Source organism: Pteropus medius, unplaced genomic scaffold, assembly GCF_902729225.1.
Source record: "Pteropus medius unplaced genomic scaffold, Ma_sr-lr_union100, whole genome shotgun sequence".
In the NCBI taxonomy this organism is placed as follows: domain Eukaryota; kingdom Metazoa; phylum Chordata; class Mammalia; order Chiroptera; family Pteropodidae; genus Pteropus; species Pteropus medius.
Genome location: NW_024354550.1, coordinates 317,163 through 461,341, shown reverse-complemented (window position 1 = coordinate 461,341; position 144,179 = coordinate 317,163). Strand labels below are relative to the sequence as shown.

The window sequence follows — 144,179 nt, the reverse complement described above, 5'->3', positions numbered from 1 at the left end:
GTCTCTTTTTGATAAGGTGTTGTAGGCCCTTGTCATTAATTGCCTTGATGTTCTTCCCTCCTGTAGTAATGAATCACCAACACCAGCAGCAAATGGCACCCAGCACCCTGAGCCAACAGAACCACCCTCCTCAGAACCCACCGGCAGGGCTGATGAGTCTGCCTAATGCGCTGACTACTCAACAGCAGCAGCAGCAGAAACTTCGGCTTCAGCGGATCCAGATGGAGAGAGAGAGGATTCGAATGCGCCAAGAGGAGCTCATGAGGCAGGTATGGCCTCTCGTGATGCCCAGTGGGGGTTCATGGCTGTGGTGCCAAAGCTAGTAGGTAGGTAGCCACTAGCCATCAGGGTAACTCTTTCTCTAGAAACATCAGAGGTCTAAAACTCCGCTCCAGACGTCTCCCAATGTTTGGCTGCACTGTCTTCAGAGCCGCCCTTATGAATACAAGGACTAGCTATATTAGCATGGCTGCCTTTGGCTTCCATTGCCAGTCTATTGAAGGAGAGAAAGAGTATGTTCCAATTTTCTATTGCTGTGTAACGGATTATCGCAAAATTTAGTGGCTTAAAACAGTAACCATTTTATTATACCACGCAGTTTTGTGGGTCAGGAATTTAGGCAGGGCTCAGCTGGATTGTTCTTCTGCTCTGCATGGCGTTGGCTTAGGTCACTTAGTGGTGTTCAGCTGGTGGGTAGGCTGGACTAGAGGGTCCAAAGTGACTTTACTCAAGTGTGTGGCACCATGGTGAAGGTTCCTGGAAGAGTGGACTTAGCTAGAACTAAACCTGGAGCACCTGCATATGGCACCTCTAGCATGGCACTCTCAGAGTAGTAGAACATATTACATAGCAGCGTGGGTCTCCCTAGAGGATGTTTCAAGAGACAGGGAATGGAAGCTGCCAGTGTCTCAGGGAAATGTCACAGAGTAACTTCTGCCATATTCTCTTGGTCAAAACATCAGAGAGCTTGTGCAGTCCCCCCGCCCCACCACCCCCATCACCAATTAGAGCAGCTAGCAGAGAAGATGTTCTATGGAAAAAATGACAGGGAACCATCTTTGATCGCTATGGAGCATAAAAAGAGGGAAAATTGAGGGAGGATGAGAAATGCAGATAGTTTGCATATAGATTCTGATAGAATGGTTTGTGAAACTGCCTGGGCATTGATCAGGCACTTTTGTGCCATACTGCATTCATTCATTTATTCGTTCAAACAGTCAGTCAACAGAATGTTGTGTATCCTTTGTGAGAAAGGCTCAGTGCTATACCTCAAAAATGGAATAAAGAGAATCCTTGAAGCAACCCACAGTTTTCTCCCTGCTTCAGTGACTTGTTCCATGCAAGAGGGAATTCTTTCTTCCAAGTTGCTAAACTAATGGTAGCACACGTTTTCAAGTCTCATAAATTTTGCTGGCTACATTTTGGGGAGGAAAACTTCAATTTATTGTTCTAGTTCTTCAGACTTTGCTTTATGATTCAAATGAAGCAAGATGCTTGGGTAGCTTCCTTTCACTAGTTTTTAAGGAAATAAGTAGTTTTAACTGTTCCAGAGAGCTTTCTTACAGGGGCTTAGGGGATATTTGGGTGAACACTATTTTTTTCTTTAAATTACATCTGATACTTGAAAAAATATATGCATTGGCTTCTATAAAGGAATAAAGTATTTTTCATCAAATAAATTCTAAGATACAGGCTTAAAAAACATGGTGAATTAAAATAATTCTTTAGACATAGCCTTTGAAAATGAGGGAAGTGAACATAAATTGTGCTTTGTTCAGTTGAACTATCTTCTAAATCTGGGGAATACAACTTTACAATAGAACTACAGTTGTGCCTTTTATTCTGAGGATTTATGTCTGAACTTTCATGGTTATTTCAGGGTAACAGTTATTTATACTGTTTTTAGATAAGCAGTATCATGTTTCTCAGTAGGAAATAATTAAATTATTATTTTCTGTCTTTGAATAATAATTTCATCTGGAATAACTTTCTATTTGATAATATAGAATAAATTAAACAGTATTATAGTAGCATTTTAAGTTTTCTCTTAGTTTTATATTTAAATGAACTTTAAAGAGTTTTTTTCTTTACACAGAGCCATGACCGTTCTGTAGAGAATGGCTTGTTTCTCAGTTTCCACCTCTTTCTGTGTTTCTCTTTCTCTTGCCCCACCTCTTTCTTTCCCACAGAAAGTATTTCTGAAAAGGGGTGGGTAAAACTGCCCCAAATTGTTTCCTCTATTCTAATCATAGGTGCCTTTGAACTAGAATATAGTATTGATGGTTTATATTACAGAAATGCCAACCAAGTTCCTTAAGTGCTGATCCCTAGAGGCTGTGGAATTTGGTGCATTTTGCTGCCTCATGGTGTGTAATTCCACTGTGTAGGACAGTGGGGGAGAAAAGCTGTCCAAATTCATTCACAGAGGCTCACATAGTTCAGCTTTGACATGCATGTGTGTGTGTGGGTGTGTGTGTGTGCACGCACGCATGTGTGTAGTTAGGAGGAGGATAAGGAGATGGAATGGTTGGATTGATGTTTTGTTATTTTTATTATGGGATATAGGATAAAAGGTCTAAGGGGACTTTTTAAGTGTGAAAGATTTTGTTCATCGTACAGAAACAGCCTGTTCCTCAGTGTCAAAGATTTATTTAAGGCCATACAGTAAATGGTGTTGGAGTGTTCTATGATAATTTTCGGGGCATTTGCCAAGATGCCTAATTGTTCAGGTGTGGATTATCTCTATCATATTGGTGGTTTTTCTACCTCTTTTGTGTGTGTGTGTGTGTGTGTGTGTGTGTGATTTTTTGCCTCACTATTTGCACTTAAGTCAGGGCAGAGGCAGGGAAATGATTGGCAGTAAAAGTGTTATTTGGCTGACCTGTTAGCAACCTTCTAGCATCTGGTAGAAATGCTGGGATGGAGGAAATTGGTGGCCCTAATGAGGTCTGAAGGTTACCTGTGCACTTTAGGGTACTCATTCTGTCCACCCCCATGTCCTTGGTAGTCAACAGCTGCCTAAATGCCCTTAGCTCCCTGGGCAGTGATCCCCTCTTGCTTGCAGGAGGGCCTTAGTTGTATAGCCTGGCTTCACAGGGTCTTTGCCCTACAGGCAGGCCTCAACCTACCTGCAACTCTGTCAAGGGAAAATTTCTGGAATAAAGATCCTTCCCTATCTCTAGCTCTGTAGTAGGAAGGGAGGTTGATAAATTCAATAAATAGATGAATTTATTCCTAATTCTTGGGAAATCATCACTACTCTATATTTTTATCATTATTAAATATATGATAAATGTGAAAGCTACATAAATATTGTTTCATTTTTCCTCCTCCTCCTTCCTTTTAACTTCTTCCTTCTTCCATCCCACTAATCCTCTAGGTGTATAGTCTGATGATGTTGCACCATGGAGAAAACTGCTCCTTAGTCCTTGTTGCACAGTCTGAAGTATACCTCATAATGCCACAGGCTCAAATGTTAACTCATTGTCACTGAAATCATGTCAGGTTATTAGCAAAATGGATTTGAGGATTACCAATCTAAAGTCAACCTCCGTTATTTCATGATGAAAAAAATCTTAGTTTCTTTCTTTATCTCTTCATTCATTTGTACAGCTAACATATATATGAAGTGGAAAACAATAAAAACATAAATGGGACATGGCTGCCCTTAGATAACTTATATTTTAGCAGACGAGACAAAATGATTAAATCTAATCCAAATTGTTGACTAGGCAAGTGAATTCAAAGCATTCCCTACTTCAAGGAGTCCAGGTGGCTGTCATCTTTGACTTTCATTACTGGAGCAGAGACCAGACACACCAGAGCACAGAGTTCTATGAAATTGAGCATAAGATGCTTTCTTATTTATTTATTTTTTTCAGTGGCTCTTCAGTCCAAGTTTTTGAACAGCTACAGAATTAGGATCCAAGGGCCAGTGAGGTTTGGTATTTCCACAGATTAGGAATCTTCTGAAGCAGGAAAGTTTCATTAAAAATAGTCTTTACAGTTTAGCATTGGCTGCTGTAGCAACAGAGTTGAATTACTTGTATCTAATAATTGATGAATTATCTTGGAATGTGGCAGGTGCTCTACGGGGAAGGGTGCCATGAGTGCAAGGGGGATCCCAGCCAGGTCTGCAGTACCTTGCCTTATTAGGAAAGTAGAATTTACCCGACTTTCAGCAGGCATCTGTCACAGACATTGTGGAAAGAGTGAACTTTTGTGAGAGACCTTCTCTATTGTCAGTGATAATGAGAGTTTTATTTTTGCTAAATTTCCCAAAAGGCTGCCATGTAGCTTCAGGTTCATCAGAGAAATGGCAACCCTAGAAAAGAAAGCAATCACGGTTGAAGTTGTACTTCCTGGTATCTTCGTATTTTAAAAAAAGAAATTATAGAATTTGGTTTGTGGTGTTTTTTTTTAAGTAGAAAAATAACAGTTTTTAACTTTTTAAAATATAATTTAGTTTTTTTTTTTCTGACTGAGGTAAAAGAAAGCATTTTGCTAAGTGAAGGTAGCTAGACCCCAAAAAGCTGTATGAGTCCATTTATATGACATTCTAGAAAAGGTGAAACTATAAGGACAGAGAAGAGATGAGTGGTTGCCAGGGTTGGAGGTGAGGGAGGAGAGTCTGACTACCAAGGGGACAGTGGTAGGGAATTTTGGGAGGTAATGGCAGAGTTCTGTAGCTTGTTTTTGGTGGCTGTTTCACAACTGTATATATTTGTCAAAACTCAGAACTGTATGTAAATAAAAATAATAAAGACAAAACACGTTCATTCTAGAAACTATTTAAAGTACTCAAAAAGCACGGAGGAACATAATAATCACTTATACTCTTAGCTAGGTAGAGCATCTATGAAGATGGTGATTTCTTCCCAGTGTTTGTATGTATTTGTGTGTGTACTTTGTTTTTTAAAGCAAAATTAGTAGCATATCATACTACTGATATTATCTCTTCTTAATATATTGGGGAGTCATTTATTTGTTCTATATTATGGAAGTTGTCCTGTGACTTTGGTTGTATCTATCCTAAGCTGCCAGGAATCCTTTCTACAATAGGGCTAGACATAAATTTTGAAATACCAAGAGCTGCACATGCCTACAGTGACTATAGAATATTCTGCTGTTACAGCTTAAAATTCAACAGAGCATTTGCTCAGTATTATAAAGGGCGTATTTGTGACTTTACCCAATGAAATGGAAAATTTCATAACTGCTAAGAAATTAAGAAACAGGCTTCTCAGTCCCTGTTTACCCATCTGAAAGAACGATTCCTTGATATGAAAACAAGTTTTATCTGAGAGTATTTATTTTCATGTGTGTTATTTGTTTGAAGCTGGGGGCCCTCTGCCTCCAAGATTTTAACCTTGGAGACTTCCTCTGAGCGCCCCCTCCCTGGCCTGGAGGTCTCTTAAATGAAGAAGCCTTCACTCCCCCATGTTCCTTTTCAGGGCCTGCGTTGTTGAGAACCCATTGTTCCCAAGGAAATTCAGCACTGTTTTTAACCCCAGCCTCTCCTTAATAGAGGCTCAGTGGACAGGAGAATGCAGCTTGTCAAAGAAAAATGCTGACTAAGCCTGGCCTCTGGTTGCCAGGCAACAGGGACGAGGACAGAGGGTTTGGCTAGGAGGGTGTGGAATTTTTTTGGCAGGTCTCACAGATTTCTGTTGGACTCGAAAGCCACTGCCGGGTCCTGCTGGCCAGCTGGCCGGCCTCTCATAGCCATTCCTGACCAAGGGCCCTGGATAGGACACACTCGGCTGTGAACAGCTCTGGGCTGGAGGAAGGTTCTGAGATCTGTTTTTTGTCATGTGAAGAATAGCTACTTAGATTAAAAGTGTCATGTCAAGCAGATTATGAAGCATAAATGGTGGCTATTTTGTAAATTTTTTTCTCCAGAACAGGGCCTATAGTTCAACTTTTAGAAAAGTATTTCATAGAATTAGGTTTCAGGGTTGACTGCGACATGTCGCCCAACTAATATAAGTCCCTCTGGAGCTGCTTGGCTATTTAAGTTCATTCATTCGTTGTTCAACAGATGCTCTAGATACTAAATGAGAGCAGTGAACAGACAGACTTTGTCCTTTCCCTCATACAACATTCATTCTAGCTTCTATTAAGTATTCTATTTGCCTACAAGTCCCAGAAATAATCTATGTTCTAAGATGTCCTGATGTTCTCATGCTGTTGAGGAATAATATCAGTTCAAATCTTTTATAAGGACCCTTTTGAAAATATTCTAAATTGAACACATTTTATTTAAATGGAGGTTCACCAAGTTTGCAGAAAGGAAAAGGAGCTTCTTATTTCTGATCTTGATAAGATCAGTAAGGTATGAAGAAATATTCTATTTAAAAATCCATTCGGCTATTTTTTTTTTTTAAGTGAAGAGAGTGCTATGACTATAATATAATATCTAAATTGTAAATGTTTTCCTTAATGTGATTCTAAGGGATAACAGACATTATAGAATAACAGATTGTTGTATACATCCTGAACTAAAAGATCGACAAATATGCCATGGATAATAATTACAGACTCAACAGAAGTCTTCCCCAAAATGTTAGCGTTCTGACTATTCTTTCATAAGGACAGTCTGGCAACTGAGCATGTGTGATGAAGCATTTCAAAAAGGCAGACTCCAGGAAATGTGACAGTGAATTTCTAGAATCCTTTGGCACAGAGTTAAAAAGAGATTTACATTGGGATTTTTTTTTTTTCCTATAAAGAAGGTAAATAATTTAGCATTCTGCCTCCGAAGTCTCTCAGGGTTTTGGCAGTGAGAGCAGCTTCTCTGCACCAGAATAACTATTTTAATGTTAAGATTTCAAAATATTGTCTTTATTTTACTTATTTTTTAATTTTTTTCCTACTCACCCCACCCTTTATAATTAAAACAATTCAGTCTTCCATTTTTGTAGAATCCCAGGCAACACACACTTATGTCAAGCAGGGCACCCTCAGAAGAGGTTATTGTCATTCGTTTCTCTTTGAAGTACATTCCAGTGAGGGCAGGAGCTGGCTGGCAGAGGCGCTCCCTCAGCCAAGGACTGACAGGGTTACAGGATGCTTTCAACTGCTGTTTACTTTCTCACCTCTTCTGTTGATTTATTCCACAGGCAAGCTGCAGGCCAATTGGGAGCTGGAAGGAAAGGGGCTTTGAGGTTTGCTTCCAGGGACACCTTCAACTTATAAATCAGCGTTTTCACATCCCTCACCCCTCTAGCTATTTTACATGCCACCCTCTCCCCCAGCTGCTGGGAGAGGGTGTTTTTTAGCTCACATGTAATTACTCATTTCAAGGAGCTAGATGGATGACCACAAGCTCTACCACAAACTACGAAAGAGATTCTCGAGCCCTTGTTTTGTAGCACTCTGCACCTTCAGCTTGGATCTAGAGAAAAAATAAAGTTGTGGAGGAGGGGAGGGATAGAGTTACCAAGGGCCGCTTCCACATCCTTCTGAACTTATAACTTTGCTTGATGTGTGTGAATTCCAAGGACACTAGCTCCACCCATATACATGGAAAAGGATCGTAGAATACATGCACTTCAATCTCTTTCCCAATTCAGGACAGTTTACTGTGTTCAGGAGAGTTAAACCAATTGTTCCATTAAGTCTTCTAAACTATCTGAAGGAGGATTTGGTATTTCCATTTCAGAGCTGGGAAAACAGGCCCAGAGAAATGAAATAACTTGGCAAAGTACCATAGCCAGTAGGTGAAAGGGCCAAAAATTTGTGTTCTGCCAACCTCAGTCCTTGGCTTTTCTTTCTCTGCCACACTGTCTGTGTGGTGGCTACGAGAACAGACTCTGGAGCCAGATCTTGGGAAAGTTGCTTAACTTTTCAATGCCTCAGTTTCCTCATCTGTAAAATGGAAACAATTGGGCTGTTGTGAGGATGAAATGAAATAGCATGTTAAAATGCTTAGAGCCATGCTTTACACGTATTAAGTGATGTGCAAGTATTAGCTAATATCCCTGCCTCCTAAAACATTTACCATCATCAGTAGTTCATTTTATTGACTGCCTCACTGTGCCAGGTTCTTCAAAGATAGGCTTTTAAATCTTTATAACAGCCCAGTGAAATGAGTCACATGAACAAACTATCAAGAACGGTGAAGAATTTAGTCAAAGGTGTTAGTGCTAGAGAGAGGCTGAGCTGGGGTTTGAACTCCAATCTTTCTGATTCCAAGGACACTTTGTTTTTCTTGTGCCAAGCACTGGACATGTCTATTAGCGTTTAATCTTTAACAACTGCTTGAGAGTTCCAGTGGCCCATACCCCAGAGAACTGAGAAGAGACAGTTCCACCCCTGAACAGATTATTAACTAGAAAGCCTTTCATCATATTGGACTCAAATCTGGGGCAGAAGGGAATTTTCTTCTTCTGTGTGATAGTCTGTTAATAGCTTGAGAGCCAAGGCGTGCCCCTCAAGTCTCTCTTCTGGTTAAATAGTCCCCTGCTTCTTCACAGGACATTTCACTCAGATTTCTCCCATTCCTGATTTTCCTCCTCTGGTCACTCTTTGTAAAGACCTCTGCAGAGACTTGGATGCAGCCTTGCGCCTGGTGGTTGGACTGGAGGTAGGCAGATCAGTCGAACTGTCTAGAGAAGCAATGCTCACCTGCTACTTGAGATGGAAAGATTTGAAGCATGAAGATATCAGGGAGATGAAACCCACAAGGCTTGGCCCTTGTCCATCATTATTTGTTATAGTCTGTCTCTCCCTCTAGAATCTTCCCTGAGGCAGGGCACTGTCTGTCTGTGTTGTTCATTGTCGTATCCCTGCTGCTGAGAACAGTATCTGGCACTTGGTAGTCTCCACAGTATTTTTAAAAAAATAAATGAAGGAATAAATGAGGGAAGGAATTGCTGTAGGATTTGAGGGAGTTGATTGACTATGATTTTGAACTGGGATAGGTGGTGATGGCATTAAGAGAAAGCTTGAAGTTAGTAGGAAGACTGCTTTGGGGCCAGAAGAGGAGTGCTCTAGGAAGTGTAGGGTTTCAGACCCCACCTGGATGTGTTTATTTAGGAGTTCGGGGCTGAGAGGGGAAGAAGGTAGTGGCTTGCTGTGGTTATGACGGTCAGGGAAGGCATCCTGGCAAAGGTGGGATAATGGAACCTCTGAGGTGGGTGAGATCTGACTAGATGAAGAGGGAGCCAAAGAGAGACTCCTAGATGAGGAGTTTAAGAAACTGAAGACTTGTTTGGAAGCACAGGATGGATGGGAATGGAGATGACACTGGGAAGAGATCTGTGAATAGATCCGTTGACCTAGAGTAGAAGTAGGAGATGAGAGACAGACCAGGCGGATTGGATGTGCCTCCAGCTTACCATTTGTTGTCCTGCTTTGACTAAAGGGAGCTGGAGATGGAGCACAGGATTAGGGCAGTTGCACTGTCAACTCTCTTAGTCATGTTCTAGACCAGCTTTGGCCAGCTGTCTCCGTCTTCCTGTCAATTCACTTAGTCCAGTGCCCCAATCTTTTATCTTTGCTTTAGCTGTTTTAGTTCCAGCAGGCTTGACTGCTGCTGCTTGGTCAAACTAAAGTCAAGTTTTTGCCTTTCATTTCTGTTCAGTGCAAAAGCCATGGGTGTCATGTGGCAGAATGTTTTCATTCAAAAAAGGCTAGACTTTAAAAAAATTTTAAATATAGAACTATTGTATTATAAAATATAATTAAGTGAAATGAAATTCCTCACCATTCTCCTTTTATGTTAAAAACTAATTTTATGTTATATGAAAAGGTTTACAAATCTCTCCTTATTAAAAAAAAAGAAAAAAAGAAAAAACACATTGTTTTCTTAGCCTTGCTGACTCATCATGATAAATTTCACACTTTGATTTAATCCTTGCAAGGTGAAAGTTGGCCAGGAAGAAGTGTCAAACCACTCAAAGTAGATCAGTTCCATGAAATAGTGTGACATAAGATCGTTAATTTTTGTTTTTGCTTTTGTTTTCTGGGGTTGGAACATAGAACAGTGGGAAGGGAGTGAGTGAAGGGAGCATGTCAGACAAAGGAGGGGATGTGCACAGGGCTGGCATGGAGGGCTTTGAGGGCCACCATGTAGGTGGGTTTACATCCGGGGGGCCGATGTGATCTTCCCATTCACTGCTATATTGCATGACTTGTGCCAAGAATAATCTTGGAGAAAGTGTTGCCCGCTGCAATAGCGTTCTAACTGAGACTAGCCTAAAGTTGTTTTTCAGGTGCATTGAACACCCTTTCTGTATTCTCTTTCATTTGTTATAGTCATTTGAAGGTAGAAAATGATACTGTAAGCCCACTACTGGCAGAACATAACACTGTGCTTTGATGACAGGGTCATGTCTTCAAAGTAGAGAAACAACATAGATGCTAAAGAATGGAACTTTAGTTGTCTCTAATTTATGAAATAGAGGAAACAGACGTGAGATGGCACAGTGAAACGTTTTCCTCAATATAGTATAGGTTCCTTCACTTTGATTGTTATACATAGTCTTGTTGAATTTTTTTATATATTTAGCCACAAGCAACCATTCTTTTAAAAATCTGTATTATATTTATTTGAAATATGCCAGGGGTAATTTAAATGAAGAGGAAAGTTTAGAACTATATATTTTATATTTAGTTTCTGATATTTCTTCTTATATGTTAAACATTTTATTTTCATATTGCATTATTACAGATGACAAATAATTCATATATATATTTTATATATATATAATATGTATTTTTTATTCCATGAAATTCCAGAAATGATTCTTATGTTTAAAATTAGACCGCCTGGAAATTTCAAATTCAACCAATATTCTTAAGATATATGGTGATAAGATTTTGTCAAATATGAAGAAATGCAGCCATCTCTTCAACATGTATGTTTAAAAGGGCATCAGTTTAGGGGTAAACCCCACATTTATTTATAATGTTATTATAACTATAATAGTATTTTATAATGTAACATTATTTATAATGTTATTATAACTATAATAGTATATTATAGTTAAAGTTGATTTTTTTGAATAATGAAGGCTATTACCCAAAGGATCTTTGCATTTATAGTTTGTAAAGAACTAGAAATTATATCATTAACTTGGTATCATTATATAATTCAAACTGTGGTTCTAGTGTATGAGTGTGCTTGAGGGCTTGTTGGGCTCTAGGCTCCTCACACCAAGTTCAGTCCTGTTCTTCTATAGAGGCCTTCAGCTAAGCTCTGGTTGGAGAATAAGGTTTCTGATGCATACCGTCTGTCATGTAAAAACAACTATTAGAAATAATTCAGTTTTACTAGATTTATTTAGAAGATACTTCTAAGATTTGGATTATGGACTAAAATTAACTTTTAAAAAAAACTCCAGTTTTTTGTTTGCTTTTCATGGATTAACTGAATAAAATTTGTGTTAGTTAAGGATTCTGATTATTTGCAGTGTGGATGATCATAAGTGAACCATGAGCCCTTTCTAGCCAGGGTAAGTTAACAATGCAGTTTCTTATCTATCAGGTCTCTCACAGTTTATAAGATTCATGCTATCGTAATTCCTGGTGACAGTACAATGAACCCTAGTAACCGAAAGTTTTTATAGCTGATGACTTCACTAGACTTGTCTAGACAGCAGTTACTCTATCGAATCATAGCATGTTAGGGCTGGAACAGATCTAACAAAGATACTGTAGCTTAGGTGGCCTAAATATTCTATTTGCTATTGTAGCCATGGTTTGGGGGTTTAAGGGATGGTGAGACCAATGACTTCAGCCAGGAAAGTGGGAAACTGATAGGCATAAATAGGATGAAAATGTAAACATACCTAAGTATTCTTCTCTGGAAACAGCAGCAAATTTGAAAGAAATTTGATGTCTGGTCACATTTGTCAAAATGGGAGAAACTCTCTGGAGTTTTTACCTAGAGAAAGTAATTGCAGTCCAATCCATAACCTTTGGATTGACTCTCCTTGGCAAAATAATGCTAGCTTTAAAAAGTAATGCTAGCGTTCTGATTTTCGCTAATGAAATCCAGATGCTCTCAAACAGTTAATAATCAGTAGGGTTTGGATTGGATCTTCATGGTTCCCCAGTCTTCAGCCATTTTATTCAGCCATTTTATTCAAAATAATTGGTTAAATAGAAAAACAGATTGACTAACAAACTTTTTAACTGGTTGTTTTGCTCTTCTGGCTATTGACATAAAACTGCCAGATGCGATTTAATGGTGAGCCTGAACTCTATCTAATCCCTTAGCTTTACTGGCCAGTAAGTACAAAGGCCAGATATACCTGCTAGTCCAAAGGAATCCAGTTGCTTTCATTGATTTAGAATTAGTCTGAGCATCTGGGATAACAATAGCCTTGTCTCTGAGAGAGTGTCTTGGGTATTTAAACAATTGGATGGGTGAGACAGTTGCCATGTAAGTGCCCTGAGGGAAAATATTAGCTGAGCTTCTCATTAACTTTGTGAGTGTGAGAAAGTGACTTATGCCAGTAAGACTTTTTTCAGAGAAAGGACTTTAATGATTTCCTGAGGATTTTGACTTATTAGGAATTAACATTAAGTGCTTTCTTTGTATTTGGTGAAAAGTTTTCATGTGAAGTAAGTATACTTTGCTCTGATCCTTCTGACTGAGGGAATAACTCTTGCCTCTCTCTCTCTGACTGTCATATTTCTGCAGGAAGCTGCCCTCTGTAGACAGCTCCCCATGGAAGCTGAGACTCTGGCCACGGTTCAGGCTGCTGTCAACCCACCTGCCATGACCCCAGACATGAGATCCATCACTAATAATAGCTCAGACCCTTTCCTCAATGGGTAAGTTAACATTTTGGGGCCACTTATTTTTGCTTTCTTTATTTTGTGGTCTAGAGTATAATGGATCTTTGTTTATGTTGGAAAAAGTTGGGGAGCTTGGAAGTTAGAATGAGGACAGAGGGAGCAAGTAGAAGGAGGTGACAGAAAAAATAAAGGCAGAGGAAGTCATCTACCTTTCTTTTTAATCTGAAATTAAAAAATTGATGATATGACAAGAACTGAACTCCTAGTCAATAATTTGAAAATGGGAGTGATCTTTAGTAATTTCAATGGGACAGTGTTACATAGTAATTATTTGGAAGAATCTTGTGGTTTTATGTAGCCAGTGGCGGGTAAAAGCATGTCATGCGGCTAACAGAGAACATAACAATTAAGAGAGGATGTTTACAGTGAAATGTGAATAAGGTCTATAGTTAAGTTAATAGTATTATACAAGATCAGTTTCCTGGTTTTGATAATTGTGCTATGGTTATGTAAGAGGTCACTGGGGAAGCAAGGGAAGGGTGCACAGGAGCTCTGGACTCCTTTTGCATCTTCTGTGTGATTCTAAAATTATTTCACAATAAAATTAACTAAAACAAAGAGATGATATTTTGAAAAGGAAGCATATGAGCAGAAGGAAAAGATAATTTAATCAGGAATATCTTTGTGAGTAGAAGTAGTCTTTTAAACCAAAATAAGGGGCAATATTTTATTTCCTATGCTTTTTCTGCCCTCGCAGAGGTTTCTGGCAAACAAATAAATACAATTATAAAGGTTATTAAAAAGAAAGAGAGAGATGAAAGCAAACAATAGCTGAAACAATGAAAGAATGGAGGTTTTAAGTTGTTGGTTTAAAAGCATTTCAAATGTACAGAAAATGAGAAAGATAGTGTAAAATTTACCTATGTACCCAAAACCCAGATTTGCCATAGTTTTACAGCTCTTATTTTTTTAAAATAAGTATTGCAATTATATTTAAATTCATTTCCACCACCACTAAAATCTGTTTCTTGCTTTTCTTCCCTCCCTAATGGTAGCCACTATTTACAGATTGGTGTATGGTTATCACACATGTTTTTATGCTTCTTATTGCCTGTTAACGTTTGCATCCAAGGAATAGTCAACATTATTTTTTGTTTTTTAAAATTTACAAAAATGATTTCATACTCAATATGTAGAATAATGCTCAAATTGTTATTTTGAGATGAAAAGAAAGTCAGTGTCAATTTACTATTAACGGTTAATTTTATTTGCTTACAACTTATTAATTTCATTGACATTGGGATGTGTGTTTTAAAATTAAGAGTAGGTACAAAGTCTATCTCTATTACCTGGAAAATTGGGCAGAATGACAAAACTACACTAGTTTAGGGTTTTTGTGACTGTATATTAGTTTGAAATTTATCTATAAACTGAAGTTTCTCCATCTTTTGCTCTCTAGAGGGCCATATCATTCGAGGGAGCAGAGCACTGACAGTGGCCTGGGGTTAGGGTGCTACAGTGTCCCGACGACTCCAGAGGACTTCCTCAGCAACGTGGATGAGATGGACACAGGTAGGAGCAAAGCCTGCGAGGACTTGCAATGAGTTTGCATTTTTAAATCATCTTTTTAGTCATCTCAATTCTGAAATCCGACCAGAAACGCTTAATCTCAACAACATCAATATAAAATGACAACTGAAAAGGCACCCAATCTTCCAGGCACCATTAATAAACTCTTGCTCCTTCCCTGTAGTTTATACAAATATAGTTTTATATATGGATACAAGATTTTAAATTCTGCTTTTTTTCTCTTCTTTTGTTTGTTTTTGTTTTTGTTTTTTGTTTTGCTTGCCCTTGCTTCATATAGCCCTTGTCTCACAGTTACACTAGCATACCTCTGTCTGCTTTGCCATTCTTCCACAGTGCAATGTTTGTGCTGTTCTGGTTTTCCAGTCTAATGCATATAATGAAGTGGTACTGGTTTATAGTTCTACCAGCATAAAAATTTCTTCATGTTGTTCACTGCATTTAGGAGGCAATTGGCAGTGGGCATTTGGAAAGTCAAGCAATTCGGAGGATTCTAAATTGTCAGTTCCGAATCCCACGATGGCAACAATGTCCTTCCTGATCAATTAAAAAGAGTAGGGTGACTTTAACTTAGTCCCCTAGCTGCACTGCCTTCAGGTCAGGCATCAGTTGGCTTCCCAGTTACCTCTCTTTTCCTCCTCTTCTCAAGGAATAGGGCCTACAGCTGCAAAAACTGAATTTGGTCTTCTTAGCTAAATCTAGACTTAATTATCAAAGTCCTAAACTTCCGGACAAAATTCTAGATCCAAAAATAGACAGCTGAAGTATCTACTATTTGGAGTTTTTCATGCAAGTTTCTTCTCCACCTTCACTAACAACAGACAATTAATTGTTCTGTTATGAAAATAATTGCTTTCACCAGTGCTGTTGTTCATGGTGCCTGTGTTGTCACACGCTACTCCTGGATGACTGCTCTTCCTGCTCTGAATATAAATTATTGGTCAGACCAGAGTCAGACTCATTCAGGCAGGATGAGACGTAGAGCAGCTGCCCAGGGTGCCCTTACAGGCCATTATCTACATGGTTAGAGGATCGCACAGGAGTCACACAGGAATAGTTTCAACTGTTTATGTTACCCTTTAATTTATTACTTCAGTTTTCTCTCTCCCTTCCTGCCACCCACCCTCTCTTTCTTCATCTCTCTTTATTTTTTTGGCATCAGATTTATTTTGCCCTCTTTGGAGTGGCTCCTTCCTATGTTTAAAAATTGTTTGCTTTATCTTTTAAACACTGGGAAGCCAGTAAAGATAAAAAGTAACGTTAAATAAGAAAAGGCTTAAGGAGATCTAAATCTAAGCTTGACATTTAAAACAAAAAGATGAAGTCTGTTCTGTGGCTTTTAAAAATGGCCTCGAGTGGGTAAATAGGGAATGTTTTAAAGCCAGAATATGGAGTTAAGTGGTGTCCTGAAAAGAACATGGTCTTTGCAGACAGGCAACCTAAGTTGAATACTTGCTTCTCCACTTACTGGTAGTGACTTTGGGTAAGTGACGTAACCTCCTGGGGCCTCAGATTTCTCACCTATAATGTGAGAATAATGTGCTCACTTCATACACTTCTGAGGAGTCATAAGATCACAGAGCTTGGCCCAAAGTTCTCTTCTTCTTCTACAAAGGCTGAACCTGATAAATGTTAGAGTTCCAAGTTAGCCTGGTTATGTGAGTATCAGCCCACTGAGTTTAGGGTCACCTCTGTGAAGTCTTTGTAGGAAGTGGGCATAAACCCCCTCAAGGAAAAGCTAAGGTGGGCAGAGCTCAAGTATGGCTGGGAAAGGTCTCTTAGATCCACTGACCACATGCTGAATGGGTGCGAGCCAGCTGAGCTCTCCCCTTGCAAAATGCACATGGAAGCAACAGCTGGTCTTGGTGTGAGGACAGAGTAAAGGAACTGGCAAGAGCAAAATCTGGGAAGTCATCTATCCTTTCAGAATATTCTGAATTAATCACACTCTTTTAAGAATTGCCAGGTTTTTGTCTCTTTTACTTTTTAAGTGGATAAAACTGCAAAAACCAAAAAAGATTACTATGAGAATGCAAAGTTTCTCCAAAGAGAGATATTTTAAAAATTGTTAATCTAAATAAAGCATCTTAGCTAGTCTCCTTATGCTTTCCATGTCTGAAGAGAAAAGATAAGAGGAATTCTTTAACACAGATTTTGTTTAGCTAAAAAGTGTATACTTGAGTTATTAGAAAGTTAAAATGAGAAATCAATAAAGGTGAATGATTCTGACTGGAGACAAAGAAAAAAAAGACATCCAGCACTTTAGATCAGATAATTTTCAGGGCTGATAATTTTTTTAAACCTCACTTCCATCTGTTACACTCTAGTGGGTAGAAAAAAAGTTATTTTGAATTTTTTTTTATTTTGATGTCTTCAATTTCATAACACTATATTTAGGTCATGTGGTTGAACTTGATTTAAGTTTCAAATTTCCTTTTACAATGAAAATCCTATAAAATATTGCCAAGAATCACTGATATTTTATGAGTTATAGAAAAGTCATTAAGCTTTGCTATCACCAAAATGAAGTTTGTTTTTGTTTCTCTCATTAGGAAAAATGTAATTTTTCTCCTTGGAAAATATTTAATATATGTGGTTAAAATGAATTATCTGGAGTTTTGCTCAGAATAGTGAAATTTCTATGTGCTTTTAAGACACAAAAGCTAATTTAATGAGTTTTTTTAAATGACGCTATGTTGGAAGCTGTCCTTAGTTATCAGTGCTTCTCAACCTTTAAGGTATACTTTATCCCTTCAGAAGATTGTTTGGGGCTGTTTGAATTAACTAGTTATTCTAATAATATGTAATCAACAGTGATTGAGTTCCAAGATTTTTTCTTTTTTCTTTCAACACAATCAACAAACATTTAATGTATTTTTGTAGGTATATGAGTTTGTATGTATGAAAGGTACCCAGAGCTGTGGACGTGTTGCAGACATTATATGATGCTTTACTTCAGTTTATGAAGAAGGTATTATACTCTCAATTTCAGATAGGTAAAGTGATGGTCAGACAAGTTACATGTGTCTAAAGTCACACAGCTAAAAAGGTCAGTCTACTGGCACGAAGGTCAGTACATTTTTTCCCGTACTGTTCTTCAAAAAGAACTTAAATTCTTCATGTTATATCCCAGAGAGTTAACTTTCCTCTAAATAGTATTTTTTCAGCTCTGATCTATAGACTCTAGTTATGTTAGAATATAAAGTCTGCCGAAATAGGATTAGGTGATTAAATGGGTTTAAGAAATGGATTTCTAAACAAACAAAATAAAAGAAAGCAGATTTTTTTTTACTGCAAGACTTCTAAGAACCTTCATATGCTCACATTGCATTGTGACTCGTGCCTTGTGGAAAAGTAGATGTGGGGAGTATGTGTGTGTGGAGGGAGGGGGATGATCTGCAGAACCCACTTTATAAAATGCTTTGAAATTTATCCCTAGAGCCTCAGTGAAGACAGCCTTTTAATAATATGGTTAAAAGAAACTCCTCATGAAGAGGGAGGATGTGGGTAAATACAAGCTCACAATAAATCCCGAGATGATAGCCTTGTGATAAGGTATTTATTACAGGCAGGGCCTCTCTACTCTTTTGCAAAAACAGCTCTTCATGCTTTCACAAGAAGGCACAGATCATGAGCCAGATCTGCAATGCCTTCACATGCTCCTTTCCTATGTCCCTGGACTTACCATTCCAGACCATATCTACCTAGAACAGTTACCTAGAACATGTCTACCTAGAACCTGGCATCTCTGCGTCTCTTATGAGCGAGCATCACCAACTCAGTGTCAGTTGTGGAAGCTGAAATTTTGTCCAGAGATGAAATATTTTAGACCTCTAGCAATAGAATTTTCTGTTTAAATGCAGGCACAGTGTGAAAGAAGATGAGAGCTGTGTTAACACTTGAACTGTTCTTCTTTCAAGAGCTTAATCAAAGGAGTTAAAATGATTTCCTTTCATTGTGTTTTAGGAGAGAACGCAGGACAGACACCCATGAACATCAATCCTCAGCAGACTCGTTTTCCTGATTTTCTTGACTGTCTTCCAGGAACAAATGTTGACCTAGGAACTTTGGAATCTGAAGATCTGATTCCCCTTTTCAATGATGTAGAGTCTGCTCTGAACAAAAGCGAGCCCTTTCTAACCTGGCTGTAATCAGTACCATTGTAACGGGTGCAGCCATGACCTGACATTTCCTGGGCCCCTTGGAAAAAGCGATGGAGCAGAGCAAGTCTGCAGGTGTACCACTTTCTGCCTTCATGACTCATGCTCCCTCTTTTCCATGTGGCAGATTTAATCATTGCCTGGATTTGATTGACAGTAACTTAAGTTAAACATAAATAAATATTCTATTTTCATGTTATGCAAGCCTGCATTCCTGTGGTGGGTTATGCAGAATTGCTTCTCTGTTTTTCTCTCTGTGGCCCCATGACTAAGCTTTATGGGTTTTAGTTGAAATTTATACATGAATTGATTATAAACTATAAAAAGCTGACCACAGGCAGTGACCTCTGACAGGTGTCTCGGTCCAGGAAATGTACACAAAATTAGACCTGATTTGCAGTTTCAAAAACTGTATTGATGACAGTAGTACCAAATGCTTTATGTATTTAACCCGAGCTTTAAAAATCATTGTATGGATAGTAAAATTCTGCTGTATGGAATACAATGTAGTTTTGAATCCATGCTGGTTCTGATGATTCTTGTTACTCTGTATTTACAAAGGCACACACAATCCTGTTGTAGTTTGTTCTCCATCATCTTACCGCAGAACATCTAGACAACTAGTCCTTCCAGCGGGAGAACATTAGTCACAGTTCCTACACTACAGGTCTTCTGAAACAGACCAGTTTGGTACTAATTATAAGCATCTATCAAACAAAACTTTTTAAAATTGCAAGTTGGATTAAAAAAAAAATGCAGCTTAGAATTTGATGTTTATTTTATAAAGCACTATAATTTTGTAGCTGACAACAAAGGGCAGCCAAACTTTTTTAATAAATCAGTGGCGACTATATTTTTGTCTTTTGAAACTTCTGAAAATATCAGGACAACATACCTTTCGACCTGGTGGCACACACAGTAAGCTGTTGCTTTTTAAATCTGAAGCCTTGTTAGTTTTGCTTTCAAGATTTCAAGTGTTTAAAATAGTCTTATCTATGAAACTGTTTGAAAGATGAAGCAGAACCCTGACTGATATGTAAAAAAAATGCCCTCTGAGGGTGTATGGTGGAGACATATGTTTCTGAATTCAGTAAAATTGATTCTTAAGTATATTATTCTAACCCTGTTTGCACAGTTGGTATAAAAAGGCATGAAATATGTACTCAATACCTCTTATGTAACCAAAAATTGTTTTTTTTTATTAACTTTTAAGGACTGAGAGAGAGCATCAGGTTCACCTGGCGTGCACTCTGCCTGCATTGCCAATGAAGTCCTCAACTGTTTAATGTTTTCAACTGACATTATTTATAACTTATGAATTTAATATCTTTTAAAAAAGACATTAATAATTCAGGTCTCTGGGAGGAGCCTTTCAATTCCCAAGGGAGGCTTATTTGTTCGGGATCTGAAGATCTTTTTGATCTATCAAATGCAGATGAGCAGAATACATTTTATCTTGTTGGAAGGAAGGCAAGTGAAAAGGTCAGAGATGAAGTAGTAAAGTTATGGAATATAGTGGAAAGGACGCTAGTTGTGAAGTGGAAATAGACATTATAGTACCCCCAAAGCAAGACAAGCAGGAACAAAATACCAATTTTCTGCTACAACATTTATAGCAAAAGAGTGTTGTAGAAGAAAAGAAGGCTCTGGTGCACTTTAGGTGGGTGAAGGAGGGGCAGGCGGTGTTGGCCTGTCCGCGCTGACACCGAGCATTGGGCAGACGAGAGCATACGCCTGCTGTTGCTTCCAACACAATGCAGTGACTTCTTTTTCCTGAAAGAAATGTTCCTCTGATTCCTTTTCTCTCTCTGGGTGCTCTAGAGGGACCGGGGTGATGTTTATGTTGCTACTAAATTGAAGGGCGCACTATTTCTTTTTCTCTTTTGTTAGCAATAATTGCAGAAAGAGTTGTACATTCTTTCTAAGGAAAAAAAAACAAGGGACCTAACAAAACTGAGCAGTGTTACTGTATTTTTAAAAAATATTTTTATAGACTCATTTTCCGGTTATTAAACGTAAAAGAAACAGATACCCCTCTTTTTTTTTTTAAAGTAGTTAAAACATCAGTGGTTTGTAGTATCAATTTTTAGAAGTAATTTCCTAGGAAGCTTGTGGCATTAGAAAATATTAGAATCTTTTTAGTAAAATTAGTTGAAACATTTATTAATGAACATAACAAATATTTTTCCAGAATTAAATATGGACCCTGATTATGTGTTTACTAATACATAAAGCTAGATATAATTTTTTTGTGTTTGTTTTTAAGGCCACAAAATATGGCCTTTATTAAAGAACACTAAATCTAGATATCTAAGTAAGAACAACTTTTTAAAGACTATTTCCTATTATTGTAAGTGTTAAAATCCCTGCAGAATCATGATAAGGTGCTATTTATACTGTTTTTCTTATTATAGAACAACTGCCAGGATATCTAGTCTTTTTAGTCCAAATCAATCAATAGATTTCAACATTTCATCCAATAGTTTTACCATAGAAAAGGCATATTAAAAATTGAAATTGAAAAAATAATTTCAGAGATCTTTCTTTCAAGGTATGTTTTTTTCCTGATAAAACACATTTTCTTGAAGTAAATACATTGTCAGAACCTATTTGCAACTCTATTAAATCTAAGTAATTCTTAATGTTTCACCATAATACTTAGGATGTGAAATGCCATCTCTTTCACTGATCATACAATATAGGAGAAGCACATAAAAACGGTGTGCTGGGGTGCTGTTCCCCAGTGCGAGAGAAAAGCTCTCTGTGGAAGGTGAACTGGAGTGAGAGAAGTGTTGCTAATTACCAGTTGTGTTCTCATGACATAATTAGAAAGTAACTTTTGAAAGTACAAGTATGAAAAAAATGAGTTGTTAAAAAAATAGAAAATTGTAAATTAATTTAATTGAGAAAATGGACAATTGACGGAGACTGTTTCCCTAACACACTACATCATTTATGTGCTAGTACTTTAACTTAAAAAAAAATTTACTCCTACATTTTTTAAATATGACATATGTGTGTTTATTTTTAATTTAGAATGCTATGCGTGCAGAAAGTATGCTGCCAGATCAGTCATATCAAACTATTTTACCTGGAGTTTGGTACTGGTTTTTACATCTCTGATTCTGTATAAGAAAAATAAATACAGTTGAATTTTCACTTGGAACCTTTGTCTTTTTATTATTTGCTTGTGTTCCTTTTACTAAGGGCTTTGGGTGGTACCGAAGAGAGGCTTATGTAACCCTCCTGGCAGAGAATGAAAGAAAGAAAATTTCATAGGCAAACTTTTTTTTTTTTGGCTCAGATTTGGCCTGGTTCTTCAATATTCTAAATAACAACAGAATTTTGGTTTCTACTTTATTTGAAGTGACCCACTGAGATTTTAAAAAGTGAATGTATGTTTTTAAAAGTGAATATACATATATATACACACACATATATAGATACACACACACACACTTTAAAAATCACACTGTCCTTCCAACACCCACAGATTTAACTGAGACATCAGAACTATAAGATTCTCAGTCTTTCCTGTATTATTAACAATATGGTGTAGCTTCTTGTCAAAACTAAAAAGAGCTCATCATTCATTCTGAGTGTGCTTATGATAGTGTATTTTCTCTGTTGAGTCCCTTGATTCTCACTGTTGTGATACCTTTGTCACTACACAGAAACATTAGGTAAGAGCACTCTTAGTAGAAGAGTGTTTTTCAACAGAAGCATTCAGCTAAAAAGCTGAAAGAAGAGATGCTGATGGAGACAGGACCAACATTCCAGGGTCTAAGTCTCTTGTGAATCATTTTAAAAACCATATTTCATCATCGTTTTTAAGATAACGTGCTCATTGTTGAAAGTATTATAAATCGCAGCATGTATAAAGTAAAAAGTAAAAGTTGTCTATCCCCTAAATCTCACATTAAAAAAAAAAGTATATTAGATGTTTTTCATATAGTATAAGTTAAATTTCTTAACAAAAGGAAAGCAAGTATACATGCTATTTAGAAGCTTTCATTTTTTCTCTTAATAATAACAATGATATTGCCAATATTTATTGAGTATTTACTATGTGCCAGGCACTATGCAAAAACATTTGAGAGCTCTATTATCTAATTTAATCTGCACAGTGAAATTATTATTATTACTTCAATGATATTGTCCTTACTTTACAGATGTAGAAATTGAGGTTTGGAGAGGATAAGTAACTTATATAAGGTCACATAGGAAGCAACAGATGTATCTAATATTTGATGGTCATCTTTCCATGCCAGTACATGTAGTCGTATACTTCATTTGTTTTTAACAACAAATAGTATTTTTTGTATGGGTGTCCCTTACCAGTAACCAGTGGGTAGTTTTTAATTTTTGTCTTTACAAATAGTACTGTAGGAAACAGCTTTTTATTGTATGAATATGACTAGAGGATAAATTCCTAGGAAAAAAAAATCACTACTTCTAAAGGTGTGTGATCTTACATTTTGATAGATTCTGCCAAATTTTTTTCAAAAAAGAACCTATCAGTTTATATTGCCAAACTTCAAACAGCAATGTATGCAAAGGCCTACTTCATTATTGTCAACCTAAAGCTAGATATTACCTAATTCTTTTTTTAAATGAATTTTACAACAAACATGCAGTTTCAAAAAATTGTCAAATTTGATTTGTGTAAACATTAACCTTTTTTTTTCATTATTTCCCCAGCTTTTACAGTCCACAAAATATTCGGGAAGATATGTGGAATATGTAAAAATAAAGTTCAAAATTGAATGAAAAATAATTTTCTATTCTAGCAATAATATACAATACAAATGAGTTTTGTTTTTTTCCAGCTTTATTGATATTGACATATAACATTGTATTTAAGTTGTACAACACTGAGTTTATATATGTATGTATTACAAAATGATTACCACAATAGTTGTCACATGCATCACTCACATAGTTGCAATTTTCTTTTTTTGTGGTGAGAATGTTTGTCTAACTCTTAAATCTTTGTAAATACAGGAAAAAATCTTACTGTTATAGTTTCCATTTCTTGAATGAATAATGAAATTGAATGATCTTTTCATAACACTATTGTCTATAGTACATGATGTCAGTTCTCCATCCAGATCACCTTCAATTCCTTTTTATTGTTTTTGTTCCCCACACCACCTACCCTGGTATATTTTTGCTTTTAACAGCTAACACCTGTGGCTCTTTTCAAAAGGAGTGCTAGAGTCACTTTGCCACCCACACACCCAGAGAGCTAGAAACGGAATTTACATCCTACAACATGACCTTTAGACAGTGATAGATGGGAGTGTAAGAATCCAGAGTCCCTGTGGGATCAGGCAGAGACCACCTTCTGTGGGATTTTGCCTAAGGCCATATCCTTGCTTTGTTTCCAATCCTTTCCTGTCTAGCTTCACCCACGCTTTTACTAGTTTCCCCTAAAAATATCTACTTCCTTGATAAATAATTCTTAAATAATGCTTCTTTAAAAATCACTTGTAATTGAGAGGCTTGTCTGCTTTTGCTGCGGGGAATCCTGCAGCAAGTCAGGAGACTTGGCTAGTCTCCTGGGGGATGGGAGACTGTGTGGAGCTGGGACAAGCTGTTTTAGCTGAGCGCTCTTGCACTCACCAGTCTGCCAACCTGCTTAACGTGAATGAGAGCTCTAGCCGACCCACCTGCTGGCCACAGGAGGAACCAGCTGGCTCAGGTCAAAGAATTGCACAGCTGAACCACAGAATCGTAAATGAAATAAAATGCCCTTTGGTACCTTGTTGACCAGTCCGGTCCTGATTTCCTCCATCACATGTAACAAAAATGGTTAGATATGAACATGAAGTGATGATGGTGACAGCTTGACTAGTTTATGCGCAAAACACATTGCCTGGGTGCCATGCCTGCACCAGACAGCCACACCAGGACCAGCTCTGCTCCCCAGGGTCAAAGTCCACCTGCTCCTGGATCCTGGTTTCACCTCCATGGATACTAGCTTGAAATGTGACTGACTTGGTGACAAGAGCTGTCATCTTCATTCATTTACCAAACATGTTCTAAGCAACTTCTTTTGTTCAGGGCACTGTTTGTCACCTTTATTTGAAGAATATCCTGGAAGATAAATTACTTTAGCAATTTCTTAACTGCCAGAACTCCATCTTGGCTAAGAACTTAACACTGCATCTCACCTAAAAATCAAAAACAACTCTAACGTCATCACTCCCACTTGGTGCTACTCTAAAACCATTGGGCTGCTAAGGTGAGCCATCTTCAATCCTCACTGAGCATTCAGGGCTAGTATTCTGAATCCTTCTGACAGTTTATGGTTGGAACTGAGGGAGTGGGTCACCCTGGCTCAAACCCAGTACTCTGGACATCAGGTGGAGCCATGCCTCTTCCTTCTGATTCTGTAAAGCATGAGAAATACTCTTCTTCCATAAGTGCTGACCCTGTCAGAAAGAACAGCTGCAAGGAGGAGCACCATAATACCAACGACAGTCCACGGTTCAGAGAAATGAGTTTGGATCCTAGTGCCACCACTTACCTATGCTATGACCTTGCACAAACGACTGTGTCCTCCTGCGGAAATAGTGAGAAACCCCAGCCCAAGATAGTGGTGAAGTGTCACTGTACCTGCAAATAGTAAGTACCCAATAAATACCCATTGTACAACTTAGAAAATGAAGAACAACATTCATTTTTGGAAAATATTTACTAAAAAAACTAAGCGAATGTGGCAAAAAACAAGACAAAACAAAAACCCAGACATACCTTTAAACAGCAAGCATATGACACTGGATATAAAGCTTTCCCAGCTCTACTGATCTGATCTAGTTTGTCCCACCATCTACAGTCAAGAAGAGAAGCCACATGTAAACAGGTCATCTGTACCAGTGATGAGCAAAAACTAATTACATGAGAACTATCAATGGCCATAAAACTCTCTTTCCTAGGCAAACCACCCCAAACACAAGAGAGGGACCAAGCTTTAGGAGTGTGCTCTGGGGATCTGTAGTTCTGATTTAAATTTGTGGGCAGAGGGCTGTTGGGGGATGAAATAGTAGAAAGACAAATAGTATCAGTATTGGGCAATCTTAAAGTATCTTTAAAATCTGGACTTTACCCACAATTTAACCTAGTAATTCTCAAATTTTACTGTTGAAAAGAATCGCCTGATGAGATTGTTAAATTCACAGACTCCAAATCTGTATGTCTAAGATGATTACTCCAGGTGACTCTATGCATATTGGTTAGCCTTACAGTTTGAAAAACAGTTTAAAATGAATTAAAACAATTCCTACTCCCTAAACACAAAAGTAAAGTTAATCTGCTGACAGTCATTGTGCTTTTGTTAACTTAGAGAGACCAACACAGGGAGGCGGGCAGGAAAGACCCTCCAGTTTCTAACAAACTGGTCTACAGGAGCCCTGAGCAACCTGTCAAGTGCTGTTCAGGGAGTAAAATTTAACAATTGAGTTGATTTTAGCTCACAGAACAGCCTCCGAATGACCAATAGGCTAACCCCATTCATTCCAGTTTAGTGAACTCTGTTGGGCCAATGCCAGATGGGAAGCTGCTGTTCAAACAGATCACAGAGTGGCTGAGGACTTTGACTTGTAAAGACATAGTGAATAAAACATCAATAAAAACTTTATTAACCACAGAGCACTATGCCCAAATAATTTCAGTGCATCAGGGACAGCATTTTGAAATAGTCATATTGATCCCAAGGTTCTTGATATCTGCAAAAAGATGTGCTATGGCTGTGTCAAAAACCAGGCAGTCACTGTTCATGATGGCTGCAGCCATGAGGTTGTGGATGGACCGGGGCGTGGCCTCCCAGGTCAGTCTCCGCCGGTTCCCGTTCAATTCCAGCCTGTAGGCGAAGTTCTCAGCCTGCTTGCTGCAGGTGCCAATGAGCAGAACGATGGCAAAAAGCTGCTGGTGGCCTTCATACTTCTCTTGTTTCTCTAGCACCAGCATGAAGTGATGGCCAAAGCATGACTGCATCATCACCCAGTTGACAGCCCCTGGCAGGTTAATGTCTGTAGCTAGAAACACGATGTCTTCTTTCTGAAGGTTGGTGATGCTCTTGTGGGCGTGCATGAGATGGGACATCACGGCTTCCAGGGATCCCTGCCACTCGCAGGAAGTACCAGGACAAGGGCAGGAGTAAGGGCAGTACTCACAGATGTCTTCATGTTCTGGCTTCTCCGTGTGGTACAGGGTCAGGGGACAGCCCATGGTGGCATACTGCAAGGAGGAAAGAAACACGTTGAGCCATCAGGTATTCTGAAAACTTCTGCTGGTGCAAACCTCTCAGAGTATTCACCCACTCAGGTTTTGAGGGGCTTAAACTATATTCTTATTCCAACTGTTTTTACTTGAGATAAATTAAATATTTAAGACTTAAAAAAAAATCATTTGTCTTTGTGTCAGGATCTGTTTCTGGGAACCAGACCAAAGATTGTATCCAGAATATACAACAAATTAAGGTAAAGCAATAAAAATAGTTCAATAGAAATATGAGCCAAGGTGGCAAATAATTTGCCAACTTCATTACTAATTAGGAAAATGGAAATTAGATAATAATGACATACCATTTCACCTCTCAAACTGCAATCAAAAAGACTAACGCCAAGTGTTGGATAGGATGCGGGGAAATTGTAACAATGCACTGTTGGTGAGTGTAAATTGATACTGCTTTGTTGACCACTAGATCCCAAGTCCTGAGGGCAATACCCATTATGCAGTGGATACCCAGTAAATATTTGTTGAGTGAATTAATTTTTGGCACATTGTGTTCCCCAAGGAAGTAAGTAGTTTGAGAGAGAACACTCAGAGAAGAGGGGTTGCAAAATAGGGGAGAAGGAACTTCTTAGACAATTTAATTGATTAAACAAATCTGCCACCAATCAATGGGATGACAGATATTGCAGCCAACCATGTTCATCTAGTTGATTAATCTAGTTGGTAAGTATATCTGTCACAGGCATTGCTGCTAAACCAGTTCTGAGCTAGGACTTGTACATTTATAGTGTCTTCAAGTTTCTTTTCTTTTTCCTTCCTTCCTTCCTTCCTTCCTTCCTTCCTTCCTTCCTTCTTCCTTCCTTCCTTCCTTCCTTCCTTCCTTCCTTCCTTCCTTCCTTCCTTCCTTCCTTCTTTCTTTCTTTCTTTCTTTCTTTCTTTCTTTCTTTCTTTTTCTCCTTCTTTCTTTCTCTTTCGTCTTTTTCTTCTCTCTCTCTCGCTCTCCCCCTCTCTCTTTTGGATTGCAATCTATTGAAATTCATGTATTGGCATTTTCCATGAAAAATTGTAACCACTACACTTTTGGTTTTCCCCAGAGGCACTGGTTTTTTGAAGATATGATTAAATATTGTGTGAACATCATAGCCCCTGGATGTATAATTTACTTGGTGCCCACTGAGAGCACGTATGATGGCATTGTAGGTATTAGTTTAAAATCTGGAGAAGTTGTGACATCTGCCTAGCTGCCCAGAATAGACAAATATATGTAATGTATTAAAATGAATATAGATTCAAGATCAGACACATTACATCATATTTGGAAGACTTTTTGGAAGAGTTTCAGGTCACTAGATTGAGATGGATCTATGAATTCTGGCCCTAAATAAGAATGAATTTGTTTCAGGGATACCCCAGAAGATCTGGTATATTCAAGTCCTCAAAGCAGAGCTCCTTAGAACTTTTACTGGAATGCCCCCAAATTTCAATATTCATCAACAGTTAACAAGTGTGTTATATTTTTTTCATGGTCTCTGAAGGACTTGAGAAACCGATCAAAGCTTTGTGTGTTGTTTGTAGTTAATGCTCATACATACATTTACATGAATTCCAGATGGCTCATAAACTCGCCGAAGCCCTTCTAGTGACCATAGACTCTGCAGCTTTTTCCCACAGATGTCCTTTGAAATAGGTCCCTTGTGAATTAAAAGTGTGAGTTGATAAAGCCTTAAACTATAGTTAGCAGAGATGTATAAGTTGTGCTTAGAAATGTTCATTTGTAGGGGTCACAGAGTTTACCATAGAATTTTATATGTCTTAAATGGACTCTTCTGCTTGTAAGTCCTTAGGTCATACCATTAATTGAACAAAGCGATGCATGCCTCATATGTTTGCAGTTTGAGGACCATAAATAGAGGGGGCCAATTGTTCTGGCTGGCCTTGGAAAGAAGAGTTTCCCAATTTGGGGGAATTTCAGTGTTAAAATTGGCAAGTTCCAGCAAACTGGGAGAAGTTGGGAATAATGCACCATGTACTTACTGGCAGGACTGGCTACATAATGTGTGGGACCCAGCATAAAATGAAAATATGGGGTGCCTTCCAATTTATTAAGAATTTCATGATGGGGGCATTAGAGCATTAAACCAAGTGTGGGGCTATTTTGAATGGGGGAAAGGGGACTGTGTGACTACATGAGAAACGCGTCCATGAAGCCATCCTGAAAATCAAAGGATTTTATGTGCTGATATATCTCTTTGTAAGAACAAGAAAGAAGGAGCTTCATAGAAAAAAATAATAATTACAAGAATTAAGCCAAGAAATTATTAGCATTTTCTCCTAAAATGTTTCCCACCAGATATTCCAGGTAGCAGATTGTGTTTTCAGGAATAGGAGAGAGTTTGGTGCATATGAGGCCTTTGACCCTAAGCCAGATTTGGTTTTCCCCAAGGATGCCAAAGAATGTAAGACTCTTAGGACCTTCCTTGATAACTCTCAACATTCTCAGGGTCACTAATATCAACAACCAGCAAATATATATTAAACTTGTTCATTCATTCATTTATTCATTCATCCATCCATCACCCTGTACTTGCTGAGCCCCCGCCATGTTGAAAGCACTAAATGGGCTTTGGAAATACAAAGATGAAGAAAACTCAATCCTTTTTGAGCTTACTGTTTAATCAGGACCATGTATTATGGGACAAGGAGTAATGGTGAAGAGGAATTTTTCACTCAAATGGCTGACCTTATAATCAGTTCTTTGTTCTGCTTCTGTAGACATGCTAGCCGCATAGGCCGAAGGGCAGGGTGACCTTGAAATTAACTAAAGACTCATCCTCCCTTTTGCTTGTTCTGTCTAGATAGATAACATATATATATATATATATATGTATATATGTATATATATATATATATATATATATATTGATTGAATTCTTGTCTGAAAATCTCCTGCTTTGTTACTCTTTGTAACTGCCTATAACCCATAGCAACTCCCACACTTTGAAACTCTTTGTAACTGCCTGAGGACAAATTAACCAATCAACCCATGCCAACTGGCCAAACGTAACTGCACGGATAAGCCCTATAAAAGCAAAATTGCATCTGATCTTCAGAGATGCTATCAGATCTTCAAAGCGCTACCTCTTCTGGGACCACTGGCATAATAAACCCAAGTTCTCCAACTCTCCGAATAGTGCTTGGTTTCTTGCGGGTATGATTTTACAACAATCCCGCAATAATGGGAGCTCAAGATAAGGAAGAATGAAGAAAAGAAAACAACTTCAAGTAGGCCATGGTGTCTGAGCTCTAGCTTCAAGGAGTTTCCCAGGCATTTCAGGTAAAGGAAATAGCATATATGAAAGCACAAGATTTTGTAAGAGGAGTGATGAGAAGATCCATGGTCCCCTCAGGAGAGTGTGTATGTGTGTGTCAGGGGAGGGGACAATGAGGCAGGAGGTGAAGCCCCATAAAATAGAGAATACTTTATTGAGAATAATCCTTGAAGGAGCTCATATCCTACATAACGGAAGCCCTGAGAAGATTTCCAATAAGTAGAGTGGCCTAAGGAAAACAAGCAGAGAAGTGAAGAGGTACCAAATTGGAGAGAAGTTGGTGGCCTTCCCTGAGTACAAAGGCCTATTTGGTGCTATGAGGGCCGGAAGAAGTTGAAATCATGGCCTCTGCCTCCAAAAAGATAATGTAGTATTATGTACTGAGCACCAAGTGGATGCTAGTATAATTCTGGAGAGAGGGTGGGTCATTTGGGGCTTGGTGATGAGGTAGGATCAGGGGAACAGGAAAAGCATTCTGGGAACTGGGAACTGTTAAACAAAGACATAGAAGTGAAAATGGAAGGCAAACAATATGTAATGACAACCTACTGTGTTCCAGGAACTAGTCATTGTATAGTAAGTACGTGCACGAGTGTGTGCGCACGTGCGTTTATTGGAATAACATTACTCTTTTAGAGTCATTTAGACAGAATTGACATCTTTATAATATTGAGTCTTTTTATTCAGTTCAATCTGTTTTCTCAGCATACTTTCCTCAAAGTATGAGAGTTGAAGATGGTCAGACAACAAGGAAACAAATAAATAATTAACCCCCACCCCTAAACCTCAGTGTTGTAATTTAGGCACTAACTCCAGCTCTATCAGAAATGACAGATATAATTGTCATCTCTGAAATTCACTTAATCTTTCTTGGTCTCATTTCCTATTCTTCTTATCTATAAAACACTCACTTTTTCATGGTACTAAAATTCTCCTATTCCATAGATTTTCTCAGTGTCTGGACAAATCTACATTTAGGAATAGATGAATTTGTGCCTTGCACACAAACACTCTTTTTCTTATAACATTTTTGAGAGTACAATCATTATGAGACTGGAAGATGAGAAACTGATATTTTAACTATGACTCTAATCTCTGTAAATGAGATAATTTCAGCAAGCATATTCTTCACTGCCCAACTAGAAGGCCTGACATTTCCATGGCTAGGATTAGGGACTGTTTCTAGAAAAAATTGCCACTCAAAGATGTTATCTGGATAACAATAACTTGACTAATTAGGCTATAAATGGAATAAATTAATTTGTAAGATTAGCAGAGATTAACAGCCACTAGTCCCTAGCATTCTAGAAAGAGAATCCATTTATGGAATTAGCGTGGGGTAACATAAGATTTTCAGAGAATGAGAAGAAGGTGAAACATTAATTGGGAAAGCTGAGGACTGGCATATTCCACGAAGCTTTGCAAGTTCTGGCGAAGGTGGGTGTGTGAACATTAAGAAAAGGCAGGCGTGGGCCTTCTCCTTTTCAAATTTGTCCCAGGATTTGTTCCTACAACCACCTAAGAAGTTCTGTGCAGTGCAGCTATTAATTAGCACCTTGGCCAAGTTACTTAAAGTTTTGGAACTTCAGTTTCTTTACATGTAAAACTGTCAATAATGATGATGGTGATGATGATAAATACAATGAAAGAGTGGTAAAGATTAGGAGAAGTGACTTATGCAGAACACCAGCAACTCATAGGTGGTCAATAAAGGTTCATGTTCTGCCTTTTTGTGAGCTTTTTCCTCTCTTCTTCCCAGGCTACATCCACCGCTCCCCCCACCCCCACAGCACTTAACACCATCTGCAAATAAGATATAATTCTTCATTGTCTCTTCTCATTAGCCTGTGAGTATTGTGAGAGCAGGAATTTTTGTTTGTTTTTTATTAACACCTTGAATGATGCCTAGTACACTGTTCCAAATTTTTTCAAAATATTTATTGAATGAATGAATGTGTTTGTGGGAATATCATCTTTTGAAATGTTGCAGAAAAGATCCAAAATCAAACCAGTGAGAAACCAAGCAGCATTCAGAGAGTTGGAGAACTCAGGTTTATTATGCCAGAGGACCCAGAAGAGCTAGTGCTCTGAAGATCTGGGCCTGGAGCTCAGTTGCAACATCCCTTATATAGACCTGTTTTGGCACAGGCTGATTGGTTGATTTGTCCTCAGACCGTTACAATGTGGTGAGAATTGCTATGGTTGTAGGTAGTTACCTCGTGTTACACAGGGCGGAGTTGCTATTGGTTACCGGCAGTTTATAAAGTGTTACAAAAGCACAGGGGGTACAAACAGTTATATTTGTTGCTCAAACAAAAGGGAATGTAAGCCTTTAGCCAATTTCAAGTACAGCCCATGCAGCAAGCATATTTACAGAAGGGGAACAGAGAGCTGATTAGCCTTTTGAATGAAAATTCCTCTTCATTCTCCCGTTTTGATGCCCATTTAAATTCTTATAGGACATCAGCCTCTTGATCTCCCGCCTGATCTCCCTGAGCCAGGGACTGGTAATTCCACAGCATAAGGAGGTTTGCTGCGGTCTTTCTCTCCACTATAGCCTCTATGAGGAAGGTGATCGACCAGACAACAAAAGGCAACAGACAAGGGAGAAGGAGGCAGGCCCCGAGGAGGTGGGGTACTATCTCAATTAAGGTTTTAAAGCCTCCGAAGGTAGAGAACCATCCCCCCAAAAGCTGTTGGGGTTCCATCCGTGCTGTACTTGCATGGGCACATGTGCCAGCTTTGTCATTTTTTTTGACAAAATTCTCAATTGCCTGGCCCTGGTCATCTATCTGTAGGCAACAGTTGGTGAGATTGAATTTTTCACAGACGTCTCCTTCTGCTGCTAATAGATAGTTTACTGCTAACCTGTTTTGGTAGATGGCATTTCTCATCTGAGTCTGTTGATGTGCAAGGAGGGTCAGGGCTCTCCCAGTCTCGTTAGTAATGATTTCTAAGACTGCCTGCAGTTGGATAATCTGGTTTAACATGTAAATGGGAGGTATGGTATCCCTAAGATCCATCTTCTGCTCAAGTGGCAGGCCCATAGTATTGAATTATTCACTCTAGGGGCCATTCATCGTCTTTCCAGTTCCTTATTTGGAGTTGTCTTTTTACTCATTGTAAGAGTTGTGGGACTGGGTAACAAAGCAGTTCCCCTGTTTTCAGAGGTAAGAGGAAAAAGGAAGCCTTTATCATGCCAATTATACAGCTCCCTTCCTAATTTTGGGGGAGGCAGATGTAGGCCTTGTTTCCACAAATCCAGTAAAGCCCATGTGGGGCTATCCAGTCTCGGACCCTTCCTGGGTCTTGTTAGGCTCTAGTTAGCTCTGGGAATCTGGCCAATGGATTTCTCTCTGTCCTGTTTCCCCACTACATGCTTTGTTTGGAGGTGGAATTATATTATCATTGGCCTAGGCAAATTAAGTTTCTGACTGACTCTGTGAGATTTCATCCACCTCTAGCCAGGCGGTATTGTCCTATAATAGTATTGTTTAAAATCCTTTGACCATCATCAGAGGTGCATGGGGCTGTTATATTTGGCATTGCTTTCGTGGGAACTAAAGCTTCCCACGGCCTCCTATCCCCCATTAGAGTTCCCCCACATACATAGCAGGAGGTGACATTCAGGGAGTGAGCTATTCCTTCAGCCATTTTGAGAAATAAGTTTTCAGTCGATTGTGGTGGTGGTGGGGGTAGGGGTTCAGTTACTTCCTTGTAGAAAGATTTGTAAACCTGAAAGTCTTGAGTTGGATGATCTAGTACTTGACCTTTGATACGAATTTGAACATAGGGATTTAACCCCGTCCCATCAATGCCAAATGTTAATACTTCTCTGGACTTACGTGTGGTGCAATTTGATAGAACTACCCCCTTTTTCAAATACACCTCTTTCTTGGTGGTGGTGTCTTTTTCCCAAGTAGCGCATAGGACACATGACCTATAGACACAGCTTCTTTCACATGTGAAGCTGTGAGGACATATATACCTTTCTTCTGTCCTGTAGCTTTTTTCCCAGCTGAGAGATCTGCAGGATCTTCCTTCCTCCCATTGGCCCTGACTCACAGCAGCACAAGCATCAAACTTTAGGGTAATCTGACTGGGATTCCCTTTTACTCTAGTCTGAGCCAACACACATCCATCTGTCCATCCTCCCCAGTCCCCTAAAGCTACCCTTATTTCAAAAACTGTTTCAGTGAGAGGGTCATTGGGTTATAACATACATAAGGTTGGTTATTTCCTGGGTCACATTTCTGAGTTCCCCGGCATTCACAGTAGCTATAGAAAAGTAAGGTAGTGGAAATTCTTTGACCTTCCTTGGTGACATGAATACATAGTTCACAGTTCTCTGCCTTAATTTCCCTCCCTCCCCAGGGTCCAATTATAAAGAGCTCCATGATGAGATTCCTCAGGCTTTGGCCATGCATGGACCAGCCAGCTTCTAGTTGGTGGCTGGAGCAGGGCATGTTGTCTTTCTCAGGGTCAACTTACAAGAGTTGGTGGGATCTGTCTGTGCCATCCATGAAGGAGTTTTTGTAGGAGCTGCCAGTTTCAGCCGACTGAGGCGAACATCTGGACAGTCTGGACAGTCGATCCTCAAGCTTCTGCCATGCATAGACTGGCCAGTTTCTAGGGATGGTCAGAGCAGGGCCAAAAATCTCAGGTGGATTTCTGCTGCCTCCGGAACGTGACTCAGGATGGCTAATCAGGAAGAAGCTCTGCAGTCCAAGTCTCCCGCTTTTCTGGAGGTGCTGCTCTCTTTACCCGGGTGTGGTGGATCCAAGGGATGATACCTGCAACTTTAATAGCAATGGGAGTTGTAATATAACAGTGTGAAGGCCTGTCCAGCTCAGCTAGAGCAGCTCCTTCTTCTATTCTTTAACCTATACTTCATTTCCTTGCTGAAAGGAGATGGACCCAATTCCCTAAAGGGATAGGAGCTCTTTCTAAAGTTTCCTGAGCAATGTGGCGGAGGATCCTCCCTAAGATCTGAAGGTGTTGGGACACGTATAGGGCAGTCATTAATCGAGGGTCTCTTTTTAACTTCCCTATCACTGGGAGAGGTCTCCTGTAAAGAATTTTGAAAGAGGAGTAGCCTGAAGGCCTTGGGGTGCATTGTATTCGGAGTAGAGCCAAAGGCAGCAAATCAATCTAATATAACTGGGTTTTCTGACAAAGCTTAACTAGAGTGGTTTTGAGGATCCAGGTCATGCGTTCAATTTTTCCTGAACTCTGTGGCCTGTTGGCCATGTGGAGCTTCCATTTGATTCCTAGAGCTTTGGACAAGGTCTGGCCTATCACAGACAAAAAGGCAGGTCAATTGTCTGATCCTATAGAGAAGGATAGCCTGTATCTTGAAACAATTTCCTTCGATAAGGCCCTGGCTACTTCTTGTGCCCGTTTAGTGTGCATAGGAAAGGCTTCAACTCATCTGGAGTAGGTGCAAACCAACACAAGCAAGTATCTATGGCCCTAGCAGGGCTTGAACTCGGCAAAGTCCACTTTTAGGTCTTCGAATGGCATAGTTCCAATTGTTTGCACCCTGGATTAGATCTTAATCTTTGGCCAGTGTTGTTTCATGCACAAGTCACACACCTAGCATGATCTGGGCACACAGGGTTGGGAGTTTGGGTATGAAATAGTAGCGGCTCACCAGGCTTTCTAAAGAAGGCTTCCCTAGGTGAGTTAATTCATGGTGTTGAATTGCTGAACTGCCAGTGCAGTGAGAATAAAGAGTCTCTGATCTGGAAGCTCTCATTAGCCCTCCTTTCTCCTGGTTCCTCCTTTACTCAAAGCCCATTGTTCTTCTTCCTTAGTGTATTTTGGGGATAGAGGCAATTCTGGTGCCAGGAGAACGTTGGAGCTTGGCTTAGGACCTGTTGTGGCACTTGGTTGGCGGGCAGCCTCCTTAGCTGCTTGGTCTGCTAGTCGATTTCCCCTACTGACAGAGTCTGTTCTTCTCTGGTGGCCTTTGCTGTGAATGACTGACATTTTTGAAGGCTTCCAGATTTCCTCTAGCAGTTGGAGGATTTCTTCTTTGTTCTTGATTTCTTTTCCTCCCGATGTCAGTAATCCCCTCTCTTTATAAATGGCCCCTTGTATGTGCAAGGTAGCAAAGGCATATCTTGAGTTGGTGTAGATATTGGCCTGTTTCCTTTCAACCTGTCACAGTGCCTGGATGAGTGCCCATAGTTTGGCCTGCTGTGCTGACCAGCCCTGTGGCAGAGCTTCAGCTCTGATTACCTTATCGGTAGCTGTGATTGCATAGCCAGCTTTGCGCTGTCCTTCATGGATGAAGCTGTTCCCATCTGTGAACAATACCAGTTCTGGGTCCCGAAGAAAAACTTCTGTCAGGTTCGGCCTGCTTGGGTAAACTTTGTTTGTGCCTTCCTCACAATTGTGGTCAGGAGGCCCCTCCTTAGTGGACAGAAATGTAGCAGGGTTCAATGTACGTACAGTTTCTAGGTGGACTTGCGAATTTTTGCAAAGCAGTCCCTGATAATAAGTTATTCTGGCATTGGTTAGCCATTTATATCTTTGATTATTCATTAATGCAGTTATAGCATGGGGACCTTTACATTTATATTTTTTCCCAGCTAGTCTGCTTCTCTGACTAGGATTACTGTGGCAGCTAAGGTAATCCCGCAGCCACCGGATCTAGCCATTTGGACAAATATGCAATCGGGTGCTGCCATGGCCCAACTATTTGTGTGAGGACTCCCAGTGCAGTGTGACTCTTCTCATGTACGAAGAGTTAAAGTCCCGTATCAAATCCGGTAGTCCTTATGCTGGGGCGCTGGTTAAGAGTCTCTTTATTTCTCTGAAAGCTTTTTCTTATTTGGAGCCCCATTCTAGGTGGTCTTTACCAGACTCCGCTGTGGCCTCATACAGTGGCTTGGCAATCTTGGAGAAACCTGGCATCCAGATCCAATAGAATCCAGCAGCCCCTAGGAATTCACGAATCCCTTTCTTGGTGTTTGGCTGGGGTATTGAGCAGATGGGGCCAGTTTTCTTTTGTGTCCAAGTGCCCGATGTCCTTCCGAGATGATGAACCCAAGGTATCTGACCTTCTGTTTGCAGATTTGAGCCTTCTTCCATGACACCTTGTATCCCATGGTAGAAACAGGGCCAGTAAGGCTCTAGTTCCTTTCCAAAAGTCTCCTTGGGTGGGGCTAGCCAGCAGTAGGTCATCTACATACTGGAGTAATGTGCAGTTCAAAGTCTCCCCAGGGAAGGCAGCAAGATCCGCGTCCAGTGCCTCACCAAACAGAGTGGGTGAGTTCTTAAAGCCCTGTGGCCGTCTAGTCCAGGTCAGTTGCATTTTTCTACTGGTGTGTGGGTCTTCCCACTCGAAGGTGAACAAAGGCTGACTGGCCAGTAATAACCGGAGACTGAAGAAGGCGTCCTTAAGATCGAGGCATGTGAACCAGCTTGCTTGAGCAGGTAAGAGACTCAGGAGAGTGTACAAGTTCAAGGCTACTGGATGGATGGTGACCACTGCATTGTCAATGGCATGAAGGTCCTGAACGGGGCAGTAATCTTTCCCTCCAGGCTTCTTGACCGGCAAGAGCAGAGTGTTCCAAGGTGACTGACAACTGGAATTCCAGCATCGCACAGACACTGGATGTGGTCCCAAATTCCTAGGCGTGCTTCCAGTGACACTGGATATTGCCTTTATGTGATAGGGATGGCCCCTGGTCTCAGGTCTACCATGATGAGTGCGTGATTTTTGGTTAGACTTGGCCTCCCCTTTTCTGCCCAGACAGTAAAGAACTCTTCTAGCAGACTGGTTGGATTTGTTTGTCTTTCTCCCAGAGAATAAAGACGCCATTTGTCTTCCCGGGGCACAGTCACAGCCATCATTAAAGCAGGCTGGCTCCTCAGTGTGAGGCTGGTGGGCTTCTCTAAGGTTGTTTGTGCTCCAAGCTTTGTTAATAAGTCTTTACCCAAAAGGGAAATAGGGTACTCTGGTAGGTACAAGAACTCATGAGTCACTATAGGTGGCCCCCTAACTGACATAAGCAGGCTTTACAGAACGAGCGGGTGACTTGGTCCCTCATGGCCCCAACGATAGTTGCTGTTCTATCCATAAGGGGAGCCACAGGCTTAGTTACCACAGAGTATTCAGCTCTAGTGTCCACCATAAAAGTCATTGATTGGCCCCATACTTCTATTGTGATCGTAGGCTCCTGAGGGCCTAGGATCAGGGAGCCCGGTTGTTGCTAGTCTGATTGTTCTTCAGTCTAGCCGATAAGCTCTTGGACGACTGGCTCAGGCTGGTATTTTCCTTTACAAGGTTGATTGAACTTCTTTGGCCTTTCAGGTGTTTTTCTATGATGAGTGCACTAGTTTCTACAATGGCCAGTCTCTTTGCAGTAGGTGCATTGGTCACAGCGAAGTGGGAGTCTCCTTTTGGTTTCTCTCTTCCGTGTGGGAGCAGCAGTCTGTTGTACTGGACCCGGGTTCCCTAATGCAGCTGCCAGCAGGGACGCCTTCTGTTTCATCCATTTGTCAGCTACCTTTTGGGCCTCCTAGTCATGGTTTACAAACACCTTGTTTGTGACCTCCAGCAGCTGGGTGGTGTTAATCTCAGCAAAGCCCTCTAATTTTTGAAGCTTGCAGTGGATGTCAGTGAAGGATTGGGCCACAAATGCCACATTGACCATGCACTGGTTCTCTTGTACTTCAGTGTCAAAAGGGGTATATACCTGGAACGCCTCGCATAGTCTCTCATAGAACTCTGTGGGCGACTCCTCTGGCCTCTGGAGTATCTCTGCCATTTTTGACATATTTGTTGGCTTCCTAGCCCCAACTTTCACCCCTTGCAGTATGGCCAGTACCTGTTGAGAGACTCTCTTCCATGTGGTACATTGAAGTCCCAACTGGACCTGGTGTCAGGCACAGTCCTTGAGGCCCATGCTGCAGAGTCTAGTACACCGTCCGGTGTTTGTCTTTGAAGCCATCCCTGTGCTTCTGACAGAATCTGGTGCCATTCTTCGGTGTTGAAGAGAGTCAGGAGGAGTTGACAGCAGTCATCCCAGGTAGGCTGATGAGTTTGGAAGATGGACTTGAACAGATCAAACATCGCCTGAGATTTCCCCGAATAGGACGGGGTGTACTGCTTCCAGTTGAGGAGGTCGGTTGTGCTGAATGGCTGATAGTAGAGGACAGGGTGGCCTGGCTGGAGTGTGCCATCTTCTCCAATCTTAAAGGGACCTTACACCTCTTGGAGGGGCATCTGAAGGGCCGCAGTTTGCTGAACTGGTTGCGTGGGCGAGGGAAGGTGCTGTGGACTTGTGCTTGGTGGTTGCTCGGGTTGTTGGGGAGGTGAAGGCATGGATAGTGGAGAGCTATCTGGCAATTCTGGGTAGAGTGGCTGTGTGGGGACTGGTGGAGTTACTGCGATGTACGGTGGTGGGAAGATAGGTTTTTTCTCGGGGTCCCCTTGATGGGTGATTTTTGCTGGTTCTCCCTTGTCCTTTCGTCTAGCCTGTTGGGCCACAAGTACCTTGCTCTCTCCTATTTGTGCAGAACTGGACCCAAGAGGGCACTATAGTAGCGATTTGCAACCATGAGTTAATGTATGGAAACTGGGCTGAATGTCCAGGGGTCCCTGTCACTACCCAGTGTATGGCTCTCACAGTGGGGAGGTCTAGGGTCCCTTCAGAGGAACATCCTACCCCAAAGGAGGGCCATTCAAGTTCACAAAGAGTGCAAAGCTTTCCTGAGGTCAGCTTCCCATAATCCTCTGAGAAGCCTTTCTTAAAATTTTTCAACATACAATTTAAGACACTTGGCTTAGAGGAACCTCCCTCCATATCTGCCTTAAAGAATTTCCTAATGGAGGAAGAAAATAGACCTTAAAATTTTAAGAAAATAATTTGACAGAGGGCCCCTATGTCAAAAGGGCCATTTTATCTCTTATCTTGAAGTTCTTGACCATCGTGGCTTTCCCTATGTACCCTCCATGTCTCCCATGACAGACAACAATCACACCACATGGAGGGTTGGGGGATAGGGTTAGGGAAACTTTGGACTGGACATCACTCGCTTTCCCCGTCTCTGGCCGCACTCCTCATGGGAATATTTCAGGTGCCTCTTAACATTGGTGCATTGGTATAAACCCCCGACCCATATCACTGGAGTAGACTCCTCACAGAGATCCAGTGACACCACCTTAAGCCATATGATGTTCACCACGAAACCACGGATTCGGGCTCAACTCTCACTTCATGACCTTGTGGCTCAACTCTTGCTTCGTGGCAAGGTCACGTCTCAGTCTTTCAGCACTCTCTCTCTTTCATACAACCTCCCACCATTCCTTAACCCTGTTCCGTGAAGAGTAAGCAGTCGCTCCCTTTAACCTGTGGAGGATGCTTGGTTACTCCTTTTGCCCAATGTTAACCAAACACATTCCACCCTGTGACAGTGACGCAATTTGGAGGGTGGGTGCTCCCTCCAAAGAGGAGACCATTCAGATGCTCATCTGGCCATGTCCCAAAGGAGCTTAGATGACGCTTAGCCGTAGTGGACTAGGCTTTGTGACTTATGATCAGACACTAATCCAATGCTGCCCTGGACCATATATCATTCACCATGGACACTCAGAATGAGCCCACACAAACTCTGTATCATTTAGGGGACCTTAGGGTGCCCAGCCATGGAACCACAAATTCGTACCTGACTGGTCAAACCGGCCAAGTCGCTCATTCACTCACTCATTCATACATCAGATTAAAACGTTGCCTCCCCCTTTTTGGGAGGCTTTAATCTGATGTCTCCCCAATTGGCCATTCCTGGTGAGTTGGTCCGTTCCTCCTATGAATCCGGTTGGGGGCTCGGTCATCCCGGGAGTCAGGGTGCTAGTTGGAAAGAGAATCTGGAATACTCATCAGGTGGCGCGCCTCCTCGTTTGTCTCAGAGCTCCTCTGCCTCGGCTTGGTGGAGCCACCAGTCCAATAGCTCAAAAGGTTGGCGTGGTTGGAATCTCGCTGGAGCCTCCAGAAATGTTGCAGAAAAGATCCAAAATCAGACCGGCAAGAAAACAAGCAACACTCAGAGAGTTGGAGAACTCAGGTTTATTATGCCAGAGGACCCAGAAGAGCTAGTGCTCTGAAGATCTGGGCCTGGAGCTCAGTTGCAACATTCCTTATATAGACCTGTTTTGGCACAGGCTGATTGGTTGATTTGTCCTCAGACCGTTACAATGTGGTGAGAATTGCTATGGTTGTAGGTAGTTACGTCGTGTTACACAGGGCGGAGTTGCTATTGGTTACCGGCAGTTATAAAGTGTTACAAAAGCGCAGGGAGTACAAACAGTTATATTTGTTGCTCAAACAAAAGGGAAAGTAAGTCTTTAGTCAATTTCGAGTACAGCCCCATGCAGCAAGCATATTTACAGAAGTGGAACAGAGAGCTGATTAGCCTTTTGAATGAAAATTCCTCTTCAATACTGCAACCCTTCCTTTGGATGGCACCATCTTGGATTGACTTGTTTGCTTGCACGTCAATGTCCTGAATGAATGAGGCTTTGGGGAAAAGTTCCCTGATTGGAAGGCATTAGAAAAAATTTGGATTCTTTAGAAAGATAGTAAAACCTGCCCTTGAAAATGATGTGCTGAGTGACCTGCTGGGCCGAGTGGCCATTAGAGGGCAGCAGATGGCTTTGCCATGCAGTGGAGACCAGCGCTCCACTTAGGGGAGCAACAAGGATGGGGTAGGGGTGGGTGGTGGGGATTAGGGAACAGGTGGGGTCTCATGGGAAAGGGAAATAGAAAGCTTTGCAGAGAACTTATATTTTGTTTCCTTCTTTGCACTCACCTATGTTTCCTTTGCCAGGGAGATCTGTGACTTTTGAGTGAAAAGTTATTTTTGATTACAGAGAAAAAAAATAAGACATTTTCCAAGCAAGTTTCAGAACATTCTAAGATGTTACTACTGTAAAATGTGAATTTCTCTGACTCCTGAATCTGAATGAGGCTGAGGGCTGGGAATCCGCATTTATTTAGCAAGCTTCCAGGTGGTTCTGGTCACTCTCAAGTTTGAGGCCCACCACACCTAACGAGTAGGCTCCAAACTGTTTATCATGGAACCTCAATGTATATACATTTTTTATTTCTTTATTTATAAATTATATACATGACTGTTCTAAAGTATTGTGTACTTTTTAAAACATTCACAAAAATAAAAATTTTCTTAAAAAGATGGAAAAACATATGAGGTTTATATATGAACTTCCCACACCACATTTTAGGTGAGAGGTTGAGGGTAATTCATGCTGATAAAATGTTATTTAAATAATCTTCAGGGTGATTGTGATGGCAGAACATTCATCTCCTCAAGTTTATGGCCCCAATATCAATGGGGATGAAGCAGTGCAATTATCTGTAGAGATTTTATTTTTGCTTCGATAGTGTCATTGAGAATTCTCTCCTTCTTTCTCTCTCTCCCTCCCCCTGCCCCACTTCCCTTCTTTGTACATTTACCTCTACCTCTCCACAAAATTCACATTTGGAGCTTGGGAGAGGTGTCATTTTACTACCTTTTTCCCCAATGTGATGCTCTAAGAGTACTGGTCAGTGTGTTGGTAACATGGAGCCCAACAATGCCCAGATACTTACACACACACACACACACACACACACACACACACACACACACACACACACACATCTGGGACTGCTTCAAGACCGAACAAGTTGCAAAATCATTTGGTATAGTACCTTGCCTACTAAAAAGCTTTAAATTCATGATTAAACTCTAAATCTGGCTCTTATTCTCTGAGGTTATGGGTCTTTTGGAAAAGCTTGTGATTCTCATGGCCTCACTTTCCTTCCCTGTAAATGAATGTGATCAGTCAGGCTGTTGCCAAGTTCCTCTCTATTGCTAACATGCTCCTGGTTTGAGGATTGTCAGAAGTAGCCTGAGCTATTAAAATTTAGGTCCACAGAGCTTAGCTCCTTCGGAGAACTTTTAAACTTCTCAGTGTTCAGGCCCCACCTCCAGAGAGAGTGAATCTAATGAAAGAGAGAAAATCTAATGAAATCTATAAACTTTCTTTCCAGGGCAGGGAAAACAATCCTCATCTGACCATATATACCATTTCAGAGGGCGTGAAAACTTCTGGAGTTCTCAAAGTGTGGACTCTGAGCTAGCGGCATCAGCATTTCCTGGGAACTTACTGGAAATACCTCACCCTCAAGACTCCTGAGTCAGAAAATTTGGGTGTATTTTTGACATATTCTCAAGTGAGAACACTCCAGACATTGGTTCTCAAACCTGCCTCCTCATTCCTTATTAGAATCACATAGTGAGTAACAAGAGAAAAAACAGCACTGATGCCTGGGCTTAATGAAATCACTCTCTCTGGAGGTGAGGCCTGAACACTGAGAATTTTAAAAGTTCTCCAAAGGAGCTAAGCTCTGTGGACCTAAATTTTAATAGCTCAGGCTACTTCTGACAATCCTCAAACCAGGAGCATGTTAGCAATAGGGAGGAACTTGGCAACAGCCTGACTGATCACATTCATTTACAGGGAAGGAAAGTGAGGCCATCAGAATCACAAGCTTTTCCAATGCTGCTCAGTTACTGATAATGTAAGCCAGCACAAAGTTCTCCTTTTTTCCCCGGTCTAGCAGTGCCACACACGGAAATAGTGAACCCAAAGCTTTCCCAAGAAGCTAGGAAGGTGAAGACACATGTATAAAAGTAGCCTAAATTATGGCATTTTCAGTTGCAGACATCAGTCTCCAGTGATTTTTTCCTCTTTAGTGCAATGTCTGCAGCGCCTACTGTTATTTAGTTGAACTCAATTATTGAGCTTTCTTGAGAAGGGGCTTAACATTTGCTGGCCAGTGGAAAGTAGCCGAGCTGTAGTGCAATTAACCGTGGGACAGTCTTTGGGGGACAGTGCGGGAAAGCCTGGTGGAGTTTGGGGAAGCTCAGACTCTGGAACAAGTATGCTGTGTTTAATGCCAGCTCTGTCACCGACTTGCTCTGTGACCTTGGCTCAACCTCTTCATGTCTCAGTCTCCTGTCTTCTCGTGTAAGGTAATATAACAGCACAATTACCCATGAGGATTGTGGTATTGAGTGGGTTTGACATGTGAAGAAATGTGTCCACATCAGAGTATACATACTCTGCAAGTGTCAGCCCTCGATGGGGTGGTAGGCTCAAGGGACAGGGTAAGCCTCCTAGCTGCTGCTTGGGACACAGAGAGTGTAGGAACCCGCCTTTTCTTTCTTTTCTTCTATTTTAACCCTGAGGATTCTAGAAATCTGTCTCTGCATTCTGACTTCTACCACACAGAGAGAATAAAATTATTAAATAGAAATAATTGGGAAATAAAAAGCATGAGAGTGACCACCAGGGGGACTATCTGTCGTATTTATATAGATGCTTTGTAAGATTATATAAAAATACTAAATCCAATTATGATATTTAAATTAATAGTTTTCACAAATTTAGGCTAGCATGAATTAATAGGCAATAAAAATTATAACATTTAAAAAAACGCAAAATTTTAGTATTTTCAGCTCTATATTGGAACTTTAAATGAACATAATGCTTTTAGAAAACTCAGTGAGGCTCCTTAGCATAGTGGCTGAGAGTGTGGACTCTCACCCACAGAAAGTCAGACCACCTGGGTTTGGTTCCTGGACTTCTCATTTGTTGTGTATGGGGCCCTGGGAAAGTTATTTATTTATCTAAGTCTCACTTTACTCTTATACAAAATAGGCTAATCATAGTTTCTATATCACAAGGTTGTGTCAAATGAAAAACAAATCTAGACTTAGATAAGGAGAAACTTTATTCAAAAGGACAATTGCAACAGGAAAATCTCCAATTTCAGGAACCTTCAGGTGTCTCAAAAACAAACAGAAAAGACTTTTCTTTTATAGGGAAGGGTAGCAGACCTTAGCAGCAACAGGAAGCTGGGCAAGCAAGGAGGCATCATGGCTGGGATCTGATAGGAAATGTCTTTCACTGTGGCCAGCAGATCCTGAGGAGAAGCTGCTAAAGGGTCACTTTAGTGCTGTCTCAGCTGGGGGCAAGCAGAGGGGCCTATGGTGAGGGCAGAGGCCTCACAAAAGTCAAGACAGGGCAGAAGGTGAGAAATGGGCAACTGTGAACACTCGATCAGTTCTGGGAATTAAGTGAAATTATCTGTGTCATAGCTTACCAAAGTTTCTGGGTATTAACAATAAATGTTTTTTTTTTTTTAAAGTTATTGTTATTAAAATGCTTGATTGTACAGTGCTTGAGATTAGCTTTTTCTTCCTCTGGAGCAGAGTAATTCAGTCACAATGCCACAATGATAACATCCCACTCAGTTGAACATCTACTATGTGCAGACCCAGTACAGAGGCCAGTAGTGCTTGGGTGCTAGAAGCCACAGGAAAGCAGGGGCATGGTAAGTTTTGTATTTAGGTCTGTCATCTAAGATCGTTCCTGCCATTCTGGGTCTACTTAATGCAGGCGATGCCATTCCCTGATGCAAGGATTTCAGGAGAACCATGTGTGGAGGGACTGGAAAGTTTAGCTTAGAAATGCTGTATTGCGGGGCCAAGGAGACATTTAAAAACAAATACTTAACAGGCAGGGCAGTAGTCTGGGCTGGAGACAAAGATATGGGAGTCAGGAACGTAGTCACGAAAACCACAGCAGTGAAGATCATCTGGGAGAGTAGTTAGACCAAAAAGCAGTGCTCTGAAGTCAGAACATCAACAAACACTTCAGGAGCAGAGTACTTTCTTTAAAATGCATACCTGTCACTTTGGTGAAAGGTAAATATTTGTTTATGCACATGTGTGTGCATTCTACCACTAATCGCTGAGCACTTATTACATGCAAAACACTATGTTGGTTTCCAGGATAAAGAACTAATGGCTCTTCTCCTCAAGCAGCACACTGCTCTAGACCAGTGATTCTCAACTATAGAAGAGTTGGCTCCCTGGGGACATTCGGCAACATCTGGAGATATTTTTGTTGTCACATCGAGGAGCATCTAGTTAGTAGAGGCCAAGATGCTGCTAAACATCCTACAGTGCACAGGACAGCTCTCCCCACCCTTGACAAGGAATGACTTGGTCTCAAATGTCAGTGTGTGGAGGCGGAGAAGCCCTATCTACACTAAGAAATGGTATATGCATACACACAAGAAAACTGAAAAACCATTCTCTTCTCCAAACTGAGAGTGGTTGCTTGTAATTGTCAAGTTGGCTAAGCCAAACTATATTTCCCAAAGTCTCCTTTCCTATGTTTCCTGTGAGGGTGCAGCATGAGAGTGATTCTGTGAGCTTTAAGGGACAGAGGGGAAGCGGTAGCATCTTGCAGCTCATGCACACTGTTGCCCGTCTGCTGCCTCCCCTCACTGACACCAGGCAGCAGCTGGGCCTACAGCTGCTCGCCTTCCCCAGGATCTCCTTCATCTTCTCTGACCCTGGGCCAGGGAGTGTGTGTTCAGCTCCACAACAAAGGGTTCCAGCTTCTGTAGGACACCCCCACTGTGGAAGACATGGGCAATAAGACCTGATGTGGGTTTCAGTGCATCCTCATGGGCTTCAGCTCCTGCCTGTGAGTTACAGCTTATTCTTGTGTCTCACACTTTATATCCACCTTTCCTTACTAATGGCCTTCCCTGTAGGCCAGGACAATAGTCTTTCAGGGATGGCTTAACCAGTTCTCATAATTATTAAGGGAAAACCTTTATATATGCATTTGTCCTTAGTAATTGTCACATTAGTTATATATTTACATTCGACCTCTGATTGAACCTGGCTGATATGTTAAGGTTGTGATCAACTCGTTATTTTTTCTAACACAGAATAAAGTAATTTTGTAGAAAGGCAGATTTTTTACCTCACTGGGGCCAATCATAATGATTTTCCTCCATGAATTCTTCTAAGCTCTTGACCAGTTCCTTTCTTTTTTCTTTTTCTTTCTCCTTCTTCTCCTCCTTCCCCTCTTCTTCCACTTTCACCTTCTTTACCTTTTCCCCCTTCCCTCTTTTCTCACTTTTTTTCCTATCTCACCTTTTAGATGAATATATTCCATTGAGAGTACCTATAGATTAATATATGTCCTAGAATTCTCTCTCCTACATTTCACAGGTGTGTGCCAAGACAGTATCCATGATTTGTTGACTCAAACCACAAGATCAACAAAAAGTCTTCAGTCATGTCCTGCTGCCACCTAGGTCTTTAACATTAAAGAATTGTGATGTCATAATTGGAATGTTCCCATTATGTTGAGATGTTCCTTCCAGCCTTTTTTTTCTCTCCCTCTGGAGATCCTCTAGGTTCCTTGTGTCTTGCTTAAGCTACTCAGAGTAGAACTCTCCACTATTTCTGGGCAGACACCTGTCAAAGTTTGAAGAGGGTGGAGAAGCTGGGTGCTCTTTATATTTAGTTTGTTCAGCCCTTTGTTACAACATCTTATTTCCTATGCCTGTATGTGTGACTAGTGTGTTTGGATGAAACCTGGGAATTCTTTTCCTCCATCATCACTAACATCCTAGGTCCATCTGCATATTGTGCGTATGTGTAGGGTAACATTTGGAGAAAATAATTTAGGTTTCATTTTGTTCTTCCCTGTGTTTCCCTTTTCCTTTCCCCCATTCAAGAGGGCCTTTGGTCTTGTGCTCATGGGCCCAGTAGAATGCTGAGGTAGAGAGAAACCTCAAAAATGAGCCCCACGAAAGCCCAGTGCCATGGCACCAAATGCAGTTACAGGGAATAGTTGACACTTTAATATTCATGCATCTGGCATAGATCTATGAGGTCATTTGTAGCTCAGATGCCCACTTCCTACTTTCTTTGGCTCCTCAGTTTAGAAATCTTCCTACAGTTATTTCAGGGCAAAGAATGCTACTCTCTGAGTCTGAAGGTACAGGCAAAAGGGAAGTGGCCTCTGGGCACCTCCATTGACACAATAAATCCATTGATCGCCTATTATGTGCTAGGCCTCTTGTTAGGCACTGGGCAGCGGGGAGGGTAGCCTCAAATCAGAAACATGAGCTGACCAATCTGTAGTCCAGAGTGTACAGAAATAAGTCAGATGTTGAAGAAAGCCATACAAAGTTGGCAACTCATATAAGAGAAGTTTCTGGACAATTTTACTACCAACTTTAGGGAGTGTGTGTGTGGGGGCGTGTATGTGTGTGTTTGTATAGGTATATTTGTGTGTGTGTGTGTACATATGAGGATCTACAAAAGGAGGGACCCATTCAACTTTGCCTTTGTTTTCCGTTCCTTCCTTTTAAGTTCTCTTATCCATGGTAAACTGTTTTCCCTAATTCTACGGCGATTGGATTTGCAAATGGCCTTCTGTGTGAAAACTTATCAAAGATTTGTTTTAGTTTTCATCTTTAAAATATTGACAGTATATTTGATAATGACTATAATACTTTCATTTCTAAAATCTAAATCAAGAAATACTATATTCTTATTCTTATCTTACCTATATTCTTATTTCCTCATCAATGAATCAGTCCTGATGGTTTGATGTCTTTGAACCTCTGAACATTATTACCTGTGTCACTCTTTGGGATTCGGCATGTACTACACTGTGTTGATATTAAACAGTAGAGTGGGCATTTCCAGTGGACTGTCATGGGGTCTGATTTACTTTCACCCTTGGTGCCTGCCAGTCTGCAGTCTACATTCATGGTTGCTCAAAGTGGTTGTTTTTTAGCAACACCAGCTGAGCTTTGAAAACTATATAACAGACAAAAATAGACTTTCATCTCTCATTCATAGACTTTCAGAGGCAGTAGGTCCATGCTGGGGCTCAGGAATTGTAAATTTAGCACATTTGCTAGGTGATTCTGATGATCAGTCACGTTTGAGATCCAATGATCTAGATAGATATGAAGCACTGTCTTTGTGTATATTTATAGTTTTTCAAGGAGATCTTAAGTGCGTATCTGCCTACCTTTCTTCCTCTTCCTGTTAAGTGGCAGATTTAATCTCTGATATCAGAGTTCTCATTGTAATGAGAGCATATTCACAGCATGTAACTCTTCATATCTTCAGTGGCTATCTGCCAGTGATCAGCACTCACTGGTGATTGGTAATTACTTCATTGTTGAGTATGAGAAACCTAGTTGTCAGTGTGCCAAATCTACATAGTGTAGCCTATCAGCTTGGCAGGTGCAGAAGTGAGACTCACTGGCTCATAAGCTCCTCTGAGGTGTTCCTATTATACACCAGTCATATTGACAGTCCCACAGGCCTCCTTGTTTTATCTTTGGGGCCTTCAAAATTTCTTGGATGATTGATTGTCTTTCAACAGTCCTTTTACAGATGGGGAAACTAGGACTTGGTAAGTTCACCAGGATCCTCAAGAATTGGTGGTGAAACTAAAATCAACACAATTTAACTCTATATTAGTGCCTGATTCATAAAACCAAAGTTAATGCCATATTATAACATGTAGAATTAATAATCCCTATTAACTTATTCCTGGGCCTTAGGCTGACAAGTTATTATCCAAGTCAACTTTTTACAAATTTTTGTTTCAACAAAGAAAGCATTTTTAGAAACTATGAAAAGAGGGAGTTATTCATTCAACCTTTGTCCCTCCCTCCTATGCCATTTTGATTTCATCACCTTTGAATTATAATTTTAATTTAACATACATAAGGAAATCCTTGCTAATGATGGCAGGCTCAAAAAACTAGTCACAAATAATTCAATCATGTTAGTTAACTCAATCACTGGAGTTCTGGTCAAGATAGTGGAGTAGGTAAACACTGTGCTTGCCTCCTGTCAACCATCATTGAGAATTGTCTGAAGTCTAGTAGAACAGAAGTCCTGTAACTATGGACATAGAGAAGAAGCCACCTCGAGATGAGTAGAAGGGATGGAGCCCCGTAACAGGCTGGTCTCATACCTATGTGTGGCAGTTAAAAACTGAGAGGACTATCTCAGTGGCAGAGGTCTTCCCTGAGGAGTGAGGGTTTTCCAGTCCCATGCCAGGGTCCCAAGCCCACGGTTCCAATGCCAGGAAGAGATGCCCCTATAATTTCTAGCTATGAAAACCAGTTGAGATTGTGGCTGAGTGAGATGGAGAGTGGCTGGAGTTCCAGGCATTCCTCTTAAAGGGCTTGTGCTTGGGCTTAGTGACAGACTGACTTGCTCCGAGCTACAGCTCTGGAGCAGCAGCGTGAAAGGTGCCACGTGGGGAGGAACTGAATTGTCTGGCTTCAGGGAGAGGGTCGGAGGGCAGCTTTCTCTCAGATGAAGGTGCTGGCAGAAGCCATTGTTCCTTTGTTGAGCCCTTCTTACTCCCAGGGTGTAGATGCAGGTGGCCACCAGATCTGAGTCTCCATCAACCTTGCTAACACTCATCACTCTGCCTTGGTAATCCCCTTAGACCCTGTTCCACCCAACGGATAGGCCCACCCAAGCTGATTCCAGTGACTTTTCCATACAACTGGCCTGTCTTTGTTCATGCTGCAGACTTTTCTAAAATTTTGCAAAGGGTCATGAATTCTAAACAAGCAGCAACTGGCCTTGGTATGCCTCATACCTCCTGCTAAGCAGCCTCAAGCCTCGCAGTAGCAGCAGCTGGCCTCAATTCACATCTTAGCCTTTCTCAGGCAACTCTGAGCCCAGCACAAGTGGCAACCCACCTACAGATAATTTTGTAGCTCATATCAGGTGACCCCAGGCAGGGCATAGGCAGCAGCTGAACTTGACCTTCAATATAAACTCTCCCAAAAGGACTCAGATCAGACACTCCTGATGGCCATCTTCAGATCACACCAGATCACCGCCCAACCATCTCTACAAACACACACCCAAAGAGCAGACTTGGTAGGCATCAGAGCCCTGCTAAAGTGAATCTTGCTTCATAGTGTCAGCCCCTGCACAACAGCTCCTCTGCTATAGTCATGAACAGTCCTCACAACCAACCATCCTGAGGTCCAATCCCTCCCACTGACATGCAAACAGCAATTAAGGCTCAATTAGAACAAGAGAGTACATACAATCCGCATGAGGACACACTTGGATTACTGGCTCAGGTGACCAGGGAGAGCGTGCCACTGGGCCCCACTAGATACCTATGACATAAAGCCACTCTACTAAGACCAGGAGACACAGCAGCTCTATTAAACAAGCAAACACAGAGAAGCAGCGAAAATAGGGAGACAAAAATGCATGTCCCAAATGGAAGAAGAGAACAAAGCTCTAGGGAAAGAACTAAACAAAATATAGACAAGCTATCTACCAGATACAAAGTTCAAAACACTGGTTATTAAGATGTTCAGTGACCTCAGTGAGAATTTCAACAAAGAGATGGGAAACATAAAAATACAGATAGAAAACATAAAAAAGAAGAATGAGGCAGAAATGAAGAACACAATAACTGAAATAATACATTAGAGGGACTCCACAGTAGATTAGATGAAGCAGAGGATAGAATCAGTGATTTGGAAGATAAGATAGCAGAAAACACCCAATCAAAATAGCAAAAGAGAAAAAAAAATAAACAACAACAACAAAAGCAAGGATAGCTTAAGAGGCTTCTGGGACAACATCTACCATACCAACATTTGCGTCACAGGGGTAACAGAAGGAGAAGAAAGACAGCAAGGGATGGAAGATCTATTTGAAGAAATAATGACTGACTACTTCTCTAGCCTGGTGAAGAAAATAGACATTCAAGCCCAGGAAATGCAGAGAGTCCCAAACGAGATGAACCCAAAGAGGCCCACACCAAGACACATCTTAATTAAAATGCCAAAGTTAAAAACAAAGACAGAATCTCAAAAGCAGCAAGAGAAAAGCATTTAATTACCCTACAAGGGAGCTCCCCCATAAGACTGTCAGATGATTTCTCAACAGAAACTTACGGGCATAAGGGATTTGCGCAAAATATTCAAAGTGAAGAAAACCAAGAACTTAAAACCAAGATTATGCTACCCAGCAAAGCTATCATTTAGAATTGAGGGACAGATAAAGAGCTTCTCAGACAAGAAAAAGCTGAGAAGGTTCATCCCCACCAAACCAGTATTACATAAAATATTAGAGGGACTTCTTTAAGAAGAAGAAAAAAAAGGTAAAAAATACGAATAGTAAATGGCAATAATTTCATATCTATAAAAAATTACTTTAAATGTAAATGGATTAAATGCTCTCAGCAAATGAATAAAGCGTTTGAATGGATAAGAAAACAAGACCCTTACATATGCTGCCCACAAGGGACAGATCAAAAGATACACACAGATTGAAAGTAAAAGGATGGAAAAGATATTTCATTAAAGTGGAAACAAACAAACAAAAAATCTTATAAAAGACAAAATAGACTTTACAACAAAGGCTATTACAAGAGATAAAAAGGATTCAGTAATACCACTTCTGGGTATTTACCCAAACAAACTCAAAACAGTATTTCAAAGACGTGTGCATCCATAGTTTTATTGCAGGATTATTTACAATAGCCAAGATATGGAGGCAACCTGGGTGTCCATCAATGGATGAATGGATAAAAAGGAGGTGATACATATATACAAAGGGATATTACTCAGCCATAAAAAACAATATCTTGCCCTTTGCAACAACGTGGATGGACCTACAGGGTATTGTGTTGAGCGGGGTAAGTCAGACAGAGAAAAGCAAATCGCATGATTTCATTTATATGTGGAATCTAAAGAGCAATACTTTTCAGATTAAAAGCTCTAAATATGTGGAAAGTAGTCACATTTTTACAGTTCTTCGTTTTGGGCAATGTGCAGGATAGCACCAAAATTCGATTCAATTCAAAATTTAGCCAAGTATTTCATTGAATTTTCAGGATTGTTTCTGTCAAGTTGTATAAACTCTTTTGTGGAATATGATAAAATCAATTTCAAATAATTTATAAAATGTTATAAAATATTGATACATCTTGTTTTTTAATTCATATAAATAAATAATTTGTTTCATAATATGCTTCTTAAGAATATATTGAAACTGCATAAGTAACCCATCAATTCAACATTGGTTTACAAAATAAGTATTAATTTTGTTGAATAACTGGTCATTTAAAGAACACTTGCTTTTACTGAATGACTAAAATGTGGCTGCACTAACAGAATTCATCAAAGTGATAAAATTAATTGAGAATTATAGGACAAGCTCTAAAGTCGTAGATAACTTGTGGTAACATAGTCACATTTTAAGAATCATTCATTCATATAACATGATTGCTAGGTTTTTTTTATTGATATTGTAATACAATTATTTTCTTATGCAATGAATTTTCTATAACATTATAATTTTTAAGTTAGTCAACTGGCTGCATCATTTTTCAGTCATTTATATCTCATAGCTCTAAAATCATGGTGTACTCTTCTTTTTAAAAAATCTATGTGGAAACTTTGGTCTATGATCTCTATAAAAAATTTGGTTTTGTTTTCTATTTACATTGCGTTTGGTTTTTAAGATTATGCAGGTTTTATAAAGCAAATTGAGAAAAAAATTATTTTTTCTATGATGTATAACAATTTAAAATTCTGGTTTATGTTTCTAACAATATAGAACTGTACTACAAAAAAAGAGCAAAATAAAGAAACAAACAAAACAGAAACAAACTCATAGATAGAGAGAATGTTTTGATGTTTGTCAGATGGGAGGGTGTTTGTCGAAATGGGTGAAGGGGAGAGGGATTATGAGGTAAAAATTACTAGTTACAAAATAGTCATGGGGATGTAAAGTATAGCTTAGGGAATATAGTCAATACTATTATAATAACTATGTATGGTGTCAGATGGGTACTAGATTTAACTTTGTAAGTTATTAGAAATGTTTAATCTCTATGTTGTACACCTGACTAATATAATATCATATGCTAATTGCAATTGAAAATAAAAAATATTTTAAAAAGACATAAAATATAAATTATTTTTGATAAATCAGTCATTCTTTTTTTCCATAAATCTAGGAAACAAAAATTTCTCTTAGTTTCTCATTTAATGTGCTTTCTTCCTCTTAGTTATGTAAAACTTCCAAAGATATAAACATCTCTATATGCAAAGAAGCAGGGTGGCAGTATATGGGATGTCTTACATCTTTCAGTTCTAAAGAAAAAATTTTGTAAATTTATTTTGAATCTGCTGAATTCTAAAAGAAAGCCAATTTGAAAGATTAAAAAATATAACGTAAGTGACCATACTATCTTATTTGAAACTAATAAGGGAATATAGTCAATACTATAGAATTCTAAGTGGAACTAAGATGATTGGAAAGGAGAAGGAATAACTCTGCCTTCCCTAAGCTTTGACGGTTTGAAAGTAGATAAAATTTGACAACCCCAAAGAGAGAAGAAGTTTAATGTGTCTTCCCACATGTCATCATGTTAAAGATCATCATAGAGATTTAAACTCGTCCATATCCCTAGAAGGTAGAAAAACTTAATTATGATATCATTCTTTTTATTTTCGCTTGCCTCCCCTTTCTCTCCCGCCCCGCCACATCTTCCCAATTCTACTGATTACTCCTGCCCCTTATTGGTTACTTATACCAGATCCTCAGTGATTTCCTCCCCACAACCATATATCTAGTTCTCTTTTCTATATTAGAAATCTCATAAAATATAGGTTTTGTATTGATATGTTGCTCTTTTTTTTCCCCCAGGGCAAAGAAAATACCCAGAAATGTGTTCCTGATATTCCTTGCTAACTTTAACCCACTGTGTAGATCAAGTTAGGAAATGGTGAGAACATTTTGGGCCAGACCATGATGTGTTAATGCTGACGAAATGCCCACTTCCTGAGGATTTTCACGTAACATTATTGTAAATTTCTATATGTCTACGGAGTCCTTTTCTCTAGGACTATGGTCAAATGGGTGTGAGACTGGAAATTTTGGTTACCTTCAGCCTGGGTAAATTGACATGCACAGAAAGCAGTTTCTGGGTTCTATCAACACAATGTCACTGTTTCCCTGAATTGATAGATGGGGCTGCTTGGACTTTGCAACCTGGCTCTGGTTTTTTTGTAGCTGCCACTCTCTCGACCCTCCCATTCCATTAGTGCTGGAGGCTAGCTTTGGCCTCCTGCACTCTGAGAAGAGAGGGTAAAGATTTTAACTTACCCTACAGCAGCCACAACACTGACAGTCTACACACACCGTCCCCAGGAGACCATTGACCACCTGGATGGCACAGAGCAGCATCTGCATCACTGCTACAATGAGCAAGATGGAGAAAAGTGTCAGATTCCAGGAAATCACGTGTTCAGGCTCTCGGCATTTGCTCCATAAGTCTTTGTCACTGAGATAATCCCTGCAGGAACATGAGAGAGGAAAAGTGACATCTATAAAAAGAAGATAATACCCTAGAATCGGAAGACATCATCATAATTTTTCTTTTGCAATACTCTATATCCAAAATATAAGCTCAATAAGAAAAAATATCATAATTTCAACACTTTAAAAAACAATATGTAAAATTTTTATTGACTATATATTATGTGTTAGACTCTGTTCTACACACTTTACACAAATTCATTCATTTATTTCTCAAAGAAAACGGATGGTTCTTTTCTTTCATTTCACAAATAAAGATATTGAAGCACGGAGAAGTTAAGTGACTTGCCCCCCTAGGTCACACAGCTACTAAGGGACAGAATGATTTTTATGAGCTGACCAAGAGAATGAGTAAATTCAATCAATATTTATTATAAGGCCTGGAAAATGAAGACACTTCAGGAGTAGAATCTCACACATGTTCATGACTTTTATCCCACCTACTGTCAGTAGAGATCATTTGAACTTTTGACAAATTATCTATCAAGTCTACTGGCCATCTGAAGCCATGTAAAGTACAACAGTGTCATATAGTTATAGAGAAGAGCTCGATCTTTTTAAAGGCCTAATTCTAGCCTTAAAAATTGAAAATTAAAAAAAAATTGTGAATTTAACTGTATTTTTGTTAACATATTCCACATGCAAAAAGATTTAATTAATTAAAAGCAATAATAATCTGTTGCCTTAATATATATTTTACAAAGACTTTAAAATGGAGAAACTGCTTAATATGTTTATAAAATAAGTATATTAGGAGTCCACTGCAATATACAGGGCAGTTTATATTGAAGAAATGTGAAGTTACGCTATCTGTGATGGAGAAATGTGTAGTTATGCTATCTTCAAGACCAAAATAACAGTAAAGTGGGTCAATCTTATGGATTATTATCATTCCTTCTCACATTCTTAGAGTTATAAATTGGTATTCCCCTCTTCCTTTGTGCACCCTCTATTCTCCCAAGGCCTCAGTGGGAAATTCTTCATCTGGCTATTAAATTAAGTTGCCTTACGGTTTTTAGATCTTTTTGATAACTCTTGTTTCTGATGAATTCTCCAGTGGATCAGTACACACTTATATAAGGACATTCTGTATTAAAATCCAAAAAGTCTTTGCAATGATGGAAGATACCTTGGCATTTAATAAAGCAGAAGGAATGAAACTACAAGCATTTCGTTCTCGATTTAAATATAAAACGTTTATAGCATCGATCCACCTTTCCATAAGGCACAGGTTCTAGCTGCTCACTAGCTGTGTGACTTATCTGTAAAATGGGACTAACATTGTCTGTCAAACCACAGTTATTGTGAAGATTAAATGAGTTAATACTAGTAAAGTGCTTAGGACAGTGCCTAGTGTGTAGTAAGTGCTCAATAAGCGCTAGTACTGTTATTGTTACTTTACTTAATCTGAACTGTCTGATTAAAGGAAAGGGCCTGGTATTTTGGATTCCAATGAACTTGGGTTTGAACGCAAGCATTCCTCTTTCTAGCTGTGTATTCTTCATACAAGTTACTTATCCTCACCCCACATCTCCACCGGAGCATCAGTTTCTTCATCTATTAGACAGGCTGAGAGCAACCTCACAATTGCGACAGTTCACTGAGAGAATATACCTTTTGTATTGTTCTATGAGAGTTCTTTTTGGTATTTATTATTTTTAAAGTCTTGTTCTGTTCTGCATTTTGCCATGTAGTTTTATCTATCTTCACAATTTTTAAACGTGATGATGACAAGAGGTTATGGAGAGACAGTAGTTTTCAGTCACCTTTTGTAAAGAAAAGACCCCAAGATGAAGTGACTGGCAATCCTGAGTTCTTTCCCTCTCCTGAAGAGTTTGTACAGTGGCAAGATGACAGCCCCTCCTGGTGGTGAGATTAGTAAAATGCTCATGGGGGAACTTGGAAGCAAGGGTTGAGTTTGGGTGCCTAGAGCAATCCTCTCAGCCCCACTCCTGCTGCTGCCTCACCCTTCACAAACCACCAGGATATCCCATTCCCGGCCCTTCTTCTCTCCCCGCCAAACTCTCAGGTTTTGAGACTCAGAGATTGCGGCATTGATCGCTGCGTCCAACTCTCCAACTTCCGGGGAGAGGGGGCCCTGAGTTATCATGGGCCTGGTAGCTAAGCATGTTTCCACATTCTGTGAAGCAAGAGGAGCTGAGGCAGTGTACATAACTGCAGTTTACTCCACCGCAGTTTTAAAGCACGCCATTCTCGCGAAGGACACTTCCACGTGAGCTGCAGTAATCCCAGCATCATCGGAACAGAATGCCATGGATTCCATGCAACTCACTTCTTGCCAGCATCTAAGGCAGCTGAAGGAAGGAATAGGGGGGCCCGAATGCTTGCCTGGCCCACTCTGCCTGGTAATTCAGGTGCCACCTCTTCCTCCGAGACAAGAGTCCTGATGCTCCTCCTGCCCTTGGCTGGCTTTGGTATCCCTTCTGTGCTTCCCAGCACTCTGTGTCGTTCATTGATTGTCCATCTATCTTCAGTGTGGGACTGCACACTCACCAGAGCAGAGACCATGTCCCCTACCTCTGCCCCCATTTCCAGCACAGGGAGTGTGTTCAGTAAATAACAGCAGCTTTTGTGTATTGTGATCTGCTCATGTGCCAGGCACTGGGCTAGCTGCTTTATGTCACCTTCCCCAGTCCTCCCAGGAGGTGGTGCTTTCCTTGGCCAATGCCTGGCATGGAGTAGCCTTCAGGAAACTGTCTTTGAATAAATGAACATACGGCCGTATGCAGATTAGAAATTGAATCTAGAAATGGAAGTGCCTGGATATGATCCTAGGTCTGACTGACTCCAAAGCCATCCTCTTAACAATTACACAAATCCCTCTATAGTATATTCGAAATATGATTTATTGATGAAACATATAAATGCCTCTATAATAGTGTGTCAATCAAGGTTTACTTATAAATGTGATAAAGAGATTATTCTCTGAATCTGAATTAAATTACAAAATCATTATAAAAGCATAAGTTACCTGCAGCAATACTTAAAAATAAAAAAAAAGGAGTCTCCTATTCCCTAAAGTGAGATAATGAGAGCTGGGCATCCATCTCATAGCATCACAAGCAGCATGTGAGTGTTCCTGGGGGAATGTTAGGCCCTTAACGCCAGACATATACAACAATTGTACTGCCTTGAAATGTTACTTAACATCTGTTGTGTTTACTTTCTCCCTTTTTTGTTTGGCCATAGATTTACTCTAATTGATTTTAAGTTCATCAAGGATAGTATATCATTCATGTAACAGAATAAATAGAAAAACATATTTAGTAATGCCTTCATGGTGTTAGAAATAATAGAAGCAGGGTCCTTGAAAGAAGATGTAAACTGTAGCTTCACAGCCACACCCTTAGGTAGGAGAGTGTGAGGCATGAGGGGAAGAACCTCAGGAGATGGTTCAGCCTTCTGGTGTCTAAATACTATGCTCAGGCAAGCCAACCCCATGGCAGAGGGGACTCGACAGTCCTGTGTTAGAAAAGAAGACTTTCACAGTAAAGCAAATACAGTTGTGAATCACTACATGTGATATGAGGATATTGGAGGCCTTATACTCCTGTTTCACTATAGAGTAGGGTAGAAATGGTATTATATATGAAACACTTGTGAACAAACCGAGACCTCAGATCATAACAGAACGAGTACTGACATCTCTCCCATCTGAAGCCCATTCTGAGGTTCTTCAGACTCTCATTGTAAACTAGTAATAGAAATGAGTTCAGAAATTGGTGTCCTATAGGTTTTCTAGGCATAGACCCATCATTCATGTGCAGCAGGACCCAAAAACCATATACCCTGATCCTCTAGTTGTCAGTCACTGTGCTCGGTGGATGGGCTGCCATGGTGAACAAAATGGAACAGTCCCAGGCCTTGTAGAGGTTAGAGTCTACATAGCACTATCTAATAGACTGTCTGTGACGAGGGGAATGTCCTAAGTCTGTAACATTCAATACAGTCACTACTAGCCATCTGTGGCCATCGAGTGCTTGAAATAAGGCTAATGTGACTGAGGAATTTTTAACTTTATTTCATTTAAATGAATTTAAATTTAAATATCTACATAAAGCTACTGGCCACTGTATTGGACAGTGCAGTCCAGAGGGAGAGGATGTGTAATGCAAAAAGGCTGAGACTGGAAGTCAAGATGTATGAATTTGAGACCTGCCTCTGCCCTCAACCAGCAGTGTGACTTTTAGCAAGTCAAACTGGATAAGCCTGCTTTGTCATGGAGCAGCTTCTTCTTGGGGTTGCTATGGAGATTAAATGATAAATTTGTGAAAAAAAAGTCTTTATAGACTACAAAATATCATGGAAATTTGAAGTGTTATTTTAATGAGATCTGTTCACATTAACTCTCATGAAGAATCTAGTGTTTCCAATGTCATTTGCACCTTAAAAAAGTCCTTTAGTTATAGACCATTCAGGGTATTAGTGAGAGGCTTTAAGGTTTGTTAGTGAGTAATTATTCTCGTTTTCAGTCATAAGATTTGCAATGGAAGCCACTACTCTCTGTTTGTTAATATCATTAGTTGCCTCCTGTTGCAGCTAAAATTTTGGATGCAAATGGTAATACCACATATCACCACAAATCTCCTTTGTTCAGGCTAGCTGAAGAACCCTCTTTCATTATTTCTCCTGATCTCTGTCAAAATAGCTGTTAGAGGTGAGGTCTTGTGCAACTTCACTTCACTCAATAACTCTAACTCTGTTCAAAGGAGCAACATGCCTGAAACTTGTAGAATCAGATGACAGTGTTGTACAGTGCCTCCCCTTTGGTCCATTTACCTGCCTGTGCCCCTTGTGGTGACAAATGGGCATTGTAGGAAGTATCTTACCCATTGTGGAAGGGATAGCCCCATTCATTATTGTCCATGAGACATTTAGGACCCTTCTTGATTGAGAAAGCAGAGGTGATAAATGAATATCCAGCACCCAAGAATCCAATCACAGCAAATAGTATGGAGGCAAACATCTGAAAAAGGAGAAAGACAGCCAGGTTCTCGAGGTGGTCCACAGGTTGTACTCAGCACACCTACCCAACCTGTTGTTGAGCATGGTCACTACAAGAACATTACGAGGTAGGAAGTAGTGTTTACAGGACATAGGGCCTGTGGGGTCTCCTAGAATGATTTTAGGATCACATGGCAGGCAGGTTCTGCTTATGAGAAAGAGTAGATGTCTAGAAATTCTCCTCATTGGTCATAGTTACATTCCTTGAGGTCAAGACGATTGAGTTCAACCTCTCTTCCATGTGGTGGTAGACTTTAAAATATCTGAAGACATTAAATATCTTAAATAAGCATATTTTATATTTAACATCTCTTCATCCTTTCTACCCTCTAAAACTTTTCTCTTCTCTGGATTAAATAAGCCCAACATTCCACTTCTTTTAAATGTTTTTATATGACAGAGAGATTACTTAGTGAAAAATAGATTGTACTAGTATTTTTCTTTTTCATTTATAAAATTAAAAAAATTAGGCAATGTGAAAGGCCGACACAACCCTAGAGCCCATCCAGATGAACTCTCTCTTACAGATGAAAAAATTAGGTCCAGAGATGCAATGTCCATTCTAAACGGTAATAAGAAACGAACGTGAAAACAATATTTTGGAAATAGAGGTGGAAAATTATCACCTCTATTACTATTACTTTGGGGACATGAAAGTGTAGTGCAAAGCACATGATTTTAAAGGTCAGCAGACCCAGGCTCAAATCTCAGCTTTGCCACGTTTCTCTGTGCGATGACTCTAAATAATGGATGCTTCCCCAGAATCTTAGTTGTCTCGTCTATAAAATAGGCATGAGGAAGCCTACCTAAAGCTCTCCTGTGAAAATTAGATGCGCTAACCTAAGTTTAATGTCAGATACATCCCTTCTCCCTCCGTGTAGTACTAACAGTCTCATCACAGTATACATTTGGGGGTGGGGTTTGGGAGTGGAGAGAACCTGATTGTGCCTGGGCAATCAAAACCTATGTAATCCTGGAATTCCACTTTAGGTCGTATTTGTTTTCAAATCACATATAAATGTATCTTTGGAGCAACTTTCCAGACTGAGCTTAGGTCCTAGGTGCTTTATGAAACCTTGTCTGAATTTCCATGTAGAACCTGCCTTTCCCTCCTTCATATCTCCCACCCCAGGTACTCTGACTGTGTATAATTCTATCACAGCACAGTGCCTACAACACATTAATGTGTAGCTTTCTAAGTCTGTCATCCCCAACCAGAACATAAACTTCTTGAAGCCATGGATACAATGAATTACGTGAAACTAGTTAGGACATTGTTCTGTTTTTCTTCTTCCTGACTTATCAAAGGCACTGGGTAACTACCTTTTGGATGTTTTCAATGACTAAGGTATTTTGTTATTCATTACTTCGATTTTTTCCTTTAATTTTTATGTTTAAGGTACCCTAAATTCACTCTCACCATCAAGAACATTTGTGAATAGGCCTAAGAAATACTACAAACATTTTTCAGAAGGATGTAGTTTAATATTCATTTATATAAAAGGTTTGATCCAGTGTAACAGATACAGTTTTTACAATTGTGTTTTTTGGGGGGAAAAAAATAAGAACATTTGTGAGTATAATTTAGGTCAGAAGTAAATGAAAAATTTTGGTCAATTTATCATGTTAGAGCAGGCTGTCTCTTTTCCAAAGGATGTCTTGTTGAATAATTTTGGAAACTGATGAATTACATAAGGTTAAATAGGTTTCATTCCAGTTGTACTTCTTTGTGATATGCTAATGTACGTGAACTTTCAAGAAGGGGACGTACTATGTAAGCAGGAATGTAAGAACATTATTAGCTCTCAAATGATCCCTCAGAAGTAAGGGAACTACCTTAGAACTGACTCTTTATTTTATGTCAGGTAATAGGGCATTTCCTCAAATATTTTATTTGAACAACTACGTACTGTGTAGGGAAGACAACCCAATTAATTTTAGATGACAGAATTGAATACAATTTTTTTTTTTAAACAGATTTCTTAGTTATTCTAGGAATGAGGACTTCACAATTTCTAGTCTTGGCTATTCTGGCTAATAAGCCTTTTAAAGGCCATTCTGGATGAGCACTCTTAGTGTTTACAGTGTGGCGGATCACTAATATATGCCTGTGAGAGGAATGTTTGAATATGGCTTTGTCTCCTGTAAATCGATATTTGTGACAAGGAGTGAAATTTCCATTGACAGCACCATACATGGACACAAAAGTGTTGTGTCCCAACTGATATGGAAGAGAAGAGATGTGCTGTGGGAAACCTTTGACACTCAACAGGTGTCTTTAGTCATAGCAAAGACATCGATGTAAAGAAGCATGAATATATTAAAAAAATATGTAAGTGGGGGAGTCGCATTTCAAAATCAACGTATTAAAATTATTTTATATTTTAGACAACATGTGATTTAAAATATGCACATATCGCTGAAAGTTTACATATTAATGTTAGTCAGGAGCTTTTTTGAAACTTTATGGGAAACTAAGAGTTGGTTTTATATTAATCATTGCCTTGTATTTGGGTAGATGTGGTAATTTGCAGAGTTTTCAATCTTGTCAGAGCCTATAATTTTTTTCAGTGAGTTCACGTAACAGCACACTTTGGGAAATGCCGCTCCAATTCTGTGAAAGCTCACCTCGCCAGTTCTCTGTCTCTGAGCCACCTCCACGCTCCAATCAAATTGCCATTCAGTTAGACATATCTGGTATAACTCTAGGAATGGCCAGATTGTTCCAGCACAGCGATTGAGAACTTACACTCAGGTCAGTTTCTTCTAATGTTGCTTCTTGCCCTTTCAGAGCAAGGCTGAGTGGTCTGGAAACATTTGTTGGCATGTGGCCCTTCCTGGTGGAATGGGTTGTCTCAGTGAAAAATGAAGTCTAGGCGGAAGAGTCTCTCACATCTTAAAAGGAGTTAAAAATCTTCGAAAGTCATAATTTTTACTAAATAAGTGGTTAAACATTTTTACAATTATATTTTTACAAAAAAGAACATCTCAAAAACCACCTAGTGCAATCTTTTCACTTTCTAACTAAAAACACAAACAAACAAAACACAGCAATAAAACCTCTACTCCTTGAGAGCCTTAGATGCATTATCTCACTTAATCCTCTCAGCAAAGCTCTGAGGAGGCTATTGTAATCTTCATTTTTCAGCAGGAGACTGAGCCTATCAGACATTAAGGAAATTGCTCTAAGTCAGAGAAATAGGAAAGCGGTAGGACGGGCCACCTGTTTCCAAAGCCCATGCTTGGAAACTTTCTCAGATCATACACCTAGAAGGTGGCTGCACCAGACCAACAAGCAGGGTCTCTTCCCTTCAGCCCAGTGTCCTGGACCTCCACCCCTTCAAATACACACATCCACCCATGCCGTACTGCCACTGACACCAGATACTCTGTTATTGGCAAGTATCACTGTGAAAGACATTGATTCTCTCACGGAAATAAAAAGAGCATATAAGAAAAAACATCTTTTTGCTTACTTGACTCGAGTTCTGATTATTAGTCAGAAATCATGAGACTATCGGTTATTAATAAATAATAGTATATACATTTGGGATTATGAAAAAGAAAGATCATATTTACAGGAAGGCAGTTTGAAAGCCTGAGACCTGGGTTCCAGCCCTCTCAGCATCACCCAGGTTCCCACCTTTCTGGACTCAGCTTCCTACGGTAAACAGAAAAAAAGTTTGGAGGGAAAAGGTTGCAGGGTTCTAGAAGGTCCCTCCAGCTTTTCAACATCTGCTGGTTAGTAGTGAGAGCACCTGTGTGAGCTGAATCAAGGCTTTCGCTATCACTCCTGGGGCATTTCAGCAGGCAAATGTTTAAAGACACAGAAAATGAGTATAAATGCAAAACATTCCTTATTTTAGGCAAGTCGAGTAAATGAAAAACTAAATTAGTATGAAATACTAATGAGATGATTTTTCCCTTTACCAGAGTGTCCCCGCTGTAAACACTGTCCAATGAAATTATATGAGTCATATACGTATATATTTTCTATTAACCACCATTAGAAAAGTAAAAAAAAAATATACATATAGTTATATTTTCTTTAACTCAACATATCTAAACTATTATCATTTCAACATGTAACCAATACAAACACTAACAGTGAGATATCTTATACTCTTTTTGTACTAATTGCTTGAAATCTAGTGTGTATTTTATACTTATGGTGTATCTCTTTTAGATTAGCCACATTCTACGTGTTCAATAGCCACATGTAGATCATGGCTATTGTATTAGACAGTATATTCTAGAACATTTGAAAATGAATTTTTGGTAGTAAAAGTTTTAAAAATGTATGGATGTGGTCTGCTCCAAATTTATGATTATGATTACTCTCAGCAGGGAGGGCAATGTGATGGAAGAGAGAAACGTGGTGATTCTCAATTGAATCAATAATGCGTTGTTTCTTTATAAAATGATCTGAAGAAAATATGGCATTGGGTTATAACTTCATAAAGCTATACTTGGTATATTCTGTTTTAATATTCAAATTTGAAATAGTTCACCTTAAGATGATTTAAAAAAAACACCCCAAACTGATTTTTCATAACTTTTCCAGATGAGCCACATGAAGGAAGGTACCTTCATGTTGCTTCGCTACTGAGTGTTTTAGGTTCAGAAACCTTAAAAAATTGCCAAATTATTACTCATAAATATCATTGGTCTTAAAACCAGTATCGAATAACTTAATTTATCATGGGGTTCAATACAAAATTTTTCATGTAAAAGGAAAATTATTGAGATCAAGTTGAATATGTTGGAGAGTAGACACTCTACACTGGTGTTTTTGGAAAGTAAACAGGCAAGAGGCTTGGAGTATTTTTGGGAAGAATTACTGAGAACAGAGGTAACCTCTGTAGTTGGGTGTGGGGGTGTGGTGAGAAGGGGAGCCAGAGTTTGGAGTCGGGAATGGGAGACTTCCTGTAGTCTTTGTACTGTGGAAATGCTTTTCCTCATTTAAATGAATAAACAATAAAGAGGGACAGACACTACAGTGTAGTGGTCAAGGGCATGGGTTACAGGCAGACCCATCTGGGTCTGAGTCCTGGTTCCTTTTTTATGGCCTTGGGAGGTCAATCTCCCTGAGACCTCCATTTACTTTCTGTAAAACAAGGCTCAGTAATAAGTACCTGCCTGAAGAAGATCATAATATGTAAGATAGCCTAACCAACAGTAAACAGGGCATTGAAGGTACACTAGAAAGCCAGATAACTCCAGGTGGGTGGGCTACTAGATAATGCCCAGTACTTCACTGAGAGGATACCCAGAACTCTCTTGCCTATTTCCAAGTTGTGGATAATTTCCCATATCATTAGCAAGTACTTGATAAATGTCATTATTATACTGTAATATTTCTACTATCATATCCTTGCACACTCTTATTTTCCACAAATACAGAGAGTGTAACTCTGGGCAGGAAAATAAATTAAACAGGCTACTCTTTTATGGTTTGTTCTGCACACCTACCTGTTCTGTTCACATTGCTAAAGAAATGTGTCCATGTATATGCTATAAACGTCCCTTGAAATGGAAGATAAAAACGCGCTCTAATCAGATGCCCTCTAATCTACCACTCGTCAGCTATAAGACCTCCCTCTCTGTCGGGCTCTGGAGGCGGATGACTCGGGAATCGGACTCCAGCTCTGCCACTGTCCGTGGCGGGTCCTTGGGCAGGTGTGTGCTATGTCTGCTGGACCAGACGGAGAGGGGCTGGGAAGGAAGGAAAAAGGGGTGGTTTGGGGACATGACATGGTTTTTAGACTTGGATAGTGGCAACATGTTGGAGAAGCATCTCTGTTGGGCGTGGAGGTTCTTCGTTAGCCATAATTGGACGAGATATATAGAGATTCCTTGAAGTGTTTTTTTTCCTTAAATCATTAAAGTCCTGTGTTTTCTGTCTCAGCCAGGCTTGGGAAGTGGGTAAGACATTGGGTTGGGAAGTTGTGGTCAGAAAGTTAATGTACATGTGCCTCAGTTTTCTTGTTTTAAAAACGGGATGTTTAATGCCTAGCTCAAAGGGTTATGGTGGGAACTGAGCCTGGTTAAGTAAGGAAATCACCTGAAATCCCTACTCAGTATTCATTTACTTCACTCACCCAACAAGCATTTATTGAGGATGTGTCTGCAATACCCCAGGCATATGGTACAACTCTCTCCTTTCCTGAACATTGTGGACAAAAAAAAAAAAAAAAAAAAAGGGGGGGGGGCGTTCTATGGAAAGTAACCTCACATACTGATCTGATTGTCAGTTCCCAACCGGGCATGGTGGATAGTGATGCCCCAAGTCTATAACATCTTTAGTGAAAGGTTTTAAGCCAGCCCTGTCTGTTGTACTTGTGCATATAAGTCAACACACCTTTGAAATACCTGAAATAATACTCCTGGAAGGGGGTATTAACTCTCGAGACAGCACAGATCTTGTTAACTATCCCGTTATTCAATGCCGCCTTGGTTTCTCCAATCTTCTTTACGTCCCCTTCTTAATTTCAAATGCATAAAAGAAGCTTTCGAGAACTTGTTCTCCAGCATATGTCATCAGTTTGGCTCAAATAAACTTTTATGAAAATTCTCTATAAGTTAGGATATTTCTGGTATTGACAACACTAACGTTTGCAACATCTTGCCCCAAACCTTGCAATGTCCTTATGAAAGATAGCAAGCGCCATGATCCATTTTACGGCAGAGGATTTCGAAGCATAAGGAAGTTTTAGTAAAGAAATAGTGTTCCATACGTTATTTTTTCTTTCAAGATTATCTATTAATTCCAAAAGAACTATCTTCTTGAAGTCCCTTACAACTGGCTGAAATGCTCACTCCAGGAGTGCTCACACAGGAGGTATCCCAAGGGGGCACTGATGAGCCAGGCAAGGGAAGAATTGCCGACTTTACGATGAAAACGCTCCTTTATGATCTGTCCAAAATCTTTCTTCCCAACAGGTCTGTCAACCATCTGGTCCTGTCTATGGGTAGGGTGGGCCTTTAACAACTGAAAATGATTTAAGGATGCTGAAATGCCCGCATTCCCTTTAACATCACCTTTATCAATCTACCTTCGGTCCCATTATTAAAGATACTCTTCAAGTGAAAGCCAAGGTCCTCAAAAGTCTCTTATTAAAGCACATACTTTACATGAATGAGTTGGTGAAAATCATTAGCTGTCCCATTGGACCCTGAGGCATCCATTTTTTTAAACGATTAGAGGGCAGGAGACCCTGACCGGCCACATATAAGCTGCCAGGAGGCCGCTGAGAACCTCCAGTATGGGAGGAAGAGGTTGAGACCTAAAAACAAGCCCAGTGAAGGTTTTCAAAGCCCACCATGGAAGCCACCCTCCTCTCACAGTTTTTGCCCCTGGACACACTCTTCTCGGCTTTCATTTAGTCTAGTTTTTTAAAGAGTGCAGACCCCTGGGGCTGGCCTTCGGTCTTGCTCTGCCTCAGAGGAGAGCTTATCTCCATTTTCCAGTTTCACAATGAAACTTTCAGTTAGGTGATCTCAAGATTTTTTCCAGCTCTACAGCCACCACAGCCTGCTTCTGCTATTGATTTTTATAGCCTGGTTTTACTACCCAAGGAGAGGAAAGAGAATGATGCAGCTGACTTCTGGGAACTACTCTGGAAAGACAGCAAAGAAGAGAGGCAAGAGAGAGGGGCCAGGAAAGGATAGAGAGCAGGGCCATAGAGACAGCAGCAGGATTTAGCCCTGCAGCTCACGGGCCTTTCTACCCAGCAGGGTTTCTTACACAATGCTTCACAGAAGCCCAGTGTTCCTCAAAGGCCAAGAGGGGAATGCTGTGAATCTTTGGAAAAAATTCAAGTCTTGTAGCATTATAGCACTGATCGAATTATCTGCAGCTTTTTTCCTATTGTCTGACAAATGTTTGTAAATACCTTTCTTAATGTAAAATGATTATCTTTGTTCCAGAGCCTCAGAACAATAAGGAAACAGGGTTCCAAAGCAGGAGCATGGACATAAGAAGAGATGAAATACAGCCATTTGCAACAACATGGGTGGACCTCGAGATAATCATGCTAAGCGAAATAAGCCAGACAGAAAAAGTTGAAAATCATGCGGCACCACTTATATGTGGGATATAAACCTAAAAGCACCAAATGAACAGGACAAACAAACAGAGGCTCATGGACATGGACAATAGACTAGTAGTTACCAGAGGGTGGGGGGGAGGGAGGAGGTAGATTGGGGGGGAGAATTTAAATCATTTCTTCAATTAAAAAAATAATAACTGAATTAATTAATTTTAAAAAAGAGAAACTATAGGAAGTCTCTTAAAAATTCCTCAAAAAATAAAAAAATAAATAAAATACAGCAGGGACATGGACTCAATGGCTGTTAGAGGCTTTGTTTAGGGTAGGAGCCCTAAACAAAGGGCTCAACCTGGCCCTGTGTAGGCCTTTGTTGTGCTTAAACGCAGACCCAGGAGTTCTTAATTTTTAAGTTTTGAAAAAGAAGTAAGGTTCTAAGAGACTTTTAGTGAATTCTATTTTTAAAAGTTGGCGGCTGATTAACAGGCAAACTAAAAACAAGACATATTCCTGCTGGCCACCTAGAGTGTGGTCGTCCTTGGTCCAGGGCTCACCGTCCTGCCGGCACTTCCCGTTTTACCTTCATGTTTGCCGTATCAATATAATTGAACTCTTAATGTTTTTTCTTCAAGTCAACTCTCTATTTTATTCATTTATCATCATGAATGAAAAACTAGAATCTTTAGCAAACATAAACCCAACATTATTGAATTCTTAGTTAAAGTTGCTTGCATCCCTGGAGCTGGAGACTTGTTCCCTTTCTTTGAAAGAAAGATTTGTGAGGGGTTGGAAATAGGAAAGATGTCTTTCCATCAAAATAAGATTTTTTTTTTGATAGAATCAAAGTGTTGATTTGAAAATTGATTGAGAATTGAAAAGGGAATAACTTTCCATGTTATTGAAAAATATAGCACATCTGTGTACCTGAGAGCATGTCCCAAAGTTGGAAAATTCTGGTGTGGTCCAACTTCCTCATATTACAGATGAGCAAAGGAAGGCAGAGAGCAGAGACTTGTCCAGTTACAGAGATGGGTCCCAACCCAATGTCCCAGCATTCTCCCCACTCCCTGGAATGGTGATGCCTAATCTCTCTGTCCACCTACGAAAAGATGAATGGCTGCATGAAGCAAGAAAGGAAACAGAGGTCCTGAAGCAAAATCCAGGGAGACGCGGGGAAGTGCTGGGGGCACTGGGGTAGTGAACCTGGCAGTGGCGTGGATGGGGACTTTAGGGGCTCCTGGAGAGAGGAGGTTACCACCTGTTATCTTGTCCCAATCCTCCTTTACAAATGAGGCAGTTCAGGGCCAGAGAAGGAAATGACTTGTCCAAGGCCTCAGGGCCTCTTGCCACCGAGGGGAAGGTCCAGTTCCCATCGCTGCCTTCCCAGCCTGCATTCTTACATGGCGCCCCTGTAGTTTTCCAGCTCTGATACCCCTGCTTGTTTGTAAAATCTAGAATGGTACTCGTATCCTACAAGTATGAGGGTGCTGCTATTTAAAATGTACTACTATTGTTACTTTTCACCCACAGGAAGATTTCCATTTTCATCCCTGCACCAGCTGTCTGCAGAGTCTTGTCTGGGGCTGGTTACTGGTCTCCACTCCCAAGATACCCAGCACAAGGAGACAGTGCACTCTACAATTCTGGTATCTGCCCGCCCCTCACCGCCCCCGGTAACTCACCGCAAATCGGTTTCCACATCTCTCGCTGACACAGCATCTGCAGCAGTCACTTTCCCTCAGGCCCAAAAACAGGTTGGCAGGGAGAAGCACCTACCAGCAAGAGAAATACCTCAGAGTGAGCCTGAGATGTGAAGCGAGGCTGAGATGTGACTGCCTGGCTGAGTGAGAGGCTGTGACTGTGATGTAGGATTGGTGACCAAAGGGAATGGGAAGAATTAAGAGAGCATGGCTGATGCGTAGATGAGTGTTACTGAGTTTTAGATGCCTTTTGTTAAATGCAGTTTAAGTGGAGCATGATTTCAAGATTTGACCCCCTGTGTTTCCACTTAGATGTTGGGTAAAGAAAAGAAAAAAACACCTGTCATTAATTGTCACAAAAAGTCAGTCTCTATTGAAAACAGGACAAGAAATTATTAGTGCAAAAATGGAAGAAGAATCCCCTGACAACTGCTTCTCTTTGTTGTTTTCAATTAATCAGTTTACTAGAAAGTGTATTCGATCCCACACCCCACACCCCAACGTCATGCCCCAGCACTTTCTTGTTAGAATAAAGAAATTCGTTGTCTTCATTTTGGGTCATGGAACTTAACTGACCCATGAAAAATGCCAGCCCAATTTTAAATTACCCAGTAAAGTTAGTGGACACGTCTTTGTTGGATCCTAATAGAGAGGGAAAAATTAAGGCAGTGATTTTTCATTATACAAGACCTCAGCTTTTGTTGGCAACTAAAATCTTCCTTGTCAATAAGTACCCAGTTTTAGAAGGATTGGATCAAAATTTCTTTTAGAGGGATTTTAAGGCTTTCCTACTCACCAAGACCCCGCTTCCCAATATTCCTCCAAAAAACCAGACCTCTTCTGAAAGGTGTTCATTGTTGTCTATCACTTTTCCTCCAGGGAAAAATAAGAGGATGTTAGCCAGGAAGCCAAACACAGTGAGGGGAATGAGGGCACCCCCCAGGCACTTGGCACAGTTTCCAGTGCACATGCTGGGGCAGTACAGGACAGGTCTGCGATAAAAGGCCCTTCACTGCCTCCTTCACGGGGTATTATCAAAGTTATCAGCCAGAGGGTCCTAGTAGATGTTCCCAATTCATCCGTATTATGGAGCTGAGAAGCAAATCAGCCTGTGAACTGTCCGTGGAGCTACTTCAACTTCTCAGATATAGCAAAACCTCAATTGTGATGGACATTTATACATTCTCCCTGATCTGAAGCCCTTTTTACTTTTTATGAGATTACGTTCAGTGCAATCATTTTGCCATGGAGACTAATAACCTCTGTTAATAATCCACCAGTGTAGACAAGACACTTACATCGTTGGAATTGTACACAGGGCTAGAACAAACAGCATTTGGAACTACTGCACCTTTAACCTGACAGTGTTCCTGCCCAAATAAAGAAATATTTCCCCTGGGCTCTTTACAAATCACTGTTTAATTGAGTTACATCCTAGCTAAAATCATGTCTCTGAAGTACTTAGTGGTCTACAGTGCATCTTTGTCTTTTTTTTTTGCTCAAAACCTGGAAAGCAAGAGTTACCCAAAAGAGCTTCTGTTAATAAGAATTAATGGTCTGGTTGGGTATTGCTGAGCTCAGACCTATAGGAATTCTTTAAATGATAAAATCAGAATAACTATTTTAGTGCCTGATTGCTATATTTCTATACTTGTTACTCCATTAAGTTCTATTGCCTTCCCTACCTGATGTGGTAGAATTAGCAAAAACAGTTTTCCCAGTCATCTTATTCAGCTACATCTTCCATGCAGAACTAAAAACCTCTACCTTCTAAGGGTAAAGTAGAGTTAGTGTTGGGTAGAGGAGAGGAGAGATACTGGTGAATAGACTGGAGGCAGAGCAAAGTTGCAAGAGCAGCTAGAGAGTGTAGGAGGCAGTAAGATGGATGGTTATTGGAAATTTTGCCAACTGCCAGGGCATGACTCAGTTACTAATTTGTAATACTTAGTGTCACTGAAGAAGGTCTCTGTCAGGCCTAGACCAAACTCCACATTAAGCAGTGACTCTGCTTTGTGCTCACCTTATGAGGGACTATGGGTGAAACAGGGATCCTGCTGGTTCTTTGCTAAGAGGCTAGAGGTTGGAATTAAGAACAATAAGATTTTATAGGCAGTATGGTTTTAGCTAAGTGAAAAGCAAGAAACACCATTACTTGTGGTGAGTCCTGTCCTACAATGGCATTGGCTACCCCTCCCAAGGAAGCAGTGGACAGGATTCCAGAGAAGTCAGATTGTATGGATGCTGAGGTTCTTACTAAAGACTCTGTGAAATGTGCACTGGTTGCTCTATAGAGATACTTTTGGAGATCTCAGGGTTGGAGTGTGAAGAAAAACAGCAAATGCTTTTGAACATGCATAATATACTGAACACAAAACTTCACACCCTCCCGTGAAGAAGAAATCACATTCTCTCTACAGCTGATAACCCTCCAGCTCAGAGAAGTATATCATGCAAGGTCATTCCAGCGTAATAAGGGGAAGCTCAGGTTGAAATCGAGACTGTGTCAGCAAAACCCAAGCTATGGTCTTCCTAGCAGATTTTCCCTTTTGGAAATTAAAAACATCATTTTTTCCCCCAATATAAACAATAGAATACACTATGCATGCAGTATTCGGATACAGTGAAACAAACTTCTGAACAACAACAAACAATTGTATTTTTTTTTCTCATTACAAGGCACTTTTTTTTTTTTTCCTTTTGTAGAAAAGTTAGCTATACAGACAAGTAGAAGGAAGAAAAGAAAACCCAGCTCTGTTCTCATTCCCAGCAGATAAGGACCGTTATCACTTTACTGGCAATTGTTTCCCAACACTCCAAGCAGATGCTAATGAGCTGTATTTATAACCCACCAATTTTGCTGGGACGTTTGGAGACTAATCCCTTGCAGGAAGACAAAGGTTCTACAATGTAAGGGCTGAGTTAACCACAGGAGATGCCGCCTTTGGGGATAGGCAGCTCCCCGCCTTTTTTCCTGTTTCCAGGTCCTTTTGCCTCTAGAAGTTACCAGATGGCATTTGAATAACACTGAGCAACACAGTCGTGATATCCTAGACTTTTCAGACTATCAACTAGAGTTGACAGTCTATATTATCTGAGTAAATGGATAAAAATAAAGAATATAGTGGAGGACAATTCAGTTCTCTCCCAGGATTTTTAAGAAGATGTGGGACATGAATAGTGGTGAGAGAGAAGCCTGAGGCTGTTTATTTCTTGTGTGGAGAAGGAGAAATAATGAAAGACAGTGAACCTTTTGGAATGCCCTGACCACCTGAGACTTCAAACACTTGGAGAGTGACTAACTCGTTTATTGTTCAACTGTTCCTTTAAGAAGGAAGTGAAACATCTAATCTGGAGAAAGGAGATGGTGGAGGAAGGGAAGGTTGGTGACATTCACTCTTAGGAAAGAGTAGGGGTCATGGACAGACTAGACAATAGAGAACATTTTGTGAGATTCTGGGACTCTTCTTTCTCTTTTTTTAAAAAGAGATTTATTAAAGCATCTGATTACAAAGATGGAAAACCATACAAATTAGAAACATGCAACTGTTATCTTCCACAGTCAAGTTAAAGTGTTATATATTTTTCTGTTCTCATAGCTGAAAACTTCAGATGGTATACCCAACTCACTCACCCTGAATATTCAATTCATCCTTGCTGAAATTATCCAGGACAGCAGATAATCAAAATACAAACTATTGTATAACAGGCAAACAATATCAAGACTGTGTCACCAAAACCCAAGCTATGGTCTCCCTAGCAGATTTTCCCTTTTGGAAATTAAAAACATCATTTTTCCCCCAATATAAACAATAGAATACACTATGCATGCAGTATTCGGATACAGTGAAACATACTTCTGAACAACAACAAACAATTGTATTTTTTTCTCATTACAAGGCAATATAGGCTTTTTTTTTTCTTTTGTAGAAAAGTTAGCTATACAGACAAAAGTTAGGTGGTATAGAGTTTATCGACAAAGGCAGAATTTCTTCAGGCAGGTATGTAAGGAGGCGGTGGTCTTTTTCAGGCATCTTCACTGCCATTTCATAAATTGGCCAAAACATACTGTGGAGGTGCTTCAAAGGCAGGGTATAGAGCAATCTCTGCTGTGTTTCTGTTGTTGATGTATTTATTACATTTTCAAACAAAGTTGATTAGGTAAGCCTTCAAAAATGATAAATAAGGCAAAGAACACAAGAACAAAGAACAGGAGGTTAAGGTCCAATGCCAAGAGGTCATCATTACAGGAAAAAATCAAGTAATTGATCCAGATATTCTTTGATTCTTGGCAAATTAATGAGAGAACTGATAGCTACTAGGCAACTGAGAACTAAGTTAAAAAGTTCTTAACAGAAAAATGGAATAAGCCAACCTACTTGATAAAAATTGCTCCATATACCAGCATTGAACTGATTATAGATATAAGAAAAGAGAAAGCAAAAAGAACACAGGCATTATCAGCCATCTTCTCAGACGAATAGTAATGGTCAATGACCATACTGAATGTTGACAGCTGGCATTGAGTTTGGATGAGTTACCTCCACAGTCAGAAAAATTGCCATTAATAGGTTTACCACCATGTTCCCGGTCCCCAGGATGATCATCCCAGTGCAGACATGGCAACAGCTGCAGCCCTGGGAGATGTAGAACCAGTCACTGTGGCTCCTCTTGAAAGTCAGGGGCACTATTGGGAATCTCTCGGGCCTTGTTCTTGGTTGGGCCTCTGACAAAGGCTTTCTTCCCAGGAGATGAACCCAGATAACCCTGTCACTGTGTCCAAAACCAAACCACACATCTTTAAGCCCACTCCTGGAGCCCCAGCTGGCTCCTTTGCACCTGTGTACTGAGTGCCACTGGGACTCGTGATGCCAATACTTGATGGTTTGCTGTTTGCTCTCTGTTTAGCAGCGAAGCCCTTCAATCAAAAAGGCTAGAACCCTCCTTTTCAGAGACAGCAATGAGGAGATGATGTGACTGAGCCCCACTTTGGGTCCAGTCCTGTAAGAAGACGATCTCAGAAGTGAGATCAGAGGGCAGCTCAGGAAGGGACAGAAAGACAGTAGGGAGCCATTTGGGAAGAAGGAAAGAAGAATGCAAACATGGTGGCTGACATTCTGTACTTCACCCTCTGGGAAGTTTAACCACAGGAAATTAAGCAGCAGGAAGTCCAGAGGTTCCTCCCTGTGATGTAGGTACTTCATTCCTGAGACAACAGAGCATGGGAGTAGATGTTTTTCAAGTGACTCTGATCACATGCAAAAAGCATGCCCAGTACTTAGGTGAAGCTTACTCCTATTTGCTAGACTTTTTCACCCTGCAATTGATGAAGAATCATTAATTCGGTCTAATGCAATGCAATCAATGAATGTGTTCGAAAACACCCATGATGTGTTCAACAATGTGCCGAGCGCTATCCTAATGAACAGAATATATCTGAGTGACTTTGCCCTCCACAGTGTTATAACCTCTTACTTGTGACAAGAGACAAGAGAAATCATGATAGAGGTTAAATGAGTTCAATGTTCCTTGGCAAAAACACTAGGAATAGGTTCTTCTGCTTGTCTTAGAGTAAATCACTGTCATGTATTCAGTCAGCACCAGGTGTTACAAAGTTCAGGTCCCCATCTTTGCTTGCCTAGATTATGGAACAGTTTCTGACAAATGATTTCCAGAAGGAGGAAAAAATAATAGAAAACATCAATGGACATTGCATGTAACATGAAAAAGAGCCATTTTATAAAATTTTTATAATGTGTATATAGATATCGGGTAATAATGCAACATATTTTGTTTACTGTAGGTCTCTAATCAAAACATAAAAATCAAAAGCATTTAATGAAAGTTGATAATTTATAAAATGAAAGTTATTGATCTTTATAAAATACAAATCTGATCTTATATGCTCTTGCTTAAAGCCCTCAGGAGGCTCCATGGCCATCATTTTAATACGAGTCTTCCATAAGAGGCAGAGTCCTGGGAGAGGCTGGATGACAACAGGACCAAATGGCCTATAGAGTTAGAGGACATGGAGCCCACTCTTAGACTTTTCTATCTCAGAATCCCACCAGAGTTGTCATCCATGCCTAATAGGAGACAACATTTATAGAGCACTTGTTATATGCCAGGTACTGATCTAAGGGCTCTGTATTACTAACTCATTTAATCCTCAGAGCACTCCAATGAGGCAGCAATCCAACAAGTATTGTCCCTATTTTACAAATGAGGAAACCAAAATGACTAGCAAATGTTCTGGTTGTCTATCAATGTGTCATAAACCACCTTAAAACTTTGTATTTAACCCAGCAACCATTTGATTATAAAGCATGGCTTTGTGAGTCAAGACTTTGGGTAGATATGTCCTGGGAGATTCTTTGGGCCCAGGAAGATCGGGATGATTTGCTTTTGTTCAGCTAGTGGTCATATTGGGCTGGTTTGTAGAGCCCAAGATGGCTTCACCCACATGCCTTGATGGGAATGGCTGTAAGTATGGGCTCAGCTAGGCCCCTCTCTCCCCTCTGTAGTCTTAGGGCTCTCCATGTGTTCTCTACACCCATATAGTTGATTCAAGGCTACAAGCAATGAGAAGTGGAAGCCACCAGTTTATTAAAGGCTTGGGCTAGAAACTGGGTCAGGGCCAATTTTATCATATTCCTTGGGTCACAGTTGTCACAGAGTCATCTTAGAGTCAAAGGGAGGGGCATAGACCTCATCTCTTGATGAGAAGAATGTCAAAACTTTGTGGTCATCTTTAACCTGCCACAGTGATAAAGGTAGGATTTGAACCCAGAAATCTGACTCCAGCAACTGCACCCATAAATACCACAGTGCACTGCCTCGATAGCCTGAACCTGATATTTACTCTTTGATCAACACAGAGAGGGCTGCCTGCATGCAGTTAGCTTCAAATCAAGGGCCTTTCTCTGGCACAAGCTGAATAATTTGGATAATTCTCTCTATTTTATATAGTTGGACACAGCTTAAATTGAGATTTGGACCTGGAGATTTTGCATCATTAACACCTAAAAGTCAGTATCTCTGATTATTTTAAAAATCAGAATGAGCAAATACAAGCATGCCCTGCCTCATGACTCAGATGCTGTGTGGCTTTCTCTAACACAGGTCTCAGTACAAAAGGGCACGACTTGACCTCTCAGAGAGGCATGAACCCCAGCTGATGAATCTGTCCCAAGAAATCTGCCCAAATATTGATTAGTTTTAGCATTCTTTCATGTCGCTGTGGTTATAGGTGAAAAATTAACTTTCGATGAGAACTCCGTTCCCACCCACACCCACTCTCCACAGAGTAGAACATCACTGAGGTTACTCATCCTCTTTTTAAAATTATATACACTCAAGGATTCTAAAGTAGACAAGTTTAGAAATTCATGTCTTGGTTTTAAAAAGCAACACAATTTAACACCACATTTGTTTTTCATATTCATAAATCTGACTTTATGAAATTATATATTATTCTTTTGTTCTATGACTTTGCACAGCTATTTTCCCAATTACTTTAAAAATTATTTTCCCCAGTTATTTTTGCTTTAAAAAATTTATAAACATGTTAGAAAATGAAAAAAACAAAAAGAAAACAAGAAAAATTTGAAAAATAACAAACATCAAAAGCAACCGGCTTAAAACATTTATCATGTCAATTAACTTTTGTAGGGGTCAATTTTCGCTTTCATACATTTATTCTTTTAGCATATTTATTGAGCCTTTATGTATCAGGCACTGGGGTAGGCACTGGAGACATCTTAAATGGACAGAGCTAAGGAAAATAGATAATAATACTAATAATAGGAAACACATCTAGTATTTGTTAAATGCCAAGCAACATACTTTAATTCTCATAGCAACCATATCAAGTATGTTCTATTCTTAATGTGCATTTTACTGATGAGGAAACTGAGGCACAGAGAGGTTAAGTAACTTGCCTGAGATCTCACAATTAGTAGCAAGAGCTGAGATTTGATCCCATGCAGCCTGTTTCTAAGGAAAGAAAAAGGCCTATGCTCTTAATCTCTATGCTATACTGCCTCTTGTTAGTCAGAAGGTCTCAAAAATGTATAATAACAAACTATAATCTATACCATGCAATAATATATGGGTTACAGAGAATTAAAGTGGAGACAGAGATCACTCTCTGAGAAGGTCATGCTCCTTTGAAATTTTGCTCATTGTCAGGAACAGCATTTTAATAAAACTATTTAGTTAATTATTAACTGTAAGCTTGTTACATGATAGGTATGGCTTTAAGTCTTTTTATTATTAACTCATTTTATCTTGACAATGCACCTCTGAGGTGGGTATAGTAACTCATTTTTTCCTAAGTGGGGTAAGGAGCTTGCTCAAGACCTCACAACTAGAAGTGTCAAGTCACACATTGCTTATCTTAATAAAAAGAAAAGGCAAGGCGGTGGTGGTAGTGGCGGTGGCGGGGAGTGTGTGTGGCAAGGGTAGAGATGGGAGAGCTCATGTCTTCCCACTGCCCAAAGACACTCACATCGACTTTAAGGACTGATTTTTCAAGTTGCAAAAGGTTGGAGCACAGAGAGCAAACATTATGGGTAGGACCTAATTCAGAGGCCATAGAAACATTAAAACCAAATGTTAAAAGGCAGAATTTGGTATAGACCACTGGTGTGATATGTGCTTACTCTGCACCTGACTTCCACTGCCAGAGGTGGAGAGTCCAGAAACCCAAGCTGAATGATAACTATCACTAGCTTAAAATTAAATGACCAGCTCCAAATCACAGAAAGTTAAATTTAAAATAAACAATTCTGCTTTTATAGACTTTGGGACTGAACTACAATTGGAAAAAACAATCTTTTCAGCAATTGCTACGCAATTCACCTGGAGGGCAGACAATGCATCTTGAAGGTTTTCAGTGGTCCTTATGGAACACAAGACAGTATGAGGCACATTGGAGAGGACAAATATTTTTTGATTGAGATTAGGATTATTGTGATTACCCATATGTGTATCAAAGCTTCTGGCAAAGTGACAGACCAGAGCTTCTCAAACTTTAATGTGCATGTGAATCACCTGCAATCTTATTAAAATTAAAATTCTGACTTGACGTTCTGGGCTGGAGCTTGAGGTTTTGCATTTCTAACAAGTTTCCAGGTGATGCTGGTGGTCATGTCATAGGACATACATATGCTCCTAGAATTGCAGTGAGGTGGTACACATTTATTAGTATATTTACTTAGGGCCAAATAGGTGCCTTCCCTTTGACTTCTCACTGAATGTTCCCTTTGTGGAGTGTTCAGACAGTTGCTGTTTGCTCTAGCAAACTTCTGTTCTTGAGACAGTCATAGACAGCTTGAGAATTTCGAAAAGTTCTGAGATTGGAAGAGAACTCTCATCACTCTGGCTTGCTTTCTGCGTGTTTTAAGGCAGTAGTTCTGAAAATGTGAGCTCATTAAAAATTTATGCTGACGTCCACCAGAGGGGCCCTACTATGCAGCAGTCTGTCTTCCATCTCTTACTCGCTCATTCCCTACTACATTCCATGACTGTTATTTCAACCCTTTTTCACATTTCTCAAGCCCTTCCTCCTTTTACCCCACTCCTTTGCATCTTATAATCTTTCCTCCTACCTTCCAGACGTGGAGGCCCAAGTTCTTCCATCTATCTTCCTTTTTTGCTTTTTAAGATTTTTATACCCACAATTCAACCCAAAATTTACTTTTATTTTCACCAATTTTTATCATCTTTCTCTTCAGAAAATTAATTTCCTCACCTGTGCTCTTGTTTCTATTTTGACACACCTCTGAGACTGTACCACCAATTATTGTTATTCTCTTATACATTTAGTAACCTCCCTTTACCCTTTCCTTTGCCTTCTTCTCAGATGCTCAGTTCTCACTTTTCTTTTTCTAAATATTTATTAAGAAAGTTAAAAAATATCTGTCAAGTGAAAAGAATTGTATAATGAATTCCCATTCACCCGTCCACTAACTTCGATAATCATTGAAATTTTCTATTTGAGAACATCTTCTTTTGGCCCCTCTCCTTCCCTCAGCTACTACCTTACTTCTTGGTTTACCGATTCTTGACCCAGTCTTGCTACAGAAAGTTCATCAGCAACATATTACATGACTGAATCCATGGGCTCTTTCTCAGGCTTCATTCTTCTTTGACTCTCTGCAGCATTTCACTTCTTCCTGAGGCTCTTCCCACTAAGCAGTTGGAGTCACACTGGTCATCTGTGGAAGGACTTTGGGAGTCAACACTGTGCAGCTTACTCTCTCCCTGGAACTTTCAGGGCTACACTTATTTTCTGAACTTATCACCATGTCGAAACCTTCTATCTTACCTCTGTCCCAGAAATAAAGATGGGACAGTCCTTAAAGATAGTGACTATATCTTCTAGAAAGTTCAAGTCCTTTACTGTACCTAGTACGGTGCCTTCGCTTAATTGAGATACCATAAAATTTTAACTGATAAATTTTAACTATAAAACACAAGATTGGATTGTTTATCGACTTCTTGAACCTATAGTTTTGATCTCCTTTTGGATTAACTATACAGCTAGTTACCTAAGCTTCTAAGTCTAGAATTAAGATGCTCTTGTGCTTCCTATGTAATTTTAAATGTGTTTTAAAATTTGAGTTAACACTTAAGAACATTCATTCACCACTTGTTTACAATTAAATCGAGAGCTACTCAAGTGTACGAGTGTACTTAGCAAGACGGTGTTAGTGATGTGGCTTAACGGGAACTCAGAAAGGGACAGGAGAGATTAACCTACCTGATTTAAGTATGATACTTTCTCCCCTCAAAAACAAAATGAACACCTGAAAAATGACATCATATTGAACATTTTATGGCAAACGGCTTAGGCAATTACGTTTAGAGAGAGGTATGAGACACAGGAAAACATCAGCCGCTTTCCTTCTTCCATGTGCACACACTGGCTAAGAGTCTTCACGTGGGTCATAATCTCATAGCCACTGTGATCTTTAGGCCTTCCTCTGCCTAAACTCAGGATACCTCTAGTATTTTCATTCCTGTGAGTTCTGCTCTTGGTGCTTTCAAAAGCTGCCTATAAGCCTCTTGGTTCATGATCACCTGCATAACAAGTAAACAAAACAAAACAAAACAAAACAAAATGAAACAAAACACCCAAAAAGATTTCCCAAGACTCTCTGGTTAATTTTATGCTTTGTTCTTGTGAAGATGCCTGGGCATCATCCCAAATGGAGCTGTCTTCTTAGACTAAGGTGTGTGAGACTTTGAGGCTAGACTGCTCTGAATTCTTTTGAGAAATCTGACTGGGAAGAGTCCTCAAGTATAAATTCTGACTCTACCACTTAATAACTGTGGCCCTTGTGAAACTACTTAACCTCTCAGAGTCTCAGTCACTTCATCTATAATGTGAGATAATTGGCTATCAAGGGTTAAAAGAGATGATATAGGCAAAGGACATGGGACAGAGTAGCTGCTGATTCACTTATCAATGTGTTCCATAGATATTAGGGTAGGCACTATTTTAGGTGCTAGAGATTCGATGGTAAACAACCTCATTTTCAGGAACATCACATTCTAGTGGGTGTTAATTATTTTTCTTTCTTGCTTTTTCTCTTTCCTTTTTCTTATTTAAAATAAGAACATCTACAGTTATGTCAGGTATACAATATTGTAGAGAAACTAATGCCTGTGATGTTCCAGCCAAACCTAGATCTGCCTCTCTTTGACAGAGTCAAGGTAAATAATGATTTTTATACAGGTCAGTAGAAAATAATTCTGTTCATTGACTTAGTACCCTAATTCTTCTGGCAGAAAGAGGAGACTAGAAAATCCATGCCAGAGGGTAAATTATATTACTTGTACCCAACCTCCAGACCTCGGATCCCTGCCCCGAGTTAGGTGTCAGCCCCTGACAGTCTATCAGAGGGTGGGTCCAAAGCCATTTGAATATTAGCTCCTCAGTGGGCAACAGGACTAAAAGGGGAGATGAACATGGGCAGCTAAGTAGGTCATGGCTATGTCTACAGAATGCTTAATATCTATAGTTGGTGATGGGACAAGTGGGTGGGGTAGGGGAGACAGGGGTAGGGAATAAAGCATGCATTGCTTTTTAAAGAACAAATCTTTTATTTGTTTATTTATTTTATAAAATAAAATTCAGGCATTTGATATCATACAGACCATACACTGACCTTTAAAAAATTAACTGAATTTCATAAGTTTTATTACACATTTTGAGTAGCTCAGACAAAACCAGGATGTGATCAGTTGAGGATCCAGTTCATATCCTCACATCATCTCATGCACCTGTATGCTTATGACTATCTTTCATCTTTAATGTGTGTTTATATCATCTCACTCAGTTCTGCCAGGGAGGTGACCAGACAGGTTTTACTATAGCTATTTTTCAAAATGGATGAGGTACTGAGACCAGAGAGGTCAAGAGAGTTGCTGAAGTTCACACAGCCAGCAAGTGGCAGAACTAGAATTAGAGTAAACATTCTCTGATGCCCTAGGTGAGGGCTCAGGTGCTTCCATGCAGGGAGAAACAGAATGGCCATACCAGAAAGTCTACCCACACATAACCTCACTACTTATTGCAGACATATAGGGCCGAGCTTCCTGCTCACTCAGCCTCCTCCTCTTTCTTCCTATACCTCCTCAGCCCTAGGTAAAAGTAAACTGAAGAAATGCATATATGGGACTTGATTATTATATGTACTGAAGGTTGGTTTTGTTGGGAAAATATTATCTATTTTCTAATATCCATTTTCTTTGAATCAGTTGGTAATTGCTGTGTAACAAACCACCCCAAACCTTAATGGTTTAAAGTAATGGTACTTTTAATTGTTTATAAATCTACAATTCTTCTGCTCTTAGTTGGGCTTTCTCATGTGTCTGAGGTCAGTTTGGCAGGTTGGCTAGGAGGAGACTGATTTCGGGTGGCCTAGGCTGGGACAACTAGACTTTCCTTCAGTTGGTCTCTCATCCTCCTGCAGGTATTGAGGCTTGTTTAACTGACAGTGGCAGAGTTTCGAGAGAGACTGAATGCGTGCAAGGTCTCATTTTGCTGTATTATATCAATCGAAGCAAGTCATAAGACCTGCCCAGATTCAATGGGTAGCTAAATAGACTTCCCTAAATGAGAGGGTCTGCAAAGTCAAATTGCAAAGGAAGGCCATTAATTGGATTTGTCATTTCAATCAATCTGAGGATTCCAACCATGACTACCATGAAGACATGTAGGAATGAAGCTGTTATACTACCGGATTTCTCAAAAGAATTTGGAAATCATATAAAATATTCCAACATGAGAGCAACTGAAAACAATTAAACCTTTAAGAAATACTGTGTATGAACCTTGGAATTAGAACTCACAGTTCTATTGATTACATGTGCTACATTGCCCGGGGTAGTTCTGGCTACTGTACTTGTTTTGACCAAATGTGGAAGGACCAAATGTTAAATTAATGTTTATCCAAAATTGAGGCCAAAACCAAATATCAGCTTCATAAAGTAAACATGAGGGATATAATAATGAACCTGAAACTTACCAACAAACTTAATTTTCATTGCAACTTTATTATTTGAATTTTAAATAGACTGAATTTAGATGTCTGACCAGCATCAGATCAATAATTACTCAGCGCTGGCTACTGTTAGATTGCTGCTGCTGTAGCCAGTATTCTACATGTTCATCACACTAAATAGATGCTCATTTTAAGTGAAGCTGAAGATATTTGGGGATACTTCACTATTATCTAATACTTTTTTACTTCATAGCATTTTTAAATTATTTATTTAAGGCGTACAACATGATGATTTGATATATGTATACATAGTGAAACAATAGTACAATCAAGCTAATTAACATATTATCTCCTCAGATAGTCACCATTTTTTTCTTGTCATGAGAACACCTAAAATCTACTCTAGCAACAAATTCTAGTATTCAGCACAATATTGTTAACTATAGTCACCATGTTGTATATTAGATCTCTACTCATCCTATATAACTGTAACTTTGTACCCTTTGACCAGCAACTCTCCATACCCCCCACCCCACCCCAGCCCCTGTAACCACCATTCTACTCTCTACTTTTATGTATTCGACTTTTTTAGATTCCACATATAAGTTAGATCATGCATTTTTTTCTTTCTGGCTTACTTTGCTTAACGTAATGTTCTCCAGGATCATCCATGTTGTTGTGAATGACAGAATATCTTTCTTTTTAAAGGTTGAATAATATTTGATCAAAGATAATTTATCATAGGTGTCATAGTGTGATTTTGGAGTTTCACTCACCTATAACATTTTGAAGTGGTTAAAGTTATCTTTATAATTTTAATTCACCCTCCCAATATGTAAAGAACTTCAAAATAGGACTTTTCTTTGAAAGATGCATGGCCTAAGTACAATTTAAATAATGAAAAATTAAATGCAATTCTGAAAGGTTATTTTATTTAATGTTATGAAAGTTAGTACACTAATTCATTCTACAAAGGTTAGAATTATTGCATAAATTGTCAATTGATTTCCCTGTTGATCTAGTTAGTAGTTCTTAATAATTGTTTTGTATATAAAATAAACAGCTTTCACAATCATAATTAATTATTTTTACATTTTATACTTGCAGTTGTAAATGTGTACATTTATATTCTAGCTCTCCAATAGAATGTTAATGAAAATAACACATCCATAGAGTCTTCATTCTAAGTTATATCCAAAATGTTTGCCTGTATTTCAAAGCGAATATTCAGATATAAGATATCTAGATGACATGATATGCTGTGGCAGATTGTGTTTTCTAGTGATGACCGTACCAGTATATATCCCATCCCACATGCTCTTCCCACAGTGTGCCAAAGATAGGTCAGGTTTGTGCTCCTTCCCTCGAAATTGCTGTAAGTGATTCTGAGGCTAGGTCATAAAAAGGCAATACCACTTCTGTCTGGTTCTCTCTCTAGGGACTCTTATCCTTGGAAGCCAGCTACTATGTTGTAAGGAAGCACACATATGAACATTCCAGCCAACAGCTATGTGCAGTGCTGACAACCTCATTGACTACCAGACACATGCGTGAACAAGCTTTTGCATGATTTTAGGCCTCAGTCTTCCAGTTTTCCAGCTGTGGCCACAGACATGGTGAAGCAGAAACAACAGAAACTGTCCTTCTATGTATGTTCTGTCTGAATTCCTGACCCACAGAAAATACGAGATATAATAAATGATTATTGTGACTTTACACCACCAAATTTTATTATGCAGCTAGAGTAACACATACTTTGTAATCAAGGTTGCCAGATAAAATATAGGGTGGCCAATTACATTAGAATTTTAGATAAACAATGAATATCTTTTTCAAGTATGTCCCATGCAATATCTGACCCAGGCACTTAGCCTTCCTAAAGCTGAGACCCAAGCAGAAAAGCAGATTGTGGCTGACTGCGACGGGAACTGAATGTCTCTTCATTCTGTGGATCAGTCTCTCTGATCCCCAGGCCCATTCATATGGATTACTTCAATTAGAGTTGATCAACAGCCCTAGAAAATTAGTTCTATTTTTTATTTTTTAAATTATTTATTTTACTTTTTAAATTTTTTTTAAAAAATTTGTTTTTAATTTTTCAATTTCAGCTGATATATAATATATTAGTTTCAGGTGTATAACATAGTGATTATACTTTTATATAACCCCTGTAAGTCTAGTACACATCTGACACCATACATAGTTATTACAATATTAAACTATATTCCCTATGCTGTACTTTACATAAAAAATGTGTATATATATACACATATGTATATATATGTATATATATATACACACACACATATATTTTTTTATTACGCAACTGGGCATCATGCCTCTTAAAACATTGGCCTTTTCTTTTTTTAAAAAAATTTTTTTCTAATAAGGAAAAGCAGATGAAATGAGATGATGTCTAGGGATTTGTTTCAAAATAGCCACTGGTGTGTGGGTGAGTATAGAGACATAGCAACACTGACCAGGGCTAGGAATTTGGTGGTTGGGAAGCTGGTGATGGCTACACTGTTTGACTATTCTCTCTCTCTCTCTCTCTCACATACATACACACACATATATATAGATATATACATATATATACACACACATACGTATATATGTATATATATTTTCTCTGTATATGTACCTACACATATATATGTACATATTTGAAGTTTTCCTTAATAAAAAGTTAGAAGTAGAGAAGGAAGGAACTGTATATATATACATATATATATAATATAGCTAAGACTATTCTATGCTCTAGAGCTAGAAAGAGCTTTCTAGAGCTAGAAAGTCATCTACCCATATATTAGATAATGGAACTTGGTGAGGCAGAGACCAAATGAAGACCATGTAAATGCAGCACTTGATCTCAAGCCTTCTGAATTCTATATTAATGTTTCACATGGGTCACATTATACATTAGTCTTTAATCATCCTGTCCCACATATCATAATTTTACAATTATCAAAAGTTTGGAATCTACTTTTAAAGAACTATGTTCCTTTGGATCTCAAAGAAAATGCAGACAAAGAGCAGAATGTTTGATTTATTTAAGTCAAAATGGAAAAACATTCACATTTAAAATACAATTTTGTAAATAAAATGTGCAAAATGTATAATAGGTGCATGTGCTTTACATATAAATGTAGTCAGCACATATTCTAAAAACATAATTACTTATAACTTTCTCTGATTAATTTCCCCCTGTCCCCAACCCCCACATACATACACACACATTCACACACTCACAAACACACATGTACACAGTTGGTTAAATCTATCTTGACTTTGAATTCAAACAGCACATTTTTTTCCTGTCACATGTCACTTACTACTTAATATTTGATTTACCCATATATCTTACATACCTCTTTATTAATCCATTTAACAAATATTTGGTTGAGTTACAATTCTGTGCCCAAGAGTTTCAGTTTTACAATGGTAAGTAGAAGCAGACTTGGTCCATGCCTTCATGGGGCTTAGTGGGAGGGAAAAAGTAGGCAAATAAAATAAATAAATAAATATTGAGATTAAAAACCTATAAAGGAGTCAAACAGAATAGGAAGATAGAGAATACTGAGGTGAGTAGGGAGCACTGAGGATATGATCAACATTGTCAGGATGTTCAGGGATGTTTGCAATGAGATATGAAGGGTGACAGGGGAAACTCTTTCCAGTTAGAGGGAACAGCATGTATGGAGACCCTGGGTGGGAAAATTATTATCCAAATGTAGTTAGAGGGCAATGAGCAAAGATGATACTGTAGTTGAATCGAGGGCAAGTGCAAGATTATTTGGGGCCTTGAAGCCATGATCTGAGCTGGGGTTTTAGTTCAATCAATGGGAGGCTACTGAAGTTTCGAGTAGAAGAGTGACATCACTTTGGTTACTGTGTGGGGAATGGATAAGGGCAAGACAAAGATAAAAGTCAGGAGACCAGATAGAAGATCACAGTAGTGGCCCAAGTGAGTCATATTGAAGTTGGTAGTGGCAGAGAAGTGGCAATTTTGAGATATAATTTGGAAGTAAATATGACAAATTTGTTGAAGGGACACAGGGAAAGAGAAAGCCAAGAATATTTCCCAGGTTTTAGATTGGAGCAACTGTGTCTATAATAATTCCATAGATGAAGATAATTCAAGGAAGAAAAAGCTGTTTTCTTTATTTCTCTCTCAGGGGATCGGGAGAGAGTAATGATTGTTCTGGTAAGTGACATGTCCTTACTCAACGATGAGCATATTGCAGACCCAGAATCAAATCTCCCATCACCAAATCTCCCATCACCATGTTCTGAGAGCATAGCTTGGTGCCCACCACTCAGGTAGGCACTGAAAAAAGTTTATAACTGTGTGTGCAAACAAGTAGAATTCAAGTAGAGAGGAGCACCTGGAGATTTCTTCAGCACACAGGATTTAAAAAGAACAACTTAAAATAACTATTGGTTATTTTCATCTATATTATATTTATATATTTAGGGGCTATGCCCTTTTAAAATTTGTAGTAAAATATGCATAACATAAAATTAACCTATTTAACCATTCTTAAATGGTCAGAGGCATTAAATACATTCACACTGTTGTGCTACCATCACCATTATCATCTCAGACCTTTTTCATCTTTTCCAGCTGAGACTGTGTACCCATTACACACTAACTCCCAATTCCCCCTGACCTTAGAAATTACTATTCCACTTTGTGTCTCTATGCACTCAAGCACTCTAGGTACCTCATATAAGTGCAATCATACAATATTTATCTTTTCATGTCAGGCTAATTTCACTTGGCGTGATGTCTTTAATATTCATCCATGTTGTAGCGTGGGTCTGAATTTCCTTCCTTTTGAAGAGCCTCGTGCTTTTTATAGAAGCTAAAACAACTATGCTTTGTAAGAATGTTTAAATTGAAATGTTTTCCTCAAGTGAATGGCAATGGGCAGTAGAGGGTCCTGGTTCAACAATCTGCTCCTTTGAAGAACAGTGCTCACCCTAACAGGACTGGGCAGTCCCCTAAAGGTTGCTCCATTCTTGCCAAGGTGCTTCTCTGCTAAGGTCCTCCCCACACTAGCAGGGTTCCACTAACCTCCAGCTTAGTAATAATACTGCCTCTTCTGTTAATCTCCATTCCTTGGCCCCCACTAAGGATATCCATCAGAATTGTTCAACCTGGTCCTGCTACTCTGTTCTTTAGTCTCTAATGTATTGTTGATGAATAAATGTCTTGGTCTCCTTGGCTCTTGATATTCAAAGTTAATTTATGTCTACTTTTTATTGTGAGTTTCAAACCTTCATTCAGAATTTTATTTATTCCGTCTAGGTAAATTTGGGTTCTTCTATCTTTATGGCAAGCAAAAGACCATGCAGCAATAAAGAAAGATGTTGACAGTGATGAGGGTAGAAATGGGGAGTCAGCAAGGAAAGACCCAGGTTTAACACATATCTCCAAATGTCATCTTCTATAGCCATTTTCTCCAGCTGAGCTTATTGTAAAGTGGAAGAGTGGTAATTCTTCTTGACAAATACTGGAATGTAGTTCTTCTGTGTTGATAATTAAGAACTGGACTTGGTTTAAAGCCCAAGTATGAGAGTCCTGATGCATAATGGAGGTACATGCCCAACACAGGTTATCTCTGCATGGGGATAATCAAAAAAGTAGTAAGAGGCAGGGCCAAAATTTCACTCTACAAATATTTTGTTTTATTCTATACTATTCTACATGATTGCCATCATTATAGGCAGGAAACATTTTTAAATGATTGTTAAAAAATATCTACCATGATTAAAAAACCCCCAGTAACATCAATATCAATTCTTTGAGGTATCCATCAATATTTTATTTTGTGCAAAGTAACTTCCTAGTGCCAAGTCAGTTTTTCAGACTGCAAATTGAGCTCTTTTAGGAGAAGGTATTGAAATCAATTTAGAAGGACAGCATTTAATTTTTTTTAATGAAATAAAATAGAAAATACTGGGGTATATCACAATTACTAAGAATAAGCATTGTTTTATAGAATTTCAGGTTTGGTAAGGTATGTGTGTGGTGTGTATTTCATGATGCACTTTTTACTGAGTTTAACATACTTCTTACTGAGAGTCTCAGTGAGGGAGATAAAAGTTTGAGAAAATTGTCCTAGTTAACTAAATGAATTAACTGATATGTAGGCCTGGTTACTACACTATGTAAGTTCCTGGTGGTCTTTGTCTGAAAAATATTAATAAAAGCAAAGCCAATAGTCTATTAGTGCTATGTCTTACATGGGACAATAAAGGATGTCTTTAGAAATGTATGTTTCTACACTTTAGAGAGTGCATATGTGTGTTCCTCTGTGAGGCGGGGAAGGCAGTAGTAGAAAAGGAATAACTTTATGGAGCTTTACTGTCAGTATCTTTCAGAATGGAAATTAGTAGTTACTGACAATTACAAGTGCCCAGAGCATTTTTAGTCACGATAATGTATTTTAGTTACGTTTTTATTAAAGTACTCATCTTTTGGAGGTAGATACTGAAATCCATGCAAGAGAGAGGGGAAGTGGGTGGGGTTGTGGATAGAAAAAGGCTGGTCATGAATTGATAATAAAGCTGGATAATAAGTATATTTATTATAGTATTTTCTTTATCTTTAAAATTTTCCATAACAAAAAGAAAGAATAAAAAGATTCCTGGAATTTTTTTTCTTTTTTTCTTTTCTTTTTTTTGCTTATCTGTTTCCAGTTTTGGGAGTCCCAAAGCTGAAGAGGCTGTGTCTGAATATGTTAGGAATCAGGGTATTGTGATTCAGTAGAGGATTCTGGAGCTATGTGGGTATATAAGTAAGGAAGGACAGACCTTTGAAAGATGTTGTCCATGGAAGTCAGAGAGTTCAAAGAGTTTTGAAACCAAATAAATACTGCAACTGTAACAACCATCAGATAGAGTCAGGTAATCAGGTTATGTGTCAACTGGGAAGGAATTTGAGATTCTAGAACATAGCAAGAGGGTCTAGAATGTTAAGTAGGAGTTGAAACCTACAAATATATATTTTTTTAGCAGAGCCCTGGATGCCTGAGTTCATATCTGTTGCTGTGGAGGAGTTCTTAAAGATTACTTCATTTGTACTGCTTGAGTCACAGAATCCAATAATTTCACTTAAGTTGGATGTTGAGATTTCTCAGGTCTGAAACTTAAAAATCGAACACGATGTTTTTGAAAATAAATCTAAAAAAATTCTTTCCAATTTAATTGGGTTGACCTTATACTATTGAGTATCCAGTATATACTAGGGGCAAATCTGTTCTCTGGATAACTGGTGCTTGACTATATAGAGCTTAGGGTCTAGTAAGAAAGATAAAAATTAATCTTATAAAGTTACAAACTAAGGTAAATGCTTTGAAGTATAAGGCAATATTAAAGCATGTAACTTATTCTAGTTGGAAGAATTACCTGAGTAACTAGAACTCATGATTATTAGAAAAATAGAAGGATATAAGGTAGCATCAGGAGATGGAAGTAATAACAAGCTGTTCTGACTGATCAGAAGTCTTGGCTTTTATTTGAAGACAGAACAATGAGTCTGCAAAGTGACATACGCACATGGAAGATGAAATTTATGGGTAAAAAGTGTCCCAAGGTGACGAAGCCATATTAACCAACAGGAAAATGTTATGATATAATACATTCACTGAATTTGCCCTTTATTGTAGAATGTGTTCAGTAGTAGGACTCAGAAGCCTGAGGCATGTGGTGAATGGAGCTTCTTATATACTTAGATGAAAACCTGTCAGCTCAAAAAAAAAATTATACAAGTAAGTATCTTGTGTTTATATCTACGTGGAACTCATATATTGTACTCATTAGTGGTAGCTTGTCTCCAAAGACATCCACCAACAATTAGGTCCTCCCCTTTGTGTATGTGCTGCTACCCCATTGTGAAGTGTAGTCTATCCCTTTTCTTCCTTGAATCTGAGCTGGCCTGTAGTTGTTTGGTCATTAGAACATGGCAGAAGACCATTCTAAGCTCTGGGCCATTCTAGGCTCAGGCTTTAAGATCACTGGCAGTTTCTGCTTCCTTTCTCTTGGAGCCTTAAGTCACCATGTAAAAAGTCTAGACTGCTCTATTGGAGATAAATGCTGTGTGGAGGAGCACTGAGACATCAGATAAATCAGTGAAGAAGCCATCATGGATGCCCAGCCCAGACAAGCCTTCAGATGACTCAGCTGCTAACTTACTGCCATTGCATAAGAACAAGCCAGCTAGGCCAAGTCAATCCACAGAACCATGAAAGTTAATAATATATTGTTTTAAGACACTACGTTTTGGGGTGATTTTGGCAGTAGGAAACTGGAAGTCATCTTTAACTCCCACTACCTACAAGAAGCATAACTTAGGCTCCACAAATTATTCTTGAGCCAAAATTGAGTTGAACTGTCCTTTGCAGAATATACTAGATAGCTCCAAAATTCACTGTGGTTTTAGTAAAGGACAATGAGGAAAATGAGCAGAGTGGGATGAGTTGTCTTGTATGCTCCTATGGAAATGTGTATAAAATAACAGTGATCAGTGGAAGACTAATATTTACTGAGGCTCTATTATGAGCCAAGAAGAGTAAGATCTATTTGACGTATGCTATCTTACTTCATTCTCAAAATAGCCATCAGAAGGAGGTGATAAAATCATTCCCATTTTAGAGATGAGAAAACGGAAGCCACAAAGTTGCTGAATGGCAGAGCTCAGTTGATGGATCTGTTTGATTTCAATATCAGGTACCTTGCCTGCAATGTGCACCTATGTCAGGAAGCAATTCCACAGAGGTCGCCTATGGGAGTTACTAAATGTTCCTATGATGCAGTAGCAGATTCTTAGGAATTGTCCCTCTGAGCTTGATTCTCTGGTGTTTACTTTTCTTTATGTGAGTGTGGGGAAAGAGATATTTATGGGTGGAGGGAATATGGCCATGGCTATATATTGGAATTCACCCATGTTTTCTGGAATAACAGCCAGGTACTGGCTCTTCCTTGCTATTCACAGATATACTCCCTAACATTCTGTATCACCAAGTTAGAGTTTCAGGAGGCTCCAGCAAATTCAGAAAGCCAGAAGATTCCCAAATCTTGGAAGAGGCCAAGAGAAACAGTCTTATGGTATTGAGAGGGGAGGAAGCCAGCAGAGAAGTGACCTGTCATATTCCTTTAGACCTCCAACCTGGCAGGAGGCTACATCCCCTGAACACCATTCCCAAACCTCCCTGTAAAGTGGTCTCCACCCTCCACCCAAAGCTTCCCTTCAGCGTTGGGGTGGGGCGAAGTCACCCCAGGGGAAAAGTTCTGGCTCCATCAATCTGCCCTTAGGTTTAGATACTAAGAGCTTAGCTTTGCAACACTGTGGCTTCAATTTATGAAACCTTGACATTCTTTAATACAGAATTGGCCTTATCATCCTTCTTTAGGGCTTGCAGAGGGGATGTGTGTTGAATATGCCTAAGACATTCCTCAGACACCTCCCTTTTCCCTGGGGAATGTTTTCTTTCTGAGGGTTTAGCTGTCTGCATCCTGCTTTTAGTTGTCTTTCCTTCTTTGTCTCAACAATTAGGTTCAGGAAAGAAAAACACAGAAAGACTCTGTCCTACCCTGTGGAGTTGGGAATATCCTGGGGAAAAATGTTGAAAAAGGAAATCAATGCTGTTGACTGAATTAAAGCAATGTTATGTTGTCCATTATGAAAGAGAAGTAAAATTATCATCAGGGGGCTTAAAACACTACTGCTGACCAGGGAAACTAGTACAAAGCATCTACTGCATTCCAAGTATTATACTAAGCACATTTATTTCTCACAAAAATTCTATGAGGTAAGTGTTATCTAATTTCTATTTTACAAATTAAGAAACTGAGGTTCAAGATATAAAATAATTTCTAAGTAATCTTCATTAGTTTTTTAATAATTATTTTCAATCTATTGTATGATTGCTGTATATTTTGTTCTTCTATTTCTTCTTGGGCCAATTTTGGTTGCTTATATGTGCTAAGAAACTGTTTATTTCTTACAGATTTAAAATATTTGCTGCTGTACTTGCTTTGGGATTTATTTTGTTTTATTTTTCAAATCAATTTGATTGAGGTATAATTTGTATATGTTAAAATATGCCTATATACCTATTTTAAGTACATAGTTCAATGAGTTACGACAAAGGTATACGCCATGTGTCTATATTGGCACAATCATCACCTTTCCATCACTCTACAATTTCCTTTGCTGTCAACCTCCACCTCCTGGATCTGGGCAACTACTGTCTGCTTTCTGTCACTGTAAATATGTTTTGTCTTTTCTAGACTCATAAAATGGAATCATGTTGTCTGTTCTCTTTTCTTTGCAGTTTGTTTTGATGAGTTTAATTGCTTTTAGATTCACTCATGTTGTTGCATGTATCAGAAGTTTGTTTCTTTTTATTGCCAAATAATGTTCCATTGTATAAATATACTATAATGTTTATCGTTCTCCTGCTGTTTTCAGTGTTTGACTACTATGAATGTGTCTTTGTGCTACATTAAACATTACCAAAAAACCTAGCGATTTAAAAAGGAAACATTTATTATATCTCGGTTTCTGTGAGGCAGGAGTTTGTATCTAGCTTAGCTGGTGCTTCTGCTTCAAGGTCTCTCACAAAGATGTAATCTAGGTGTTGGCTAGGCTACTTGTTCCCAGGATTGAACAGGATTCAGTTCCTTGTAGGCTATTAGACTGAGAGCCTCAGTTCTTCCTTGGCTGTTGGCCAGAGGCCTCCCTCAATTCCTTGTCATGTGGGTTTCTTCTAAGGAAGCTAATAACATGCTCACAACTTCATCAGAGCAAGCAAGGAAGAGAGCAAGAGAGAGAAAATAATAATACAAAATCCAGTTTTTTGTAGCCCAGACTCAGAAGTGACATCTTATCACTTTTGCCATATTTTCTTTGTTAGAGGTAAGTCTCTAGGTTCAGCCCATACTTCAGGACAGGGCATTACACACAAACAGGAATTTTGGGAGATGGGGTCATTGGGATCCATGTTGCCTCCCACAGAATATGACTGCTCTGAAAATTTGTGCACAAATTTTGGGGTGGACATGTTTCCATATCTCTTGGATAAATACCTATGAATGAAATTGCTAGGTCATATGGACACTTTGTAAGAAATTATCAAATTATTTTTTCTACTGGTTGTATCATATTACACTTCCACCAGCAATGTATAAGAGTTCCAGTTGCTCTACAAACTAGACAATACCTTGTATTATGAGTCTTTTAAATTTCAGCTACTCTAGTGGATATGAAATGCTATATTCTTGTGGTTTTACTTTGCATTTCTCTGATGATTAATGATATTAAGCATCATTTTATGTGTTTATTGGCCATTTGTATATATCTTCTTTTTGAAGTATACATTCAAGTATTTTACCTATTTATTATGTAATTATCTTCTTATTACCGAATTGCAAGAATTCTTTACGTAGTCAAGGTCCAAGTCTTATACACACACACACACACACACACACACACACACACACCTATATATAAATTCATCTCTCTATATGTACATGTGTGTGTATACATACTTGTTTTGGAAAATTTTAAAGGACGAAGTCACTACACTCAAGACTGGAGGACTTCTCCAAGCTATTAATATGTGGTTACAGGGCTTTTTCTATGACTTAGCTGTATAGACCTGAGGGCAGCCCTCTGAGCCACTAGCGCTATAGTAGAAGGTCTCAGTTTAAAACAAATTGGAAGTTAACTTTGACTATAGACCTGAGGGTAGCCCTCTGAGCCACTAGAGCTATAGTAGAAGGTCTCAGTTTAAAACAAATTGGAAGTTAACTAACTCATGGGCTGACTCACGGGCTTTTATCAAGCAAATTGCTTCTGTGTCACAGTTTACTCCTCTATAAAATAGTATCAAGCCTGAGGGTCTGAGGCATGATTAAATTAATGTGTCTGAAATCATTAATTTTGAGATCGAGTAAGCTAGTTCATGTGAAGATTAAAAAAATAGTTATGCTTTTTTGGTTTGATTTTTATTTCTTGTTTAGTCATCATTAAACCACAGAGCATTTTGTATTTTTACAAAATGATTTTACATGTCTTAATCATCCTTCACAAAAACATCATTAGATTAAAAAAATATGGAAGGGAAGAAGAAGGAAGAAGAGAGAAGGAAGAGGGGAGCAGTGGCCCCTAAGGAGCTATGTGATTTAGATAAGTCAGAATAATTCAGAAGGGAAGGGGAGGGCAGACTGTGATCTAGAAGTTTCAGTCTCTTCGACAGGAACACTACTCTTGTCTTTCTGAAGCTTGGATCAGAAAGCTTGGTAGGATCATCACAACATAGTTGACTGAGAAATCCAGCTATTCAAGTCAGGTGCTTTTTTTGGACTGTGGAGGTGGAAGGTCTGGAAGCCCTTCCATTTCCTGTGTCCTACTCCTGAAGCTTGGCATCAGTGGTTGTATTGCTTAAACAACTATTAAACCAAATACTAATTCTGGTCTCCATATTTTTGGAAACCTAAGTGTCTATGCCTGTTCTACCTTTTAGAATCTTCCCCCTAACCACAGGTTTCTTCAAACACCTTCCTGCTGTGGCTTCTGCCCCAATTAATAATGCCTTGCTAATAACTATTCTATGGTACTTATCAGCCTCTTCCTTGTTATTGATATATTTATGTAGTTACAGTTACCACAAATCTCTCTCCTTCTAAATAATATTAACAGGATTTACTTGTGTCTTAGTAAGTCTCAATCACTGTTCTAAGTGCTTAATATAAATCATATCATTTAGTTACCACAATAACCCTATGAGGTAGATACTGTTATTATATCCTTCACAGAAGTGGGGAAACTCAGGCACAGAAACTTGCCCAAGGTCACACTTTAAGGAGGCACTAGGCTGTAATTCCAGCCCAAGCATTTTGATTTCAGGGTCTTTAGTCTACTATAATAATCTGCCTTCCCAACACAGAGTGAATTAAATAAATATTTATGAAATTGAATTAAATAAAGATTTGTGAAAAAGAATGCAGACCATTGACAACCACTGTATATTTTCATCTCATAGTGACTGGGCCATGATATCAGGAAACTATCTGCAAATGAGAAGAGCCAAATATAGGAGAACAAACTTTAACTTTAGAGCCTGAAATCGACTTAAAGTCCCACTCATAACACTTAACAGTTTAGAGTCCTCAGATGAGGAATTTAGGCTGGTTGAGCCTCAATTTTCTCATCTGTCAAAGAAGACTAATATTTATATACACTTCAAAAAGTAGTTGTGAAGATGAAGTGATATACGAATTTGTGTTTTATAGACTATAAAGCATATTTGCTTTAGTTTAACATAAAATTATAAGAGCTATATATACACATATTTTAAGAATTTACTAGAAAAAATGCAATAGAAAAAAAATATTGTCCTTCTGTTTGAAAATATAATCTCAGTTCCAAGGATAGTGACTTTGTGAGTCTTCAGCAGGTTTTACATCTTATATGTAAGCTCTCTGGCACAGTTTTCAACTTGACAGTTAGACTCAGAGTTCAGATTTCAACAGCAGTTTTATTTCTGTGGGGCCATCTGAAAAGGATGAGGTAAAACTAACTCCCTTATAAGCCTCAATATTTTAGTTTTGATTTATTTAATCATGGTTATATTTAAACAAAACTATGCTTGTATAGAAAAGACCTACTGTCTATTTGCCCCGTATCTATGAGAAAGTCATCTTCTTTTGGCCATGGGTCTGAAGTAGGAAAGTTTCCCTACTTCAGGATGAGGGAATAAACAATAGAAAAGCCATAACTTTTAAACAGTGACCTCATTTCCATTCAAAGAATCGTTAGGACCAAAATGGGATTCTCAATACAACAGACAAAATGTTTTCTTCTTTAATTTGTTTGTTTGTTTGTTTTTTTCCACCAGGAAAGTGATCATTTCAGGAACTGCAAAATGTTAACAGAAAAGTATATTAGAATTAGCATGAAGTAGAGATACTTATTCATGTTCTGAGATGGGCAATCAATATATGCCTGAGGAAGTTAAGAACATATATAGTCCCACAAACAGTAGGAAGAACAGATAGTAATAGATTCTTAAGAAGTGTTATGAGATTAACAAAATGTAACCTGTGTGTGGCAGGATGCCTCTATTTTCTAGCCTCGAGTGATCTTCCCCGATCTATCAAGGTGGGAAGCAATCTACAGTTTTATTTTTATAATCTCTCATGCCTGAAGGTCTTCACTGGCCAATCTCAGGATTGTCTTTCTCTGTCACTCTCCTCTTGCCAATAAACAAATAAGAGCAAATACAGACTAGACTATTTCAAGCCTTTCTCCATCAAGACTTGAAATTAATGATGGAGCTCATACTAGTCCTCTCCTGGCCATTGTCCTGCAGTACACACACACACACACACACACACACACACACACACACTAGAATGTACAGAGAAGCCCAGGCATCAATCCCTTTTGCTAAAGGGAATTCTCTTATATGTGGTGGATTGGAAGTCTTTTAAACTACTGATTGCATCAATTGTAGTAATCAGCCAAATGATGTAGTCAAGGCCATGCATGTGGGAAAGGCACATGGAGAAAATGTGCAAATAATCTTGGGCAAAAAAAAAAAAATGAACTGCTTTATTTGTAAGAAACCTTATACATTCTATGTTATGGGAGATTTAGGAGATTTTCAAGGTAAATTTGAATATATGCAACTTTCTTCTAACACTCTGACTTTAGAAGTCAATCTGCCCCTCCGCATCTAAACCCCCAGCCATCTTTATAATGACCTTCCTCCATGCCCTACCCCACTGTATCAAAATTCTTTACTAAAGGGATGAGTAAATATATAAAGGTTATCTCAGAACAGATCTTTTGTGCCTTGTAAAAAATGAGCCCTTCTAGGGCTCTTTAAAGGACTTTGAATGATGAATGTTCTAGGAATCTACCTGTTCTCCCACCTATTTTTCTGTCCCCAGGTTTCTTCCTCAAGCCCACATACAGCTCTTCTTTCAAGCCTCTTATTCTAATAATACCACTTTGTTCTTCAAATTCAAAAATCTTTACTGTGCTCCATCCATCCACGCCCTACCCGCCCTCCCAATAATGCCTCAACATCTCTCTGAATGCCTGTTGCTCATCTCCAAAGGATAGGACCTCAGGGCCATGAATGAGGATGAATGCTTGTCCTCTCATTCCACTTCAGACTCCCTTCCAGGTAGAATGTGTCCCCATTGTGCAAAGCATTACCTTTCTGTAAAGTGTTTACTTGCCTTCATGGCATAAGTTTAACTTGGTCCTTCAAGACCTATAGGCATCCCTTTCCTCACCAGTGGACTGAGAGGCATGGCCTTGCCTGACTATATCACAGGAGAAGCCACATGAGTCGACAGTGGTTGTTTTCTTTGCCACCCTTTCTGATTGATGTGATCTCCCCTGTGCCAACTTCAATTATATGATTTGGATTCTGAATCTCTTAATAGAACTGGTGTGTGTGTGTGTGTGTGTGTATTCTCAAAGTAGGGATGATATTTACCTTACTCCACATAGTTCATAGAAAAACTGAGATCCAATTTAGTAGCCCTGAGACCAGCATCTAGGAGTGTCTAACCAAGTCCCCACCTGGCCCTCTCAGAGTCCACTGGGATTCTGGGTGATTCTTTTGACCATTTCATAGATAATTTCTGCTATTTCTTCCTTGGCTGATGTGGGACTTTTTCTTTTCACCCACTGAAATGTCTTACTCATCTGCTACATAAACTCCAACTTTCCTGAACCTTCCTGGAACTAAAACCCTGGTTTGAATACTATCTTTTTGAGATAATGATCTGAATGATTTCCAGAGCACCAGCCATCCATTGCCCTTCTTTCCCTTAATAACTGGGTCCTATTAGTCTTACCCTCCTTGAACCTACAGGCAGTGTCTCTCCTCAGGACCCAATGAGCAAAAAAGGGTGGACCCTGCCACACCAAAGTTAAACAGGAGGGCTGCTCATGCCTAGGAGTTTCTCCCAATAAAGATAGGGAGGTCTCCAATGCCTGGAGGAGACACTTCTACAACCTGGTAGTCGCCACCACTCAATCTTGCTTTGGAGTCTGGCATGATAATTAAGGGCTCCATATCATACTGTTACCTATACCCTTTGTTTCATTCTTGACATTTATAACAGACTTTCTTTCTTTCGATTCAGATAAGAACTTATAATGTACATTTGTAAGCAAAGTTCTTTTTGAAAAAGAGCTTGTGATGCCATCAAATAAGAACTCAATCCATGGGAAACCAATTTGAAAAGAGAGAGTTAAAATATAATAATGTTTTTTACCTGTGTTTACAATTTGAACTAGCCATAGCTCCCAGTCAGGCATGCAATCATGCAATCACGAGGGTAAACAATTGATAGTCTACAGTGTACAGTGCTGCCAACATTTTTTGGATATTGTGTTTGGAGCATGTTTAAGGGAGGCTAGGCTAAGCTATGGTGTTCATAGGTTAGCTATATTAAATACATTTTCAATTTATGATATTTTCAATTTATGATGTGTTTATCTGAATGTAACTTTGTCAAAAGTCAAGGAGTATCTGAATTGTGATCACACAGCTTTTTGGAAGGAAAAACAAATGAACAAACAAATGAACAAACTTCATTTTCCCTTATGCCACCTGAAAACCTTGGACTGCATTATTGTCCTCCAGTGTGGAAAATACTTTAGATACCAGTTAGGCCTATGAATACATAGACAATCTCAATGTAGTTTCATCACTGCTAAAAAAAAGTAGAGCAAGCCTCACCTCAAGATGACTAGGAACCATGGTGTCTAATCTTCGCAATGTTCTCTAATAAAAGCTAATTATTTCCTTCTCTTTAATTGCTTATTTATTTTTGTAGCCTTTACTTATTAATGAAGATTGAATGTAGATTGGATGTAGAAATGACTGGCAGAATGTGCCACATGAAATAAGATTGGATGTAGATTGGATGTAGAAATGACTGGCAGAATGTGCCACATGAAATAAGATGATTTGAATAGAAAAACCTTTCTAATTGAGACCTGAGAGAAAAGCATGTCTAAAACATAGGGAGACACAACTTACAGATCCAAGAAGCTGTATAAGCTAAGACTTTATCTTATTATTGAGTGATTTGATATGTAGTTATAAAAGCTAAAATGGTCATTTTTTTTTTTTGAGAGGAGGTGGTACTGCTAAAATTTTAAATTATCTTTGATCCTCTTACTTCTGATTGACACGTTTGGATGTGCTGTTCAACAGAATAAAAGTAGACATTAAAATGTTAAGATACAAGGTTTTTCTTTGTTTTTTTTTTTATTTTTTAGTTTTAGGTTTTTACTTTCTATTTTTCAGGAGTGGGGTCTTCTTATCACATTTATTCTGTGTTGCTTCCAAAGAAACATTTATAAGAAGTTAAAAATGTGGGAAACCATGGTTACAGTTATCGAAATAGAATTGCTACTATATATTTACAGTACCTTCAGAAAATTTATTGTGCATGGCAGACTTCAATTATATGTGACATAAGGCTACTTACTGTGAGCTAATCATATTCCTCACACCAACTAATATTAAACCATAATTTCTAGAGCTGAAAATCTGGTGCACCAGAGCCAGAACTTTTGTGACTACTATGGCTTCTTATTTTTAAAATGCCACGGTTTGGTCTGCAATGATGGGACTATATATGACTAATGCACTGGAAAGTAGCTTATCCTTTTATCTAGTGTGGAAGTCCATTACATTTTAAAGCACATATGAGGGACTAGGGAAAATAAGAGGAAAATTAAATAAGTCAACAACATCTTCAAGACAGAATTTGATCAAAAGTAAATGTACTGTAGATGACTGTTCTGAAAGCTGATATTAACTAATAATTGTTATGAGGATAGAATCTGGGTATTAGCTCCTTAATAACAAACAATTACCTATTTCTTATTTTTTTTTCTGAACCTTTGTGATTCTTGTTTTATTAGTGAGTCATACTCTTCATGTTTTGAAATGAAACATCCTACTCTCTTCTCTAGTTATTTTCAAGGGTGGTAATGACTATCACTATGAATATCACTGAACTTTGAAGTATTACTGACTTTGTGGAGATGGCTCTGTTGCTAAAGAACACATGACTTCTAGGAATGATGAGGCCTAGCGGTAAGGCCTCAGAAGAACAGCCTTATAAAAAGGAATGCAAAATAGTTATAATAAATTGTGTGAGTACTCAGTACCATCTGCTTTTAGTGATCCTTTCACTTTCCTGCTATCATATCTGTGAACTTCCCCAGTCTTGATTTCCTTGGTTTCCTGTTAAAGCAGTACTAAGGGGGAAAAAAATTGAGCCATATAAAGTATAAGCAGATATCCAACAAAAAAAAAAGTTCACATTGTGTCATACATGTTTGCCTCTGTTTTGTGAAGGAAATGAAACTTTCTGAATGAAATTGCAATCTCTTTTTTACCTTTCCCCAGTTCTAAGTCTCTTCTTCCCTCTCCAGAATAAATGCTATCACAAATCTGGTGTGTGTAGCTATTAAGTCTATGCTTTTACATATTTTTATGTTTTTATATGTTATATTAAACTATATGTAATATTCTTCTTGTGACTTTTAAAAATTTTACATAAATATTATACATATCTGTTTTCACTTCACTTTTTTATTCAATATGACTTTTTAAGATCTAATCATGATGATATAGATACAGTCCATTCATTTTAATTGCTGTATGAAATTATTACATCGAACACCTTTTATTAACTCATTTTATGAAGCCAACATTACCTTGATACCAAAACCTGGTAAAGATAATACAAAAAAAAGAAAACTATAGACCAATATCTCTGATGAACACAGATGCAAAGGTCTTAAAAAAAAAAACTAGCAAATCAAATACAACACCACATTAAAGAGATTTCCTAACCATAAAAATATAGACTGCTTCTAATCTTTCTCTCTCTTTTTAAAAATTATGTTTATAAACATCTTTGCTTTGATTTTTTTCTAAAGTACATACCTAGAAATAGATATGTTAAAGAATAAAATATGTGCATTTCAATCTTAATAGAAATTGGCAAATTGCTTTCCAAGTTGGCTGATCTAATATACATGCACATCATAAGTATCCTAACATTCTTGTTTATCCACCAATACTCAGATTTTTAGGATTTTTGTCAATTTGATAGATGTAAAATAGATCTCAGAACCTAACTTTATTTTAAAGTGAATACAAAACCATTATATCATTAGCAATATTTCAAAGTATTATTAAGAGAAATTAGAATTTCAATTTCCTCTTGCTTAGGTTTTCCCATGCTTTACATTCTGTTGATTTGGAATGAATTACAAGGAAATATATTAATATTCTGCTGAGAACATCTGTAAGTGACTATTCATCTAGAAGTAGTAGCAAGTAAACAATCTAGCATAAAACTTTAGTTTTTTTCAGATGAAATAAAATATGTTCATTGTAGAAATGTTAGAAAATGCAAAACATCAAGAGAAAAGTGGAAGTCACTTGCAATCCCTCATCCAAAATAAGCACTGAGAGCATTGTCTGGTATTTTTTTTCTATGCATATAAATAAATGGAGGGTTCCTACCCACCTCATAAAATTGGTGTCATGAGCATGTTGTTTTTAAATCTATATTTTCAATTGAACAATGTATTGTGAGAATTTCCCATGTCATTAAATACTCTTATAAAACATTGTCTTTAGTGACTGTGTACTTCTCCATCACATGAAGGTAACATTTTATGTAATGAATCCCCTAGTGTTGGACAGGATTCAAGGGCATGAATGGTTTAAAGGAGGAGTCAGTGAACTTTTTCTGTAAAGGGTCAATAAATATTTTAGGCTTTGTGGAAGATATGGTCCATTGTAACACGAAAGTAGCCATAGGTGATATGTAAACAAATGAGCTTGACTGTGTTTCAATAAAACTTTATTTTAGACACTGAAATTTGATGGGTAATTTTCACATGTCATAAAACTTATATTCTTTTGATTTTCCCCCAACCATTTAAAAATGTAGAAACAATTCTTAGTTCATGGGATGTACAGAAACAGGTGGTGTCTGTGCTTTGCCAGAGATCTTAATCTTATAAAAAGGAATGCAAAATAGAATATCAGAACTGGATGAATCTCTACAAATAAGTTAGTACAATTTTTTCCTTTTCAGTATGAGAAAATGAGGACTAGAGAGTGTAAGTAACTGACTAAATTGTCTGCACTATTTATGTACACATCAATAGTGCCATGTAAGAGAAAATAATTTCATCACGTAATTGAAAAGAACAACAATTCTAAAATACTTTAAAAGATATAGTAAAACTGGGTAAAGATATCAAGATTTCTCTGTTTTTTCTTATAACTGCATATGAATCTCCAACTATTTCAATAAAAAAGATACGTTTAAGTTAAAGAAAATAAAATTTCCTGGAATCTACATCCCACTTTAGGAGGAAATCAAGAAACAATCTTTCCTTCTAAATAATATTTTAAAACGTTTCATTAACAATTGTTTAATTTCCTGATTTAAAAACCACATAGATGCTGCAATATATCAAAGACAGCACCAAATTCACATCCACTTAGAAATAAGTGTGCCATAGAACTTGCAATGACTCTAGTTATCACCCTTTATAAAGCCTGTTTTACAGCCACCTCTTGTCATTAAGTATAAATCTGGTCAACAAGGCCACTCCCAGGATTCTTGGACCCAACGAGGAAATTTCTACGCTGTTTTCACTGTTAGCAGTTATGACAGTATTTTGCACTGCAATACCCTGTGACCATCTTCATTTTATGTGGCTAAAACAAAGACAGAGATGACTCCTCAGTCCCTGTAGAAATGCAGTCATGTCTACAGTGACAATGGGGCCTACTGTAGTTTCAAACCATCTGTAATGGAAATGAAATGCCAGATGCCTCATCACTCTCAGTGAGGCTCTTGTAGAACATATAGGCCTGTATTGAAGCTTCTGATGGTCCTATACAGATTGGAATTTTAAAATAATACACCAAGGTAATGTGTACAAAAGGAGGACTTCATACATTGGTTAGAGAGTTTCACATTTTCCTGGAGTCTAAAATTGATTTAAGAATGGATTGATTGATTGATGTATTGTCTATTGAATGATGGTTCATTCTTCAACATTCAGTGAACACCATCCATGAAACTTGTCTTGGGCTAAGTACTAGAAAACCTCATTTTAGGAAGACATGGAAGTATTTGAAGTCTTGGCTCTAAAGGTGGCTAGGGCACATCCACTAGCAACAACTAAAACTTCATTTATTAGTTCAACAGTAATTAGATGGTATAAAGTAACCCAAATATGTCTTGAATTTCTCTAAAGTCTTCTAAAACTATATGTGTAGTCTTTTCTGTTAGGATTTCATATATAGATAGAATATTTTGTGTCTGGAGAGAGTGCAGACTTTTTAATAAACTTTTACAAATTACCTAATTTAAATCTCTCAACTCTCTCTTCAGTAGTCATAAAATGAATATTGTTTAACATATTTGACACTGAAGGCAAATTAGATCTACAGAAATAAAGGGGCTTGCAGATATTTACTAAGTCAGTGAGGCAACCAGCTGTTTAGGCAAGCAGTACAACAAAGTAGAAACAATATGTGGACTTTGGGTTCAAACTGCCCTGAACATAAATTCTGTGCTTGCATTTATAACCAAGCGCAGGAAATGGTGGCGTGTGCTGAAGACTATAGATAGATTTTCAACAAGTTCTTAAATTTTAACTCTTACGGACTTCTTGAGTTTAAGTTTTATTATCCTTAAATAAGAATTAATACCTGTCATGTTGAGTTATTATGAGAATTAAATGAGACAATATATGTCAAATGCTTAATGCACAGTAGTTAATCAAGAAAAAATCTAATGTATGTGCTCTCACTTTTCTCCTGTCTCCTGCAAGGAAAACACTGAAGTTATAGTCTCTGTGTTTTCAGCCAGATGTATAATTATGCTTTGCATTCTTCCTGGGACAGGATTTGTTGGGCCAAGTGGAGGAAGAGGGCTATGGGGTTGGAGGTTTCTTAGTGTACAGTAGCACAGGTTTCATTCTATACCCTTCTTTTTAGTGTGCGCCTCTATCTTCAACTGCACCTGCCATCTCCCAGTACAAACACCTTCTGTTTTATTTTCCCTAAAACAGTGCTGTTCAATAGTACTTTCTACAATGATGGAAATTTTCTACTTCTGTACTGTCAAATAAGATAGTCACTAGTCACATGAGACTTTTGAGCACCTACAATGTAGCTCATCGTATAACCAAGAATACTTAATTTCATTTAATTTTAATTAGTTAAAATTTATATTTAATTGTTCATATTTAGTAATGGCTACTCCAAATTGGACAGCTTAGCTTCAGAGACTTGACCTCCAGTTGGGGTGTGGGTAAATTCAATTTCCTAGAATCTTACCCAGCTTTGATCCTGTCCCGCTTATTTCAGTGTGGACCCTTCACTCTTACCTCCAGAGAGAGCCAGTGACACGTGTTTGTGGGAATTTGGGTGGTTCTGTGGCATATTTTGCTTTGGTTCTCAGCTTTCACACTTCAGGCTCAGTAATGGGTTGAATTGTAACTTCTCTCTCGCCAAATTTGTATGTTGAAATCTTACCTCCAGTATCTCAGAATGTGATCTAATTTGAAAATAAGGTCTTTGAAGATGTAATTAAAGAAGGGTGGGCCCTAACTCAAAATGACTGATATCCTTATAAAAAGGAGGTATTGGTACTCAGAGACATGCGCACGGGGAGAATGTCATGTGGACATGAGAGAACAGATCAGGTGATGCACCTACAAGCCAAGGAACCACACAGATTGACAGCAAACCCCCAGAAGCGAGGTGAGAAGTTTGGAACAGGCTGTCTCTCACAGCCTCAAAAGGAATCAACCCTGACTATATCCTGATCTTGGACTTCTGGCCTCCAGAACTGTATGCAGGCACACTTCTGTTATTTAAGCCACCCAGTTTGTGGTACTTTGTTATATTACCTGAGGAAATTAATACACTCAGGATTCAGTTTTTTCCTCTCTGCATTCTCAGTTGCCTCTTGTCCTGCTTTAGAGTTTTATTTTTATTGCTGTTGTCTCCTCTCCATTCTCCATGTCTTTGTGAGTATATGCCTTAAAAAGCAGACAAATAGACAAACAAACAAACAAACAAACAAACAAACAGCAAACCCCTTTACTGTCATGTGAGTGATGTTTCAGAGGGGCGAGTCTAACTGTGTTACATATGCCATCTTTCTTGGAAGTTTTTTTCTCCCAGTTTTGGATTTAAAAATTTTTATTTGTATACATGAATCCTTTCTTTTCACTTCAGTATTTCCTCACAGAAACAAGCTGCTCTTGTTGAAAAACAAATAAAAATTTCTCCCAAGGGGCTAAGTGCTACTTGGAGGAAGAAAAGCACATCATTTTTTTTAGGGGAGAGTTATCTCCACTAATATCTTTCTTCTGTTTAAAATAGATGAAGAAAGTTAAAACTCCAGATGTGTGGGGGCGCAGAGAAGAGAGAATTGGAATTTCATAGTTTTGCTTAGAAAAGATGCTTATATCACAAAGGAAGGAGATTTGGATCTATAAATCTGATAAATGATTGCTGCAATGTCTATTATTTTATTTAATTAAAAGTTTTTTCAATCACAGTTGATATTTAATAGTATATTAGTTTCATGTGTACAGCATGGTGGTTAGACATTTATATAATTTATGAAGTGTTTCCCCAATAAATCTAGCACCACCATGACACCATACATTGCAATATTACTACAATATTATTGACTATATTTCCTATGCTGTACTTTACATTCCCATGGCTATTTTGTAACAACCAATTTGTACTTCTTAATCTCTTCACTGTTTTTACCTAGTCCTCCAACCCCCTTTCCATCTGGCAACCATCAGTTTATTCTATGTATCTATGAGTCTGTGTCTGTTATATTTGTTTATTTTGCCTTTTAGATTCCACGTGTAAGTGAAATCATATCGTATTTGTCTTTCTCTGTTTGACTTATTTCACTTAGATACTCTCTAGGTCCATTTATGTTGACACAAATGCTAAGTTTTTTATTTTTTTTATTTTTCTAGTGGTGAAGTAGTATTCCACTATATCACCTCTTCTTTATTCAATCATCTATTAATGGACACAGGTTGTTTCCATATCTTGGCTATTGTAAATAATGCTGCAATGAACATAGGGATGCACATATCTTTTACATTTCTTCAGATAACTATCCACAAGTACGATTACTAGGTCACATGGTAGTTCTATTTTTAATTTTTCGAGGAATCTCTGTATTGTATTCCATAGCGGCTACACCAATACGCAATCCCACCAATAGTACCAGAGTGTTCCTTTTTCTCACATCCTCACCAACACTTGTTGTTTGTTGATTTTTTTTGATGATAGCCATTCTGACTGGTGTGAGGCAATATCTCATTGTGGTTTTAATTTGCATTTCTCTGATAATTAGTGACGTTGAGCATTTTTTCATATGTCTATTGGCCATCTTTATGTCATCTTTAGAGAAATGTCTATTCAGGTCAGGTCCTCTGCCCATTTTTTAATTGGCTTGGTTTTTTTTGTTTTTGTTTTTGTTTTTGTTTTTTTTGGTGTTGAGTTGTATAAGTTATATATAATTTTTTTATATTAATCCTTTATCGAATGTATCATTGATGAATATCTTCTCCCATTCAGTACGTTATCTTCTCATTTTGTTGACAGTTTCTTTTATTGTGCAAAATTTTTTATTTTGATGTAGTTTCACTGTTTATTTTTTCTTTTGTTTCTCTTGCCCAAGAAGATATATTAACAAATGTTACTAAGAGCAACACCAGAGAGTTTACTGCCTATGTTTTCTTCTAGGAGTCTTGTGGTTTGGGGTCTTACATTTAAGTCTTTAATCCATTTTGAGTTTATTTTTGCATATGGTGTAAAAAAACGGTCTAGTTTTATTTATTTTTTTTGCATGTATCTGTCCAGTTTTCCCAACACCATTTATTGAAGAGACTGTCTTTACCACATTGTATATTCTTACCTCCTTTGTCATAGATTAATTGACATATAGGCGTGGGTTTATTTATGAGTTCCCTATTTCATTCCATTGATCTATATGTCTATTTTTATGCCAGTATCATGCTATTTTGATTACTATAGCGTTGTAGTATAGTTTGCTAACAGAATAGTTTGCTAACAGTATAGTTTGCTAGCATGATACCTCCATCTTCGTTCTTCTTGCTCACAATTACTTTGACTATTTGGGGTCTTTTGTCATTCCATATACATTTTAGGATTATTCTAGTTCTGTGAAAAATGCCTTTGGCATTTTGATAGGGATTGAATTGAATCTATAAATTGCTTTGAGTAGTATGGACATTTTAATAATGTTAATTCTTCCTATTCATGAGCATGGTATAGCCTTCTATTTATTTGTGTCTTCTTTAATTCTTTCTTTTCTGAGTACAGTTTTTTACCTCCTTGCTTAAATTTATTTCTGAGTATTTCATTTATTTTTTTGATGTAGTTATAAATGAAATACTTTACTAAATTTATATGTTCTAATAGTTCTTTTTTGTGGACTCTTTAGGGTTCTCTTTATGTAGTATGATCTATGTTATCTGCAAATAATGACAGTTTTACTTCTTCCTTTCCAATATGGATGTCTTTTATTTCTCCTTGTCTGATTGCTGTGGCTAGGACTTCCTGCTTGTTTATGTAGGCAGCAATTACACAAAGTTGCAAGTCAAGAAGAAAAGCAAGGATGTGTTTGATGGAAGCAAGATTCCAAGTTGAATAAGAAATAAATGATTGAGTGGCTCACCTTTTATCTTGCGGATTTCAACAATCATAGCAGGTTGGAATTTTCCAGATTGGAATTAATTGAAGTTCTTATTCTGCATCTTAAAAATAGAAATTTATGAAGGATTAAAGAGAATTTTATTTAACATCCCATCTTTTTTCCCATTTTCCATGCAGCAAACGTGTTTCTTTTCGGTAATTTGGTCTATATAAATACCTTATCATTTATACAGTATTCTGAATAATAATAATAGTAAAAAATTATATTTATTGAGCATTAATATGTGACAACATTTTAGTTACCTACTGCTGAGTAACAACCACTCTAAAATGTAGTGACTTAGAACAACATAAATTATTAATTCTCAAAATTCTGAACATTAGATAGGCAGTCATTCTGCTGGTCTTGCCCAGAATTTCCCATGTAGCTGCATTCAGCAGATAGATTGGCAGGGGTCTAGGCTCAGCTGAAACCCTTGGACAGGGCATCTCAGTTCTCCATGTGGCTAACTTGGGCTTCCATATAGCGTGGAAGTCTCAAACATTCCACGACGGATCACTTTAACAGCAAAGAAATTAAAACTGCCAGTCCTTTTAAGACCTGGGGTTACAAGTCCCAGAATGTAATTTTCAGTGTATTCTCTCCATTATAAGTAAGACACAATTAAAATTTCCTTATTTGATTTCTAAACTTGCTGGAGGTCATCTCTTTAATTAGATTTCAGTAGATTCATCAATATAAATTCATATGCAAATACAATGTATTTGTCTTGTTATTTTTTAACAGGAGAAGAAAACATTTTGAGTTCAGTAATTATGAAGATTATTTAGAAGTATACTTAATAAATGCATTAGCCAAATGAATAACATCCACAGAAATAGCCAAACATACCACTTGCTTCCCACCAGAATTTAAAAAATGCCTTCATCATTTGAAGTGTCCTACAATAGATGATTGGATAAAGAAGCTGTGGTACATATATACAATGAAATATTACTCAGCCATAAGAGGAGATGAAATATTGCCATTTGCAACAACATGGATGGATCTCAAGATAATCATGCTAAGCGAAATAACCCAGACAGAAAAAGTTGAAAATCACATGATATTATTTATATGTGGGATATAAACCTAAAAGCAACAAATGAACAGGACAAACAAACAGAGACTCATGTTCATGGACTAGTGGTTACCAGTGAGTAGGGAAGTGGGAGGAGGGGAGAGGTAGATGGGGTAAAGAGGGTCAAATATGTGGTGACAGAAAGAAATCTAACTATGGGAGATGAACACAGTGTAAATATACATATACCTTACTGTTAAAGTGTACAGATGAAACTTATTGGATTTTGTTAACCAACGTCACCATAAAAAAAATAAATTAATTTAAAAAATGCCTTCATGAAAATTTTAGAAATTGGAAAAAAAAAGTCACCGGGACCAGCCCAGATTCAAGGGGAGAGAAAAGAGACTGCACTGTTTGAGTGAGGAACAGCTGATGTATGCAGGGATGGGAGGAATTGTTGAGAGGCTATAGTTGGAGACTGTCTACCATAGACAAGCACTGTGCATATTGCTTTAAATGTATTATCTTATGCAATTTTTCACAATAACCCTATCAGGTAATTCTTTTATTTGCCAGAATTCTTCTATTTTTCAGTATTGACAGATTGAAACTATTTACCTCTAATTTTAAAGCTCAACGAAAGCCAGGGCTTTTCCCATACTAAATAATATCTTGCCCTTTCACTAACTTTTAAAATAGGAAGAATTCCAGGTTTAGTTAGAGAGTTGTAGGTCTGCATTTGGATCTATTGCTTGCTGTAAGTATTTTTTATCTTTCAGTCTAGAGTACTTTATCTGTGAAGTAAGAATTACAATATCTTATTTAAAGGGTTCTGGCAAAGATTAAAATATAACATGTAAACTAAATATGTGAGCTGGGAAAGAGGGCCAGTGGTTTTATAAATTGGTATTAAGTATAAATTGGTATCAAGAATACTTTTATATGCCTTCTACTAGCATTTCGGTTAATGAATCATAACCATTGAGAGCAATTTAGAGAGCCTGTTCCAGTTATCTGTTTCTGCATAGCAACCCACTTCTAATTTTCATAATTTAAAACAATAATTTATTATTCCTCACAGGTCTGTGGATCTACTGGTGGCAAGAACTCCTTAAGGATTTATTATCGTGGCTATCTTTGGAAAATACAATCTGCCACAAAGTCCTGCCTAGGTTCCTCATAATTAATATCCCAAAGCGGCATTTCCCCCCATGTTGTCTCACCTTAGTTATGTTGGCAGATTCTGTCACCTGTTATATCTTTGACTAGGAAAACCTTAGACTTGAAAGGCGCTCTGTGTCCTGTCTCTTTCAGATATCTACAAAACATTAGTCGAGAAGATTGGCTGACTGACTGACTTCTACTTCAGAAGTCTCCCTCTAACTCCCTAAGCCTCTTTGTGAAAATCTCTTAGCTTCCCTGAACTTTAGCTTGTTCTGGAAAACTGGGGAGGGAGGGTTGGAGTAGATGGTCTCGAAAGTGTTTCCCAATGGTTGACATTCTATGATTTTAAAAAAGTGATTAGACACTCTACAAAAGGAAAATACTTTATAATCCAATTTTTGCAGAGCCCTCAAAGGTTAGGAAAATATATATTGACAATCATACTCTAACACAAACATGCACATAGTGTAAATTGATGACAGGGGTTTGTATAACACCTGAATCATTTTGTAATTTGTACTATCTTAATTTGATAGAAAATATCAGACTAATATATAGTAGGACATAAGATGATTTATAATGGTGACTTTCTAATTCTAAAAGCTTGATTTCATGTTAAAGTTTGCCTTACATGTAGAGATTATTTTAAAGAATTTTCAAAAATATCTATAATTGATTTTACAGAGCAAGAGGGCAAGAATTACAGTTTTATCCTTTTTGTACTGTAAGCCATTTTGTAGATGGAGAAATAAGGAGCCAGAGAAGACTTTTATTAGGAACATTAGGTTTGGGCTTGTCTAGGAGAAAATTGTCAAAATAATTAGGAGCTTAGAAATTATAGGAAATGAGTGGTTGAAGGAACTAGAATGTTGGCTTGGAGAATTTAGGGGACTATATTGTCATCTAAGATTTAAAAGGACATTATCCGCTGAGAAAGATATTTTGGGTAGCTCCATCTAATAGAACCTGGTAAGTTATGAAGTTCAATGTAAAATCTTCAGGTCAAAGTAAGGCATTTTTTTGATAATTACAGCCCATATTCATGGCTGATGCCCCTGAAATTGTGAAGTTTCTACTAGAAATGTTTAAACAGAAGCCAAATAGTACCGTGGTAGAGATGTTGCTAGAACAATTCATGCAAAATACTGAAGTTCAGGGTAGACATAGGACTGCATGACTCTAGTTTAGGGAAGGAGTTAAACTTAAGATTCCTTTCTTTGTTTCTTTGGATGATATTCTAAGATTCCTGCCAGCACTAAGATTCTACCAAGCAACAAATGGGGGAAAATATTTGCCATATTTCTAACAAATTTCATGCAAATCTCCCAGAAAAACATGAAAATTCCAAATGGTGAATATTCAAAGTCCAAGAACAGACAGTGCACAAAAGAGGGAAATGCAAATAGTTTATAAGCTTGTGAAAAAATGTCCACCTACACTGGTAATTATAAAAATGTAAATTTAAATATCAATAAAATACCATCTTTCATTTATTAAATTGGTGAAAGTAAGAAAATTAATACACAATTTTGATAAAGGTGCAGTGAGTAGTCAGTTTCAAACATGATTGATGAAAATATAAATTTGTTTAGACTCTCCAAAAAGCAGTTTAACAAATATGTAGCCAAAGCTTTAAATAAATTTTTGAACCATTCTATATGAATATTTAGCCATATTAAACAATTATTATTATTATTAGATATAATTATGGTATTGTAATTAAGGTAAAAAAACAAAAAGGTTTTTTATATGTTAGAATATATATTTACAGATAAAGATGCCTAGAATTTGCTTCAAAATTATCTACTGGAAATTGAATGTGCCTACATGTGAGTATGGATGAAAAGTGATTAGTTACATATTGTTTATTGTTGAAGCTGGGAAATGGTTACATGGGGACTCATTTTGCTATTCTCTCCATGTTCCATGTGTGCAAATTTTCCATAATAAAAAGTAAAAACAGCCACAGCAACAAAAATCACATCCTTTCACCTAGATAATTTTCTATTTAGGAATATATCCTGATGAAGTGAATGGCATACAAAGGTTTATATGCACAAAGATAATTTCTGAATATCCCCAAGTTCACTATTCTGTAGCATCATTCACCTGCGTAAAACATTCAGGGGCATCCTATTGCTCTCAGAACTAAAACCAAAAGCTTGAACTCATCTGCAAGGCCTTGTATCATCTGACCTTTGTTTGCCTTGACTTTTCAGATATATCAAAGCCCTCTGTGTCCCATCACTTGGATCTTCTCTCAGGAATTACCCTCCCTTGCCCACTCTTCTTCAGAACAACTCCCACTCCTACTCCAAGACCAGGGTCAGGAGTGCTGCAAGGAGGCATTTCTGCATTTGTCAGGTAGGATTAGGCCCTCAGTCCTGTGCTCTCACAAAACTGCATGCTTCTCTCTTTTAGCCCTTTTCTCAATTCTAATTAAGTAGCTAATTATATAATTATATCCTAGTTGTGTAATGACTGCCCACCCCATCGATGACCTCCACTCTTCTACTTAGAGCTGTGTCTTCTAGAATTCCCAAATATAGCAGGAATTCAATAAAAATGGGTTGAATTAATTAACTAATAAAATAATCTAAACTCATTTCCGCCAACAAAACTCTGATTAACTCAACTGTCTTCCTTGGTAATATTTCTGAGTGTTAAAATGAAATGGCAGATTTTTAACCTTCCATGGCAATGATAGAATGAGAGGCTTAAAAGGAAGGGTGCCTCCTACTCTTTTCTCTATCTTAGACTTCTGACGTTAAATGTATTTTAGAACTAGTGGGAGCCTCCTTTGCCTTATGAGAGAAACGCATCTCAAACCTCTACTAAATGAAAATCGCCTTCATTCTATAGCCAGGACCACTTTGCACGGTGGCACTGACAGAGGGAGTTTAGAAAAACTCCAAAATGCTAGTATCTTGTCAGATAATGAGTGCCTGAGAGAGATAAAGTGATTAGGAGTGAAAAAAGAGAGAACTTGAAGTTGTACAATGTGACTCTGGCTTTTATTCCATTAGCTCAGAAATACATGTTCTGGGGACAGTTGCATTCTCTTGGCTTCTGGTCTAAGATAATGAGGCTGACAAAGTTTAATCAAGGAGAGATGTTCCTGGTAATTAGATAATGAATGGGACTTTGCCATGATCTATATTAAATTAGTTTAATTTCCAGAGCAAAAGAGTCTACTTCCTGGCTAGTTCATTTTCATAATCTAGACAATAGAAATAGGAAGCAATAGAAAAAAATGTCATCTCTCAATGCTACTGTAATTCCTGGTGATTCACATGTGCATGGTTCATTTTTTAAGAGTCCAGGCCAGAATGCCCGTCAGCATGAGTTTGTCTGATTGTTTCCCACAATTAGATTCAGATGAAACATTTTTTGGTGGAAATTCTATATAGATGGTGGCAAGAGACATGTGATATCATTTTGTTCTCCACTTCTAACCCCCACCCCACTACACACTCACTTTAAAAATAGACAAGACTCAAGCATCTCAATAAGGCTAAGCCTTTAGGAATTCAAATAGACAGCTTCTTTTTCCTTTATAGTCTGACTAGGCCACATACTTAAGGTTTTGTTTATTTCTGAATAAACAAAGATCTGGGCTCACCATTGACTTAGCTTTTTCAGTTAATCTCCATAAACTTAGGCTAACAACTCTGGACATGCTTTCCACAAAGACTCCAAAATACTTTTAAAGACATCCCTGTACAGGGAGTTGGCCATTTGTTTGGAAGAATTGCCTAAGGGTTGCACCTTGGGAAATGTTAGACAAGGAAAGAAAGATATAAGGATAAATGGACATTCTCAATGTAGGTCAGCATTCTTGTTTAGCAGAGCCGTTGTCATTTGCTTTCATTCATTCAAACAAATAATTATTGAGCCAAGTGCTGTTCTAAGTTCTGGGTTATGGCCATGAGCTAAATCAACAAACCATCCTTCTCCTCCTACTTGAACAAAAATTTTTTCTCTTTTGTACAAAAGTAAATGTTTGTGGAAGATTAAAAGATGTTTCTTTTTGAAAACACATCATTGGTATTTCTGTAGAGATAAATAAGTACCTAAAAACAAAACAAAACAAAACAAAACAAAACAAAACAAAACAAAACAAAACCCTGAGAAGATATGCCAGAATGTTGATGCTCACATCTTTTCCTGTGGGAAGTTAGTGACTTCGGTGTTCATATTTGCCTGATTGGCATTTTTCCGTGTTTCCCATGCATTACCATGTTTCTGTGTAACGATGAATTTGTATTAGTTTTGTTACCTGGAAAACAAAAAATCCCTGCTCTCAAGAGCTCTGTCCTAGATAAAGTCTCCAAAGCCAAGGTACACTGGCCTGAGCCTGAATGGTATGGACAAAAGGAAACCCCAGTTTCACAGAGGGAGTACCAGGACTGGTTTTGAAGCTAAAAGCTTTCTCTGGAGGTCCTGAGAGGAAGGGTGCAGAGAGGGACAAATATCCTCAGGCTTTAGTTTAGGTTAATACCACAACGATGCCACTTAATTGTTTATTTCAATTTGACAATGAGATACTATCTTTAGCTTTATCTTTCTTGAACAACTAAAGGTGTGAAGGTACCCTAGGTTAGCTATGTATTTAGTTATTTACTGAGCAAATTCTAGTATGGAGTAATCACATTATCCCATAGGATTCCATTTATTCTCCTCAGGACAGAAACAGAGCTGATAGGGGCCTAAGCTGAGCATGTCTGGAGAAATTTTAAGTTCGTGTCTTCATTAAATATAAAGGAGAGTGAGCATGGAAAGAGGAGAGTCTGTATGGAGATGATTGATTTGAATTGCTAGCTTATCACTGAAGTTGTCTCAGCTAACAAGTGTGCCTGGAGGAGACACACTGAGTGCCTGGCCCCCAGGTGGCTGCTGGGGTGTATGGTGCAGAGGCATGTGCCCTGCCCTCATGGAATATCCATTTCAGGAAAGGGATGGGTACAACACAAACAAATAATTATGAATGTGTTAAATATTGGAACCAAGCAGAACATGACAGAAAGTAATGGGAAGGAACTACTTAGAACAGTCAGGAAGGCCTCTGAGATGAGACATTTAAGGTGAGATGACAGTTAAAGGATGAGAATGAGCCAGCATTCATACATGAACCACCAGCAACTATGGTACAGTTTAGAGATGACCTTTGTTTCTTCAGAAAGATCCAGATTTTGCCTCCTATTTCCATTTTCTAGATTCTGAAAATGAGCTTGCCAGGAAGTTGAGAAAGGAAAGGCTAAATATTGTTTTAAATTCAAGTTGGTACCATTATAACTAATTGAAAAAATTCAAATCAAGCTACTAATCAAAATCTGGTTACTAATTTCTATATTTTAAGCAACTGCAATGTGCCATGTGATAACAAATATTGTTGTTGTTATTGTTTTGTGTTTTTGTTTTTTACATAGAAACACACGCTTTTCCATTTATCAGCAATTGCTATGAGGATCCCAGACTTATTCTTCACATCATGAACAGGTAAAAGCAACTGTCCTGTTTTATTTTACTTTCCCATGTCCATTGACACCTAAGTTCCTTCAGTATCTTTTAATATATGAAAGTTAATTATGCAAACACTAACTAATTTGATCACAGTAGTACCTTTTTTTTTTGATGTTGTTGTTAAATGGGTAGCTAATTACTTTATCCAGGTCTCTTCTCATAAAAACTGTCACTAGGCTGGTGACCAGAAAATAATTGCCTTTTGTTTCTCTTTGTAATATTTTATCACAGTCTCACAAAAGGATAAAATTAAGTCTATGCAGAACAGAATTTAGAAGGGGCTCATAGTTGTAAGAATTTTATAATGATTCTTGTAAAGCAGAATTGCATTAAAACAACTATAGCATGAGGAGATACTCTCTGCAATGACACCCCATCCTCTTTTCCAGCTCGGAAACAGGCTGTGTAATTCCTGCCTCAGGAATTTTGGACGAAGTAGAGATAAATAAGTACCTAAGTACTTAAGAAAAATAAGTACCTATAAAAGGGGTTATATACCCCTTTTATAACTGAAAAACCCAAGGGGATAGATTACATAAGGTCAGTGGTTCTCAAACTCCAATGTGTACTAAGATCACCTGGAGGGCTTAAAACACAGATTGCTGGGTTTTAAAAGTGGGGGATTAATTAAAACAATGAACACACACTACAAGCTTCTTGTAAGTAGTTGAGTGTTTGAAACATGATAGCTTAGGATTTTCTGTTATGAGAATTGATCTCATGGATATGAGAAGGGCACAAACTATTTGAAAATTGCATTTTCTTCATAGTGGGAAAACATTGCTAAGGAAAACTGATTCAGAACTGTTAGCATCGTTTTGAATGATCAGATTCACCGAGAAATCAGAATCATGGAGCTTCTTGGTCTCTCCTATTATTTAGTAGCTTATTGCGGTATAATTGACATACAATAAGCTGCATATATTTAAAGTGTCTTGATGTACGTATACATCATGGAACCATCAGCACAATCAAGGAAACACACATTTCCATCCTCTGTGTTCCTCTGTAATTCCTTCTTCTCATCCCTCCCCTAAATCCCCCACCAGGCAACCACTCATCTGCTCTCTGTTACCATACACTACACTAGTTTGCATTTTCTAGAATTTTGTAAAAATGATTCACACAGTATATACCCTTTTTTTATATGGCTTCTTTAACTCAGCAATATGATTTTAAGATTTACCCATGTTGTATATATTGAGTTTATTCCTTTCTGTTGCTGAATAATATTCCATCATATGGTAAACCACAATTTGTTTATCCATTCATCTGCCGATAGACATGGCTTGTTTCTGATAAACCACCGAATGTTTTTTATTTTCTCACAACCATCTCACAAATCATTCTTTCCCCCCATTTTACAGATAAGGCAATGGAGACTCAGAGAGGCCAAGTACCTTGTTGGAGGGTCACAGAGAGTAGTCGGACCATCGAACCTTAAATTGTTAGAATGTTAGAGTTGAGAGGGACATCAGGGCACCTCTCTTGCTCTGTTTTTAAACTGCTTGGTGTTGAGATTTGAATTGTGAGCAACAAGAATTAAGCATTTCTTTTCATTTAGGGTAAAGTCAGCAGGCCCTTCTTTGCCAGCTAAATGCTGATACTCTTATCGCAATTTATTCTTAACATCTTCTATCATAGGGAAATATTCTGAAATGTTCTATCAACCTAAGGAGACCTCTCTTTCCATGGCAGCAGCACTGTGCTGGAGCTGGCTTGTATAGGCTCATAAGAGCTGATGGTTAAAGTTTTAGAAGTTAAGCTGAGTTATTTTAAAAACTAAATAATGTAAACTTTTAATAAATATATGATATTAAAAACAAAGTTAATAAATACTAAAAACTCATTGCTTCCTAATTATTTTACTACACTATACTATTATCTAGGCTCTCAAGGTTATTTACATCTAATATATCTGTGTGGTGAAAATACTCCATAGTGATGTGTTGCCACATGTTTCTTCCCAATTCTGCATTTAGTGATGTAATGTTGGTAGCTTGAAGTCAGCCTTGGTAGGAGAATTTATACCATGAAAATTGGCAAAAGCTATAAATCGGGGTTTGACTTATTATTTTGTTGATTGCTAGACTTAATGTAATGGAGAAAATGATAATTATGCAGATGAACTTTTAAAATTCATCATATCTGTAGCCATTACATTGTGACTAGTATAGAAATTGAGAAATTATTCTTCTAGTATTTGAAACTATTATATAATTTAGAAAATAAGTTGCTCACATCATTGATGAATAAGTCAAATTCTGATATATATATTTATTGTAGTACCTCTATTACTCGTTAACATAAACAAAAATATTAACTGATATTTATGGTGAAACTACACTTAGCCAGCACACTACTGCATGAAAGGATCTGGGGTCTTTGAAAACTTTAGAGAATGTCATGTCTACAAGACTAGTTAGTTTTTGTCTAGACTACATAGGGGGCCAAAGCGAAAGCAGAGAAAAAAAAGAAGATAATTAAATTAGAGCCGCTAATGAAATATATGGCATTTAAAACTTAATGTTAATTTTTAAAAATAAATACTATAAGATGTTTTAGAAAGCTATAAAATAAAAATCTCCCTCCCATCTGTATCCCCAAAACCATGTAGTTCCCCTCCCCTGAGGCAACCTCTGTTACCGGTTCTTAATTTCCTTGAGGAGGTGGTCTACGAATAAACAAGTAATATCATATATTTCCCCCCATCATTTTTATGCAAATGATACTATAAAATACATGCTATTTTACACTTTGTTTCCCCCCAACATATCATAAAACTCTATTCTTATCATGTGCTGTGTACCTCTATCTGGGAAGCATAATCGCCATTGCTCTTCTTACTCTCTCTCAGCTCCCTGCTTTCCTGACCTCTCAAGTTTGGATCAGGTACCCTTCCTATTGGCACCCTGAATGTCTCCATCGTAGTATTGCCGTTGCTAGATCATGAGAGAGGAGTCTTGCTCATAATTGTATCCCAAGCCTTGATTTATGTTTGGGAAATGAATAAGTTAAAGAATTACCTCTAAGGCAATAAGGAGAAGAAAAAACAAGCCGAGTGTACCAAGACCAGGAGGAGCTTTACTGACATTCTTTTCTTTGGTCTTCATCACACTCTATGAGAGAGGAATTATTATTTCCATTTTACAAGTTCAGGGAATTAAATAATGTTGGAACCCAGTGCTGGCAGACTCAAAGGACTCTCTCCATAATATCATTCTGTCTCTTGATTATCACTCTTTCTCCCAATGCAATGGCAAACATTGATTGATAATTAACCACAAGTGTGTGTATCATCTTGGTCCTCACAAACCACACTAAGAAGTAGATGGTATCATCACTTGCAGATAAGAAAATGAGAATGACCAGAGGTAAAGTGATTCATTAAAAAGTGATGTAAATTTCCAAAAAAAAATGAAAAGTCACTGTGAGCTATAATAGGTTGAGAAAACTTTGTGGTGGAAGAGAGATTGGAGTTGATACTCAAAGAAAGGGTAGAATTAGATAGAATTAAAATTTTCAGGAGTAGGGCTTCCAGTTGAGGAAAGGAAGATAGTGCATGAGTGTTTGAGAAACAGTAAGGAGGCCAGATGATAAGAGTGAAAGTTCATGATTAAGAGTTAGGAGAACATAAAGATGGCAAAATTAGTTGACTATATTATGGAATGTCTAGAAAAGAAATGCCACAGAAGTTGTATCCTAAAGGAAATAACTGTGTAGATGTGACATGATGAAGGTATATCTGATATTTCCTTTCCTTTTAAAATGGGATTTATATGTGACTTATCTAACCTCCTTGAGTATTTAGCTAGCTTTAGCTAATTTTTGTTTTCCTTGACAAGAATCATAACTTGTCTATCCTAGAATTTCTCTTTCTGAGAGATAGAAACCCTGAGAAATAAAAATTGCTAAGAACCTTTAAACTCTGCTATTTCAGGGTGGAGAAGGACATACCATTCTACTCTGTGAGAGTAGACTTTTGTAGTTGAGAAAACATTGGAGTTAAATGTAATTTGTGGAGCAAGACCTTGGAGTAAATCAAATGGCTTATAAGGGAAATTGTGTTTTCCTTACTCTCCTTAATTGATTTCAAACTCAGCTGAAACTCCTCAGCACGGATCAGCAATCAACTCCTGTGATTAATGTTTTTCTTACATTTGGCCATTAAGCTCTTTCCTTCAAAACACTTACTCACCAATGTTTTCAAAGTAGGGGTTTCATGGGATTCTTGCCTGCTTTTCTTTGCCATGCTTTCTCCTATTCTCCTTACCTTCCATGGGGGACCCAACACAGGAAGGGCACAACTGACCAGCAGTTGTCCTTTAATTAATGAGAGACTCAGGGGTGTTTGACTTACATCTACTATAGATCAAGAATCTGGCCTTGAAGAGACAAAGGTCGGCCAGTATATTTTCAAGCTCCCATGTACCATGGGAAGCTTTAGTTGGGAACTGTTTTAAATGCAGAAGAACTCAGGGCAGCAAAGAGCTGAGCATTTGCGCTCCTGAGGCCTGGCTTCCATGGACAAGTTCACAGTTGGCTTGGGTAAGCAGGGATTTCAGTCCCTGTGCCTTACACTTATTCCTGCAAGGAGACACTGCCCTAACTTGGGTGATCATATAATTAATTTATCATGAATACCAGGACATTTTTAACATTTAAAAAAAAGTTAAAAATAATTAAAACCATGCAGTTTTAAAGGAATACAACATCTATGGCATTCCTGGAAAAGGAATGTCTCAGAAGTTGTATCCTAAAGGAAACTGGAATAATTTTGTAGAAGCGACATGATGAAAGGTATATTTGTTGAATGACAAATTAGTTTTATTATGTTATTGAACTTATAAGGTAGTTCTATTCAAAAACTATTTTCAAAAATAAAATTGCTTCCCAAAATAAAAGTAGCATGCCCATATACATTGAAGTAAAATTTTTTAAAAACTTCTTTATAGTAATTATTTGAATGAAAAAATAGCAAAAGAAGAATAATTATTCTTGATATATAGTAATATACTTTAGTAAGTTTCTTACTCAGGTATAATCTGTCTCTAATACCACATGATAGGTATTTTTTTCCTGAAGACTATATTCTTTTTCAATAGGGTCTTTTTATTTTGAATATTTCATAAAATTACCTGAAACTACTTTCAAATTGTCATTTTATAATTAACTTAAAATTGTTAGCATCTATTTTTTTTTGCCTTAGTTATATTCTAAACTTAAAAATTAAATATGTTAAGGTCTACATAATACCTAGTAAGCTCAGAGTAAAGAGGAAGAGAGTTTCAATTCCAATTTTCTTTTTATACATTAAAATGTATAAATATTTAAATATATTTTTATAAGTACTGTTTTTTTTGCCTCTTTTGAGCATTAATTTTGCATCTTTGACAAATATTTGTTAAAAGGCAAAAGTCAAAAAATTCTCTACATTATGATTCTTTTGAGTATTTCAACAAATATGGATGCTGCAAAAATATAAACCTTATAAATTTCATTTTATTCAAATTTATGCAATTAAAAATAAGAGGTCCATCAAACATTTCTTTCTGTAAGTCAAAATAGTCCAAAGTGCAATTATGGAATTTTAAAATTAAATCTTGTAAACCATTTAAACTCTCTCTCATAGATTATTTTGTTCATTTCCCACCTCGCTTTTATATGGCTTAATTTCAATATCTTCCTGTTTGCAAGCTTTACTTTTAATAATTACAATTTGCTAAAATGTAAAAAAAGCTGGTTTTGAGGTGCTCCATTCATTGTCAATTAATTCTTCAATTAAAGATTTCAAACTGATTGTGAACAAAATGCAACCAAAATTTATGGGACACATTTACAAAATATGTTTAATGCCATTATAGTACACTTATGTTGAGTTAGAAATATAATCTTGAAAGACTCTAATGTTTATAAAATCTAATTAATGTTGTCGCATACTACCATAATGAGTATTTTCTTGCTTCGACATCAATGTCACCATGAAAATATTTGTAAATTTTGACCACATGGCTTCTATTTCAGTTGGTAGAATAGCGCACAGCTTGTTTCATAATAATTATGAATCATGTACATAGCAAGCAATGCCAGTACATTATGCTTCATAACTTTAATTTAATAATTACATTGTTCTTTCCACAATCTGTACACCACCAAAATTTGTAAACATACTATGGCTGGAAAAACGAATAATAATTTAATCTTACTGTTGAACCCTATAACTGAATTTACAATAGTATTTGCAATAATTTCAGATGTTTCATTTTCAACAAAACAAAATCTTAAAACTGTTACTTTGATTCCATAAAAAATTAAATGAAAACCTTCAACTACTGTTAGAGTTATGGTGATTTATATTTCAATCATGTGATGACATTGATATGAAATTGGTATCATTTAATTGTTGGGCAAGTTCTTATGCTAAAGGAGTCAAAACATTATCAGCTATCACTTTACAGGTGGATATACATAAGGAAACTTGGAATTAATGCAGGGCAAAATTAAAACAGGAAAGGACCATTTGCTCTAAATGAAAAGTCTTGCTTCAAAAGGGAGTGTGTAAATGAACCTTCTGAAGCTGCACTTGCTATATTGAATCCCAATCTTCTTAAATTAACTTTTAACCTTTAAAATAGACCCTGATGATTTTTCAGCAGATTTGTATCTCCTCATTTTCAAGTGGTCAGTGATATTGCTATGGGTCCCATAGTGGATAGTAAGAGTATACATTCTGTGCAAGTTTTACTTTTATGATTAACTCTTTTGAGAAATGGAAATTCTGTACTTAAGTTTTCATTAAACTCATACTTTTTTTTTCATTGAGGTCATTGTTATTTAAAGGGTTTATTGTAAAATTAAAAAAAAAATTGTCAAACAATAAAAGTCATGGATTTACATCGTTCAGTAACTAAAAGCATTCATAATGAGTTCTATGGCAGGACTGCTCATGTTCTATTTTATGTACATATTTTATATATGTCATTTTCCACTAACCTGGTGACTATGTATCTACAGAGAATGTCACCAGCTGATAGTCCCAGTGGTTGGCAGAGCAAGTAACATGGAATATTTCTCCAACCACCACCTGATACCAGGAGTTATTTGTCCCTAGCAGCTCATGACTGAGTATACATTATTTTTATCAGTGAGGGCCATGAAAGGGAAGTACTAGCTACATTGCTTCTGGAAAGAGTTGAGAAAAGAAAAATGGGTAACTGTTATTGCAGATTTTTTTTCAGATTTTACCATGTGTTTAAGTGAAAACTCAACATTGCGTAAGCATTTCATATACTATTCAAAGAGACCATGGCAGAAGGTATAAAGTGGCTATCAGTCCAACCAATCTGGCTCGTTTTAATTCAACTGCTAATAAAATCACTTCACTAAAACATGAACTATCTGGAATGAGTGCTACACCAAAAGGATGCTGAGAATATAAGTGTAAATTGGGATTCTTCTCAGTAAACTGGGGTATAAAATCAGCCTGGCCCTGATCCAATTTTTTTGGTTGGATTTGGCTCCATGACTGTCAGCTTCCTGAGTTGTCATTAAATAAAATTTCTCATGTCTTTATTTTTAAAATAAAACAATTCACTGACTTGTGAGTTCATTTAACTTCTGGAACAGGACATTTAGTAAAGCATTATTACAAATGTTATGCTTAGCCTCACAATCCGGAAAAAATCTAGGTTCCTGCCTAAGCCACAAAGCCTGTGTAAGGCCTCTCCCTCTCCCATATCACCTGAGCCTCATCTTATTCCACTCCTCTTACATCACCACTCTCTGCCATGCCTGCCTTCAGCTCTTCTCATAAGCCAAGTGTTATGTATCTTCAGAGCCGTTGGAGGCTGCTCCCTTGCTTGGAATGTTCTTCCTCCCACTCAACCAAGCTTGGCTCCAGCGCTTCCTGGGATGATCTCAACTTAGTCTTCACCTCCTTAGAGAGTTCCTCCCTGGCTGTCTACCTAGAGGAGGTCTCCCTTGTTTTTTTTTTTTCAATCTCAGCCCATATTTGTTTCTTTCACAGAGCTTATTGCTTTTTGTTGCAATTAGTTTATTTGTTGACTTATTTATTTTATTGACAGTCTTTACCATGAGAATCTAAGACCTATGCCCTTTCATCTTTAGATTCCCCAGAGCTGAAAAGGGTGTCTGGCACCAAGCACTGAAGAAATATTTGTTAAATGAATGGAAAAATACATTAATATTGTGTTTAAGATGTAAAATACATATCAAAAGATTTAGATCAAATTTACTATATTTGAAAATGTTGATTATAATATCAAATTTCTAAAAATTAGTTTTATTTTCAAAATAATTTTTATTATATTCATTTTATATTCATTTTATTATATATTTATTATATATAGCCCCAAAGGCACCAGTCTGCTCACTCTGCACTTCCCAGACCCTCCAAGTCTTCAAGCAAAAGGGCAGGGTCAGAGCTACTCAAGTAGCTCTGTGGAAAAATATTTAGTGATATGAACAACTGTGCTATATTAAGTGACAAAAGCAGAAGATACTAGCATATGTGACACATGATACCATATTTTTAACTTACAAAGGCAGAGAAATATTAATGCAGAGAAAAAGACTGGATGATAATATCAATATACCAAAATATTAACCCAAAATATTAATGATGATTTTCTCTGGGTGGTAAGAATAAGAGGGATTCTTCCTTCCTTCCTTTCTCATTAATATTAATGAAGAAAAAGAAGTAGTATAGGGAACAATTATAATTAGTCAACAATTAATTTTCTTTTTTTAATTATTATTAAGTATTATTAAATATTAATTTTCTTTTTTTATTATTATTTATTATTATTGGCATGATCAACAAAGTGCAATAAATTTCAAGTCTACAATTCAACAATATGCTTTCATATATTACATATATATTGCATTGCGTGTTCACCACCTATAGTTAGATTTCTTTCTGTCACTACATATTTGACCCATTTTAGCCCATCTACCTCCTCCGTCCCTCCCCACCCCACCACCGTCTGGTAACCACTAGTCTATTGTCCATGTCCATGAGTCTTTGTTTGTCCTCTTTGTTTTTTTTAGGTTTATATCACACATATAAGTGATATCATGTCGTTTTCAACTTTTCCTGCCTGGCTTATTTCACTTCTCATGATTATCTCAAGGTCCATCCATGTCTCAAATGGCAGTATTTCATCTCTTCTTATAGCTGAGTAATATTCCATTGTATATATGTACCATATCTTCTTTATCCCATCTTCTATCATAGGACACTTCATTTGCTTCCATGTCCTGGCCTCCATGAGTAATGCTGCTATGAACATCCAGGTGCATATATCTTTTCAGATAAATGTTTTCAGGATTTTTGAGTAAATACCCAGAAGATGGATTGCTGGATCATATGGTAGTTCAATTCTTAGTTTTTTGAGCAAACTCCATACTGTTTTCCATAGTGATAATTTTCTTCACTTAAAAATATACATTAAAAATTGAAAAGTTAAAGAGGAGATATGAGTGAGAGAGCATAAATATCCCATCCACTCATATCTCCCTGACTTCCAATTTTCTTCCTCAGAGCCAACCTCTGTTAATACCTTTTCGTATTTAAAAACAATTTGTATGAACAAATATACATGTGTGTTTGTGTATATATGTATTTTCTTCTCATTTTTACATAAATGTTAGCATAATAAATAATTTTTCACATTTATCAACAATTTATCATGAAGATTTTTCCATATGTATACCTATATACACTATCTTCATAATTATTTTTGTTTTTTAAAATAAACGTTTATTTTTCATTTACAGTTGGCATATATCATTATTCTAGTTTCAGGTGTACAACATTGTGATTAGATATTTACATAGCTTACAAAGTGATCACCCCAATAAATCTAGTACCCATCTCACACCATACATAGTTATTGCAATACTATATTCCCTATGCTATACTTTACATCCCCATGACTGTTTTGTAACTACTAGTTTGTACTTCTGAATCCCTTCCCCTTTATCACCCATGCCCCCAAACTTCCTCTCATTTGGCAACCTTTAAAATGTTCTCTGTACTTATGAGTCTTTTTCTGTTTTGTTTGTACATTTATTTTTATTTTTATTTTTTGTAGTGAGTGTACCTCAACATACATTTATGTGCACCTGTGAGTATATTTGCGGGTTCATTTCCTAGAATGCAATTGCTGAGTCTAAGAGCATGGCATTTAAACTCTGGTGTTTTTTATCTTTCGAGGTTGCACCAGTTTGTATACCCACCTAAATATATGTGAGGGCCTCTTTTCCCACAAACTTACCATGCTTTTTTAACATTTATCGATCCATAGATAAAAATGGAGTCCTGTAGTTTTAATTTAATTGCTCTTATTATGAACTAATTATCATGTTCTAGCTGTAAATTTTAAAAGATATTTAGATTATTATTTTCAAATTCTCACAATAAGGGAGGGTATTACAAGAAAAAGGTTCTGTTGAGCCCGGATGAATGAATAACCAGGGTACAGATGACAGCTAGGTTAGAGATGGCAGACCCAAAGCACAAGTACTGCTCTTCCACCTTCATGTCAATAATCCATTATGTTTTGTTTTGTTTCTAAGCATGGATGGATCCTCAGAATGTTTCTCAACACAGCTCTAGGGTGTCCCATCACAATTAGAATTGACATCTTTGCTTATACTATTTGCCATACTTGTTTCAAATAGCTTATAACTAAGTAAAATAAAGGGACAAAAACCTGAGCTATGGCATCTCACATGACAACAAATATAAAAGAGAGAATTTCTCTTTCATGAATCTCTATATAAGACCCAGCCTGTGTTAATGGCTAGTTTGATGGACTTTTTTTTTTTCCAGAGAATTATTAAATATATTGAGCTCCAGTAATGCACAACAGCAATCGATTTGTTAATACACCTTCAGGGGCTGCTTTCTTTTCTGGCTTTGCACTCCTCTTCTCTGAGTATTCCCTTCCCCCTCCAAATAAACTTTTTGCATCCAAATCCTTGTTTCAGATCTCTTCTGAGAACCCAAACTCAGATACAAACTTTATCTTATTTAACTTAAGAAATGCAAAGCTGGGGGCAGGGCTCTGCTGAAAAGCAAGGCCTGATACTGTCAGTTGGGGAAGCAAACACATACAGCACATAAAAGGGTCACCCTTCTCCATGGTCTCAAGCTCCTGCTTTTACACTCTTTCCTGTTTTATCTTTTCATCATTACCTTCGCAAATGTAACATCAAAGTAATTCCTTAAAGACATTAAAACTTTTAAGATGTGCAACTTTCGTTTTAAAAAATTTGTTTTTACAATGTGTGACTTTTGAAAACTCCATTCAGTGGCAGGTACTGGATCTCTTCCTCCTTGCACATACTTAATCCCCCTCCAAATAAAATAGCCACAACTCTCCCTGCTTTAAGTGAGTGGCTTTTCAGCTCCTCTGAGTGGTCTGCCATCTACCTTCTCTCAATTCTCAGGATATTGATGACTGGGGAAAGGCAAGCATCTGCTGACTGATAGGGACCCAAGAACAAAGCATGGAAAAGAAAATTTGGCTCCAGTAGAGTTTTCTTTCCTTCCTCCTTACACATCCAAAGAACTTTTGCTCTGAAAATCTTTCTATGGTTGAGCATAAGAGTTTATTGGGTAGATTTAATGGAGATGTCTCACCAGAGCCTCTCATACCTTCCCCACTGAATTCCATCTTAAACCTGCATTACACTTACCAGAGTAACTCCTTCAGACACAGTCAGTAGATATTATCGTGTTTTATTACTTTTTTTTTTTTACAGTGGTTAAATTTTATGACTTTTAGAATCTCCTATTCCCAAGAGCCTCAGAACATTGGATGTGTCTAAATATGGAGATATTAAGATTCTCTCACAGCCCTTTACCTACAAAGTACAGTGGAGGCAATATTTTAGGGAAAGTGCCTGAGACACTGAGAAATTGAACAATTTTCTTCAATTTCTTCTGTATAAAGTGATTCAAATATTTTGGAATGATAAACTTTTTGAAGGATAATCACACCACTATAATTTAGTGGATTTAAATTTAAACACACATTGTGTTTCCACGCACTTAGGCCTCTGTTATCCAATATTATCCCATGAAGTCTCAGAAATATTACATACACACACACACACGTGCGCGTGTGCACACACACACACAATCTTAGTGGAAACAGAATCAAAGAATAACAAACATGACTATATGCTAAATGATTTGGAAATTGTCATTGTTATCGGTAGCCCAAGAAAATAATATTAGCTAATAGCTATTACTCGAGTGCAGGAAATGGTGGTGTGTACTGAAGACTATAGATAGATCTTCAACAGATTCTTAAATTTTAACTTTTATGGAAAAGCCAAAGGAAAAAGACAGATAGAATCACTGTTACATTGAAAAGATGTCAAAGGGAGAAAAGTCAGTTGGTTAATCATTCAGAGTCTTCCAGAATATATAATTATCAGTAGAGCCCCAGGGTAAGCACATTGATGATCATAAGTATTTCTTGATGGTGTGTTAGCATTTTCAAAAACTCCATTAGTTATTTTCATGTTACTCAGGGGAAATCAGACACTGATGGAACTGACTTGTACCAACTAAATTCACAAGAGCCTGATTGATATATCCAATTACCAATTGACTAATTTGGAGTGGAAAAAATAGAGCTATTAAGAGATCCAAAATATTCATGTTCTCAGGTCAGTATTTTCTCTCACTTGTGGGAAAATATGCCCAGGAAGTCAAATTATTATTGAAAAGTTGCTTGGTAAAAAGTCAGACTAAAGAGATTTGGATCATCTTAATAAGAAGTGTCATTATAAAGAATCCATTGAAGATTAAATGATTTGGATAAAATGACTATGTCTTTTTCAGAGGCTTAGACTTTATATTCTCAGCAAAATTTTAAAACTTCTCTCCTTAATACATTTTGGCGATAATGCTCAAGTCCCCATAGAAAAACTCACGTCTAAATTATGTTTTAAAGTCTACGGCCATGCTATTCTGAACAAGCCCTATCCTGTCTGATCTCAGAAGCTAAGCAGGGTCGGGCCTGGTTAGTACTTGGATGGGAGACCACCTAGGAAGACCAGGTGCTATAGGCATAAAAAATAAATAAAAAAATAAGGGATTGTAAGCTGACAAGGTCCTTGCAATCTGTAAAATCAACCAAGGGTTGCCTTGTCTAAAAAAAAATTATGTTCTAAAGGTCATTTGTTACTAACTCATTTACTAGAGCCAACTCTTTTGGTCTGAACTTGGTGTGGCTTGACTATAATTTTTTTTTATAGTAAAGTCTCCAAATTCTATCAGTACAATTAAGAGAGATTTCCTTCATAATATATTTTTTCTATTAGCTTTCACCTCTCTCTTTAAACACTGCTATCTACTTCCCCTGCCAATGACTTTTATCTTTATGTCATTCAGATCATTGTCCCAAGACTGGGAGCTTTGGAAATGACGCAATACTGCACTCCAATGCAACTACAGTCTGTCTGTCCCATTTTGCTAGCAGTTATCACTTTAACACTTCACTAGCAAATAAGTTGGGAACCGAAGGACAGGATTTCTGCCTCATGGATCCTCCAATTTTCTTGATTGTAAGAAGCAAGTTAAAGGCAAATATTAAACAAACTGAACTTCCCACATTTTCTATGGATAGAATTTGAGAGTTCAAAGCCATGATTGAATTTATTAACAATATTAGATTTATCAGGAACAAAATAGCATATTCCTTCTTCTAATCTTATATCCTTAGCATTTCTCACAGTGTCTGGTAGAGAATAAGTGTTGGGAGACAATTCTCTATGGATTTCTCACATTATACATATCTTTTAAATAGAGGCATTAACTGCCTTTGTTTTGGACTATTTGTCAAGGATGTTTGTATAGCAAACTTCCTTAGAAGAGTAAGGAAGTGTCTCTTTCAATAGCAATAAGCAGGCATGCTTACTATTTAGTATAAAAGATCTAGCATCCCTATACTCAAGAGTTCTTCTCAAATGCTGATGCTGGCTACTGCTACTGCTATAAATAATAGTCTTTTGTTTCTAACCCAGGAGTCTCACGGCTTCTGCCAGCTTCTATGAAACCCAGGAGTCTCACGGCTTCTGCCAGCTTCTATGAAACAGTTCAGCTTAACTAACTTGTTAAGTTGAACACAGGGTAAAATCTCATATCTTTCACAGTTCTGGAGTGTAAGTGCTCAAAAGAAAAGTCTGTTGAATGAAATAATTTTTAAAATGTTTAAAGAGGTTATTATTCTTCTGACTAATCAACAATTACCCAGAGAAAAAGCCCAAGAACTTCTCTTGGCTAGGAGATATTTCACAATATATTTTTATTAAAGTACCAGTGTGTGTTAGTCAGCCTGTGTTTATTTCAGATATCAATGTTGACTTTAAAATGTTGGCAGCAGTGTGTTTGGACTTGGTTAAACGTTGAGTTATATAATAGGAACCAGTTATATATTTAAGCATTTGTCAAGGATGTTTGTATAGGATGTTCCTATACCTAGTCCTATAGGAACTACAGATTTTGTATAGGTTCTACTTGCTTCTGCATCAATGTCCCTAGTGGATAAGACTATAGTTTTGGTACACAGCTGAAATTTTATTCTCTCTTTCTAAAAATAACAACTAATTATCTTTAATTTCATTTGGAACACAAAATACTGACTTTGGTGTTTATTTTTCCATTTGTTGCAGAGGTGAAATTGTTTTTCTCTTCGTTTTAGAATGTCTGGCAAATCTGAGCCTGGAAACCCTTTACTAGGAGTCTTAGTCTTTATGCATGGCAGATGGCCAAGCTGCTACCTGTTCCCTTCCTATTAATCATGACTCTGAGAGACTGCACAGAAGGCTGGTGCCAGGCAGCTGAGGATCCGGAAAGAAAAAGGTTTTCCAAAGATAAACAAGTGATTTAAGGTCAATCATCATTTTTAACTATTTTAGAAGGTATTTGGCATGTCAGGAGGGAAAATGTGCTAGGATCTAGGAGACAGACATAGGTTTGTTTCTAGACTTGCCTCTTTTTCTATGGTTCTGAGAGAGTCATTTGGCTTCTCTGAGTTTTAGTTTGCTCACTTGTAAAACAGTAACAATAATGCCTGCTCTGCCTATATCTTAACATTGTTTTTGAGTAGCAAATGAAATAGTTCAATTCCGGTCAGTAACGTAACAATCATTTGGTCCTTTTATCAACATTTTTTGGCATAAATTTAGAAGGGCTTTGAAGACCATAAAGGTTTACATAAATGGAGGTTATTATTAGTAAACAGTATACTCACCGCTTTCCTTTTGAATGTTTGCTTCTTTTTTAGCACCGAAGAAAATGTCACTCTAAAAATCAAGGAAATACAGCCTTGAATACTATACATACATGATTAAAATATTTAGATCATGGCAATACTGACTTGTTTTTTGGACACCTTTATGTGATAAGCTGGAACACAGCAATCAAAACCAAATCAAATCAGCATTTGCTAAAAACGTAGAAATCGTAATTTCTTTCTGACTCAGATTTTCTTAAAGGAGTTAAAACTTGAGCAACTATACTCGACTCAATTTGCCCCAATAAGATCCTGAATAGGATATAAATGGCTGTCTAACAGCTTGTCAATTCTGTCATGAATCAGCAATCTGGGTGGTACAAAAAGACTTCTCCCAATTCTCAAAGAAGGACTGATTACACAGGCGCTAGTCTTTGTGGTAGCAAGTCACTGTTGCTATTATTAAAAATCATGTGTTTTGACACAGAACGGTAGAAGACTTAACACAATATTCACTTTTTAGTTTTTATTGTATGACATAAAAATATAATATTAAGACTAGTTTTATGGAAAGATGAAATAAAATTCATAAATACATGTTTATAGAGATATTAATAAAAGAGACAGAAGGAATAAATATTCCTTTTTATAACTTAAACAACAACAACAGAAACTAATTTATTTCCTTTTGATTTTAGTAGCCACTCCCAAACATGATATATTTGTCCTAATATAAATATTAATGATACTGAGGAAAACAGAAATGGAACAACCTCTAGAGGAGCATTTTTTAAACTTCTTCAAATTTCATCTTTAGGGTTACTGCCCTAAAATGAGTTACTGCCATTTTTACGTGTTGCCTTAATAAACTGTAATCACCAGTTTCATGTTCTTAATCTTTTTTTATAATGGTTTCATGGCTTGGCTATAAGATAAAGTAATGAATTATTTGTGTATAGATACATTATCTCAAATTGTGATTCAGTTGTAACTTGTTTTTAAAAGATATCTTTATAGTACTGAGGCTGCAGTATATGCTTAATGTATTGAAAACATAATGACTCCCTCAAACATTCAGTAAATAATAGTGTTCCATTATAAATTTTAATTGTTTTAAATATATACTACATATTTTGACACAAGATGTTTACATTGATCATCTTCTTGATCACCCATATGCTTTTTCAATATAAACAGTTATTCTAGTCTTCTACTATAAAAGACCAAAAATATTTGAACAGATAGAACTGGAGGAGCTCCTCATTGGCAGTCAGATCAATTGAGCTGAAAAAGATGCAGATAGAGAAAAAAAAATCATGTTTTTTTGTGCTATCTCTAGACTAAAGCTTTTTTAAAAACAAAAAAAATTCTGAAATTGTAAAGAATAAAGCAAAGAATGTGGAATGAGTTTACAGTGAAGCATCTTAAAGGGATAAGGCAATAGTAGACCACCTCTTCTTCCTCATAGCTCCTAAGTGGGAATGAAGATGGCCCTTGCCTTCTTCTCATGGAGGGATGGGTCTTGTTATGGTGATCTCCATATTAACAGTAGAAAGGGAGTCAATGTGTTGATTTCAGATCCTGTAAAACAAGATTCTTTGCCTGGGTTCAGGGATCGAATTCAGCAGTCCCTGGGCTTGATAGATAAAGAATTTCTTTAATTTTTTTTTCTGAACTTCTAGAATTTCTCTCAATTATGAATGTAGATTTTAAACCATAGTAATTATTAACTGTTTCTGTGAGTCTGACACCAAGAGAAATAAAAGACATTTTCTTATCACATTACAATTGTAGATATCTTGAAAACATCCTTTATAGTCATCACTACTTCAAAATATGATAGCTCTTAGATTTGCAGCTGGATTTTATTATTAATGTTAGTAAAGACATATATATTATGTTATCATGAGTTTTTAAAGCCATCTGCTATTTGTATCTCTATATAATTGTCAATTTTAATTGTAATCATATGTATTTTATTTTATGCATTTAAAAATATGCTGAGAAGGAGTATAGGTATCGCCAGGCTGTCACAGAGGTCCATGATACAAAAAAAAGTTGTAAAAACTTGACCTAGAGGAACATTTACTGAAAATCTTAAATTATTCCCCAAAAACCAAAATTTTCAAAAACTTTTATTTTTTTTTTAGGAAGAAATTTATTTGGGACAAAAATTTTTAAATTTCATCATATCTTCCATCCCTCTACTTAGTCCATTGAATTCCTGACAAACAGCATATACACAATAAACATTCATAGAAAATGATGCTCCTGTTTCTTTTTGAAAAATGAGTAAGCTGCTAAAAACATGCTGAGTTTGGTTCATGGGACACTTCTCAAAAGGAGAAATGGCTTAAGATAGAGAATTAAGTGGAAAGGAAAGGAATATCTGCATAGAGGAATTAGCCAAGGGCAAGATCTTACCTTGAAGAAGACATTCTGCATTGAATCTGAAAACACTTGTCTTATGTTAACACATGCCCATGTTAACCTTTCCTCTCAACCACAGATAATCACATTATGCATGAAATAACTTATTAATTGTATTTTCAGTTGACAAGTATTAAATTACATGCTAAATCTGTTCACTTCGGGGAAGATATTTGTTGTAGTAACATTTGCTAATATATGCTAGTCTCAGAAAAGCATTATATTACAATTCTTAATATAGGTACAGAAATGAAAAGGTCTAAACATGTGACTAATATATTTGATTCTTCATATATATCATGAGGAATTCAGAACCTCTACATGATTTGTCTGATAAAACTGTCATCATAGTCTAGTTTTTCAGTTTGCTGCTAGAAATTGTTTTGTTTGGTTTGCTATTTCTTCTTGTATATATCCACACTGGACAGAATCTTTGAGAAATTAGATGATTGTCAAGGGCAGTATGTAGAGCATGATGTTTAGAAACAGCAACAGGCAGAAAGAATGTGTGGTTGTTCCCCTTACATCTTATATTCTTACAATGCCAAACTTTGTAGTTCGTCCATCAGACCATAGTTTTCATATCCTGGGAGATCCGTGTCCTTGGAATATCTTTCTTGTCCTCATTCATTCTCTGCAATCTCAAGATCTGATGTCACCATTTTCTTGTAAAAACTTAGGCTGATTCCTCCTCTCATTCCAGATTGTATTGATAAAGTCTCTGTTCTTCTAGAGTCATAAACTGCTCTCAGTTCTCCACACTCAAAACCTCTAATCAATTATTCAACATTATGCTCTAGACTATGAACATCTTGAAACTGGAATTATGACTTTGAGTTACAGGTAAATATTAGGCCCTCAAGATTTTCTATACAAATAATTGGATGAATAAATAAATGAGACCAACAAATAAGGCTAATGTGACAGGGTCATATGAAAGCTGAAGGATGTGTAAGGAAGGGTGGGGAGACAAGTTGGTCCTGGTCAGTCTCAATTCCAAGACATTAATAGAAATGTGTATGTGCGTGCGTGCGTGTGTGTGTGTGTGTGTTGCATGGGAGTAGTGGAGAAGTGAACTTTATGCCTGACTGTGTATAAATAATTTCATTGTAGCAGGGAGGAATGCCACTGCCACTTTTTGATATATAAATGCTACATTTCTTTAAATTAGAGAAATTCATTCTGTACTCTCAACTATAACACTGGAAGAAAATTCAAACTCAGTCATGATTGGCAGAGAGACGTCTCTCTTATCCTCCTATGAGTTTGGAGGTAAGTGTGGAGCCTCTGATGTGTATCCTGCAATCATTCTTGTTAGGCACATCCATGAGAGGAAGCCCAAGCCCCAGACTCTTCCAGAAACCTGCCTGGTTCCTGTGCATATGTCCCACTCCCAGCCTGAGGAAAATCAACCTTCTTCCTCAATTAGGTAGCTTGTATTGCTTCTACTCCAAAGCTCTAACCTCCATTGTCTCCTCTGGGGAATAATATCCACGGAAATTTTTATACTAAGGGTGATGGGTAGGAAAAGAATCTGGAAACACCAGTTATTCCTTTCTTTACCACTTACCTTGTTACACAGATCTTCAGAAGTAACAGGAAGTTTTATCTTCCTCTTCTCAAAGTCCCCACCTCCTCCAGTCCACTGACAGCCCTGAATCTCCTCACAGTTCTAGCCACTATTTCGCTTTGCAGCGTGGAAAAGCTTAAAGCACAGAGTCTTGGCAGTTGTCCTGGTTTTCTTCATCCTGTTTATGACTCCAAAGAAAACATTTTTGACTCAAAAACAAGCTGAATGTTTCTGTTGAGACCTCAAATATTTTCCCAGAGTCCACCATAAAAATAATAAGGTCATGTTGTAATTTTAAATGATGTGTTCAAGTTCTTGTGGCAAGAGCCTGCTATAGTTTAGTTTACCATGCAAAGAACCTCAAGTCTGCTTCTAAACAAAATGTTCTCCAAAAAATAAAGCAGACTTCCCTCTGATGATCCACATCTCAAGAAGAATCAGTATTTGTTATCATAAAACTCCAAACAAATATTTACGTACACTTACCATTGTTTTGCAACTTGCATGATTTGGGCTGTCATTACTTATGCTAGCATTGTCACTCAGAACTCAGTATTAATATTTTCTTCAAAATATTTTACTTTGGTAGTATAAATGCATGCTATATTGCCAAAGACATATTAGACAAGAATGATCATCAATATATTGCACTGAAATGGCTTCATTTTGAAACAGTAGGGAATTCATGAGAGGAGTTTTGGGAAGAAAAAATATTTTAGTAATCAATCCCATAATATTTATGTTCTCTTAGAAATAATAGTAACTAGGCCTCACTTGTAAATAACAAAACTAAAAATCTACACCATTATATGAGTAAGACTTCATTTTAAAATAAACATATTATAAAAACATGAACAAATAATATTAGAGACCAAAAATACTAACCTGTGAATATTCATATTCTCTATGTCACTGCCCATTAAGAATTATTCCACCAGAGCCAACTTGATTTGTGAACATTTGTGAGGCAAGAAAAGTAAAGATAAGACTGGAGTGTGTTGCTTTGCATTGGAATAGGTGAAATTTTGCTTCTGGAAGAGAAAATGCTATATTCCTTATATCTTTGCAAGAGCCTAGGAAGTGTTAGAAATTTTTTATTGATAGACAGGCCTTTCTGTAGGGCAGGCTGTGATCCCAAAACAGGATAGGGACTGAACTTGAAGTGCTGCCATGGGCTGTGTACTAATCCCTTTGACAGAGTCTAGTAAGGAGTTTTTAACATTAAATTTTGTTTAATTTTTGAATAGATTATATATTTGATGCAGGACAGGACAACCCCACCCCCACCCCATCCCCACCCCGCCCCAGTGGAGATTCAAATCCTTCACCAATAGAGAAAGAGTTTTTGATGGAGTGCAGGAAAGAATTCAAGCGTACATCAGAGTTAGAGTCAAAAAGAAAGTTTCTTAGAGATGTGGTAATGCCTCCATAGACTGAGTGTGGTCTCCTCTCAGAGACAATGAGTGAGAGAGACAAGAGGGACAGAGAGAAAAGATAATGAGAAGGACAAAGATAAAGACAATAAGAGGGACTGAAAAAAGACCATGAGAGGGACAGAGACAAGACCAAGACAGAAAAAGCAAAGACAAAAAGCCTTGGGTGTTTGGGAAATTCAGTTTATATATCATTCTTAGTTTCTATGAATTACAGTTTTAAAGATTTTGTTTCCCTATTTTTCTTTGATGGTATACTGGGTATATATTGTGAAAGTAAAGGTATGTAGCATGAAAGTCATGGATAGTAGCAAGAAAGCCTACTGGCAATCTCCAGCCTTTGTTCCATAGGTTCCCCATGGTTTTAGCCATAGGGAATGATTTATTGTGTTTATTTTTTGTAGGGTGTGACTTAAAGACTCTGTTTTTCTATATTCCATTTCAGTGTGAGTAAATAGTTTCTTAGCAATCTCAGCAGAAATCTTCCTCTGTTCTACAGGTTTCCTGTGCTTTGGCCATAGTGCAGTCTTTGAATATAGCTTGATTTAACATTTAATTCTTTTGCCTCCTCCCTACATCACATTCACAAGGTTGAAAACTGTAAATGTATTACAAGGTTTATTGGAAAAAATTCTCCCTAACAGTCTAGGCCCCAATTCCCTAGTTATCATCCCTGGAGGCCACCAATATTTCTAATTGTTTGTCTTTCTTTCTGAGTTATTTTATGCACATTCAAGTGGACAGACATTTGTATTATATATTCTACCTCCTTGTTTTTTAAAAATAAGTTGTATCATAACATAAATTTTTCTGCATGCTGTTTTATTATCTTTACAATATCTGGGTTATTGTTTCATTTTATTAGATAAAGAGATTCCTCATTCTTTTTTTTTTTTTTTTTTGATGCAGATGCAGAATATTCTACTGTAGCAATGTACAAATATTTTTTAGCTAGTTCACCCTTTTGGCTGCTTACGATCATTTACTGTTACATACACATGCTATGAATAACTCTAGTCTTAATTTATTTTGTGCCATGCACCCTTTTGGAGGCCTGGTAAAACTTATTAATTTCTTCTCAAGATAATGTTTTCAGATATATAAAATAAAATCCTTAGAATTAATAAAGAAACCAATTATACTGAAATATAATTATTAAAATATTTTCATTTAGATATATATGTACTTTATTAATGAATTAAATGAAAAGATCTAGCAGTGAGTGTAATAACTACTATAATTTCAAAGTACAAATGTACATAAAATGATATTTTAAAGTATCTGAAACAACTGTAATATGACATAAAAGATCTGATTCTTATTGATAACAAAGGCATAGACTGACACTACTGTGGTTTCCTGCCTACTTTCATAATTAAAGGAAATAATAAATTTCAGTTAGAATTTAGTGAAAACAAAAACACAAGTTTTTCCCCCATCCAAGCTGATGAATCTCCTAATTTTTCTGTGTAGCCCTTGTTAGGAAGCCCTGCCTTATATACACATAATTCCTAAACATTCAAGTATATTTCTAGATATTTGTAAATTCCTAGAAGTGTTTTGAATTAGCAAGTGTTAATACATTTCTATTGTCAAACTGCCAGAAATAGTCATTTCACTAGTTTTGAATGAGAGTGTGTTAGCAAGCATTTTAATCTCTGTTAATGTGAGAGATGAAGAATAGTATTTGTCTGAAAAGCAAAGATGAACATCTTTTCACATATTTGAGTCATTTTCTGTATGTTCATGTCCTTTGCTTATCGTCTCAGTGGTTTGTTAGCAGGTTTGTTGTGTGCTGCGGGGGCATCAATCATGGAGACTAATAGAAACAGCACCCCCTGCAGTTAGTAACAGGGATGCCCTGGCTGTTGGTCCCAGAGAAGGTTTCAATTGCTATTCATTGTATTTTTACCTCAGATTACTGTTTCTTTGAATCATTCAAGTAGATTAAAATAGAATCTAAAATCCTTAGACAACTAGTCTTATTTAGGTAACAGTATTGTCTAAGACAAAGTCTGGAAGAATTCACAACAAATTGATAACTGTAGTTATCTCTGGCAAGAGAAGTGTCACGGAAAGGGTATGAAAGAATTTTTCCTGTAACTTTTTTTCAACCACGCATTTATGTATTATTTGTATGTCATAAATAAATTAAAATAAGGAATACATATGATAAAATTCAAATAATACAGAGGGGTGTAAAAAGAACAGTAAAAGAATTCCTTTTTTTTCAACCTCCTCCCAACATAGGAATTTTCTTTTTAATTCCTGGAGATGCCTCTGTGCCCCCATATTGTGGTACTGAAAAACCTTTTCCCACTACAAATAACCAGGGCTTCTTAGAGAAATAACTGATTCCAAGTCTAGAGGACAGGAAATGTATGAGATGAGCCTGGCATGTCTTGTTATACCAGATAGCAAGGAAGCTACCAAAGACAACTAGGGCCATGACAAAAGGACTCAGGATCTAACTTGAAGAGGTTCTCGCTGACCAGAGAGAGAGCATCTTGAGCATCAGTAAGGATAATAACTTCAATGGCCTAAAGTACATTATGAACTACAGGGGTTCATAATGATCTTAACTAAAATAAAAATTCATTGGCCACACTGGCAGGATAATGGGAAACCAACTCATTATTTTGACCATTGGAAGAATAATACAAGAAATCTCATATTTATCCTAACATTTTTATTCAATTTATACCATTGGGTCACAAATAATAGACAAGGAGAAAGTTTTCTTTTTAAAAAGTAGTCCACCAAAGTCAACATAGCATAGAGTATAGAGGTTTTATACATCTTCCCTTGCGATCACACTAAAATCGTGATGACACCACAGAGCAAACAGCAAGCAGAGTGGCCTGGGGTCTAGATGAACAGAGGCACTACAACCAGGGAAAGAAATAAGGAGGAGGCGAAGACACGAGGCTGCCCGGTTTCATGCAGGCTGAGTGAGACAGAGGCTACAGCAGCTGTAGCCATCAGGTGCAGACGTTCCTCTTAAAGGGGCTGTGACCATGATCAGAATTTCCCTGTGACGGACATGCTTGCTTTGAGCTACAGTGCTGTGGTGCTACTCAGGGGGCGCCAGGGATATACAGTAGGACACTGTCAGGCTTCAGGGTGAGGGCCGGAGGAAAGGCTTTCTCCTAGGCAGAAGTGCTGGCAGTATCCATTGTTCCTCTGTTGAGCTCTCCCCACTCCCAGTGTGGGGACACAGTGGCACCACAGCTGAGATGTCATCAAATTGGATAACAGAGGTCACTCTGCCCAGAGGATTCCCTGAAACTCCACCCCTTTCAACTTGTGACCCAACATAAGAGACATCCATTGGTGTCCTCGGCATGCCCTGTGCCCCTTGCTGAGCAGCTCCAAGCTCCGAACTGTTAGCAGCTGGCCTCAGGTTTTGGCATGGCCTCTTGAGGCAACTATAAGCATAGCATGGTGGTAGCCCTCTGTGGTTTGCTTGCTGACTCTTACCAGGAAGCTCTGGAGGGGCACAGGCTGGAGCTAAACTTGGTCTGTAGCTGGATCCCTATCAGGAAAGTGCTTAGGGACCCCACAGGACACCTATTAGTAGCCATGCTACTAAGGCCAGAAGACTTAAGAGCTTTACTTGGTATATAGAAATAGACACAGAAAGGCAGCCAAAATGGGGAGACAAAGAAGCATGTCTCACATGGAAGAACAGAATAGAGTTCCAGAAAAAGATCTAAACAAAGTGGAGTCAAGCAATCTTACAGATTCAGAGTTCAAAATACTGGTTATAAAGATGCTCAGTGAACTTAGGGGAAGAGTAGAGAAATTCAGTGAGAATTTTAACAAAGAGATAGAAAACATAAAAATGGAGATGGAAAACATAAAAGGGAACCAGTCAGAAATAAAGAAGACAGAATCTGAGATGAAGAGTATACAAGAGGGAATCAACAGAATGGATGATCCGAAGAATCGAATCGCCAATATAGAAGATGAGGTAGTGGAAGACACCCAAGCAGAATGGCGATGAGAAAAAAGAATCCAAAAAATGAAGATCATTTAAGAAGCCTATGAGACAACATCAAGTATGACAACATTTGAATCATAGGGGCACTGGAAGAAGAGTGAGATCAAGGAGTTGAAAACCTATTTGAAGGAATAATGATGGAAAACTTTCCTAACTTAGTGAAGAAAATAGATGTACAACCCCAGGAAGCACAGAGAGTCCCTCAAAAAGATGAACCCAAAGAGGCGCACACCAAGACACATCATAATTCAAATACCAAAGGTTAAAGACAAAGAGAGAATTTTACAAGTAGCAAGAGAAAAGCAGCTAGTTACCTACAAGGGAGCTCCCATAAGACTGGCAGGTGATTTCTCAAAAGAAAGTTTGCAGAACAGATGGGCTTGGCACATAATATTCATAGTGACAAAAACCCAGGATCTACAACCAAGACTACTTTATCTAGAGAAGCTATCATTCAGAGTAGAAGGATAAAGAGCTTCCCAGACAAGAAAAAGCTAAAAGAGTTCATCACCGCCAAGCCAGTATTACAGGAAATGTTGGTGGGACTTCTTTAAAAAGAAGAAAAAATATGTATCAAAAATATGAATGAAAAATGGCAATAACTACATATCTGTCAACAAGTACTTCAAATGAAAAAGAATCAAGTGCTTCAATCAAAAGATAGGGTGGCTCGATGGTTAAGAAAACAAAACCCTGACATGCTGCCTATAAGAGACTCACTTCAGATTAAAAGACACACATAAAAGTAAAGGGATGGAAAAAGATATTACATGATGGAACTAGAAGGTGTTGTGCTGAATTAAGAAAGACAAATGCCATATGATTTCACATACATGAGGAATCTAAAGAACAAAATAAACAACAACAATAACAACAATGACAATGAAATGGAAACAAACTCATAGATACAGAGAATATTTTGAGAGTCACCAGATGGGAAGGGGGTTAGGAGGGTTGGTGAAAAAGGACAAAGGGATTAAGAAGTAACAAATGTATAGTTACAAAATAGTCATGGAGATATAAAGTATAGTATAAGGAATATAGTCAATAATATTGTAATGAATATGTATGGGGCAGAAGGGTACTAGATTTACTGAGATCACTCCGAGAGTTATATAGATCTCTAATCATTATGCTGTACACCTGAAACTAATATAATATTGTATGCCAACTATAATTGAAAAATTAAAAATATTATATAAAATGTAGCCCAATTACTAAGTAAAGATGTAATGATGGAATATACTATTTTGTAACTCCTAATAAATTATTTATCTAGGCATTGATCATTAACAGCTGTGAGCATCACCAGAAGAGAAACAACCAGACCTTAGCCCCCAAAGGAAAGAACACTATCCCATGTAAAAAAAATTGTCTTTCTCTAAAAAACTTAATTTAATATAAAAGACCTGAATCTCATAAAGTCCCCAGGTCTAACTATGGAAATATAGATGAACATGTTAAACAATATGGGTTTCCAGACTGTGGAAAACTTCCTTCGACAAAAGAAAGCAGAAATGAAGGAAATAAAAATGGGGGAGGGGAACCTTCAGAAACATATTAACCAATAACATGCAGACCTTATTTAGTTCTAGATTCGAATATACAAACCGTATAAACAAAGCAAAACAATTTTTATGACATTTATAAGACAGTTGGAAATTTGAACATTGGAAACATATGTAATGCTATTAAGAAATAATTGTTACTAATTTATAATATTTTACATAGTGTTATGATGCTTATGTTTTTAGAAGAAGCAATGTCTTTTAAAGATACTGAAAACTTACAGGTAAAATAACATAACTTTTAGAATATTCTTCAAATATATGGAAGAGGGAGAGTAGTTAAGTTTTCCATGTAGCAAGATTGGCCATAGATAATAGTGGAGCTGGGTAAGGGGATCTGTGGAGGACTAATATTATACCATTCTGTCTAATTTTGTATATGTTTAAAAAATTCAAAATAAACAAAATTACTAAAGATAATTTTTTCCCCAGATGAAGGCAATGTAGCATGAAAGGGACTGAGAAATATCTCATTTCTGTTAGGTTCTATGTTATTTTAAAAAAAATCAGAATTGTAATATTTACATTCTTTATGGATCAGAAATGTTTCTGTCTGTATTCCATAGAAAGGAACAGCTATGTAGTCAGGCAGGCTAGTGTTCAGGAGATAGGCTGATGGGTTTGGAGAAAGTATATGCTGAAGATCAGCTTACCTAGGAAACAGACTCAGGGTAGAGATTAGCTTGCA

The 144,179-nt window shown here is 37.9% G+C and overlaps 3 protein-coding genes, 1 long non-coding RNA gene and 2 pseudogenes across 6 annotated transcripts in view; 2 read left to right on the top strand and 4 right to left on the bottom strand.

Moving 5' to 3' along the window:
- Nucleotides 1-21,663, top strand: part of WWTR1 (WW domain containing transcription regulator 1) — a 116,286-nt gene extending 94,623 nt beyond the window's left edge. For both annotated transcript variants that reach the window (XM_039855051.1, XM_039855052.1), the window contains exons 4-7: nucleotides 67-269; nucleotides 12,653-12,786; nucleotides 14,210-14,322; nucleotides 18,304-21,663. In XM_039855051.1, the coding sequence (XP_039710985.1) occupies nucleotides 67-269; nucleotides 12,653-12,786; nucleotides 14,210-14,322; nucleotides 18,304-18,488 (635 nt within the window). In that variant the 3' untranslated portion in view covers nucleotides 18,489-21,663. The remainder of the gene's footprint in view (nucleotides 1-66; nucleotides 270-12,652; nucleotides 12,787-14,209; nucleotides 14,323-18,303) is intronic.
- A 4,514-nt stretch (nucleotides 21,664-26,177) lies between these two features.
- On the bottom strand, nucleotides 26,178-36,985 carry LOC120596618 (E3 ubiquitin-protein ligase SIAH2-like). Its single transcript, XM_039855114.1, has 3 exons — nucleotides 36,931-36,985; nucleotides 36,308-36,372; nucleotides 26,178-26,738 (listed from the first exon to the last, which is right to left on the bottom strand). Exons 1-3 carry the CDS (start codon nucleotides 36,983-36,985, stop codon nucleotides 26,178-26,180), a joined length of 681 nt encoding a protein of 226 aa, XP_039711048.1.
- Nucleotides 36,986-54,022: 17,037 nt separating this feature from the next.
- TM4SF4 (transmembrane 4 L six family member 4) lies at nucleotides 54,023-71,467 on the bottom strand. The gene is made up of 5 exons (XM_039855064.1): nucleotides 70,927-71,467; nucleotides 70,113-70,202; nucleotides 60,208-60,344; nucleotides 55,145-55,334; nucleotides 54,023-54,445 (listed from the first exon to the last, which is right to left on the bottom strand). Exons 1-5 carry the CDS (start codon nucleotides 71,098-71,100, stop codon nucleotides 54,428-54,430), a joined length of 609 nt encoding a protein of 202 aa, XP_039710998.1. The 5' UTR covers nucleotides 71,101-71,467; the 3' UTR covers nucleotides 54,023-54,427.
- A 2,653-nt stretch (nucleotides 71,468-74,120) lies between these two features.
- LOC120596587 (lysosomal-associated transmembrane protein 4A-like) lies at nucleotides 74,121-77,643 on the bottom strand (annotated as a pseudogene).
- Nucleotides 77,644-78,564: 921 nt separating this feature from the next.
- Nucleotides 78,565-136,781, bottom strand: LOC120596589 (uncharacterized). 2 transcript variants are annotated; one of them, XR_005651200.1, is made up of 4 exons: nucleotides 136,488-136,781; nucleotides 132,506-132,557; nucleotides 109,484-109,562; nucleotides 78,565-81,212 (listed from the first exon to the last, which is right to left on the bottom strand). It is a non-coding gene; the product is annotated as an uncharacterized LOC120596589 (long non-coding RNA). The 2 variants fall into 2 exon arrangements; XR_005651201.1 differs by having other exon boundaries at nucleotides 109,484-109,556.
- On the top strand, nucleotides 130,204-130,322 carry LOC120596667 (uncharacterized; annotated as a pseudogene).
- Nucleotides 136,782-144,179: the final 7,398 nt, after the last annotated feature.

What these genes read in the sequence shown, in the direction of transcription:
- TM4SF4 (XM_039855064.1), bottom strand. Translation starts at nt 71,100, where the DNA reads ATGTGCACTGGAAACTGTGCCAAGTGCCTGGGGGGTGCCCTCATTCCC. An exon ending in GATGTGGAAACCGATTTGCG is followed by an intron (nt 60,345 to 70,112) that starts GTGAGTTACCGG and finishes CTCCTTTTTCAG; the next exon opens with ATGTTTGCCTCCATACTATT. An exon ending in GGCTATCCCTTCCACAATGG is followed by an intron (nt 55,335 to 60,207) that starts GTAAGATACTTC and finishes ATGTTCCTGCAG; the next exon opens with GGATTATCTCAGTGACAAAG.
- LOC120596618 (XM_039855114.1), bottom strand. Translation starts at nt 36,985, where the DNA reads ATGCCAGGTTTCTCCAAGATTGCCAAGCCACTGTATGAGGCCACAGCG. An exon ending in TGAGGCCACAGCGGAGTCTG is followed by an intron (nt 36,373 to 36,930) that starts GTAAAGACCACC and finishes TATTGTTCACAG; the next exon opens with ATGGGAACAGCTTCATCCAT. An exon ending in CAATCACAGCTACCGATAAG is followed by an intron (nt 26,739 to 36,307) that starts GTAATCAGAGCT and finishes TCCTCCTTGCAG; the next exon opens with TATGCCACCATGGGCTGTCC.